Source organism: Panicum virgatum, chromosome 4N (assembly GCF_016808335.1).
Source record: "Panicum virgatum strain AP13 chromosome 4N, P.virgatum_v5, whole genome shotgun sequence".
Classification (NCBI taxonomy): Eukaryota; Viridiplantae; Streptophyta; class Magnoliopsida; order Poales; family Poaceae; genus Panicum; species Panicum virgatum.
The window spans coordinates 13136045-13255293 of NC_053148.1; the positions used below are offsets into that span (position 1 = coordinate 13136045).

The window sequence follows — 119249 nt, forward strand, 5'->3', positions numbered from 1 at the left end:
CAGGAAGCCGATACTTGGGTGGCAGTGGGATCAAGTCATAGTTGCTTGGATACGGCTTGGAATAGGCCGATCGCTTTCCTCTTGGGAAGGATGCCGAACTGGTCCCTCAGTATTGCACTGACCTGCTCCACACTAAGAACTCCTGGGGCCAATGGATGAGCACTCGGCCCAGTAGCGTACTTTGCCAGCCACGCTTGTTTCTCCGCGTCTGCTCCAGAAGCTCCTGGGTTTACCATCTGCACCGAGCGTGTTGGACTGACACTGTCAGGGATGTAGGCGCATGTGTAGCCGTGCGGGATCTCCTTGGGTGGCTCGGTGAGGAATTTGCCTTCTCTAGGATCGCCGCTGATCTTATGGACGACGTAGATCGGCGAGTTTTGTGGTCTTGGGGCCACAAACGAGAACGGCAGCACCGGTCTAGAATGCAACGTAGCTTCCTCTGTGTGACTCCCTAGGGTCGGCCCCGATGGAGAGTACTGGTTCTTGATTATCTCCTGGATGACGCGATGCGCCATGCGCTCAAGCTCGTTCATCAGGCTCTGAGAGTGCCGATGAAGTGCATGGGCCACCATGTAGTTCATCCCTGGTGCGCTCCTCTGATGGTACAGACAAGTCCACGTTGTCGAGAGCGCCTTCAGGCGAGAACCCCTTCCACCTGATGCCATGGTTGCGGGTCCTCTCAAAAGAGCCGATGAGATCGGCTTCCAACAGAGCTTTGATCTCATCATACTTCTTCTTGTGTTCAGAAGAGGGCTCTTCATACTTGACGGGCTTGGGAACGGGTTCTTGCTCTTGAGCCCCAATCATCTCTACGATGGGCGTTGCTGTTGACGAGTGTCCCACCGAGCGTGCCAGAATGTGTTGTCAGTCGAAACCCACCGGCGAGCAGCGACGGGCAACACGAAGAGCCGGGAGGTTGCTGGGGCGCTGGCAGGCACTGCTCCCTCGTCGACGGCCTGCAATTCTGTCACGCGCCCGGAGGATGTGTGAAAGCCGGGTGTGCCACCTGACCTATACCCGATCAGGAAGGTGCGGACGTGCTTGCGATGATTGACCTGCACACACAAACACGTGGAAACGTAAGTCCGAGCCGTGGTCGGCTCCCCGGGACGACTCTTGCATCGGCTTTAACGAGCTGATCGAGTCCCGGTGTCAGATGGGATCTGATTGTATCCAGATATTGATGATTAAAGCAAATAACTAAAAGACTGCTTCAATTAAATCTAATTAATCTAATCCACGACGGTAAATGCTTCACTGCTAGATCGGAACATCCTACACGTGACTAGGCCTAATAAACGTAACAGATAACTAAACCATAACCAATACAGAGGCCTAAGAACTAGCAAGAGCCGATTCCCGGATCAATTCCCTGTTAAGACTAAAGCAAAGCATCTAAGACGCCACCGGATCGTCCAACCCGTTTGCAAGGCCCAACCTAGCAGATATTACGCCAACTCTTAAGAACAAGAGCAAACCATAACAGATCAGATCTACTAAACATAAAAGAAGCAGGGTGTTGCCTCTGTGCAACTAATTCTATGCGATAAGAACTAGCATAAGATTGAAACGTGATAGCACATAGACAACATGATATTCGTAGATGATAAGCAACGAAGCACAACAGATCTACTAAAAGCCATGCTACGAACATCAAGATAACTAGCATTACTCGCCATAAAAAACGCTTCAGTACGAGTAATACCAAGGTAAAAGCAAGAACAACGCTGCCCTGATCGCGAAGAGCGATCAGGGCAGCATGGCGCTTACTTGGATGAAACCCTAGTATTAGGGGTGGCGATGCGCCGAGAGTTGTTGTTTTCGAGACGTGATGACGCTCTCCTTTACGAATAACAAAGGATACATATTTATAGTCCGGAGACTTGGGAAACAATCTAAAATAATCTTGTCCCGATCGGACTCTATCTCTAATCTTGAACTAAATCTAAAGATAGATGGCCCATGTGGCCCAGATGCTCACGCAGGAGCCGATTTACAAGTCTTCTTCAGTCTTCTGCTTTAAGCCCATCTTGATTTCGGCCCATAAATTAATCTTGTTAATTTATGGCGATAACAACTTGATAGCCAAATGGGGCTCAACCATGTGTTTTTATGTTGCTGGACGTGCTTTTTTAAGAGTAATATGAGCTGTTTAATGGGCAGGGGTATAACTGTCCTCATTCATGTGTTATGTGATCTATTTGAGGTGGAAATGATATTATATTGGTCATAGTGTGTTCCAGCAAATGTACACAGATTTGTAATGGTTCACAGCAAAGACAGATTTTTTTAGTGGCCTGTGGCAAAAGCCACACTTTAACGGTGTCCAGGGGCTAATTTTCCTAAAAGCAAATTGAACCGCCGAGCTCAGGACGACCAATAATTTGGAAAAAGTGGAGGCAGCCAGAATGACGAATAAAATGGGATAGAAGGAGTAACTCCTATCCTTCCCCTCCCCACCCGCACCCCCAGTGTTCGTGTAGTTTTATCTTTTGTGTGGTAGTGTAAGTTAGCTTTTTCAAATTGGTATCATGTGTGGTGCTATAGTTATATTTCCTTTTTTTTGAGTCGGCATGTAGTCATTTCTTGATAATAATATTTTCTATATAGTGCTTCCACTCTTCCAGAGTGTAATGTCTCAATTAACTTTAAGATAGCTCTCCAGATGTGCCAAGTTCGGCTAGCGTTGATATGTACATCTGTGTCTCATTTTTAACATCCATCTCCCACACATGTTTTATTAATTTGTACTATTTTATTGCTTGGGTTCTCAGGTCTTAAGTTTGAGATTGGGGTTTAGCTCCTTATTCCCAAGGCAAGTATCCCAAGGCCAAATGCTATAAGAGCAACATGAGGCGGTTGGTCAAAAGTGTAACTAGGGATGACAACGGTGGGTACGGATTTCGGGTATCCATCAGGTATATTAATAATAGTGTAAATAACTTATCATTTGGTTGTATAGACTAGCGCATTAGTAATAAAATAGAGAACTAAACTGATCATCTTGCACCTTTTTTTTCTTATCTTCAGCATCTATTTTGTAGTTGTAAGAAAATAAATATGATCAATTCTAATTAAGTATTTCATCTAGAAAAATGCAACAATGATCATACACTTCACTATAAATAATAAGCAAAAAGTAAATATTATTTTCACACCTATTAGTTCATATAATATCATTATTCATCAATGTAGTTCATACAATCACAAGAAAATGAGACATAAAATTTACGAATGATATGAGTTCACTATATCATTTAATGTATTTCGGGTACCCGCCAGGTACCTACAGGTAAAAGTTTTTACCCGCACTCTACCTGCGGGTAGAAAATTCTATTCCCATACTCATACGCATGGGTAAAATTTTGTATCCATATCCTCACCCGTCGGGTCGTGTACCCGCACCAGTGGGTAGAATTGTCATCTCTAAGTGTAACAGTGTAAGAAGTTCTACTACGTAAAACTGGGTAAAAGACAAGTAAAGCCCAAACAACATTGCAGATTTCTCGAAGTCTCTGAGCCCACAGAACTTATGGCCCACAGGCCACAGTCTGTTTCGGCAAAGGCCCTCATATATTTTCGCAAGCCCCTTTATGAGGCCCGCTAGCCCGCTACCATACCACCACACTGCTCCTCTCTTTCAGAGAAAATATCGGAGGAAAGAGGAGAGAAAAATTTGAGCCGCTCCAACTCCAAAGTCTGACGACCTGAATACCCCGACCATCACCGGCCACCGGCGCCGCCTCCACGCAGCCGTTTCCCGCCCAAATCTCCACCGCCGCCCAAATGTCGGAGGAGGATGAGAAGAAGAAGGAGGATGCCCAGCTGAGTGCGCTTGCGGGCTTCCTCCACGAAACCTACTCCGACAGCATTCACAGCATCCTCCTCGACGACGATCCCTCGAAGCTTCCATTTCCCGCTCGTTATTGAGTGCGTCCTCCTCCCGACCCGCTCCTCCCGTCCTCCTCCTCCTCCGACTCCGAACCCTAAGCCCATCTCCTCTCGCAGATTCGCGGAACTTATGGACATCGACCCCAAGTTCGCCGGGAAACTCTACTCCTGTCCCGGCGAGTACCTTCCCTTCCTCGACAAGGCCGCTAAACGGGTCAAGGTCAGCGAACCCGCCGGGCGTACGTCCACCTCCTACTGCATGCCCCCCCCCCCACTCAATTCTTAAACCTCCGCCTTGCAGGATGCGATGCTCGAGGAATTGGGTGATTTGAAAGACGCAGTACGGAAGAAGCCCGTGCGCGTACGTATCGACGTCTCTGGATCACCGCTAGAATTCCCTGGTGCGTACCTGTGCAGCTCCTGTGTGCGTTCGAATGCCTTTGTGGTGATTTGGTCGCGTCGTTTGGCGGATCATCCCACCAGAATCATGATTTGGTGGTGATGGAGGTGTTTTGCAGAGGCGTCCCCGAGTATTGGGAAGGTGAGGGTGAAGCACATGAGGAAATTGATTACTCTGAAGGGAACTGTGATAAGATCAGGCGGAGTCAAGATGATTGAGTATGAAAGGGACTACATGTGCAGGAAGTGCCAGCACAGGTTTGTGATGCATATTTCAGGACTTGTGTAGTATGTGCACTAGTACGAGCTGGTGAAGCATCACCATGAATTCTGTATCAGTGCAGCTCTGTTATTTCTGATGCTGGCATACTGATTAAGCTGGTTCGGTAGAAGTTCCTCTTAAAAAGAAGAGAGAAAGACTTCCAAAGACTAAAGTACAGTTTCATATTTCTATTTGAGCTGGCAAGATTATTTCGTCGCCTGTTTACATTGTTGGTAACACTATCCCATTTCGGTTACTAAACCTCTAAGCCAAATGCACCCTGAGCATGTTGAGTCACTCTGCATTCTTCATTGCTTAAGCATCTCCCACAAGGGCATACAGTATGATTGTTTGAGAAGCATGCCATCTTTAAAGCATTATGCAGGCTTAGCACTATTTGGTGAGATTCATTCAGAGTTCAAAACAGTTTGTTGATTGCCCTGAAAGTTAAGATGAACTTCCAGATGATAATTTTGTTGGTTGACATATGACGAAAAAATAATCGTGACCTCATCATTTCTCCTTAGAAGTATTGTTGAACATTATGATCATACATTCATACACTGGACAGACAATTTATAGCTTTCTGTACCATGAACAGATTCCCGGTTTGTCCTGAGCTGGAGGCTGGGAATCGCATAAAGCTTCCTGCATTGTGCCCATCAAAGGTATTTGACTTGGTTAGTAGATTTGGTGTTGTTTTACCCTGGTTCTACATATATTTTTCAACATTTGGTGAACACTTGCCTGTGATAGATGTACTATTTTTCTTCCCTTTTACGTTTTGCAATTGGCTAAACCTTGGTTGAACTGCTGTGGAAGTTGCTACTGATAATTTTGCTGTCCATCTAGAGTTCAAGAGGCTGTGGAAGTGCTTCTTTCCAGGTCATTGAAGGTACTACAATGTGCCGTGATTACCAAGAAATCAAAATTCAAGAAAACGTACAACTTCTGGGTGTTGGATCTATACCCCGTTCGATGCCGGTAATTTTGATGGATGACCTTGTTGATAGCATTAAACCTGGAGGTAAGCAGCCTCTTTGTGCTTTATCCACAAGATTATGTGGTACTACTAATACTAATCTTTTGCCCCACATGTGCTCTGTCATTATCCTGCATTCCTTTTTTTAAAAAAAACATTTTGAAATTCCCAGTTGTGCTTGAAAAAGTCAGAACCTCGACATTCCTGGGAGCAGCTTGACCAGTTAACTTTATAACGTTTTAATGTTGATTTCTTGTTATTTCCAAGATGAAGAGTCAAGCGAGGAATATGTTGTATTCATTTGCATGAGTTGCAAGTTAATAGTCATCCATTGTTGCCTTGTTGGTTTAACTTGCTGTTCTATTATATTTAGCCATATTTGTTCTTTCTTCAGATGATGTTATTATTACGGGCATATTATCTGCCAAATGGTCTCCTGATATTAAGGATGTGCGATCCAACCTTGATCCTATCCTGCTTGCCAATTATGTGAGGTAATTTGGTATAATTTGATCATTCAGCAAGCTTCAGGCCTTGTTTAGATGCATAAACTTTTGGATGTAAAACACTGTAGCACTTTCGTTTGTATTTGATAATTATTGTCCTACCATAGATTAACTAGGCTCAAAAGATTCGTCTCGCAAATTATAGACAAACTGTGTAATTAGTTATTTTGTTTAGCTACATTTAATACTTCATGCATGCGTTTAAAGATTCGATGTGATGGGGAATCTTGTAAAGTTTTGGAATTTTGAAGGCATCTAAACAAGGGCTCAGTTCTACTAATTTTGAATCTCTTGATCACTAGAGTGATAATCATCTTTTTAGCAATGCGATTAGCTAAATTTCTTGTTCTTTAAAGTATTTCATTGCATAGTATGCTCGCTAAGAATCTTGGAGGGGCTTGTTCATGCACCTAGATCAATCCGGTGATACCAGCCAAGCTCTATCATGATGATTATAGCTGAAATTTGTTCTTGTTTTTCCTATATCTGGTCCGTATGCACCAACTATACTTTGTCTACAGTCTATAAGCTGATTCATTCACTAGTTTTGCTTCAGTCACTGCACTGTAGTTTTCTTTTATCATCTACTGAAGTAGTCAGATCAGAATCTGATGTCATTAGAGGTAGCCATATGTTTAGACTTAGAAGTTGGCAGCTAATTTTGTTTGTCCAATGGTTTGTTGTTTCTGGATCTTCAAGTCTAAACAATGTAAGTTACTGTCATTCATGATTCATTCTTATGTTTATGGATGACTATTTGCATGCAGGAGAACAAATGAGCTGAAATCTGATTTAGACATTCCTCCGGAAACTGAAGAGGAGTTTAAGCATTTCTGGGAAGAATACAGGCTTACTCCACTAAAAGGTGCTTTTCTGGTTTGTCTGTGCATAGGTGTTTTCAAGACTGGCCTAAACACCAATGTTCTACCCTTTAAGCATATACAATGCATTGCATTTTCCAATTACTTTGTGAATTGGGAATCTTCTGGTGGAAAGTTCACTCCTATCAATGACAGCTGTAAAAATCCTGATCGTGTTGGAGGACACCGAACTTGTCCACTGTGTGTAAATAGGTCAGAGAACTTTAAAATGGAACTGATCCATCATGAAACTTATTAAGTGGATCACCCTAGGCCCTAGGGCCTAGGTCACATGGAGATCACATTTAGCGCAACCTTGGTAATGGATTCACATTAAAGTGTTGGGACAATAGTTTATGATCTCTGCATTGAATCCCCTGCATTCTGATCAACTTATAACTCATGTCTTGATACATCAACTCATCTATTAGACATTAGGGCTTTCACGACTAAGGCGTTGTGAGAGCTTTGGTGATCAGTGACTCACGCAAGGAACACCGGGATGAGTGTGTGACTGTGTAGATTAGTTCTGGAGACACCATGACACTGATTTGGTTCAGGAGCGTGCCACATGGAGGTGACAGTGTGCCATCAGGGATCGTTGCATGGCTTGGGTGGACCCTGCTGGTGTATGCTGACTGTACGTTAAAAATCCTGTGGGTTTTGAGTTCTGCTGTCCGAACTAACTATAGACGGTTTGTGAGCAAAGAATAAGAACGGAAGACCATCACACAGTTCCTGCAGGCGTGCAAATGGGAGAGGAGATTGATTTCTCTTGGCATTAAGATTGATTTCTTTATCCAACCAGTGTTCAGCCATAGGTTTTAGTCAATGTACAAGCACAGTGTCATCTACTCATCTACATGCATCGCACCAGGTAGCATCCTGACAAGGACCAGGTGGCTGCACAATATGAACTGGGCTGCCATGTTTTCAGTGGAGCACTGTCACAAGGTGTGCAGCGCTACATCACATTCTCTTGTGATACTGTATAGTGTGCATGTTAGCATGTAATAGATGGGTTGGCACATCGGTGACCTGAGAGGCTTAGACAACCCATTAGAAAGTTCAGTGATGAACTAATCCAATTCCAAAGAATGGTGACCTGTTTGCGCATACAAGACAAGTTTGGTGACCGCTATTGCCTAATGAGATTTACTCTTTTGTTGTAGTCTTATTTGTGAGGTTGTTATCTTAGGCCGGGGATAAATATTGTAGTTTAGCCGTTTAGGGGTTGGAGCGATTGACAGATGAAAGGGAAGGGACTTTAGGGTGAGATGGGACTGTACATTGGGGCAACTAGAAAATTTGGGTACGAAAAGACTAATCATTCTTTGCTTAATGATAACAGCCAGCCAGGTACACCTTATTTCATTGATGGGTTTGTCTCTGAAGAAAATATCTCTAAATCAACATGCCTATTTTCTTTACCTAATGTGTAAATTAATATATGTTGCTGCTGCAGCAGCAGCCAAGTGAAATTCAGTTAACATGGCTGCTGCAACAGTACCTCAAGTGTAATGTTCAGGTCAACATTACTGCTGCGTTAACAACTTCTTCATTCACCTTTCAAGTTTCAAGACATGTGATCAGCCATGCTTGACTTTTGTGTAGTGGTGATCAGCCATGGATGTATTCCTCCAACCCTAGAAGGGTGGCTATATATAATTCATATACATGGGCCAATAGATGGGCCTCTATACACATGGGCTCAATATACACCAACACCCCCCCGGCAGTCTGAACTACCGGCACAGCGGTGTTCAAGACTGGACAACAAGAAAGCCAACACCCCCCCCACAGTCTGAACAACCGGCGCAGCGGTGTTCAAGACTGGACAAGAAGAGAGTACAAAGAGAGTACAAATGGCTAATTGTCGGTGTCCCGACCCGGGGGCCTGGATCCCAACTAGTAAATGCAGAGTGTTTCCTCGTCCCAAATGATGATGCAAGAGGAAACTCAGTAACGCACGGTTTATCCTGGTTCCGGCCGCAGGGCCGTACGTCCAGCAAAGGGGGTGTGCGAGGGCACTGTATTATCTTGCACCCGGAGGGCTTGTAGTAGGGGATACAAGCGAGGCGAGAAAGGGAGGAAGGCTCCCAAGTCTCTGCTAGAAGAGGGGTTGAACGTGACGAATAGGGATGCCGGAGCGCAAGTGATGATGGATCACCTCTGGGAGCGTCCCGTCTAAAGGAAGCTCGGCTCCTTTTATAGTCACAAGGAGGGACGGCGTGCATGAGTAGGGGAGCGTGGAAGTCGTCGTTTTCCCCCGAATTGCGGGGGTACAGTGGCCGGATACTGTAGAAAGTATACTGTAGGGCATGGCGTCAGGCGTGGCAGTTGTCCTGGATATCGTCCTTGGTCCTGCGGAGATCGCGCCGGCATCCTGCCAACCCTTGCAGGCGGCGTGGTCGTCGTTGGTGTATGGTCTTCTATATACGGCTCGGTGGCGTTCTGTGGGCCCTGTAGGCCAGGGTCCAGCATGCACCTGCGGTAGCAGGGCATGCGGCAGTCCCGGACCCCCTGGTCGGAGTGTGGGCGTGCACACTAGGAGGTCCGGGAGACACGTGGAGGCCCTGGTCCCCTCAAGGGGGGAGGTCCGGGACTCCGTCCGTGCGTGCTGAGCGCCCCTCTCTGGAGGGGCACGTGACGTCGCCGGACCCCTTCCCGAGCAGGAGGTTGGTCCGGACGGTCGGGGTAGGCAGAATAGTAATTGGAACAGTGCCGGGCGCGTCCCGTCCCACGTCGCAGGTCCCACAGTGCTGCCACAACATTCGGGGTGGCGGAGCAGTGACTGAAGTCAGCGGATGGGACTCCGGTCACATCCACTGTGGGAATGGCGGCCCGACGCCGCCTGTCCTGGGAGCCGTGGAGGAGTGGCTGGCATTTAATGCTTTCGTACGACGGGCGGGTGAGTGGCAGGGCCGTTTGTCCCTTATGCCGAGAGGTGGCCTCGAGCGAGGCGGAGGTGAGTCGCATGCTCGAGGGTAGGTTCGCTACCCTCGAGCGAGGCGGAGGTGCGTTGCTTGCTCGACGGTAGTTCCGCTGCCCTCGAGCGAGGTGGAGATGCAGGGCGCAGTCGAGGGTCTCGATAGGAGCCCTCGAGCGAGGCGGAGATCGTCCTGCGGACCCGAGAGGGGTGCGAATGGGCCGCATGCTGGGCTTCGTTGAGTCCTTTCCTTTCTTTCAGATTGGGAGGAGGCCGTGGGCCTTCGTGGGCCCAGTTGTCTTAACATGTGTTTGCGTTTTAAAGCGATCTTATACCCCGATTAGGGTGTCCCTAATCGTGGTACCCGACAGTAGCCCCCGAGGCTTTGGTCGAGTCAAAGGATTCGACGAAAGGGTGATTCGGCGATTTCCCCCTTGACGTGATCAGTCAATGCCGTGCACCCGCCAGACGCGCCTGAGCGCCAGCCCGGCGGATGTGACAACACGCCGGTCGGGGTAGTGCGCCCGCGGGAGGAGTACTTCGAGGCGCGCGCCTCTTTGTTTGTTTGTTTCAAGGACAAAACGTGTCCGCGCGCTGAGGAGGGCCAGGGCGACGATGGCGCCCGCTGCTTGGCAGCTGGTGCTTTTATCGCGCTGTCCCGCGCGTGGGGCCTTGGCCCCGGCCTTCCTGGTTGCTTTGCGGCGCGCCGTTCGAGGGCAGTCGGCCTGAGCCGATGCTGCACCGCTTAGCATCCAGGGGCTCAGCTTCGCTTTTATTTCGTTCGGTCGCGTCTCGGTGCGGTGATCGAAGACATCTTTCTTTCGTGGAGGGTCGCGTCGTCACGAGCAGTCCAAGCCCTTGCCCATTGACAGGCCTGAAGCTTGGAGCCCGACGCAGCTATAAATAGGGGTCGTGGGGTTCCCTTTCCTCTCCAACCTTTCAACTCTTTCTTCTAGCATTGCCTAAATCTTGTAATGTTTTCCTTTGCCTTTCGTGACCGGCCCCCAGATGGGGTGGCCTAGCTCTTTTAGGCCTTGGCGCTAGAAGAATGCTTGCGAGCGGTGGGGGAAGACCGGAGTGGGCGTGCGTACCATCCCTCAGCTTAAGTGGGATCCGCAGAAGAGCATTGGGCCCGTGGGGTCCTGCTCCTGCGATGTCCCCTAGCCTGAAGGGGGATGGAGACGCCTGACCGTGGCGCTGGCGCCAGATTCGGCGGCTGTTCTTCGCATCGCCCCCCTGGCAACAAGGTTGCTCTCGGGGAGACGGTTCGGAGGGCGCTGTCCGCCAGCTCGACCCCCCGCGAGGTCTTTGGTGGAGGAGACGCTAGAAGAAAGCTTGCGAGGAGAGCATCCCGCTGGACCCGTGCGGCCTGGGGGCTGCTCCTCGCATCCCTAGCAGCCTGGCCGTTGCTTCAGCCAGGGGCTCGGTGCCTTTCTTCGTCACTCGCTCCTCCCCAAGACAGGGAAAATTGCCACGTAGGTGGCAACGTGTTTGTATCTTTCGATGGCTTCGCGCCGGGAACCCTTTGTAATCTTTGTTTGCATCGAGCAATAAAGTTCCCTTTCTCCCATTCGGGAGGATGATCGAGGGTATAGGGATGCACAGAGGGTTACGGCCCTCGAATATGTGTGAAGTCTCCTTCGCGGGGGCGCGTCAGCGCACCCGCAGGTTTAGCCCCCGAGGCCTTGGAGGAGAGTTTGTGCTCGTCCAAGGGATATAAACGTTGTCCCACTGGGTTGCCTCACCGGGATGGCCGTACAGCGTCTTTTTCAGCCGGCAACGGCACTCTTTCAGCCGCCCTCGGCATTCCCATGCTGGAACAGCGACTCGGCGCTTAGCTTAACCATCAGGGGAGCGTATGTTAACAGCGGGGGATTTGGTTATACACGTGGAGCTTCACAATTGACGGTCGTCGACTTATTCGAAGGTGCGGTTTTGAACCGTGGTGTGCGCGGAGCCCCCGAGCCTAGGTCCGTGGGAAGGCGTTCAGGGGAACTCTCGACTTTGATTACGACCCTCGTCGCCCTTCCGCAGGGAGTAGGGGTGAAGCGCACCATGCTACCCATGCCCGGGCCGCGAGCTATGGCTGTTTCGGTGAGCTGTTAGCGGGTTGTTCAAGCGGACGTCCGTGCCCCGTTCGATAAGGGTCGGCTCGTGGTCCATGGACACGTCACATAAAGCGCTTGCGAGGGTTCGCTAGGCGGGGCTCGGACCCGTTCGATAGGGTTCGAGGGCTCGATGCACTCCCTCGATGGGATCCCCCTTCTAGGCACCCTCGACTGGCCTTGAACACTGCGTAGGATGTCTCGAACTCCGCGTTCGAGGGTAGCTTGTACGGCACATCCCTGCAGTCCCTGACTCTGGCGATCTGGGGAGCCTGTCGAACCCCCCGAAGGGCCAGGCTTCGAACCCCTGATCAGTGAGGCCTCGGAATGCGATTCCTTCGAGGGTAAAGGGACCCCGAAGGAATATTCCGTCTTGATTCGAAAACGACGCAGAGTCGCGAGTCGCGCGCGCGGGTCTTCCGCTGGTGGTGGGTGACGTGGCCCGATTCGTGCGGTGCGGGTGCGCCTTTTCAGGCGGCATCCTCGGGCAGACGAAGCGGCGTGGGCGGCGACGGACGGATGGGATAGCGCAACAATCGCGCCGCGCCCGCCGGTTACCGTGCCGCAGTTATTGCTGCGTGCGCGCGTGGGAGACTCCGCGGTCGTGGAGCCCAGCCGTCAGCGATAGCGAAATCTACCGCATTCAATGCGGTAGATTCGGGCTGCGGCTGCGGCTGCGCCCGTCATAGTGAATAAAAACGAAGAGAAAGGGGGTGTTTGGGCTCACCTGGCCATTTGTCTTCGTCCTACTTCGCCTTCTCTGCCCCCCTGCATCCTGAGCCCGCAGCCAAGAGCGAAAGGAGGAAGAGGAAGGAGAAAAAGAGAAAGAGCACCTTAGCCATTTCGAAGCCTTCACTCCCGCATCCCCCCTCGACTCGCAGAGATGTCGGACATCCAGGAGCCATTGCCGTGGGGGAAGTCCTCCGCCACCGTGGCGGTTCTGGAGCAGTTGGTCGCCGACCGGCTGCTACCACGTATCTCCGACTCGGGGGCGCCGGCGTGGATTTCCCCGCACCCGGACGAGACCGAGCCGAAGCCCCCGCAAGGCTACGTCGTGAGCTTCGTGCGCCTTCACGAGCGAGGCTTCGGCATCCCCGTCTGCAGGTTCATGCGTGCGTTGTGCGATTACTATGGAGCGGAGCTGCACAACTTCAGCCCCAACTCCATCTCGCAGGCGGCGGTCTTAGTTGCCGTCTGCGAGGGGTACCTTGGGATAGAGGTACACTGGGATCTCTGGATCCACCTGTTCCGCGGCGAACTCTTCGTCGAGAGCGCGCGGGGCCAACCGAGGCGATTCGCGCGAGCTGGTGGCCTGACGTTCCACGTGCGTCACTCCCGGAAGAACCTCTACATCCCGAGCAGGATGACGACGAACAACGCCGGGTGGAGCCGAGGGTGGTTCTACCTTCGGAACTACCGTGGCGCGCTCTCGGCGTTCACCAACAGAGTTCTCCGGGAGCGACCGCCAAAGTGGGATTGGGGGGTGTCGCCCCCAGCACAACAAGACAAGCTCGAAGTCCTCACCGACGCGCTGGCGCATCTGGCGAGGAAGGGGTTGACTGCGGCGGCCGTAATCGCAAACTTCCACCGGCAGAGGGTGATCCCTCTTGTGGAAAGGGCCCTGCCGATCTTCCAGCTCACCCCCGGGAGCCAGGCGGAGGGCTCGAGGACTTCGTTCAAGCTGCTCTCCCGTACCACCGCCGCCCGGAGGGCAAAGTACGCGGTGGCGGAGTTCCCCCAAAATCTCGAGGATCTCTGGAGGATCAAGATGCGCCCCGAGACGGGGTACATCTCTTTGGTAAGTTTTGATTTCGAATCCTGCTGTGTCTTGTGTAGCCCCTTTTCCTGACTCTAACTCGGGTATGCTTTGCAGGGGTTGAGGTGCGGCACCTTGAAGCCCCCGATCCCGGAAGAACGCCAAATCAACCGTCTCCACGCGGAGAAGATGAAAAGGCGGAAGGATGAGGCGGAGGCAAAGGTCGAGAGGAAGAGGAAGCGGAAGGCGAGGCATGACAAGGCGTGCAAGGTTGCACGCTCGGAGGGGAAGCCGCGGCCTGCCGCGCCTGAGTCCACGAACGAGGAGGAGGAGGAGGCCTCGGATGCCGAGGATAATGCTCTGGGGGGCGACGGGACGGCAGCGGGTGCGAGCCCCCCGCCGGCCTACCAGTGGGAGGATGACGAGGGGGCGCCGGCGGCGCCGGAAGAGACAAGGGCCATGGCAGAGTCATCAGCGCGCCCCCCCCTCGAGGGTGCGGAGCGGGAGTCATCCCCTCCGGCAGCCGGCGAGGAGACGCCCGCGCCCCAGGTGCTGATCCGTGGTGACGAGGCTGCGGCGGGCGCGGAGTCGTCCGTGCTGGCAGCCTCGAGTCACCAAGTCGACACGAGGGGTGCGCCCTCGGGACAGTCTTCGAGGGGCAGTGCGGTACCGCGGGCCCGAAGAAGCGCCACGAGGAAGAGGAGTATGAGTGCTCGATCCGGGTATATAAACTTTGGGTTTTGTTTCTGTTGTGTGTTTGATCGATTTCTCGATCCTGTTGTCCTCAACCTCTGTTTCTCGATTTCCAGCCCCGGGGCCGTCGCCAAGTATGCGGTGCAGCTTGCCCCAGCTAAGTCCCTCAAGACCGGGGCACGCAGCACACCGCACACGGCGTCGCAGCCCCTGCCTGCCGTGGACCTCGTGGCGGCGGCCGAGAAGCTACGAGAGGCCATGGCTCGAGGGGCCCAGGCGGCCCAGCAAGCTCGGGCACAGGGGCAGGCGGGCGACGCCGACCAGAGCGGTGCTGAAGCAGCCGCTCAGGCTGACGACTGCGAGGAGACCGGCCGGGGCGGCGCGGACGGCGCCGCCCAGGCATTTATTGAAGTTGAGGCCGGCGGGGGCGGCGCGTCTTGCGCCGCCCGGCCGGTTACAGAAGGAGAAGCTGGTGGGGGGGCGCAGGAGCGCCCCGCCGACCATGTGGAGGAGGAGGCCCTCGTCCTCGAGCCCCCGAGGGCTGAGGTCGAGGGTGTTGCCGAGGAAGAGACGGCGCTAGGGGCGCCAGGGGTGGAAGGAGCCCCCGTCTCGGAGCCCACCGAGGGTATCGTCGCGGTGGTGCCGGCGCCAACGGCGCAAGGGAGCGTGGTGGCGGTGGTGGAGCTGCCGGACAGCAGCGAGGAATACGGGGACTCGATGGACATCGACCCCGCTGCTGCGGCAAGCGCCGCCGCGCACATCGCCGTGTTCGCATCGGCCGGCGCAGATGTGCTCGAGGCGGGGACGTCCGAGGGGCCTCATCACGGGGCAATTGTCATGTCCGGGCTCCCCTCGGAGTTCCTCCGCAAAGAGCAAGAGGAGGAGGCCTGTAACGCACAGTTCAACGTCGGTCGCGAGATCTTGCAAGCCCTCGACCGCGCGTTCCAGCTCCATCAGGGGACGGATTACCAGGTCAGCTAGGTAAATGCTTTGCCCTGAAAATTGCTCGGATCCAATTTCGGCTTTAACATGCTTTTACCCACACCCTTTCACTTGCAGCGGCTGAGGGAAATCTCGCGCGAGAAGAGCGCTGAGATGACCCGGATGTACTCCCAGATGGGCCAGCTCAGGCAGCACAACGCCGAGCTAGTGCTCAAGAACATCGAGGCTAACACTAAGATGATGAATCTGGGAGCGCGTCAGCAGGCGCTGGAGGTGGATCTGGCGCGGGTTACCGGTGAGCGGGATGTCCAGAGGGCCGCGGCGGAGCAGAAGGCTCGGGAGGCCGAAGCGCAGGCTGCCGAGCTGTAACGCCTCCGGACATCGCTCGAGGAGAAGGCTCGGGAAGCCGAGGTGCAGAGCGCCGAGCTGCGGCGCCTCAGGACATCGCTCGAGCAGCAGGAGACAGAGCTCCTCCATAATTAGGTGACCGTGGTCGCGCTCACCGGGACCCTCCGGGAAAAGGGCGAGGACCTCGAGGAGAAGGAGGTGGCCCTCCAGAACGTGGGGACCGCCCTCAAGGAGAAGGAAAACTCCTTGTCCTCGCTCGAAGAGGCCGCCCGAGTCCAGAGGGAAGAGGCGCAGAAAAGTATCATGGGTGAGTACCTTTGAATTTTCGTTGGTTTGTTTCTTTTCGTAGTTTACATTGATTTCCTTTGTTCAGAGCTGAGGCAGAAGGTGGCGGACGAGTCCGCGGCGAAGGAAGCGGTCCACAGCACTCACGGCGGCGTAGGCGGAGTTCGCCGAGCTGGAACAAACCGCCGTGAGCGTGTGCCAAGAGCTCGAGGGGGAGGGTGCCGTCTCGGGCAGTTCGGTGATCAGCCGCCTGCGCGCGCGCTAGGCAGTCGGATTACCGAGCATGCAAAGAGCACCTTCCGCCTCGGTGTCCTGCGGGCCCTCGCCGTGGCCTCGACACACTACCTCGTGGATCTCCAGAGGGTGTCGTCGGGGTATGTCGTTCCCGATGACGCTGATGCGGGCGCCGCGTCGGTCATCATGGACGATGCGGACGCAGCCGCGGAGGAGTTCGCCACAATCCTCGCCGAGAAGCTCGAAGCAGACATCCCTCCCATCGCCGAATTCGACGCCACTGAAGACCCGCAAGGGGGGGATGGAAGCCTGGAGGAAATCTGGGCCTCGAAGCCCATGTAATAGATTAGCATTCGTTGTAATCACACTTTGTAATCATATCTTATGAATATAAGAAATTCATTTTCGTTAAAACGACTGTGTGGCCGATCGAGGCCTTGTGTGATCGAGCCTTCGTTTTCTTTACTTTATTTTCGTGTTCTCGTATGCGACTTAGATAAACTTCTGCGAGGAAATTCGCGTCCATAAGCAACGTAGGCGTGGGGGGGGGGGGGGTGAGGGGGGTGCCGTATCCCGGAGGCGTAAGCGGCCCCGCGACTCGGCCGGCCCCGTACCGTAGTCACTTACGCCTCGCGTCCGTTTTTTCCAAGGATACGAGAAGCTTAGGGGCGAGACGGAAATATTTCGGAAAAACATTGGTGATTTTTTTGGGACGTTCGGGGTTCCCCCCGTAGTAGCCCCCGAGGGAGGCTTGGCTTTGCCGAGGGTAAAGCCAGGCGTACCTCAGTGTTCGTGCGCATCCGAGCCTTTGAGGGTCCGGAAGGTTCCCAAAAATAAACAAGTAAAGCGTACTTCTTTATTATTTCGGGAAATCTAAGATGCGAGTAGAAACGATGTACAAATAGCTTAGAGTTTTAGGGATAGAAGCGACGTAGTTGTTATATGTTCCAAGCGTTGGTGAAGACTTCTCCTTTGTCGTTCGCCAATTTATACGTGCCGGGTTTGAGCACCTCGGCGACGATGTACGGGCCCTCCCATGGCGGTGAGAGCTTGTGGCGGCCCCTGCTGTCTTGTCGAAGCCTCAGCACCAAGTCCCCTTCGTTGAGGTCTCGGCGCCGGACCCTCTATGCTTGATACCTTCGTAGGGACTGCTGGTAGCGCGCGGAGTGTAGGAGTGTCACGTTTCGAGCCTCATCCACTTGATTCAGCGAGTCTTCGCGAGCTCGGTGGTTTTGTTGCTCTTGGTATGCCTTGAGCCTTGGCGACCCGTACTACAGGTCAGTGGGGAGTATGGCCTCGGCGCCACAGACGAGGAAGAACGGTGTAAAGCCCGTGGCTCTGCTTGGGGTCGTCCTCAGGCTCCAAATGACCGAGGGTAGCTCCGAGAGCCATCTTCGCCCAAATTTGTTTAGCTTGTTGAAGATTCTCGGCTTCAGCCCTTGGAGGATCATGCCATTGGCACGTTCCACTTGCCCGTTCGTCTGTGGGTGCGCCACAGCCGACCAGTCCACACGTATGTGGAAATCGTCGCAGAACGCCAGGAACTTCTTGCCTGTGAACTGGGTGCCGTTGTCGGTGATGATCGAATTCGGGACCCCGAACCTGAAGATGATGTCGGTGAAGAATAAAACTGCTTGCTCGGATTTGATCTTACCGATGGGTCGAGCCTCGATCCACTTGGAGAATTTGTCGACCGCCACCAGCAAGTGGGTGAAGCCCCCGGGCGCCTTCTGCAGCGGACCGACGAGATCCAGTCCCCACACGGCAAACGGCCATGTGATGGTGATGGTCTGCAGAGCATGGGCCGGGAGATGTGTTTTTCGAGCGTAGAACTGGCAGCCCTCGCAGGTCCGCACGACGTCGGTGGCGTCGGCGACTGCGGTGGGCCAGTAGAAACCTTGCTGAAACGCGTTAACCACGAGGGTTTGCGGCGCGGCGTGATGGCCGCAGACGCCAGCGTCAATGTCGCGGATCAGCTCCTTGCCCTCGGGGATGGGGATGCATCGCTGTAAAACTCCCGAGGGACTGCGTTTGTATAGCTCTCTGTCGATTAGAACGAAGGACTTGGCCCGCCTGGCCAGGCGCCGCGCCTGAGCGCGGTTCGAGGGTAGGACCCCTCGAATCATCCAGTCCAGGTACTGGACGCGCCAATCTTGCGAAGTGGAGGCCTCGTCGACTTCCATTGCTTCGGCCTCGTCCGCGGAGGTAGTCCCGAAGTCAATGTCTATGGGCTCGGCCTCGCCCGCCGGCGGGTTCCCGTTGGAGGGCCCGGCGGTCGAGGGGCCCGGCTCCGTTGGATCCTTGAATGCAACGGAAGGCTCGGTGATGTCGCGAGCGAAGATGTTCGGGGGAACGGTGGTCCGTCCCGACGCGATCTTGGTTAGCTCGTCGGCCGTCTTCAGTTCCGGAGGTTTGTCGACGTTGTTGTCGGCTAGGATCCGCTCCCGAGCGACGCGTCCCGCTGCCTGGGCGTGTGCACCATGCGCGGTACGCTGCTGCTCGAATGCGGTGCGCAGCTCCTGAGTTTACTGACGCTGCTCGTCAAGCTTGGCCTGAAGCTCCTTGAGCTGTGCTTGCCGCGCCGCCGAGCTTGACGAAGAAGAAGGGGCTACAGGTGGCACCACCGGTGGGTTCGCCTGCGCGTCCGCCCCGCCATTCCCGTCGTCACTCGGGGCGTTGTCGTCTTGCCCGTCCCCGAGCTGGACCATGAAGCAATTCCGGGCAGGATCGTAATCCCCCTCGCCAGAGTCTTCAGAGCAGGTGAGGCAGTAAGCCGTCGCCAGCTGGAACGAGCGGAGAGCGTCGGGGTTGCAGACCCCGGAGTAGTCCTCGGCCTCCTCGGCCGTGAAGTTATTCATGAAGAAGTTGATGTCATCGGCGATCGAGCTCGCCGTCTCGAGGTAGGATTCGTCAGGAGACGACGCGATGAGGCTGCGGATCGGCAGAAGATGATGACCCGGCAGATCCTCATACTTGGTGAAGTTAGCGATGATTGACGAGGCGCGGGCGGCAGCGTTGCGTATCCCGAAGGGGAAGGGCGACGGCGAGGTCGAGCCCCCCCTGGGAGGCACTAGTGCCGCAGCAGGTGACGGTGCCGGCACAGATGACGCCGAGGCACGTGATGACGAAACGGTGGCCCCGTTGGCCATGATGCTGAGTTGCGACATGCCAGCCTCGACCCACGTGGGGGAGCTGTGGCGTGCCGCGCGACGCTGCTCCGCGCGTGCCTGTTGCGAACGCTGGCCCGAGCGCCTGTTGCGCTGGGCTGGTGGAGTCGGAGTGACGGGGTTGTGTCTAGGCGGGAGGAGCTGCAGGAGGTAACCGTTACCGGTTGCTCTGAACTCGAGGCTCCCGAACCAGATCCCGAGTCCTGCTGGGAGCGGATCCGAGACGTCCATGGGGTATGGGTTGGATCTGCTCGCCATCCCTGAAGATCAAATGAGAACAAGAGAGAAAATATCACGCAACGCCCCTACCTGGCGCACCAACTGTCGGTGTCCCGACCCGGGGGCCTGGATCCCAACTAGTAAATGTTGCGTGTTTCCTCGTCCCAAATGATGATGCAAGAGGCAACTCAGTAACGCACGGTTTATCCTGGTTCCGGCCGCGGGGCCGTACGTCCAGCAAAGGTGGTGTGCGAGGGCACTGTATTATGTTGCACCCGGAGGGCTTGTAGTAGGGGATACAAGCGAGGCGAGAGAGGGAGGAAGGCTCCCAAGTCTCTGCTAGAAGAGGGGGTTGAACGTGGCGAATAGGGATGCCGGAGCTCAAGTGATGGATCACCTCTGGGAGCGTCCCGTCTAAAGGAAGCCCGCCTCCTCCTTTTATAGTCACAAGGAGGTGCGGCATGCATGAGTAGGGGAGCGTGGAAGTCGTCGTTTTCCCCCGAATTGCGGGGGTACAGTGGCCGGATACTGTAGAAAGTACACTGTGGGGCATGGCGTCAGACGTGGCAGTCGTCCTGGATATCGTCCTTGGTCCTGCGGAGATCGCGCCGGCGTCCTGCCAACCCTTGCAGGCGGCGTGGTCGTCGCTGGTGTATGGTCTTCTATATACGGCTCGGTGGCGTTCTGTGGGCCAGGGTCCAGCATGCACTTGCGGTAGCAGGGCATGCGGCAGTCCCGGACCCCCTGGTCGGAGTGTGAGCGTGCACACTAGGAGGTCCGGGAGACACGTGGAGGCCCTGGCCCCCTCAAGGGGGGAGGTCCGGGACTCTGTCCGTGCGTGCTGAGCGCCCCTCTCTAGAGGGGCACGTGACGTCGCCGGACCCCTTCCCGAGCAGGAGGTTGGTCCGGACGGTCGGGGTAGGCAGAATAGTAATTGGAACAGTGACGGGCGCGTCCCGTCCCACGTCGCAGGTCCCACAGTGCTGCCACAGCATTCGGGGTGGCGGAGCAGTTACTGAAGTCAGCGGATGGGACTCCGGTCACATCCACTGTGGGAATGGCGGCCCGACGCCGCCTGTCCTGGGAGCCGTGGAGGAGTGGCTGGCATTTAATGCCTTCGTACGACGGGCGGGTGAGTGGCAGGGCCGTTTGTCTCTTATGCCGAGAGGTGGCCTCGAGCGAGGCGGAGGTGAGTTGCATGCTCGAGGGTAGGTTCGCTACCCTCGAGCGAGGCGGAGGTGCGTTGCTTGCTCGAGGGTAGTTCCGCTGCCCTCGAGCGAGGCGGAGATGCGGGGCGCAGTCGAGTAGGGCTGGAAAAAAAGCTCGTTAATCTGGCTCGGTGGCTCGTTTCAAAATTGCTCCGGTTATGTTCGTTCTTTTTTTAGAATAAAGATTAGTTGATTTGGAACAAAAGTCAATTTTGGCAGGCTCGGCTCGGCTCTTTATGCTCGATTTGAAGTTGCATATCAAACAATGCGGGAGACTATAATAAATACGAATATATTGATTTCGAAGAAAGCTCGAAAAAAATCGAGGCTCGGCTCGATACCACCCCTACAGTCGAGGGTCTCGAGAGGAGCCCTCGAGCGAGGCGGAGATCGTCCAGCGGGCCCGAGAGGGGTGCGAATGGGCCGCATGCTGGACTTCATTGAGTCATTTCCTTTCTTTCAGATTGGGAGGAGGCCGTGGGCCTTCGTGGGCCCAGTTGCCTTAACATGTGTTTGCGTTTTAAAGCGATCTTAGTACCCCGATTAGGGTGACCCTAATCGTGGTACCCGACACTAATACCCCCTCTCCCCCCCCCCCCCCCCGCAGCCACAACTAGCCACCGGCTACGTTGAGGCTGGAGCTAAACTCCGAGAAGGTCGAGGAGGGCAGTCTCTTGGTGAAGATGTCAGCAAACTGGGAGGTAGTCGGGACATGGAGTACCCGAACATCGCCGATAGCGACTGTCGCGCACGAAGTGTAGGTCAATCTCCACATGCTTCGTCCGCTGATGCTGGATGGGGTTGGTGGAGAGATACACGGCGCTGACGTTGTCGCAGTAGACGAGCGTGCTCTTGACGAGCGGGTTGTGAAGCAACGCCAAGAGCTGTCGTAGCCAGGACGCCTCCGCCACACCGTTAGCGACAGCCCGGTACTCCGCCTCAGCACTAGAGCGGGAGACAACCGGCTGCCGCTTGGATGACCAGGAGAGCAGGTTGCCGCCCAGGAAGACGGCGTAGCCGGAAGTGGAGCGACGAGTGTCCGGGCAGCCAGCCCAGTCAGCGTCGGTGTAAACCACCAGCTCAGCAGAGGACGAGCGGTGAAGCACCAGGCCGAGATCCACTGTGCCACGGACGTAGCGGAGGAGACACTTCAGCGCAGCAAGGTGTGACTCCCGAGGATCATACATATGGAGACAGACCTGCTGGACAGCGTAGGTGAGGTCCGGCCTGGTGAAGGTGAGGTACTGCAAAGCGCCGGCCAGACTCCGGTAGGCAGTAGGATCAGCCACCGGATCACCCAGATCAGCAGACAGCTTCGTCTGAGTGTCGACAGGAGTGGAGCAGGGCTTGCAATCAGTCATCCCGGCCCGCTCCAGAATATCGAGTGTGTACTGCCGCTGTTGAAGGAGAAGACCAGACGGGCGAGGCTCAATAGTGACGCCCAAAAAGTGGTGGAGCTGACCAAGATCCTTCATAGCAAACTCCGGCTGCAGAGAGGAGATGACACTCTGAAGCAACCGCTGACTGGAGGCTGTGAGCACAATGTCATCGACGTAGAGCAGCAGATAGGCAGTCTCATCCCCACGGCGGTAGATAAAGAGAGACGTGTCAGACATGGCCTCGGTGAACCCCAATGTCATCAAGAACGTGGTGAACCGAGAGTACCAAGCCCGAGGAGCCTGCTTCAGAAAAAAGAGAGACTTGTTGAGCCGGCAGACCATATCCGGACGACTCGAGTCCACAAATCCCGCTGGCTGAGAGCAGTAGACAGTCTCTGACAGAGTGCCGTGAAAAAACGCATTCTTCACGCCCAGCTGGTGCACAGGCTAAGAGCGCGAGAGCACAAGCGAGAGGACCGTGCACACCGTAGCGGGCTTCACGACTGGACTGAAGGTCTCATCATAGTCCACACCAGGTCGATGAGTGAACCCCCGGAGAACCCAGCGAGCCTTGTATCGCTCCAGTGTGTCATCAGCCCGACGCTTATGCGTCCAGATCCACTTACCAGTCACCACATTGCAACCAGACGGACACGGTACGAGGTCTCACGTCTGGTTGGCAAGAAAAGCTGCGTACTCCTCTTCCATCGCGCGACGTCATTGAGGATCCGCCAAGGCGTCGCGGACAGAGGAGGGTACCGGAGAGACCTGCGGCTCTCCCTCGGTGGCGGAGAGAGTCACGGCCTGAGACGCCATCCGCCGAGTCACCATGGGATGGATATGCCGAGGATCCCGATGGATGACTGGCGGGTGGTACACCTCCGGCTCGGCTCGAGAGGGAGCCGGAGGAGGAGGCGGCGGCGGCGACGGCTTCGGTGTAGGCGTCGCAGGAGCCTCCGGAGCAGGAGGCGGCGCCGACCGACGCCGGTACACCTGCACCGGCTGCGCGTACCGCGCAGGTGCAGGGGAAGGCACGGGGGCCGCGCGTGGTGCAGCGGGAGACATCGGATCCGCGCGCGGCACGACCGGAGGTCCGGGGGCCGCGCTCGGCGCAGCAGGGATCACCGGAAGTGGAGACGGTGCGCCGGGAAAACCTGCAGGGAAAGGACAGAAAGGTAACGGTGGCTGAACTACCGGGTCAGTCGGAAACAAAGACTCCAGCTCGGGGTCAGGAGAAGGAGTGGAGGAGATGGAGTAGGGAAAATCCGACTCGTCAAAGACGACGTGTCGGGAGATCAGGACGCGGCGAGAGGTGAGGTCAAAGCATCGGTACCCCTTGTGGTCAGGGGAGTAACCGAGGAACACACAACGAGTCGAGCGGGGCGCCAGCTTGTGAGAAGCGGTGGCGGAGGTGTTAGGGTAACACGCACACCCAAAGACCCGAAGGTGGTCGTAGCGAGGAGGGGTACCGAAGAGAGCGTGGTGTGGAGTGGGAGTAGGAGAAGCAGTGAACGGAAGACGGTTGAGCAGGTAGGTGTCGGTGTGGAGGCTCTCAGCCCAGAAGCGCGGGAGCAGAGAGGCCTGGATCAGAAGGGTGCGCACGACATCGTTCGTCGTGCGAATCATCCGCTCAGCCTTGCCGTTCTGAGGAGAGGTATACGGACAAGATATACGCAGCTGAACACCCCGAAAGAGGATGAAAGAACGGGAGGTGGAGTTATCGAACTCATGCCCGTTGTCACACTAGACGGCCTTAGCGGTGAGGCCGAACTGAGTGGACACCCAGGCAAAGAAATAGAGGAGAGTGGGGAAGGTCTCAGACTTGGCGCGCAAAGGGAAAGTCCAAGAGTAATGAGAAAAATCATCAACAATGACCAGATAATATTTATAGCCAGACATGCTGAGTACAGGAGATGTCCACAGGTCACAGTGAATAAGATCAAAAGCATGCGCAACATGCGAAGAAGAAGAAGAAAACGGAAGTCTAACATGACGACCTAACTGGCACGCATGACAGAGGTGCTCAGCAGGAGCCCTAGTACATGGAACATCGGTACTACGACTGAGCTGAGCCAAAACGTCGCGGCCGGGGTGACCAAGCCGGCGGTGCCAGGTGGTGAAAGAAGGCGTCACGGCAAAAGCAGTAGACGAAAAAGTCGAAGACGGAGCAGCGGAAGCAGGAAGCCGAAGAGTGTAAAGGGGCCCCGGGCTGTCACATCTGAGGAGCGGACGCCGGGAAGCCGAATCCTTCACAGTAAGACCAGAAGAGTCAAATTCGATAGAACAGGAGTTGGCAGCAGTAAACTGGCGAATGGAAAGAAGGTTGTGAACCATTTGAGGAGCAACAAGAACATTAGGAAGACGAGCAGAACCCACGGCGGTGACAGGAAGGCAAGACCCATCACCAACCATGATAGAAGAATGACAAGAGGGGTGTGGGTTTCGGACAGAAGAAAGGATACCGGCATCAGGAGTGGTGTGATACGAGGCACCCGAGTCGGCGATCCACTCGGTGCTGACCGGCAGCGTCAGTCCCATGGTGCTGAAGGACTGCAACAGAGCGGCCCGGTCCCAGCCCCCAGGCCAGGTCTGCTGGCTGGGCTGAGCGGGCGGGGTCCAGTACGGCGCGGAGAGGGGAGCAGCACTGGTGAACATGGCCGCCGGCTGGAGCTGAGGACGAGGCCCCCCTCCCGGACCCTGGAGCGGCCCGGTCCCACCCCCCAGGCCAGGTCTGCTGCTGGCTGGGCTGAGCGGGCGGAGTCCAGTACGGCGCGGAGAGGGGAACAGCACTAGTGAACATGGCCGCCGGCTGGAGCTGAGGATGAGGCCCCCCTCCCGGACCCTGGAACGGCCACATCGAGATGCGCCCTGACCATGGGTTGCTGAAGGATGGCCAGGGCGTACCTCCAGGGGCAGGAGCGGGAGTCGGAGCCTGAGCCGGAGGAGTCGGTGCCCCCCGACGGTCCCCACCGGTACCGGTACCCCCAGAAGCAGGGCCACCAGTGCCGCCGCCGCCACCACGTCCCCCCCCCCTCCCGACGACGACGTCCACGGCCCCTCTCACCTCCGGTCTGCCCGGCGGGAGCAGCACCAAGGGAGAGAGGTGGCAGGGGTGGCGGAGGAAGCCGGTGGAGCAGCGACGAGCGCGGTGGAGGTGGACGAGAGCGATCCGGGCGCGAGACCCCCTGGTGATCTCCTCGAGGGCGAGGTCGTCCCGGACCTGTAGGAAGAAGGGAAAGGGCCTCTGGCGGGCGATCTAGCTCTTCAGGTGGTCATAGGTGCTGCTCAGGCTCCGCAGGACATTGAGCACCAAGACCCGATCGGACACCGGATCCCCGAGGTCGTGAAGAGCATCGGCCATGCCCTTCATCCGCCGGTAGTACTCGCCAACGGAGAGGTCCCCCTGCACGAAGGTGCGGAAGGTGGCGTCGAGCTGGAGGGCGCGGTACTCGGCGTTGCCGAGGAACTGCCCCTCGAGCGCCACCCAGGCTTGCCGCGCGGTGCCGCCGTGGGTCCTGACGAGATCCTGAAGATCTAGGGAGATGGTCCCGAAAATCCAGGACATGGCGATGCTGTCAAGGCGCAGCCACGCCACGTCCTGCGCCTCGATCGGCGTGTCAAGGAGGACGTGGTCGTCGAGGGCGTAGCGGCGGAGAGCGAGCAGGACCTGGTCCCGCCAGCGTCCGTAGGAGGAGGACGTCGGGTCGAGGAGGACGGTGACCAGGGCCCTGATGTTCTGGACGCCGGCGGCCTGGAGCTGGAGCTGGGCGACCATGAGGTCGGTCGGGTCGTACCGGGCTCTAGATCCAGCGGGCGGGGCATGGCGGGAGGAAGAGGCGCCGGGCTCGGGGTCGACGGGCAGCTGGCCGGAGGAGACGCGGAGGAAGTGCTCCGCCTCGGCGACCCGGAGAGCGGAGGCGTCGGCCACGGCGCGCTCGTGCTCCTAGGCGAGGGCAGCCATGTGGACCCGCTCCTGGGCCGCCGAAGCCTCCGACTTGGCGGCGAGGAGGGCCGCGGTGAGAGCGGCGTCGGCCTGCTGCCCGCGGAGGGCGGCGGCGGAGATCGGCGCATCCGCGGGCGACATCCCGAGGCCAGGCCACCCAGGATCGGGCGCGGCGTCGGCGGCGGGCAGCTTGCCGGCGGCGACGGCGGCGGGCAGCTTGCCGACGGCGACGCGGTGGGCGTCCTGCGCAGCGGCCCGCGCGGCGGCGGCCTCGGCAGCAGCGCCCCCTGCGCCGTGGGCGGCGGCTGCAGCAACGGCGGCAGCTGCTGCGTCGGCCATGGGCCGCTGCAGCCCGGGCTGCAGGTGCAGCGGCTGCGGCAGGGCGGCAGCAGCGTCCCCCCCCCCCTCCCCCCTCCCGCCTCCCGCGCCCGCGGCGGCAGCGGCGGGAGGATCCGGCAGGGGCGGGGCGGGATCCGGCGGCGGGTGGGAGAAGGTGACCAGGGCGGGGGCCGGCCTGGGCCAGGCGACGACGCGGCCCCTGCACCCGCGGCCGCGGGAGCGGCCAGGAACGGGGCGGCGGCGGCGTGCCAGGGCCAAGCGGCGGCGGCGGCTGCTGGAGCAGAGGAGGAAGACAGGGGAGGGAAAGAGGAAGGGGAGAGGGGGGGAGGTGCTGGCGGCCGGCGGCCGGCCATGGCTACCGCCGGCGGCGGCGGCGGCGGCTGGGTAGGAGAGGGAGGAGGGAACCCTAACCCTAGGCTAATGATACCATGTAGGAGGGAATAATGGATGTATTCCTCCAACCCTAGAAGGGTGGGTATATATATATACATGGGCCTCTATACACATGGGCTCAATATACACTAACAATATTGATGGCACCCGATATCTTATTCCTTTTCTGTTGTATACAGGAAGAAATTTTATCTTGGAAGGCATCTGTCCTCAAATTTTTGGGCTATTCACAGTGAAGCTTGCAGGTATGCAACTCTGAGCTTTATAGTTTTACTAACTATTAACTATAACTAGTAAAGTAGCTGTACAATTGTGCAGCTAACCTTGATATATGCTCTCAGTACTTAAAATGCACAAAATTTAAAGCAGTAGTGAGTATTATAAGCCAATCGTTTAGCCAACATTTTTTTTTTGGCTTCCTATAGGATTCACTTATTTCATTCATATATAGTTCTGTATGACTTATAAAAGTAATTTAGCATCAAGTCAAGCTGAGCCAAAGCTTATACCTAAAACCTTCATAAACCCATAATTCATTTTTTCAGTTCATCATAGTTGCTTTATGTGTATCATGTTTTCAACCTCATGTAATTGCCAAGGCTTAAAACATCACAGCAGATTGCATGATGGTGCTCGATTTTCAATATTCGTAATTACCTGGTTGAATTTATATCAAACGGCTTAGAACCCCCAAAAAACTTGTTTCCTATGTTAAAGTTGAGTCCAAATAAGGATAAGAGAGCCATATCATATTCAATGCTTGGTAGCATCTGATATTTATTTCATGCTCTAAAGTATTTCATTAATTTAGATTATAAATCTCAGCATAAACTTGTAGGGAATTCTTGTTTCGAGTCTAGAACTTTTTTCTCTAAACACTTACTAGCTTATTTATTTTTGAACTAGTTATATGTCAAATTAAGTTATCAAAACATCGTAATGTTTCATGATTCCAGTTGCTCTTACATTAATTGGTGGAGTGCAACATGTTGATGCTTCTGGAACAAAGGTTCGTGGAGAACCCCATATGCTTCTTGTTGGTGATCCAGGTACAATATTCATGACATGTATAGACAAGTAGCAGTTTCTCCCTCCCTCCCTCCCTAAAATGGAGCAATATTCTCCATGGGAATGCACAGATGAACTTCTTTAGAGAGAAGAGGACAGGAGCTCTGCCTAGTGCAAAAAACAAAATAGATGTTCCATGAAGGCGCCTGGAGACTATTGCATGGACATGACCATGGCTGTTGGAATCTAGTTTGGACTCCAGTCCTTACATCCATAATATTTTGTGGTTGCCCTATGTCATTTCAAAATTGACTAGGGTGTCGATAGTCTGACTCAGAAAAAGAAAGGACGCAGGGGTCCTGGTAGCAATGCTAGAGGCATCGGAAGAAAAGAAATGTAATTGCCAGTTGCAATGTGTTCGAGAAAAAAATAACTGATAGTTAAAACAAATAAGCACTATCGGTGTCATGTTTAGGTCTTTATGTGGGTGGATGGAGAGGGTATTCATGAGAGGTTTCTGGACTTTGTCAGCAGAGCTAGGGAGCCATGGTCTGCTGCTGCAACAGTGAGATGTGGGTAGAGAGGGAAAATAGATTTAGACCAAAGACACATGGTCCTGCTTATATTGAAAGCAAAAGTTCTGCTGGGGTTGCCAGCTTACAGATCAGGGCTCAAGCCGTGAGGCAGCACAGATTACACCACAACTTCAAAAGCTAAGATCACTAAACCTCCCTCACAGAGCAACAGAAAAATAGAAAAATGCCAGCTCCCTCCCTTTTTACCCACCAAGCGCAAAAAGCAAATCTACAGCTAAATATAGATTGTTAGATTAGATGAAACAGCAGCTCAGTATATGACGATCGCCTGGGTCAGATCTTCCACAACTCCAGGTTCAAATTCCGCAGCATCTCTTCCCTTTTTGTTTGCTCCTCCTTCGACGCCATCTTGCACCAAAGTTGGAGGAAACCGATTGTTTTGTAGGGGTTAGTAATCCAAGTATTTGAGAACACCCAATCATTTCTGGTATGCCACAACGCCCAACACAATCCAGCTAGCAAGTAAATCAATGTTGAGATCCCCTTTCTCCCCGGAAGCCCGATCATTTGAGTTGTGAAGTCGTTGAGACTCGAAGGAATATTATTCCACCCCAAGCTATCTCTCACCCAGCACCACACAAAAGAAGCTAGGGGGCATCTGAAAACAAGGGATCCGCATCCTTGGGCTCATTTCAGAGTTTGCATTCCTTGGGCGGCCCATCCCAATTCTTTTTTCTCAGTTGATCAGCCGTTTGCAATCTATCGTGCCATAGCATCCACAGAAAAATCTGAATCTTCAGCGGAAGTTTTGTCTTCCACATATCCACCATCGTCTGATCCACACACCCAGGATTGATGATAAATTGAAGGAAAATAAGATAGTAGATTGATTTCTTGCTTAATTCCAAGAGGCGAGCTGGTTGCCAATTATATAGGCAGACCTTGACCCTAACTATTCCTGAAAACAGAGATAGAAAAAGTTTTAGGGAAGGAAAGGCAAAATTGCATCTATATTTTGTTCCATTGAATTTCAGGTACTGGTAAATCCCAGTTTTTAAAGTTTGCTGCTAAATTGAGCAACCGCTCTGTGATTACAACTGGTCTTGGAAGCACAAGTGCTGGTTTAACTGTCACAGCTGTCAAGGATGGAGGTACTATGTCTGACAGCATTATTCTTTGTATTTGAGTTTTTTTTGTTTTATCTGAATCTAATAATGATTTTATTTTGGGGGTGCTGCTCTAATGTCAGGAGAGTGGATGCTTGAGGCTGGTGCTCTTGTTCTGGCTGATGGTGGTTTATGTTGCATTGATGAATTTGACAGGTTAACAATCAACAATAGATTTTTGATTTAATACCATTGGCTAGTGCCATCATAGTGCTCTTTGATTATCTGAAATTCAACACATTCTAATTCCTAAACAGTGTTAGACATCATCTGACAGTGCAAAAAAAATATTAATAATACTTGCCTCTGCAGCTCTGATATCCAATAACAGTGCTGTGTACGAGGTGCATACACATGCCCAGTATAGATGTCCAATAATGACGGTTATTTTTTTTTTGGTACACACATGTATGAGATGTATACATATGCATGCAACAAGTAAACACCGCCCTCTTTAATGGAGTAAACTACGCCAAAATTTGGGCCCCCTTTACCATATGCCCCTTGGTGGCGCTCTGGTGGCACTGCTCCAGGGCTGGGTCTGATGAGTGATGACCACTAATTTTCCTGGACACACGAGATTTCAGATAGTCTGCATGTATAGTTTTTACCTGATTTATTTTCCATGACAACTGACAAGTGGGTAGTTCCTTTTCTTTTGCTGGACATGAATGGATAGTTCATATATTTCCATGACAGTGATGGCCACTCATTTGTTTGCTCGTCCTATCAGAGTGTGGTCCATACTTTTTATAAGCCGTGACGTGTTACGTAACACTTTTGGATTCTTGCTAAAATTAATGCAAATATAGTTTCATAATCTAATTATTGTGGAGGTCTATGACACCTTAATCTGACATTCTTGTCAATAGCATGCGAGAGCATGACAGAACAACAATACATGAAGCCATGGAGCAACAGACAATAAGTATTGCAAAGGTATAGTTTCTTTGAAAGTTTGCCTGTTTCTGTAGCCCACCCAGGCGTTGTGTTAGCCTGCCTAGGCGGCTGGGCGGTGGTGACTTGCCACACATCGCCTTACCGCCGTAAGAACCATGCTAGTGTGCACTTTTGACTCAGCATTATTGCTTCTTTGTCTTCCAGGCTGGACTAGTTACAACGCTCAGTACAAGGACTACTGTATTTGGTGCCACTAATCCAAAGGGGAAATACGACCCTGATGAAAGTAGGTGCTTTTACACATCAAGCAATTATATAGCTTAGTTACTTAAGTTGAACATTGTCAGAAGTCAGCACTATGTTGCAGGCATATGTACTTCTCGATTCCACTATGTTATAGGGCTATTGGACAATTATATTACAAGGCTAGTTAATTTCTTAAGATTTATTTGGAGGACTTCCATAACCTTTAAATTGGCCCAAACCCTTTTCAATCTACTTAAAAATATTAGTTTAGCAAGGGATTAAAAAACAAATCCGTGCTTCTAAGCTTTTATCATTGGCCCTTCCTAAGTTCTTGGATAAATGTTGTTTCAATACAAAGTTTTTTTTGGATTTTTGGAAAGATACTACTGTCCGTAAAATACTTTGATTTTGGAAAGATAAGAGGTGTTTGGAACTTTGGATGCAATGAATTCTATAGTGTTGGAGACCATGGTATTGCTAAAACTGTCATTTTTTTGGAGTTCTAGGCCTTGTTTGGACACTAAGCTCTTTTGGGAGTTTTAGAAAAAATGCTCCGGTTCTGCAAAATATTTTGGTTTGGAAAGCTAAGAGTGCTTTAGATGCAAAATTTGAGAACCATGTTATTTCTAAGGCAGTCCTTTAGAAGTTAAATAGCTTTTCTTCTTCTTCTAAACCACGGTTTTCCATGTCTCTGGCCTCTGAAACTAGAGTGATACCATGTTTGTTCAAAACTACAACATCCAAACGGGTCGGTAGTAACTGCTCTCGCGATCTCTTTTTCTAAACCATGGTTTTGCACACTCTGGTCTCCGAAACTACAGTTTCTTAAAATCATGTTCTTTTAAAACTACATCCAGAAAGGCCTTATCCATTCTGATCACTGTATCTTTGCTTTTTCCCTTTCAGGCTTATCTGTGAATACAACACTTTCAGGACCATTGTTGAGTAGATTTGACATAGTTCTTGTTCTCTTGGATACACAAAATGATGATTGGGATAAAATAGTTTCGTCGCATATATTGAAGGAGGTAAGTTTCGTTGTTATTATGTTGGACCTACTCAACTGTCTGCATCTTGAATGTTCTTAATCTTTAGGCATGAAAATAACCCAGTGGATTGTCAATCAACATGAAAATTTTCTATTAAGTGAATTTTTAAAAAAGTGCAGAGTTTTGATGAAAAGAAAGACAAGACAAATGCTTCTGATGCAAATTGGACACTCCCCAAGTTGAGAAGGTAGAGACCCTTTTCATGTCTTGTTTACCTCACATGATGATAAGGCTGAGCTTAGAGACTGGTGCCCAGCAATACAAATAAATTTATTTTGTTATGTTTTATTTTAATATCCTTATCTCATGTCAGTTTCTGAAAACACTGTTTGGCAGATCATAAATAATGACCACCAAAAAGTTCCAAGTGTATTTTGCTGAATGCCTGAATGTGCTGTTCAGTGCTGAAATTTTCATTGCCAATACTATACAATGATACCTTAGTAAATCAAAATTCCAGGTACATCAATTATGTAAAGTGGTTTAAACCCGTGCTGACAAAGGAGGCAGAAAGAGTTATCTCGAGCTATTATCAGCGTCAGAGAAAATCAGGAACACATAATGCAGGTTAGCCACACAAATATTAATTCCTAACCTTAAGAGTTTCCCGCCTCTTCAAAAATTTGCTTCTGTTGCAGCAAGAACAACGGTACGCATGCTTGAAAGTTTGATAAGGCTTGCACAAGGCATGTCGTGTTATCTCCTGGGATTCTTTTACTCCTTTTGACAATTGCTTACCCCGCCCTTACAGTTTATTTTGTCTGCTGTAGCACATGCAAGGCTAATGTTCAGAAATGAGGTTAAACAACTAGACGCCATTGCTGCCATATTATGCATTGAATCCTCCACGACAACATCTCCAATAGTGGACATTGTTGGAAATGCTCTGCACTCAATTTTTACAGATAACCCTGACGAAGAATGTATCCTAACTTGTGATTTTTTAGCCTACTTATTTGGATTCAAGTCATTTCATCAGTAAAAACTTCAAACTGAATTCTCTTTGCTGTTTTTTTGTTATTTTTTTTATATCTACAAAAATACTAGTCTATTTCTTCGGCATGCCTGTGGAAGCAAGGATATTCATGAGAGGAATCTATTCTCCCCCGTAAATTGTTAATTTTGCCGCAGAATGTATGTCCTGCTCATAACTGGATCCTTGCCACTTGAGATGCTTCCATCATGAATACAGCTGGATTCTTTAAATCTCAACCAGCTTTCCTCTGTCTTTGTTTTTCTTGACATGTTGTAGATAAAACACAGGAGGAGGAGATCCTTAAGAAGCTTGGACTAATTGAAGATTCCCCATAATTCAATACAAATCATCAGCTGCTGCATCTTGTGCTATTCTGCACAATGAATCAGTGACATGCTAAGGTGAACTTGCTGCTTATCTGTACTGGCAGTATGGCGTGCCATTTAAAATTGCTACTCCCTCTGTTCCAAATTATAGGTTGTTTTGACTTCTCTAAATATATATTTTTGCTATGTATCTAGACATAGGGTACGTCTAGGTGCATCAAAAATGACCTATCTAGAAAAACCAAAACGACCTATAATTTGTAACGGAGTAAGATAATTAGATTGACAATCAGCATTCCATAAATGAACTACTAAATTAGGTATTGCAGGTACATAATTCCATAAGAATGATGTCAGTAATGAATTCATGTTTACAATTTTATGTCGTGCAGTGAGTCGCCTATCCTCGAAGCTTGTGGATCATCTATAAGACTTGGAAAAACTGCTTCCAAAATTCTAGAAAGGCCAAAAACCAAAGCATGATGTTCTTGCTTAATCGATGCTTCACCATTTACTGGTTTATATGTGACTGTGAGATTCAGTTACCTGCTATTCAGTTTATGCCGGGTTGACTTCATATGCAGGGTCTTGGTTGGATGAGGTCTACCTTTGCAGTTCATGGTGTATATACATATGGGCTTTGTAACACGTAACGTTTTTCATTTTGCAGTTCATGATTGGATGAGGTCTACCTTTGCAGCTCATAGTTGGATGGGCTTTATAATTTGCAGTTCATGGTGCACATTCGTCATATAAAATTTTGCAATCTGTATCAGATAGGCTTCGTAACGTGTACCATCTTTTCTTTGTCACTCAGGAATTTATCTTATGACATCTATGGTCTATCTGTTCAAATTGGAACAAGTTTGACTAGCTGAATGAGTTTGCCCTCCTTTGTTAATCGTCATGTGGTTGTTTGGTGAGACATTTGACAATGTGGAGAAGACGCTAGGATCTGGAATTTCAATGATGTGGAGCGAACAGCAGTTGGAAGTATGCCTGTCGCCACTCACCAGTCAAGCAGTGGGTTTCGGTTGGAACTTGGAAGTATTGGCAGCCGCCAAGCCAGTCAGGCAAAGCGTCAATGTACATGACCGTGACGCAAGCACTGTATTTTCTTCTCTCTTTTTTTTGAAAAGATACTGCATTTTCTTTTTTGAGATTTCTTTTGCAAGCTACAATTGGAGATCGATGCAGCTCTAACACGGAATTTGAAGCACTACTTTTCCGTAGAAAATAATAGAAGTGGAAAATATTGATAGAAAAGGCATGAAAAGAATATGATAACCAGCGCCGCTCAGCAAAAGCACTAAGTTGCCTGGATCAAAAGAAACCTCTCAGGTCCTCGACAAATACATGAATCGACGGCGGGCATCCTACGGAGTACTGTATGATACGACAATAAAACGAGAACAAAACAGCAAGCACTGCCTCCGCCCTGGCCGTCGGCCCCCTAGAACGCGCCGAGGTGCACGGCCACGAGCCCGGCCAGGCCCAAGCCGGCCCACGCGGCGGCGCTGAGCCCGGCGGCGCCGGAGGTGGACTTCTTGGCCGGCGGCGAGAGGACCGTGACCGGGGTCTTGGACGTGGCGCCGCCGGAGCTCGAGGGCGACTTGGGGGTCGTGGCGGGAGTGGCGTCCGGGGTGGTGTCCGCGGCGTCCGGGGCCGAGGCCACGGCAGGCGCCGGCGCCGGCGCCGGGGCGGACGACTTGGCCGCGGCCACATTCACCACGAGCTTCATGCCGCTGCTGCAGTGACCCGCGACGCCGCAGATGAAGTAGTGCTTGCCGGCGGTCTTGAGGGTCACGGTGGTGGAGCCGGCGCTGTCGCTGCTGAGCGCGTTGCTGGAGGAGCAGGCGGCGTAGTCCGCCGCGCTCACCTCGTCCACCGTGTGCGCGCCGCCGGCGTACTTGAACTCTGGAAGAAACAAACAGATCACATCAGCTGCCTTGCACGTACACTTATTTGGGTATAATAAAATGCACAGAGATTAGAGAGCGAGAACAATTAATTCGATAAGTAAAAGCAAGCAGTTCAGGTTACATGGCACCTACCGAGAGTGTCGCCGACTTTGAACTTCTTGCCGCTGGCCCAGGTGGCGTAATCGCCGCTGGTCGTCCAGCCGGAGGCGTCACCGACGGTGTACTTGGTCGCCGCCGCCGCCGCGACGCAGCCCACGAGGAGCAGCGCGGCCAAGGCCAGCGACGCGCCACCGGACGCCATTGCAGTAACCAAGACCTGGGATCGATCGATCGTTCGATCGAGCAAATAAAGAGGAACGAAACGAGCAAGCTAGGAGACCAATGCAACGCAGGAGATCGAAGCGAGGTGCAGAGCGGATCGCAAGCCACGGGCCCTTTATACCCATGGCACTGTTCGGGCGACAGACTGTACGTCGCAGCAGCTGGGAGTTGGTGGGGTGGCTTTCGTTGGCGTTGGTTGGGAGCAGGAAGAAGTAGTAGGAATCGCTGACGACGACGATCTCCTCCGATGCACAGACGTCGTTGGACTCGAGATGATGACTTAGAAACGACTCTACCCCGTGACGAGTTTACCTGTCAATCGAGTGCCCTAGCTTTTGGGAAACGAATCCTCTCCATGGTCGTTGGCAAAGCTCTCTGCCGCCTTTTTCAGTTGCCACATCTTTCTCATGGCGAACACGCGTCAGGCGTTGTTGTTGTTGTTCTCGCGACGGCCGGGGAAGAAAGACGAGGACATTAATGTAACTGCTGGAGTGCTGCTGGTGGGTTGGCACTGTCACCAGACTGGCCATCTTTGCGCTGTGGTTGGCCATGAAAGGCTTTCATGGGTCACTAACAGTAATAACTACTAGTAGCTCTAAGGGTCCAAGGTCATTTGAGGCCAGATGTTTCTTTATGGAATTGCATTGGACAATTAGCACTTTAGCATGCAGGAGTGCAAGCCAATCCTTGTACCTTGGGGGAATTATCTGTGATCTTACTAACTCTTTGTACTACTCCCTCTATCCCAAATTATTAGTCGTTTTGGCCTTTTTAGATGTATAATTTTTGCTATGAATCTAGATATATATTATGTCTAGATATATAGTAAAATCAATATATCTAGAAAAAACTAAAACGGCTAATAATTTAAGATGGAGGAAGAACTATTTGGTGAACGGCAGCTTGGATGGCTCATTATTCGCCCTGTTCATGGTCCGGGTTCTCAGGTTTTTGGTTAAAATCCAACCCAACACATACGGGAGTTAGCTAGGCGGGTTAGAAACCGGCGGGTTAGACAGTTTTCATGGTTTAATAGCCGCCCAACAATTGGTTGCCCGAGGCATATCCCGAGACCAGGGCGCAGCACGCTTGGCGAGGCTAGAGCCAGACGACAGCGTGGATGAGGAAGCAACACAGAGGGTCGTGGCGTTTGCTTGCTTGCCATACGCAGGAAGCAGGATGCAACTGCCATTTGTAAACAACGTAACTTCATCGCCCTTGTGAACGGGTTAGCCGGTTGGAACCGGAGGCAAACCAACCCGGGCATATCCTGCTGACACAGTTTTATCCGGGCCGGTCATACGGGTTAGGTGGGTTGTAACCGGACCATGTACAGAGTGACTCATCATTTGCTTGGGTTAACGGCAGGCACCTACTCTGTGGACAATGATGACCCCTCCCAGAGAATGTGGTGAGAGGTTGCAGCAAAGTCTTTGGGGGCGCATCAAACTCACCGGCTAGCTGATCCAGCAGGAACAGGGTGTACTTGAGGTCGTGCAGCATGCAGGCTTGCAGCAATGCAAGATGTGACATAGAATTAAGTTTGCTGGCAAGCTACTACGTGCAAAAGATCGATCGGTTGGACGGTGATCTGAAAGGCAATGAGACGAACATTTTCGGTGCTTGTGGGTGGGGGTGTTCTTATCCAAGAGGATTATTAGAGAGGAGCAAGCATTGGAGAACAAGCTAAGGTGCCTAGTTGTAGATGTCGATCTTGGATCCGGTTGGTCAGTCACCTAACATGAATGAGACGAGTAAGGTACGTTGCTCCAGGTTTGGTACGGGGAGTAGATCAGTTGCGTTTGTTGCTAGGTTACTTTCCTTTGTCAAAGTAGCATGCGCAGGTCGCTTAGCACCTGGGGCTCTCTGGTTGTAATCTTTTGCCGTATAGTCCGCTTGTAATTTCGTTGAGGTGTGCGTAAGCTTTAAACATCCTTTCTTCTTAATGGAATGATACGCAGCTCTCCTGCATATTCTCGAGAAAAAAAAGTAGCATGCGCTGCTATGGTTATAGGCCTACTGTACTAGTAATAGACTCTCGTTCAGATTCAGTGATTATCAGGAATTCTGCCAATGTGAACTCCTTCCAAATACTGGGCCGAAATTCTGAAGCCCGTTGCTCCGCATTTTTTCTTTCTAAATTTTTTCGCAAAAGTTTTTCACATATAATTTTTTTCGTAACAAATTGTAGAAATGGACCTGGGGATCGGCGCCGTAGTCTACGATGCCGAGCTAACACGTCTCGGCGCCGTTCGGCGCCGTTGTATGCGACGCCGAGGTGCCACGCCCGTATGCCGAGCCGTGCCGAGCTGGCGCTTACATGGCTCAGGGTCGGCGCCACATGTCCTCGGCGCCGAGCTCCTGCCATAACGCCTCTGCTTTCTCGCGCCGCTTGCGGGCCGCACACGGCCACCTGCCGCTCGCGCCTGACGTGCTTGGTGTCAGGACCTGCTTCGTGACGTGCCTCCATAAATCCATAAATGATGGTGCTCGGCCATCTGCTCCGCCACGTGCTTGGTGTCATGATCTGCTCGATTGATTATTGATTCGCTCAAACAACTCTGGCCGCAAGCTCCGGTGGAGCCTCGCTACAGAAACTAGGATACTAGCTTTTTTCTATACTATTGCAAGATCAACTTAGTATTAATCATCAGGTAAGTATGGCATCCAAAATAAGTGAGAAAACACACTTGAAATGTTAGTATATTTACATGCCATTCTCATAGTTTACAGGAACTTGATCAATGGATTTAAATCATCAACCAAAAGACACATACAGACAAATAATCACAGTGCAGGACCTTTCTGTTCTAATAGGAAAAAGAAAGCTACAATCTTTTATCAAATGGAAAGCAAGTGATATCCAATGGGCTCCATAACTCCTCTCCACAGATTGTCATGACGTTATCGCTAGCTTGTTCCTTGTCAGTGACTCGCCCGTTCTTGCATCTCTGCAAATTGTGACAGGAGCTCGTGGCGCGAGAAAGCAGAGAGTGGCAGGAGCTCACCGCCGTAGATCTTGGCGCCGAGCTCGGCGCTGAGGTCTACGGCGCCGACCCTGGGCCACGTCAGCGCCAGCTCGGCACGACTCGGCATGCGGGCGTGGCACCTCGGCGCCGCATACATCGGCGGCGAGACGTGTTAGCTCGGCGCCGTAGACTACGGCGCCGACTCCAGGGTCCATTTCTACCATTCATTACAAAAAGGGTCTATATGTGAAAAACTTTTGCAAAAAAGGTTAGAAAGCAAAAAATACGGCCCGTTGCTTTGTGGGCTCAAACACAGTGGGCTCGACTGCTATATGAGCCCACTGTGTTTGTACGCGCGGACGCGCCGAAGGCTTTTGGAAGTTTGAATTCGCTATTTTTGAGTCAAGAAGACCAATGTAACAGATGGGCTACACTAGCGGTCACTAGTACTACTCCCTCCGTTCTTTTTTATATGACACCGTCTTTTTTCTTCAACTTTGACTAACATTATTTAATTAATCAGTTAGTTAAATAAAACGAAATGAGTACCTTTACGTCTATTATCAAGAGTCTCTTGAATTTAACTTGAAGATTTGGCTATTTGTATAAATATTTATAGAAAAGACGAATAGTCAAACAAAGAAAAAAAGTCAATGGTGCCATATATTTAAAAACAGAGGGAGTACGTTTCAAGGGGTTACACTAGCCTCGTTTGGTTTTCATTCTAGGAGTGAAGTTTGACCGTCCATTAAAGGTGTCAAATAAAAGGCAGTTTTCAAAATCAACTTAAAACCCTGCGCTAGGAACCCTAACCAATCTAATAAGGCCTTTGACCGTCTGATTAGAGGATGGTTACTGTAGCATCAATGTAGAAAATTATGGATTAATTACCGTCGTTAGATTTGTTGCAAAAAATTACACTCATCCCTAAAGAGGTTTTGCAATTAAACTTCATTTACTACTTTATGTGGAGCCTAGGAGACGCATTCTAGAATGGTTACCGTAAAAACCAAACAGGGCGGCAACTATAGGATTAGCTTGCTGGGAATTAAGGCAGAAAGCACCATGAGTTACTGACAGAGAAACAGGGCGCGAGAAGCATGACTAGATTTTACGATTGCAACGCATGAGCTTGAGAGTTGAGACATCATACCGTTAGAACAAACGCGTTCACAACATCGCGTGAAGAGATACTGTTCAACATCACTAAATTAGCTGAAACACTAGATAGGTACGTGCAGAATCAATGAAATGAAGGCATTAAATTAGTTTTTCCAACTGCAAATAAGCACAATATTTCGTTAATTTGTAGGATAAATAATGGGACATTCTTCTGCGGTGTCCATGGCGGTGACGACGATGTCGTGCACGGCGGCCGCGACGTCGCCGGCCGACGAGAGCTGCCACCCGTCCCCCATCTGCACAGCGCACAACGATCGATCGGTGCCGTATCTATTCTTGACTTCTTGCCGAGAAGGCCATGTAATTCTTCTAATGGGACCATGTAATACGCGCGTACCTTTAGGCTGAAGGTGTACAGGACCATCTGGTCGGCCGTGGTGCTGGCGTTGAGGTGCAGCGCGGCGAGGCCGCGGCGCTGCATCCCGAGCAGCAGCCGGAGCAGCATCCGCCGCCGCCGCGGGGCGAGCACCTTCACGGTCGCGTGGCCCTCCGACACGGTCGCCTCGACGTCCGCCGCCACGCCCGGCCGCGTCACGGGGCGACCCTCGCCGCCGCCGCTGCTGGCGTTGTCGACGTCGTCGTTGGCGGCGGCGGCGGCGGCGGCGGCGGGGTACTGAGGGAACGTGAAGAACCCGGGGAAACGCTCGGCGCCGTGGCCGACGGCGGCGGGGTGGTGGCGTCTCTGAGCCTGCAGCGATTGCAGGTGGTGCTCCAGCTCCTTGACGAAGTCGATGGCGCCTCCAACAATGGACGCCTGGTCACCCTGCCATGCATGTCCTCAGAAAGTGCTGATCAGCTATTGCCGTTGCACAAGAAAAAAAAATCATTTTTGTGATCGTGACAGCAGCGTATCCTCGTATGGACGAACAGTGTCTTTCACAGTGTCCAGAAGCCTGATGGCTTGGCGCAGCTCCACCACGTACCCGTCGCGCGTAGGAGGGCGGCATGAGGGCGCGCAGCGTGGCGAGGTGCTCGTTCATCTGCCGCCGCCGGTTGCGCTCCACGGCGATGTGGTTCTGGCGGTGGCTCTCGGCCTCCACCAGGCTCCGCCTCGCCGCCTTGGCGATGGTCCCTCTCCGCCGCCGCGGCGTCCTGGTGCCCGCGGGCTGATACACCGGCCGCCGCGCGGACGACGTCGCCAACGTCGTCGTCGTCGACGACACGGGGCCAACCCAGCAGCTGCTAGTCGCCGCGCCGCCGGCCCAGGCGCAGCAGGCGCTGCCATGCGGCGGCGTCACCACGGGCAGCTCTCCGTCTTCCTGCACCACCACGCCCCTCTCGATGATGCCCTCGAACTCTCCGGCCGAGGCGGCGACGCCGTAGCCGCTGAGGACGCAGCTCGTGCCGCACGACCTGCAGCACGGGACGCGGGGGTGATCTGGCTCTGGCGGGAACACCACAGCTTCGAGCAGCGCCATGCCTTCCCTGTAACCGCTATTCTTCTAGAGCAATGCGAGTCTGCTTAACTGATCTGCGTGTTGTTCATCAGCTTCGGTATGGCGCAGGTATGGCGTCGTCGAGGCAGACCGGCCAGCTATAAAGAAGAAGGCCAGCCATGGGCGCGCAGAGAAGACAAAGGGGTTTCCAAAACAAGGCTTGGTTCCCGGGCACAGCTGAAAGCTGCATCTGCACAATCATATTACTGTTGCTGACTTGCAGTGTGTGGACTGTGGTCTGTGGAGGCACGTAAAATCGAAATGTTGGCTCTTGTCAGTCGGTGCTCTAAAGAGACAAAAATGCCCTACAGTAATGGTGCTAGCAGTAATCTAGCGTGCGATGATTTAACGACTAAAATCCTAAATTTGGTCACGCGAAATTAGTCGCATCGTTGCAATGTTTCAGTTCTTTTAATTTATTCCTGCTGCTACTTTTTTAGATAAAGGATTAAACTGGCCTTCTATATCCACGTGGTGGTGTTGACGCGAAAAGATTAAAGCCCGAGAGCACCGTTCGTCAAGCTCAGACTGCAAATGCTTCAAACCAAGGCGTGCCAGTCAATTTACCCATAAATTGACAAGAAATCAACAAACTGTCATATTCGAGAGCGTATCGGCTGGATTTCCAAATAACTCTCACTGCAGCGTATCGGCAAGGTGCTGTCGATACAGAAAACGACAATAGATCGAACATGATAAACGATTATTAAAAGCGATCTAAAAGAAATCGGCAAGAAACTGTCGATATCGGTATGCAATAGACGGCTAGATTTAAACCGACATGTGCCAGAGACAATGCACAAACCCACGAATGTATGGATCTGAGCAAAGTTGGGCTCACAACGGATCTAATCGGCTCTGCAAGATTTAACGTGACAGCAAGAGAGATAACAGTCGATTAAACAAATTATGAGCCAGGTGGATTGTAAATAGATCTAAACGAGAAAATAGCGATACGCCGGAGATCAAAGCTTAGATAAATTCGATAACTTCTGAATAGATCTGAACGAAGCAATAGTGATACGTCCGGAAGCTAAAGCTCAGATTTATTCGGTAAAACTGCGAGTCTGCTTAACTGATCTGCGTGTTGTTCATCAGCTTCGGTATGGCGCAGGTATGGCGTCGTCGAGGCAGACCGGCCAGCTATAAAGAAGAAGGCCAGCCATGGGCCCAGAGAAGACAAAGGGTTTCCAAAACAAGGCTTGGTTCCCGGGCACAGCTGAAAGCTGCATCTGCACAATCATATTACTGTTGCTGACTTGCGTGTGTGGACTGTGGTCTGTGGAGGCACGTAAATCGAAATGTTGGCTCTTGTCAGTCGGTGCTGCTAAAGAGACAAAAATGCCCTACAGTAATGGTGCTAGCAGTAATCTAGCGTGCGATGATTTAACGACTAAAATCCTAAATTTGGTCACGCGAAATTAGTCGCATCGTTGCAATGTTTCAGTTCTTTTAATTTATTCCTGCTGCTACTTTTTTAGATAAAGGATTAAACTGGCCTTCTATATCCACGTGGTGGTGTTGACGCGAAAAGATTAAAGCCCGAGAGCACCGTTCGTCAAGCTCAGACTGCAAATGCTTCAAACCAAGGCGTGCCAGTCAATTTACCCATAAATTGACAAGAAATCAACAAACTGTCATATTCGAGAGCGTATCGGCTGGATTTCCAAATAACTCTCACGCAGCGTATCGGCAAGGTGCTGTCGATACAGAAAACGACAATAGATCGAACATGATAAACGATTATTAAAAGCGATCTAAAAGAAATCGGCAAGAAACTGTCGATATCGGTATGCAATAGACGGCTAGATTTAAACCGACATGTGCCAGAGACAATGCACAAACCCACGAATGTATGGATCTGAGCAAAGTTGGGCTCACAACGGATCTAATCGGCTCTGCAAGATTTAACGGACAGCAAAGAGATAACAGTCGATTAAACAAATTATGAGCCAGGTGGATTGTAAATAGATCTAAACGAGAGAAAATAGCGATACGCCGGAGATCAAAGCTTAGATAAATTCGATAACTTCTGAATAGATCTGAACGAAGCAATAGTGATACGTCCGGAAGCTAAAGCTCAGATTTATTCGGTAAAACAAACACTGTTTGTGTTCACCGCCAAGCCTGCTCAGGGATACCCTTAGCAGTAAGGTTTGTAGGTAGGGATCGACTGCTCTGAAACTCGATGGTACAAGGAACACAAAGATTTAGACAGTTTCGGGCCGCAAGTTGCGTAATACCCTACGTCCTATGTGGTTGTTTGTATTGCCTTAGGTGTTGGTGTTGTTTGGAGGGGGTCCCTGCCCACCCTTATATATCCGGGGATAGGGTTACATGGAAAGTTCTAACCGAGTACAGTTGGAGTTCTACTATAATACAATCGGGTAGTTTCCTTTGTACTGCAGCTAGTTCTACACCTATTCGGATAGTTACAAGAGAGATAAGGTACATCCATGAGCTATCCCTTACTCTAGAATATTCTATGCCTATAAGCAGTCCCGCTGCCCCGGGTCTGACAAGCCCCCGAGCTCTTCGTAGCCGAGTCCTGCAGCCGTCGAGTACTTGGCTGGGCGTCTTCGAGTACTTCAAGTAGTCAGAACATCCTTCTGGTTGCTTCTGGGCCTTTCTTCAGATACGTCGAGTAGTCCTCCAAGTACTTCTGGTTGCTCCGAGGCTGTGAGGTGCTCAAGCCCCGAAATCTTGATCATATATGGTGCGTGAAGAACTCGCGCTCCATATGGAGTAGCCCCCGAGCCTTAGGTTGAATCACAGAATCAGGCTGAGGGTCACTTCAGTCTTTTCCCTTTATTATTTTTCAAAAAATTTGAAAAATAAATCTCTGATGCACATATCCCGCAGCCCCCGAGCCTTAACTCAAAATCCCTTAAACTACGGGTAGCCCCCGAGCAAAGATTTGTAATTAAGGATTTAAGACGTGGCATCAGATTTTATTCTTCGGAATATTTGCAGGATTCATCAGATCCGGTATCCGAAAAGACCACTTTTTCGGGTGAAAAATTCTAGAAAAATGATTCGATTAGATATGCCACACAGATTGCACCCGAAATATCCTCAGAAATAAAACTCGGGATGTATATCTCTTTACTGTGTGCTCACATGTGACTTGTACTGTATGAAGAATCTACATTATTATGCTCGTGAATGCTGCCACTGTAGCATCACGGGTTGTCCTCCAGTACAGTCCCTTGCGGCTACAAAAAGGTGGGAGAGAGGTCTTTGCTAGAAGCACCAGTATTCTGAAGCTATGGCTTGCATTTGGTGTTCTTGCTCTCGCCCTTTTTAAGTTTGTGTAGTTCTTTCTAACAAAAGATGCTAGAAGAGAACTTGCAAGTGACAAGAGAATTTCCTGCTACCTCATCCTGCAACTCCAATGCTCTCATCGAATTCATTCTGGACATCATGTCCTTGCATATTCCAATGAGGCAGATTTGGGGTCGATGAATTGAGTCTTGTTGTGTCACATCCTTGGGGTTGCCTGTCTCTGGGGTGCCCAAGAACTGACATATCTGGTAAGGCGACTTAATCTTATCACAACATATTCAGGGAGAAGGAGAAATTTCTCCGCAAGATGCTACAAGAGATCTTGCGAGGCGATTACTGTAATCTGCCTCCAAACTCTTGAAACTTTTCTTCCAAAATATGAGTATCATTATTCCCTTGATGGGAATAACAAGTTTGTACTTTATCATGGCCTCGGGCCGATCTAGCTGCAGCAGGCGTCGACTAGAAGCTCCAAGAGATCTAGGCGGTGTGCATGCAGGTCCGAGTCATTGTAAAGCTAGTTAAAAAAAGTATTCGAGTTGTAATATCGAGTAGTTGTACTGAGTCGAGTACTTTCCTTTATCCTGGAATGTAATCCCAGTAGGAAGGAGTAAAGTCGAGTAGTTGACAAGGGATGTGAGTATTTTCTTTTTCCAGAATGTAATCTTAGAAAAAAGAAAATTCTAAAAAATCCCATGTTTTGCGCGATTGGCAACGGTCTGTTGGCCTTTCGAGTTTTTACCATGCTGCCACCGCCATGATAAAATAAAACGGTAACTAGGTTTTTACCTCACCGGCCGCCGTTCGCTTTTACTGTTTAGATCTGTTCTTGCTTTCAAGCCCCCAAATCTAAATCTTCCTACTCTCTCTTGCTCCCCAATCCGCCTAGGGTTTAGCCAGTGTATGCGCGTGAAGCGCTCCGTTGATTTCCGCATGGCCCCCAAGAAGTCGAGCAAGGGCAAGGGTGCGGCTGCGGAGCCAACCCGCAAATCAGGATGGATTGGAAGTAAGTGTTCTGAATCTGACCTTGAAACCTTAGTTTCTGCTGGTCTTTTGGCACACAAATCCATCATCCCATGGTGTCCTGCCTTGGGTGAGGATCGTCCGTATGAGAATACGGGCGAAATTGTTGCTTTTACTTCTTATCTGGAACGAGGATTGGGGTTTTCTTGTTCGTTTTTCTTTTCTGTGCCCCTGCGCTACTACAGGATCCAGCTTCATCACTTGACCCCCAATTTGTTTGTTCATATTTCCATCTTCGTGCATTTGTGCAAAGCTTTTTTGGGCATCGAGCTCCATTTTGAACTCTTTCGATTCCTTTTCCACCTCAAACCGCAGCCAAATTCCTACGTTTTAGATGTAGTAGGCAATGCGGGTCTTCAACTTAGATAGAGAAAAGATAAAGTCTATATCCCTTATAGTCTTAGTAGTAAAGTAATTGACTCGAAACCAAGTGGTTCTATGTCGAGAACCAGTGGGAGAGCTTTCCAGCAATTACTCCCGGCCCTCCGATTCAGTGGCCTGAGTGGAACAAGAAACCAATCGACGAGAGTCAACTTCCGGAGCTACTCGCACGGATTGCCGATCTGGCAAAAGAATGTGACTAGAGAAACAGTCATGTTCGACTGGATGAAAAGAAGAATCCAGCTGCTGTAGGCTCGGGAAACACTTGGTTTCTGGTATCATGGAATAATTGACTCATCAAGGTACTCAGAGGAAGAGATCTCGGATGAGGAAGTGTTTAGTCGAGTACAATGACTACTAAGGGATGTAAAGAAAATTCCCTTTGTTCCTGATACATTTTCTACTGCGAGTCCTCCGAAGCAGGTACTTGATAAGAGTAGTCGATATGTAGTAATCGAGTACTTTACCTTAGTGTGAATCTGATAGAATTTTCTTTCTATAGGAGGACATGGAGCGTTTTAAAAGTAGTCCTCCACTGCCAGTCATTTATGCTGTCAACTAAGTTGCAGTATATTCATATGAAATTTCATATAAACAGTACTAATGTCTAACTTTGGTTGTGCAGATGAGGAGGCCGGTGAGGACAGAAGTGACAGGGAGCACAGCCCCACTCCAAGTACTGATGCCCAAACCGGGCATCCGAGGGGTGCACGGTCGGCGGTGAGGAAGCGTCGCAGCTCCTCACAAACTACTAGCAATAGGTAAGTGGCTAGTTGATTTGCAATCGAGTACTTTTCAGTTTCGAATTGCTAGTTTTAATTTAAATTTTTGCTTTTTCCAAGTCCGGCGGCAAAGATGCCACGGACCTTAGCATCTGGGGATGATGCTGTTGTGGGACAAACCGTCCCTTCCACCACAGTGGACCCGTCAAAGGGGACTGGGACTACTCTACCGGCGAGTAGTTCCAATGTAGATATTGCCGGAGATACGAGTAAGCAGGCCGTCATTGTGAGGCCGTCCCAAAAATTGGGCATCAAGGCGCTTGCCTTTAAGAGGGCTCCTACGTAAGTTGTCTAAAAAAACTTGTAATTGTAGGATTTTGTCTGTGTATCGAGTAGTTTTTAACTACTTTGTCTTGACAGAGAAACGCTCCTGGAGGCAAAAGGGATACTGAGGACGACTCAGCCCCCCAAATCAGCAGTGGAGAAGCCCCCGAGTACTCCTGATATGAGTGCTCGTGATGCAGAAGACATGGCTGATGCCATGCTTCTGGACTCTCCACTTCCTGATGCTAAGAGGAGCGAAGAAGGGCTCCCAGAGGGCGATGGAAGCGGCAAGCTTCCGGAGGAGAAGGATTGCGAGAAGCTTCCTGAGGGAGGTGACGCGAAGCTGCCTGAGGAAACCCCTACAGGTAAACTTATAAAGCCTTGTACTGAAAAAAGTACTTTTGCTTTCCTCTTAATTTGATTAAGTAGCGTTTTTCCCTTTAGATTCCCGGAATCCAGGGAATACTGTGGGGGTAACTGAAGATGCGCCAAAAAGGGCGAGTTCTGAAGTGCGGGTGAGTACTTCCCAGGTTTCATCGGGAAGTGTCGTGCCGCATGAGAAGTTGAAGCTTGCGTTCAAGCTACTGGGGGTAAGTAGTCGAATATTTTGAGTACTTGAGTACGAATCGAGTAGTATGTACTGATCCTTTGTTTTTGCTTTTTTGGCAGGAGGTGTTGGGGGAGGAGGGTAGCCAGCCCCAGGACAATTCGGAGCTAAACGCTCTAAAAGAGCGGGTAAAGACGCTCTCGTCCGAGAAGGCTGCCCTTCAGGAGCAGCTTAAGAAGCTCTCCAAGGCCAAGAAAGGTTAGTCTTTAGCATACAAGATGCAATCGACTAGTTGTTATGCCTTGTGTTTATAAGGTTTTCTTTGAATCGAGTACACAGCTTGCTCAAAATCGCTAAAGATTGAGGAAAGTTTGGTACTGGATCTAAAGATTCTTATGTACTGAAACACAGATGCAATTGAAAAGCTGAAGAAGATCAAAGAGGACTCTGACTGGGAGGCGGTGACAGCTATGAAGCAGCTGAAAGACCTATCAGAGTCCCGGGACTCGATGCATCAGGAGCTCATGGAGCTGAGGCAAGTAAGGGACGCTGCCCAAGAAGTGGCTGAGATTATGGAGATCCCGGAAGGGAATGGAGACGAATCGCTCACATTGGCGGGGAAGCTTCGAAAAGTACATGAATGTTTTGAAAGGTACGTCTCCACAACCACTCGACAGTACATGGGGCATGTACTCGGGTTGGTGAAATCTTACTGGCCAAGCATATGTCTTGATGCACTTGGGAAGGGCACCAAAGCTGATTGTACTGAAGAACAATTCAGTCAGTATTTGAAAGAAACTTCTATGGTGGCCAACCAGATAGTAGAGTCCCTGAACAAGCCCGAGTCCTCTTGAACTTGTTGATAATTTGAGTTGGCATGTAGGCCGCAAGTACTTTTGAACAAATGTTGAATATTTGTGAAATATCAAGTACTTGTTTTATGGTAGGATTGTGGAATCCTTTGATGTGTCGAGCAATCGTACTCGAAAGTCATGAGTTTTGGCAGCATCGTGCCTACTCAATCATGATAGTGGATACGAAGAGTTGTATCCGTAAGTGCCATAGGAGGCAAAGTATTCTCGAATAGGATCGAGTTGGATGGTTCTGAATCAGAACTCTAGTACTGACCGGATAGGATTGAATCCCGTAGGATTGACCATGTGGAAAAAGTATTAATATCATGAGCCGTAGCTTAGTCCGAATTTCTTTGTGGAAAGAAATGTTTTGTTAGAGCGGTGCTCTTATGGACTCAATTGTCCGATTAAATGAGGGGAAACTCTTATCGAGTACTTGAAGGGTTAGGAGCTTAGGATGTTCTTTGATAGATAGGTGAACAGGAGACTCTCGACAACTACTCAAAGTACTAAGGAAAACATAACTCTTTTTGTACCTCAAGCAAGCGAGTAACACCCGCCAAGGCAAAAAGGGTTCCGTAGTTGAAAATTTCCTTGGTAGTCTAAGCAAGCAGGAGACTCGTGTCCACTTATTTTAGAGTATCAAGAACTTATTCGTGCTCCATGAGGAATTTTCACAGTTGACCAGTTAGGATAGACCCCGCTTGGACATCCAGGTAGCATACAACTTTTTATGAAAATATCTCAGACTACTCGATCCAACGAGTAGCATGTCCTATACCAGGACTGGATTGATTTCTGAGATAGAACTGTTAGGATGAACTCCGTCAAGTTAACCAATACGTAAATATTTTAGAAATATCCAAAACTTACTCGAGCGAGGCGAGTAAGGTGTCCTACCGAAGGACTGGAGTAGTTTAGACGACAGGTCTGTTAGGGTGAATCTCATCAGGTTACCCAAGATGAAAATGTCGAAAAAAACATCCAAAACCTACTAGAGCCAGCGAGTAGGTTGTCCTTAATCCAAGGACTGGAGTAATCCTTAGGACAAGTCTGTTAGGTATGAACCCCGTCGGGTTATCCAAGACGAAAATGTCGAAAGGATATCCATAACCTACTCGAGCAAGCGAGTAGGGTGTCCTCACCAGGGACTGGAGTAACTCTAAGGACAAGTCTGTTAGGTATCAACCCTGTCGGGTTATCCAAGACGAAAATGTCGAAAGAGTATCTAAAACCTACTCGAGCCAGCGAGTAGGGTGTCCTTAAACCAAGGACTGGAGTAATCCTTAGGACAAGGTATGAACCCCGTCGGGTTATCCAAGACGAAAATGTCGAAAGGATATCCATAACCTACTCGAGCAAGTGAGTAGGGTGTCCTCACCAGGGACTGGAGTAACTCTTAGGACAAGTCTGTTAGGTATGAACTCCGTCGGGTTATCCAAGACGAAAATATCGAAAGAGTATCGAAAACCTACTCGGGCCAGCGAGTAGGGTGTCCTTAAACCAAGGACTGGAGTAATCCTTAGGACAAGTCTGTTAGGTATGAACCCCGTCGGGTTATCCAAGATGAAAATGTCGAAAAGATATCCATAACGTACTCGAGCAAGCGAGTAGGGTGTCCTACCCAAGGACTGGAGTAACTCTTAGGATAAGTCTGTTAGGTATGAACCCCGTCGGGTTATCCAAGATGAAAATGTCAAAAGAGCACTCGATGTAAACCATAAAAACTACTCGAATGCTGCTCCAATGCTGAGCATGGCTTTCAGAGTGATGTTTATAATGGGGTATTGGCTAGGTGAGTGAGAGCCAAGTAGTCGATTTTATGAAGGAATCAACTTTTATTGCAGACTTGTCGAGATTACAGGAATTGTAAAATGACAGACTCTGACTCTTAAGACCTACCCCTTGCTCGTAGATGCGAGCAATGGTTTACATAACTGAATAAAATTGCTCGGGGGATAAACTTAGTCGATACATTGGTCGACTAGATTATTGGTAAGGTCTCCTTTAGGAGTGGTGCCCCAAGGGCCTTGCGGAGTGAGTTGCACTCGAAGATCGTATGAGAGCTATTAGGGTGCATAAAGCACTTGCGTAGGAGCGTCTTGTTGATCCTGTCTCCACCCTGAGATGTTTCTCCATGATATGGGGTGCGCGGTTTACCCTGGGGACGAGTACTTGCCGGCTTGTGCTTCTTGAAGGCTGCTGAAGCCTTTGCTGGGATGCGGTAGTTGGAAGAAGGGTTGTACGCCTCTATTTCCTCGCGCTCCTTTCTCCTTGAAATGATGACGTTGCATGCGTCGCGACCAACATTGATCACGTTGCGGAGGTCACAGTTGGAATAGTCATAGTTGTCGCCCTGCTGTTCCTGCTGGCTGTTGGCGAGACGCTGACGCCTAAAAGCCCTCTTCTGGTTAAGCAGGTGACGACGCTCGTAAAGATCTTCTGTTGGATACTACTCTTCCAATTGGACAGTGATCATCACTGCTGGAGGAGGTGCAGGGGGATCTTGCTGAGTAGTAGCTTGGGGTTCTGAGATCATTGGAGGAGTAGTTTCCATGTTGTCGGAAAGGTACTCGTCAAAGTCATCAGAATTGTAGTCGTCAAGGTTGAGACGCTCCGTGGAGTCGCCTTAGGTTCGTGGACTTCGAAGATGCGAACCATGAGGATTTCATGGCAAAGGTCTTGAATCTCTTGGTTTTGCTTGCTTGAGGACGGGTCTAGTGGAGTGCTCTGCTAGAAAGGTAGATCTGTTGGCTGAGAGCCGGAGGCGTTAGGATCGTGTGTCTCCTTCAGACGCACTGTTCATCCTTGCGGTGTTGCATATATGACCAAGTTTGGAAGGGAGTCCTGATCGGACTTGGGAGTCTTAGTCGAGTTGGACTCGACTTGTTTGCTGTACTGGATTAGGCCATCCAGCTCATCCTCCGAGTTGGAAGAACACTCGGAGTCAGAATCGGTTAGACCACCGATTTTGGAGTATGTGTGCTTTAGGTGAGCAAGAAGCAGGATGCCCATCTCTACGCGAAGGGCGTTCTCATTCATCCAATGCAGCCATGATTGCGTGGGAGTCAGTCCTTCAGGCTCCTTAATCCAAGACTTGTCAAAAATCGACTTGCTGGATTGTTCTAGGGCTTTGGCTTTTCCCATTTTGAGTCTGGCCAGTTCCAAAAGGACGTCAGCATGTTCGGGTGGATTGGCCATTGCGTCCATGAACAAGTCAACGTTGTCGGACTAGTCTTTGAGATCATCGAATGGTTCAAAGTTGTCGAGACCATTCATGAACTGATCAAAATCCTGATCGAAAGAGGACTTGGAGGTGTCAGTTGTTTTAAGAATCTGACTGTGAGCAGGTTTCGGTGAAGGGTTCTGAGGTTTCCTGGAGATAGACAGTCCCATCCGAACAAGCCGGGGGTTTGTCATACCAGATCCCCCGCAGATTCCTCCTCCCGGTTTCTGCTTCGAGTTTTGCAGAGTGCCTTTAGTCATCTTAATGCAGTCGGCGAGCTTGGAATCTACTCAATCTATGGCAGAATCAGTTTGAATTACACCAGTTTGAGTGCACTAAACACCTAAAAGCACCTTTCGATGGTATAATCACTGGTCTGTCGGGTAAAATCCCGATGAAACCACTTGATACCGGATCGTAACACAAGTATACATCCCGCACGAAGGCGAGTCATAGATACAACAATCCACGATATTTTACATCACATAAATAAGAGTATAAATTACATCAGAGTTTTAAAGCTAGTGAACTAAAGTTCTAGCCTTTACAAACTTATTGAAAATGATTCTAAAAGTGGTAAAAGTAAGGTACTCTTACTTTAGAAGTTCTGTGGCGGAAAGAAAACACGATTATACTAATGTAGTAGGGTTGATGTCATGGTAAACCCAAACATGACATCATTCAGCCAAGTTATAGCTGGTCAAAGATGGATCCCATTCCAAATTCCAGCCAAGAGGTAAAACACTAGGCCAAGTCAAACTAGTGGTTGGATCTTCCAAAGGTATTCCTGAAAACAAGGTCACAAGCAAGTCTGAGTATACTAATACTCAGCAAGACTGACCCGTCTAAGGGTATAAAACACCCCTTTAACTAGACATGCAGGGCCTGTAAAAGCTCTGGAGTTTCTTTTGCTGAAAGGCAACTAAAGGTAGGTCCTTCATTTCAAATTTTAGCTTCCAGGTTCTAGTTTCATTAACCATTCTAGGTTTGCACCTATCTATACAAGCAAGGTAAAGCAATTATTTGCATCCAACAAGATTGAATATCATCATTGTTCCACTTCTTACTCCGTGTGGCAAAGCGATTAAGCAGTCTCAATATCCGTTCGAACCGAATTTCAACCTTGCAAGGTAAACCTAACACACACGCTTGGAGCACTGACGAGTCACTCCAAAGCAACCTTTGGCTTCTCTTTCTGATTCATGGACAGGCCCACTCTCCCCGACTATAGGGCACCCACCTCGTCCCTCATAGTCGTAGTGTAGCTCTACAATTTAAATGGGCACCAACCCCGTCCCTTATCCATGTTATTCATCTTATCCCTAAGAAAGAGTGGGAAGTATTTCCACTTGCCGGGCCGAGGAAGTTACTAGGCTTCCCACTTACCCATAATTCACGGCATGTGGTTAGTACTTTCAAACGCTTAACCACAATCACCAACACACTGCGGCCTTAGCAAATTTATCAACACAGACATATTTCAAATGAAGAGGTTGACCAAATCCATCCATGGTCCTTATAGTGATTGCATAAAGTAAACAATCAACTCCTATAAATCTCGCGAATGATAGGAAATCACTCGACTTTTACCGGTCCTATTTGCATAGCATCTAGTCGGACTCTGTTTCTAGTGTTCAAACAATAGGTACCTAAGATTATGCATCTAGGTTTTCATTCAACTCCAATAACTTAAATGCACAAATAAATAGTAATAAGTTGCATAAAATAATAGGATTATGCACCGGGGCTTGCCTGTACTGATGTCTACAGAGTCAGTGGTCTTTAGTTCTTCCGAAACAGAATTCGGGGCTTCAGTTAATTCAACGTTGGTCCGAGCTTCAGAGAAATCCTCGTCTGGTTCCTGAATAAACTCGTACGTTCCGTCTACTAACGATGTTTCTATATGCAATGCAGTAAATGTAAATTAGTGAAGTGCTTGAGTATAGCTTTCCTTCACTAAGGAGTTGAAAACCAATAAAACTTAAGTCAAGAAAACATCCATTGCATTTTCTATTTACTGGGCAGTCATTTATGGAGTAAAAGGGAACATAATAATTTCCATAAAATGACTTGAAAAAGGGGTTTTTATTTCAACAAAATAAACCACAAAAAGGTTTTTAAAATAAAACTTTAAACAATATTTAGAGAAGAAATTTTTTAAAAGAATGAATTAAGGTCCACTAATAGCTTTTAAAAATATATATAGAGTTTGAGACATGGTAAAGAGCATGTGGTCAAAAGCATAATCAAAATAAAGCTTTAAAAAAAGATTTAAATAAAAGAAGCCAAATCCTAACCCTATTTTTAAAACCAACTACACAAAGTTTCAAAACAAACCTATAGCATCATCATGTAGAGCTACTCACAAGGAATAAAACAAAATTAATTTCACATTTTTCTGATTTTTCTACTATTTTCTAGGATTTTTCAAAGTTCACAAGAAAAAGAATAAAAGGAACATGTTTCTTTTACAGAAAGGTCCCTGGAAAGTTTGTTTCCTTACAACCAGGCCCTTGGCCGGAGGAAGGATAGGACCGAGGAAGGTCGGCCGTGTTCCGGCGAGATAGCTCACCGGCGGCGAGGGGGAAGTGGCCAGGGAGGTAGAGTGGACCGAGGCGAACCTGCTAGAGGGGTCGGGAGAAAGGATTGGAGGCAGGAGGGTGCTCGTCGGCGTAGGACCGAGAGCAGCGGTGGGGAAAGCTTGTCAGCGGGGGTGCTCCGGCGGTCAGGGGCAGGGAAGGAGTGGCTGGTGAGCTGCGCTGGAGCAAGGCGGAGCTATTGAGTTGGTTGGGAGGGTCGAAGTAGGGGCAAGGCGGCGTATCGACGGTGGGCCGAGCTCGCCGGAGATGGAAGAGAGGTGCGGTGGTGTTTTGCTGGCGATGAGGCTCGATCTGGACCTTTTATAGCCTGCTGGTGAGCAAGATAAGTGAGAAGGGAGTGTCCAGGGGATGGAATTAACCACGATGAGGCGAAGTCGACGATGGCGGCGCATTCCCGTGGGCGGCCGGCGATGTGGCAGGGTGCGGCGGCGTGGAGAGCATGCCAGAGGCCAGCAGAGCGGCTTGGGTGGCGGCAGGGAGCTTCAAGGCGACGCGTGGAGTAGCCGAAGCGGTGCTCCGAGGCAGTGCGGCTACCCTAGGGGCGGAATCAGCGGCGGCGCGCTCGCCGGAGGAGGAAAACAGGGGCGGGTCTTGGCGGCGCGGCGTGGCAAGGGGAGGGAGGCCAACAAGAGGAGGAAAGTGGGTCCAGGAGGAACCAGGAAGGCTTGGCGGCGTTCCAGTGGCGGCACGAAGTCGAACCACGGCAAGGGAACCGACGGCGACGCAAAACCACGGTGGCGGCGGCGGTACTCTGTTTTCCAGCAGAGAAGGGGAAGAAGAAGACTAGCAAGGGTGGTTTTGTAATTCCAAAAAGTTGAGGGGGCTAACTGTAAACTAAAATTTCCCGTTGATCTAGAACTCAAATGAAAAAGTGCCCAACATGAAAGTTGTTCAATTTTTCAAGATCTACAACTTTCATATTATGCAAATTTTCACTAGATCAAAGGATTTGAAAATACTTTTATAATTTCAAAAGAACACTAATCCATTAAGGAAAAATATTTTTAATTGCAAAATTACTATATTTTTGGGCTAAAATGCAACAATGCTACTAAAGTAATTATTCTTAGCATATTTGCAATAAGGCCCATAACAAAGTTTAAATTACTCCCTGAGTCAAAACTTTTGCACAAAGGGACTTATAATTTTTTTATATAATTACCAAAATATCCCTACTTTTGCACAAAATATTTTTAACTATCAAACATTAATAAACACAAAATCCACACATTAAACTCTAATTTAGTAGCTAGACACCCGAGGTATCACACGATCGACCCCTGAGAGTATATCACCCGACCGTTCCTTTGGGTTCAACGCTTCTAGGTTCTGTCGTGATGCAGATGAGCCAAGGGTGGATTCTGGAAGTTTGATACAGCCCTCAATTGATCGCGAAACTCGATTTACTCCATCGAGTAGTTCTGAGTTGTTGATCCTTGAGCATTTGATTGACTTGAGACAAGTCAAGTATTTTCCGAGGGTTTCGGAAAAGTGAGACTTTTCGGGATCAGAGTTTGTATCGAACTCGGCTAACTCGAGAACTCGAGTTGGAGTCGACACGTTTTCTGCGTTATCCGAACCGAGTTCGAGTAGAGCTCTTTTCTCGTCGAGATCTGAATTTTCGCAGATGTCGGCGGGTTGAGGAGTGGTTTTCAGTTTAGGTGAGTTGGGCGTGACAAGGTGGCTGGAGAAGCCGCCCGATCCGTCAGCCGTGCATGCCCAAGAACCGAAAAACAAGGGTTGTGCCTTCAGGCACGTTGTTGGCGTCGTTTGATCCGGCCATCGAATTCACCGATGAACTCACCGAGCCCCCTACCTGGCGCGCCAGCTATCGATATTTACTGCCAAGCCTGCTCACGGATACCCATAACAGTAAGGTTTGTAGGTAGGGATCGACTGCTCTGGAACTCGATGGTAAAAGGAACACAAAGATTTAGATAGGTTCGGGCCGCGAGTTGTGTAATACCCTACGTCATGTGTGGTTGTTTGTATTGCCTTAGGTGTTGATGTTGTTTGGAGGGGGTCCCTGCCCGCCCTTATATATCCGGGGGGACATGGTTACATGGAAAGTCCTAGCCGAGTATAGTTGGAGTCCTACTACAATATAATCGGGTAGTTTTCTTTGTACTGCAGCTAGTTCTACACCTATTCGGGTAGTTACAAGAGAGATAAGGTACATCCATGGACTATCCCTTACTCTAGAATATTTTATGCCTATAAACTGTCCCGCTGCCCCGGGTCTTACAAACACTTACCAGTAAACCAAGTCGCTCGAATGTGAAACGTTCTCGATCAGCTTGAAAGAACTCGCAGAAAAGAAAATAGCGAAGCCGCCAACAGAAAAGTAAATTGCGAGGAAAAAGTAAAGGTTTGTTTATTGAATGTGTATCAATCTTCTACAATGATCAGATGTACATATTTATACCATACGCTAACCGAGTCCTAGCCGATTACGGCAAAACACAATCTTGACAAAAAAACTACCTCTAAATAAAATATTGCCAACCAAACGGAACCCAAAAATCTGGTCAATTTTATCTTTCCACCGGTCAACAGGATCTCTAATCGACGATGCATCGTCAGCTTGACAAATCCAATGTTCCGTTCCAAACAGCAACTTTTTCTCCATTTCGACACTCAATCCTAACACATGTCAAAATCTGATGTCAACATGTGGATATATACAGCCAAGAAATACAAGAGTTCTTAAATTTTAAAACTCAAAGTGTTCAAAATACAACAAAGAAACCTCTAAAATAGAAAAATAAAACTAGAAAACTAAACTTTAATCTTCTTTCTTCATTCATGTCTCAACCTCGTAAGGTCTTTGTGCGCAGCACCAATCCCACACATCTCTCATCTATTTAGAAACTTATGTTTTGTCTATTGCTTGCTCAATATTTTCACCAAGAAACCACAAAAATGAACTCCGCGTAGGCAATGAATTGCCGGTATAGAAAACCTCCAGGACGACGACTCCAAGGAGAACATGGCGTTGATGATGTCGTCGCCATCGCCACCCATCCGAGAAGCGGAATTAGGTTTCCACTCCCGCTACTTCCTAGTCGTCGAGGCTAGATTAATTCCATTTGGTAGGCCATCTAATGATGGGCCGGGTTAAGATTTAAGAACAAAGGCTACCTCAGTCAGTGGAAAAGTCTCTCTCTCTCTCTCTGACTGTGTGTATGACTTGGTCGCTTCTTACTCGACACAATCACACGTGTTCAAATGCAATATATAATCTTCTCATAATTGGTGAGAAGTTGAGCACCAGTATGTATGCTGGAATTCCCACAGGAGTTAAATGGTTTTCTAATACTGCTTTCATCATAAAAGCGCAAGGTTCTAGAGAAACATGGAAAGGGTTTAGCAAGTGTTAAGATGTCACCATCACATTTGTGAAAAGCATAACAAAAAAGCCAGATAAATATATACACGATGACCAAGCATCTATCACCATTCACCAACCACCCCCCACTACTCGCGCAGTACAGGACATACAATGAATCCAAGAAACAAATAACCTCAAGTCCTCGTTCACCAGGCCACCCATCACGCCGTCCTATTTCAACGTCACCAGTCACCAGTCACCAGTCACCAGTCACCACCACGCACTTCGTCGCCACGTTCAGTTTAATTAACAACAGTTAAGAAAACAACACCCGTCAAAACAAAAAAGTCAAAACACTAGCTTGCCGCCTGTCGTTAGCGGAAACCATTAAACTACTAGGCCAGTTTTGTTAGTGCGTGCAAAAAGAAAAACTATGAAAAAGATGCCGCCGGCCGGCAGCACAGGGTTTGCCATTGGCACCATTCGGGAAACCCAAAGAAAGACGAGTCAACTTCACTTGTGTTTTCTTTTTTGCGGGAAAAAAAGTCACTTCTTGCCACGAGCGTCGCTATAGCTGCTATAGGCGTATTGTGGCCTCGTTTGGTTCACGCTACGTTATTCCATTTTACGAAAGAATCTTCTATGCATGAAGTAGTAAATAAAATTAATTTGTAAAATTTTTTCAGGAATAGGTGTAATTTTTCGCGACGAATGTAATGACGGTAATTAATTGATGATTTGCTACAGTGATGTTACAGTAACCATCCTCTAATCACGCGGTCAAAGATCTCATTAGATTCCTCAGGGTCACTAGCGCGGGAGTTCAGAAGTTGGTTTTGTAAACTGGCTTTGTTTGACACCGTAATTAGTGGACAAAATATCACTATTCACTAGCACAGTACAAACCAAATGGGGTTGTATGTAGTAGGCTTCTAGCCTTCTAGGGTAGCATCTCATGTGGTAGTGACTAGTGACCCCAGTTGCGAACAAAGAGAGAGACGGTTGGTAGGCTCAGCTCTAGACCGTTACTAGTAGGCTTCTAGACCGTTGCTCGAGCTCTTGCTCTTCCTTCACAGTTGGATTTGATGGCACGACGGCGACACAAAATCACAGCAAACAGTGGCGGCCGGGCCACACACACACCCCCAACCCAAGCGTTCCCGCCCAGCAGCAGCCCTGCGTTCATGGCGTCCCGAGCCCAGATCAGGCAGGGGAGGCTGGGGGGCATTTGGCAGATTCGCCCGGCCCAAACGCACGGTACCACCGAGGTTGTGTTTAGATCCGCGAAAAACGGGTGAATAGGGACACATCGGATACTGTAGTATAATATAACACTTATTGTTTGTTTGTGGTAAATATTGTTCTACCATAAATTAACTAGGCTCAAAAGATTCGTCTCGCAACGTACATCAAAACTATGCAATTAGTTTTTTATTTACCTACATTTAGTACTCCATGTATGGGTCATTTGCTATATTTAATATTTCGATGTGATTTCGATGTGATGAAAAATTTGAAGGGAAGTGAACACAGCCAAGACGAACTCAACTCGCATCCCATCACGGCCCGGATCGTCGCCGTCGGAGAGACAAGTGACCCAACGCCTCGCCTCGCTCTGCCGTCTTGTGTCTTCTCCATTTCTTTCCCCGGGGACCCGATGGAGGTGACCCGTCCGTCGCTCACCGGCAGCACGCTCACGCCCCACATCTCGGCCGCCGTCGATGCCACAGTGCAGCAGCAGCAGGAGTTCTTGGCTGGTGAAATGGGGCACGAGCTGCAGGACTGTGGCCTCTGGGGTCCGGGCCTCGTCGGCCGACCGGTCCCATCTCCCGTCCGTGTGACGTCTCCCAGTCGAGTGCCCAACAGTGAGCAGGCCGGCACGAGGCTGCGAGCAAGTTACAGACAGGTTCGTCAAGGCCATCTGTCCTCACAGCCGTTTGGCTTTGCTTCCCGCTAAATCTATAGGGGAAAAAGCTGCAAATAAGCTATGCCATTGCCAGATTCTTTCACAAAAAAAAAGCTATGCCGGACGGGCTGTTTGAAAACAGCAAAAACTCGGTGCGCACAGACATTACCAGCATATAAGTGCACATTCCCATTAGCAGCATTGAAGTAAAGACTAAAGACGAAATTCTGAGGATCATCCTGATATCAATATCAACAGTGCTTGCTATATAGACTTGCCCCTCGGGGAGGCCATCTCTTACATCATGTACCTCATTTCAAATTTCCCAGCATACCGAATGAGCCTGATGCTTATTCAACGCCTGCGGCAGAAAAATAGGTTCTACAACATACAGTCATCATATATAACCTGAAGCCACATGCAATACACTACAAACAACAGCTTCCGGTGCTCATGGCCTAAGCCTTTTAATGTCCCTTTCACCGCGGTCATAGTTCCGGTGCTCATGGACGTCGTTCCTCCTCCGACTGTCAAGGGTTGGGGAATGGTGTTCTTGGCTATCAGTGGACAGCTCGCCCTCCTCAGTAGTTCCCGTCACGCGAGCGGCCTTCTGCTGGTCCTCCCGGTGAGCAGAAGGATGGGACCAACTCTGCTTTCTCTCCTGCTTGACCTTCTCACCCTCAGCAGCCAACTCCACACCATGCTCCAGCTCCCTCTCAATAAGGTCATCATCATCCATCATGTCAACCTTTCTAGAAACGTCACCTTTAGATTTCCTCCGCTTCTCCAGGGCTGCTTTCACCTTATCCTTGTCTATCTTCTTCATCGCATCCATCATCGAGGATGACATTTTGGGAGCCTCACCATCCTTTGCGTCATTCTGTGGCGTCCTCTGGTTTGAGTTTTGCTTCTCTGGATCAGGGTGGTCATAGCCACGGCGGCCTGGCATGTTTTGCTGGCTCGACTGTCTGGATGCTTGATGGTGTTCATGGGCAGTAGGTGCACCAACAGTTCCTGGAGCTTTCCCGGACACACGATGATTAGCAACACTAGCGGGGCTCCTATCCGTATCATTTCCTTGTGATGGTGGTGGCGCAACATTACTTTGCTCGTAGAGCTCCAAAATTTGGTTGCTAATCTCTGAAAAAAAAGAAATATCATAAATAAATAGTGTCAGCACTCGACATCATGAGCATCAAAAGTAACATTTGAAGAAAGAGTCTGGAAGAGGCATCGACGGTAGCAAACAGCCATAACAGTTCAAACAAGCGACAAGGTCTAACAAGACAGTTCTACTCAAAAGATATCACTAGCAAAAATATATCCAGTTTGATACTAGTAGTGGCCATCCAAATCCAGGTGCATTCCGCTACATGTCATACCCTTGTCTATTCCAGAACGCAATATGCTCAACAAGCCAGGAGACTCCCTTGCGGTGGGCATAGTACGCAAAATTGTGTCTTTACCTAACCTAGCTCCACAATCATTTTGAACACCAGATTCCGGTGCTAATCTATGAGATCCCAAGATAGCTAGCCAGCAGCAACAAAAGCTGCAACTTTCGATGTTACAAAATACGAGCCCTTACCAAAAACGAATACCCTATTAGTGCAGTGCAGGTATTCCCTACACACTTTGCATCCAGAGACAAACCTTCCAAATGCCGTGGGGTAACATCAAACTCTTGCCACCAGACTTTCTCGCCATCTGATGGAAGCTTGACTTTGAGAAATTTCGCAGCCAGGAAGATTGCACCGGCCGCAATATGGTGGGGCTTAAATTGCAGGCAAAGTGAAGTGCGGAGCCTGTACACCACTTTTAAGGCGTAGTGAATAGGCATATTTGAGGATTACTCTTTGTAACAAGAAGAGTAATTTTAGCATACCCATCATTGACAAAGTTCCAGGCAACTTGAGCAAGTGCATTTTGAGCAATCTTGAATTTCTTTATTGCTTCAACCAAGGGCTTATACGGATGGTGGATATTCAAGTCAAAACCAAGTGTTACGAGAACAACACGCTCCCCAAGTAAAATAAGTTCCTTCTGTTGTTCATATACTTCCTGAACAAAACAAAGCATAGGCAACCTCAATTTGGTTATGCAAGAGTAATTAGCAAAATTGAATCAAGCAGATCAGTCCATCTTATAAAAAGAATGATCATGATTAACAAGAAGTGGCTTCTGGGGAAGTGTTCGCGGATAAAATTAAATATATCACTGCCAGGTGCAAAAAATGAGATTACTAATTACCTAAAAAAGGCATACCCAGTGCAAAAAGATTACTAATTGCCTAAAAACAAAAATTTCAAGTTGAATGATATCAATCAATTCAACTATCTCACCTTCTGCTTGATTCGCTGAACCGCAGCAGGATCTTTTTTGTGAATGATCTCATAGGAAAGGAGTATGACATCCCTAAGAGGTCTGGGGGTTTCTTCAACTTTTCCCGCCAAGAACATACAAACTGTTGCAATTGTCTGCATGATATAATGAACATACATATTGTAAGTTCTTTAAATGAACTGTTGACGGGAAAACATTAGCCCTAGCAAGTAAGAAAAAGTAAGCAATGTGGTACTATAAATAGAAAGGATGTATTGCTAACCAACTTAATTTTGATATGCATATCAGGAAACGATTTTGGTCACATAATAAAACAGATGTCAAATAGGTGAATATCTTGAACACTACGCATTAACCTATACATTAAAGACATGCATTTATATTAAAACCCATAAATTCATATCATAAACCAGAGATTCGTATTACAAGCCACAGGATACGACTGTGCCAGTTACCCTATACTCCACAGGGCATCCTCATACTACATGCATATGCACACAAAGATCAGTCCATGGAATATCTGCAAAGGTGAAGGTGCTGTAACCTACCACCAACTATAGCAAGTAAATACAAAAAAAACTCGGCCGGGTGGGGAAAGACCGCCCCACCGGTATTAAGCTAAGAAGAAGCCTCGGCTTCCCCGACCGAGAAAATCCCCGAACCCCAGCCCCGCCCTGACACTGGGAACCGTAACCCCTGGGAATTGCCTGGGCCATACACGGTCTTCAAGTCGACCTGGGCCGGCTCTTAACCAGTGCTTTGGCACACGGGACCGGCAAGAGGATTTTTTTAACCACGGCCTGAAATTCGCTCCCACAGGGATTCGAACTCAGGACCTGTGGAGTGCCGCTCGAGTGTTTTAACCGCTAGGCTAAGCACCTTTTTTTTTTACGTGATCTACAACAAAAAAAAATATTTTTGTCTTCAACAAATGGGTGGTAACAAAACAGAACACACAGACAAGTTACCACATGCTATGATAGCCCAGGCTACATTTAGGCAAAGTGATTGACAGGTAAAATGAAAATAATTTGCTGACTGCTGGGTATCACTATACTCCCTCTATTTTTGTTTACATGTCGTATTAGGTTTGTCCTAAGTCGAACTTATTCAACTTTGACCAAATTTATAGAAAAAATAATAATAATAACATTTATGATACCAAATTTGCTTCATTGAATTCACCATGAAATATACGTTGATAGTGCATAGGTTGGTTAGTATTGTTGTTGCTCTATTTTTCTATAGATTTGGTCAAAGTTAGCCACGTTTGACTTAGGATAAACCTAATACAACATGTAAATAAAAACGGAGGGAATGCAATCGTGCAAAAAACACAATGGAATAAAATGTTCCACAAACAGTACAAGCCCATGTATATTTTCAATAAGACTTACCCGCCTATCATTTTTTGCATGAGATTGACGAAGGAAAAAACGATGACAGAATACTATAGCTGTAGCAATCGTAACTTGAGGCCTACATTAAAAAGAATTTTGCTGTCAGAAGGGAATAGTGTATAAACTATATAATTCATAAACTACAGCAAATAGAACAGATAGTACTCCCTCAGGTCCAAAACATAGGTCGTTTTAGATTTGTGCCAAGTCAAACTTTTCTAACTTTGACCATATTTATAGAAAATTATATTAATATCTACAACACCAAATAAATGCAGTACAGCAGTAACAAGACATTTCATGGTGGATGTTGTAGACGTTGATGCATTTTTCTATAAACTTGATCAAAGTTAGAGAAGTTTGACTTGGGACAGAACTAAAAAGACTTACATTTTGAAATGGAGGGAGTACATGATTAAATAAGAGAACTAGTACTCATTACGTTTTGCTGAAAGTACTAGCGGAAACCAGACAAGCCCACTCAATACAATGGGAGAACAAATGATTAAATTGACTTGAACAACCGACGTCACAAAATGTATGGTTGCCTGCCTCTAGAAAGCTATTTTACGTAACATTAAAATCTTTGCCTTCTGTGCCATCTAAAAAAACTCAACCTGCTGGGGGTAAGACAGCCCCCCAGGTATTTGCTAAGAGAAGACTTTCTCACGTAGGTAGAGAAAACCCCCGAACCCCTGCCCCACCCTTACACAGTGGCACCGTAGCATGTAGATCAAATATTTAACAACACTAGGTAGATCTTGTATATTCAGAAAAAAACATTTTCCATCCTAATGTTCTAACCAAAGTTTACAACAACATTAAATCTTGAATCTTCGCAACAAATGCCGTATCTATACAGAAAGGTACACCTAGGTGACATAATGTATCTTTTATGGCTGTGGGCCATGCTCAGTACGCAGGTAGGTCACAATTCAAGCAGCATTTTAAGCCGCTTAAGGATCAGATGATATTTTTTGTTGGGATTCTATCTTATCTATTTGGATATCATGATGCTAGGAGCCAATAAAATAAGGGCCCCATTATTGCTAAAGGAAAGCAAGTATTCCCTCTCACTCCATATTTTCTACCTGCAACGAACCAGTCTAACCTACCAATCCAACCCACACCTCTAGACATTTTTCTCAAAATGTCAGTCCAATCCAGAGGGTTTTTTTTTGTGTATGGCACTGACGTGTAATTATCATTCATACTGCAGATGAGAAGCACTAGGAGTTCTTCAGACAGAAGCAAATGCTTAATAGGAAAAAGAAAAGGCTGCACTGAAATAACAGGCCAAACAAACATGAAAAGAGTAATTTAAATATTACAGATAGAAATGGTAACTTTTTGCGGTAGAGTGCAAACTTACACTTGAAGCCTCATTCCCAAATCCTGCAGAAAAACGCAGTACGTCTTGCGAAGATGAGACTCCTTCTTCAGATCAATGCCATCTTTCCTCGAAAGGGAGTTTTCTTCTATTTCTTTTCTACTAAAATACCACGAATTACCAAGTTTGCCGCCTTCTGCATTTCTGCTATATGGGATTCTATATGGGCTATTCTCTACAATTCCATGATGTGAAGAGTCACTTGTCTGCATGACATCCATGTAGGATGTTCCTCTTCTCTGCTCTGCGGTCTGAAGAAGCAAAGAAGGTAGTTACAATTTGCAAACTTAACAAGAACTAAGTACAATTGTTAGAACATAACCCTGTTTTAAAAAACGTTTTAAAACTACGTTTAATCTTGATTAAACTCTAAACTTTGGCCTAGCATTGCGTTTAATCAGTGTCGTTTAATCACAAAAGACGTTTAATCTACGTTTAATCACAAAAAACTCTAAACCATAGGCTAGCGTTCACCTAGCGTCTAGCGTTTTTTTAAAACCTTGGAACATAATAAGAAGTGGCAAAGAGCTGAAAAAAAGAAAATCTCACACAGTTTACTATATGTTTTAAATGTCACATGACTATGCAATTTATATAAACAACAAAAATATGGCACCAAAAGGATGATTAAAAATTGCTAAAAGCTAAAACAAGTTGAAAGGTCTATCCATGCATGTCCAATGAATTGCCAGTCATTCACAGAAGTTCAGTGATTCAACAAATTAGCAAATAAAGATGGTAACATCAAAATAACGATCTTTTTATTTGCATCAAATAATTCCCATTAATGACATAATTGCATGCAAATAATTTTATAAAACTACACTACAGACCAGCTTATAAGTTGTTATTTGTGACTTATCCAACGTGTTTTTTCTCACTGTAAGAACATGTGCAGAGCTGCTCTTCCTACTAGATACTTGCTATCATGTAAGCTTCAAGCTGCATATAAGAAAAATCCATTTCATCATATATCCATGAGCAATCCACCAAACTAAATTGCACATTAAGCAGAATCTCTCAAAACTAAGAACCATAAAAGTGCCCATAATTACCTACAGTAAAATTAATTAGGGAGATTCAGTTCTTTGAAAAAATACCATTAAAAGATCGCCACTCCGTAAAATACCATAAAAAGTACAAACCGTTTCAGAATCTACCTTTCATGGGGCAGCTACCTTTTAATGGTATTTACCGAAAGTGGTAATCTTGCAATGTTATGGAAGGAATTTTTCCAAATCATTTCGCCCTAACCTCGAAACACAGAAAAAAATTAAAATTTTATCACGAAATTAGCCCCTAGTTGCGATTTTAGGTCCATCAAATTTCAGGGGCAGCGAAATCAGACTCCCGCAACCAGGAACCCTAATTACTCCAGCCAACCACGCAGCATAACTAATCAAGGCTCCGCGCAGCACCCGATCTCTCGATGAACGAGTAAATCGTGCGACCCAGAACCGAAGAAACATTTCGACCGAAAGATAAGTGGAATGGGATCACATCGGATCATAACCTGAGATGTCGGTGTCGATACGAGCCCTCCTCGCGCAGGGGGGTTGCTGATGCGCGCGGCGAGGCAGGGCAAACGAACCGGGGTAAGCTTTGCCGGAGGGGCGTCGGCGGAGACGGTGGGCAGCGGCGGTAGAGGCGTGGGGCGTCGGCGGTGTCGGGTCGCGGGGGAGGCTGCGAGCCTGCGTGCGAGGCGAGGCTGAGCAGGGGCGCAACCCTAGCTAGCTTGGTTTTGCTTATGGGTGGGCACATTACCCGAAATCCGAACCCGAAAAACCCGAGCCCGAACCCGAAAAAACCCGAATCCTAATTCGGGTTCCAACCCACGGTACCCGAAATTATTACAGGTAATCCGGGTATTAGGTCACAGTACCCGAACTATCTGAAAAACCCGAACAACAGTCCAGCCCAAATATATCATTCATTCCAGCCCAGCCAAAATTACACCAAATACTAGCATATGCTTGTAGTTTCAGCCCACCAAGCCCACAATCTCATAGCTCCGCACGGCCCACCAAGACTAAAATGATATTTGCGTCAATCTCATGCCGAGTCCTCTTCTCTTCTCATCGTCAAAATATCTTCCCTGCGAGTCATCTGTCCTCTCTCATCTCTCATCTGTCCTCTCTCCTCTCTAGATCTCTCTCTGGATCTCCGCACAACGAGCCACCGAGTGGCCTACGAGGCTGTGATGGCGCGGCCTGCTGCGTTAGGCACCTGCGCCCCCCAGCCACCCGCTGCTGCGCCTACCGATTCCTCGCGCGCAACCCCACGCCGATCTGAGCATGGTTGATTCAAATCCATGGCGTCGTCAAGGCTCTCGACCACGGGACTGCAGGAGCAGGTCGAAGACGTGTGCTTGGGGAGCTCTGGAGGCTTTCCATCGGTGGGGAGGGGGCACCGTTGGATCTCGACGAAGCAGTACCCCGCCGGTCGCCGCCGACACCACGAGAGATCCGTGTTGTTGATGCGTTTCTCGGGTATTTCGGGTATACCCGAACCCGAACCCGAAATATCGGGTATTCCGAATTGTCGGGTTTCTATTTTCTCAGGTAATTTTCGGGTTCTGATTTTTTAAACCCGAAATTTATAAAACCCGAATTACCCTACCTGAATTTTTCGGGCTACCCGATTGCCCGGCCATAGTTTTGCTTGGCTGGTCTCGTCTTGTCAATGGGCTGCCCGGCGGGCCGGGCCTGGCAGGACTCCCAAATTGAACCGAAAACCTTTGAATACCCAACCCAGCCCAGGTTTAGCGTGGCGAAGTCTTGGAAATGGGACACCACACTCATAAAGTCATCAGGCAACTGAGCCCAGCCCGCCCAGGCCCAACTCATCCATCAAAGGCTCAAAGCCGTCGTCTCCGAGGAGCATCTTCCTCCACCCTGCCCCCCACCACCGCCACGGCCGCTCTCTCCTCCGTCCTCCCTCTCCGTCCGTCCATCGGCCGCGACCCGCGACAAAAAAAAAAATTGCCTGGAGCCTTTCCTTTTCGTGGATCCCTTCCACTTCCCCACGAGGCAACCAGCCAGCGCTAATTCCATTCCTTAATTGCCAATGGCGACCGCTTGGGCCAGTACGGCCTTGCCGCGGGCGCCTTGGGATAAACTCCGCGGCAAGGAAGGCACCCGGTGCCGCCTTAATAGCCTCTTCAGTCTTCCCCCCGTGGCAGCTCTGGTCCCGCGGGTTGTGGTAGGGCACCGCCATGGGTGGTCTTGCTGGCCCTGGCTTCGTGCTGCTTTCATGGGTGCTTTTCTCCCCCTGCCTCTTCTCAGGTGAGCTGTCTTGATCGAGCACTTTTGAGTTGTGAGTCTTATGGCTTTTGGGGAGCAAGATTCTATGGTGAGATTTATACATTTTGGGGCTAATAAGAGAGGCAAATACTGGACTCCAAGCTTGTTAGCGCAAAATACAAATGATCATTATGTCATATACATGTGAATGTATCTACAATTCCGAATGGGCAATTAGATATTGATGATTGGAGGAATAAAATTTTATTCACATGTTTGAAATGAAACAGGGAACTCCGCCTATGCTGACTGGAAGACTTTCTCTCTCCTTAGTCATCTCAACATAGCCGGTCCCAAGCCCGGGTAAAAGAGAAGGGTTGCGTTAGGTTTTGGCAAACCAGCATAAAAAATAGCCACTCTAATGGATTTGAAACCCACAAGAAACTCATTGGGGCGTAACCCTCTTAGCGACGCACTACATCGGAACCCGGGTGTGGTGATAAATGGGCAAGGGCCGGGTCGTCATCCCCCTAAGGGCGCGTCGTATCATGATCTGGGTACAATGATAAGTGAGCAAGGGTCGAGTCGTCACCTGAATGACGCGCTACATCTACGCCCGGGTGTAGTGAAAAATGAGCAAGGGTCTTCGCACTTCCCTCGACGGGTGCGAAGGGTAAGGAAGCTAGCCGAGCCAACTAGGATTCGTATATGTAGCTGGAACGTAGGGTCCCTAACGGGTAAGTTGCGAGAGCTAGTTGATGCAGTAATTAGAAGGCGTGTAAATATTCTATGCGTTCAAGAGACTAAATGTAAGGGCCAGAAGGCGAAGGCGGTTGAGGATACTGGCTTCAAGCTTTGGTACACGGGAGCAACTCCGGGCAGGAATGGTGTAGGCATCTTGATTGATAGGAGCCTTAAGGATGGAGTTGTAGAGGTTAGAAGTCAAGGCGACCGGATTATCCTAATCCGGTTGGTAGTTGGAGATTTGGTTTTGAATGTGATCAGTGCCTATGCCCCTCAGGTAGGCCTTAGTGAGAGCACCAAGATGCAATTATGGGAAGATCTAGATAGCATGGTTAGTACCGTGCCTACCAGCAAGAAACTCTTCATAAGATATCTCAACGGCCATGTGGGTGCGACTAATGTAGGGTTCGAGCAAGTGCACGGGGGTTTTGGGTATGGTAGCAGGAGTCAAGAGGGGGAGGATGTGTTGAACTTTGCGTTAGCCTACGACTTGTTGATAGCGAATACTGTGTTTAAGAAGAGGGAATCCCATCTTATGACGTTTCGTAGTGGACAACACTCGAGCCAGATCGACTTTATCCTTGCTAGGAGGGAGGATAGACGTGATTGCTTAGATTGTAAGGTGATACCTGGGGAGTGTGTTGTCCCTCAACACAAGCTTGTGGTGGAGGACTTTCGTCTTCGGGTACGTGTCCATCGGGACAAACATGCCAAGATTGCGAGAACAAAGTGGTGGAAGCTTAGAGCGGAAGCGGCACAAGCGTTTAAGGAAAGGATGCTAGGTGAGGGGCCTTGGGAAGAAGGAGAAGACGCGGATGACATGTGGCTAAAGATGGCAACATGTGTTCGAAGGTGGCCTCAAAGGTGTTTGGCGTGAGTAGGGGAGGCAAACAGGAGGGGGAAGACACCTGGTGGTGGAACGATGAGGTGCAAAAGGCTATTAAGGAGAATGAGTGTTTCAAGCGCCTCCACCTTGACAAGAGTGCAGCCAACATCGAGGGCTATAAATTAGCGAAGAGGGTTGCAAAGCGAGCTGTGAGTGTAGCAAAGAGTAAGACGTATGATGACCTGTATCAGCGGCTAGGCACGAAAGAAGGGGAGAATGACATTTATAGGATGGCTAGGATCCGCGAGCGGAAGACAAGGGACATTTATAGGATGGCTAGGATCCGCGAGCGGAAGACAAGGGACATCAACCAAATCAAATGCATTAAGGATGGGACAGATCGACTGCTAGTGAAGGATGAGGAGATCATGGATAGATGGAGAGAGTACTTCGACAAGTTGTTTAATGGGGAGAGTGAGGGCCCTACCCTTGAGTTAGATGACTCTTTTGACGATACCAACAGACATTTTGTGAGGAGAATTCAGGAGGTAGAGATCGGGGAGGCTTTGAAGAGGATGAAGGGAGGTAAAGCGATGGGCCCTGATGGTATCCCCATTGAGGTGTGGAGATGCCTTGGAGATAGAGCAATAGTATGGTTAACTAAGCTTTTTAATCTCATTTTTCGGTCAAACAAGATGCCGGAAGAATGGAGGAGAAGTATATTAGTACCTATCTTCAAAAACAAGGGCGATGTTCAAAGTTGTACTAACTACCGTGGGATTAAGCTGATGAGTCATACGATGAAGCTTTGGGAGAGGGTTATCGAGCATCGCTTAAGAAGAGTGACCCAAAATCAATTTGGGTTCATGCCTGGAAGGTCAACTATGGAGGCGATTTTCTTAATACGACAATTGATGGAGAGATATAGAGAGCAGAAGAAGGACTTGCACATGGTCTTCGTTGACCTTGAGAAGACATATGACAAAGTACCGAGAAATGTCATGTGGTGGGCTTTGGAGAAGCACAAAGTCCCAACTAAGTACATTACCCTCATTAAGGATATGTACAAGGATGCGACGACGTTTGTCCGGACATGTGATGGCAACAGCACTGACTTTTCTATTAACATAAGCCTACATCAGGGGTCAGCATTGAGCCCTTATTTATTTGCTTTAGTGATGGATGAGGTCACAATGGATATACAATGTGAGATCCTTTGGTGTATGCTCTTTGCTGATGATGTGGTGCTAGTTGACGAGAGTAGGGCAGGGGTTAATAGAAAGTTAGAGCTGTGGAGACGCACGTTAGAGTCGAAAGGGTTCAGACTTAGTAGGACCAAGACCGAGTACATGATGTGCGATTTCAGCGCGACTAGGCATGAGGGGGGAGACGTTAGTCTAAATGGGCAAGTGGTGGTCCAGAAGGATACTTTTCGGTATTTAGGATCGGTGCTACAAAAGGATGGCGACATTGATGAAGATGTTAGGCATAGAATTTCAGCTGGCTGGTTGAAATAGCGGCAAGCTTCTGGCATCCTTTGTGACAAGAGGGTGCCACAAAAGTTAAAAGGTAAGTTCTATAGGACAGCAATTCGTCCGGCGATGTTATACTGTGCTGAATGTTGGCCTAAAAAAGGCGACATGTCTAGCAACTGAGTGTAGCAGAGATGCGGATGTTGCGGTGGTTTTGCGGGCTCACAAGGAGGGATAGAGTTCGGAACGAAGTTATTCGGGATAGGGTCGGAGTGGCACCAATTGAGGAAAAACTTACCCAGCATCGGCTGAGATGGTTTGGACATGTCCAACGAAGGCCTCCTGCGCCGGTGCGTAGTGGGGTTCTTGAGCGGGTCGATAATGTAAAAAGGGGTAGAGGTAGACCTAAACTGATGTGGGATGAGTCGGTTAAGAGAGAACTTAAGGATTGGAATATCTCTAAAGAGGTAGCTTTGGATATGAGCGCTTGGAGACTAGCTATCAGTGTGCTTGAACCTTGAACTTATTTCTTTCAGGTTTCATCTCTAGCCTACCTCAACTTGCTTGGGAAAAAAAGCTATGTTGTTGTTGTTGTTATTGTTGTTTGAAATGAAACGGGGAAACCACTTTTCTGAAGAAAAAAAAACAGTTTATTCACATGCACTAGTTTTTTGGTTTCAGCTGTTCCGCATATATTTCTATAAAAGAAATTTGTGCAGAAATACAAGGTATGCAATTTGCTCTACACACTGTGCATGCTGATTGTCTGGTTAAATATGCATTTGTAGTTGTGGAGAACACAGTTAGTAAATATTCACTGAAAATTACTGGTTGAGTGATTTCCACGTCAAAAATGGTAGCCTAAGCTTCCAGTCTTTGGTTCTGTGCTGTTCTCAGTAAAAGTTTTGCATAACAGCATAAGTCGTTATAGAACATCACTTGTACCACTTACTGAGCATCCTCATTTTTTTTTCTGCAGTGGATGGGCTGTCCAAGGTGAGGGCTGTTAACTTGGGAGGATGGCTGGTGGTTGAAGGGTGGATTAAGCCATCACTTTTTGACGGGATTCCAAATGGGGATATGCTAGTAGGTGGATTGATCTCGGTTATTCAATTTGTGTTCTTGGTAAACTAATGCTTGTGAGGTTTTAACCCTCTATGTGCTGCGTTTGCAGGATGGGACTCAGGTGCAGCTCCGCTCTGTTGTGTTGAATAAATATGTTAGTGCAGCCAATGGGGGTGGTTCAAATGTGACAGTGGACCGTGATGTGGCCTCAACATGGGAGACATTTAGGGTGAGAAGTACATGGAACCTATTAGTCTGGTTTAAAGAAGTATCAGTCTATTGACTTGTATACTTTACAAGTGATACACCTCTGCATTATTACAGCTAGGGTATTGGATGAAATTTATCAACCTGATTTCAGAGAATTACGAAACATATTGGTCTTACTGTTTTGTGCAGGCTTTACAATAGGGTTTACCCTCATGAAAAGTATTGTTTCATACTACTTAAGTATTAGTTAAATGTATTAATTTCACTCCACGTTCTACCACTGGGTACAATTTTTCAGCTATATGATATATTTTTTGACTTGTTTTGCCCAGTTAATGAACTCTTTCTTGAGTTCTTGTTATAATTAAATTGATGGCCACTGTGGTTTCACAATAGGATATCACATGACACTGATCATTTGACCAAAAGCAAAGTAACGGACCACTGAATAGTATAAGGTGACAGATTGTTAGATTGTTACGAACAAGCTTGGGACATCTAGAGCATATGTCTTAATACTCTTTTCTACCTAAACGTCAGAATCACATGTTTATTATCATTTGATTATCTATTACTTTTATGGTTGGTATTGAAGCAACTGCAACTCATTGGATTGTTACAATGCTGTTATTTACATGTTCCTTTAGTACTTGTTGAGCTTAAGTGCTACCTTACTGTTTTTTATCTTTATAAAATAGCTTTGGAGGGTGTCAGAAAATGAATTTCAGCTTCGATCTCTTGGAGGTGAATTTTTGACATCAAACAGTGAAGATGGTTTGATCTTGGCAACAGCAAGGGAACCATTGTCCACTGAGACTTTCTACATCGAAAGGAATGATGAAAGTGTCCATATCAAACTTCTGAATGGAGGCTATGTGCAAGTATTGCTCAATCCAGAGTTTCATTTCGATAATTTCGAAGTGTTATATGTGATTGTCCCTCAGTCGCCTTCTTGCAAGTCATGCCATTAATAAGACATTGCAATCTCCTTTTAACTTAGGCAACAAACGATCATCTGCTTATTTCCACTAATCAATTCCAACCAGGATGGGATAATAATTTAGCGACATTTCAATTGGTGATTGTTGCCAATAACTTGCATGGAGACTACCAGCTTGCGAACGGTTATGGTTATGAGAGGGCGAAGATGGTCTTAGAAGTATGTCTAAGGACGCTCATTTTTCTTTTGAAAATTTGCTGAACCAATCCATTTTTCTCTTATGCACAACACCCGTTGACTCTTAATTTTGCTTGTTAAGGAGCACAGGACAAGTTTCATAACAGCAAGCGACTTTGATTTCCTATCTCGACATGGAATTAACACTGTGAGAATTCCTGTCGGATGGTGGATAACACAAGATCCATTTCCACCATCTCCATTTGTAGGAGGGTCTTTGGCAGCTCTGGACCTAGCATTTTCATGGGCACAGTATGTCATATTTTCAAACTGTTCTTTGTAGTATTTGATATCCCTAATCCTTTCTAATTCTATAGTATTAAGTGTTCATTTAAGTTAGTAACATGAAATTTCTTTTGTTGGATTAGATCTTATGGTTTGAAATGTATAATCGATCTCCATGCTGCTCCTGGTTCTCAAAATGGAATGGAACACAGTGCGAGCAGGGATGGTTCCGTAGACTGGCCCTCACCTGAATATGTCTCGCAAACATTAGAAGTTATTGATTTCCTGGCGACAAGGTATTCTTTCTTCTAGCATGTCATCTTTGATATGGTATTATCTGCATTTTTCCTGAGCTGGTTCTCTACCATCAAAATATGTCAGCTATGCCAGCTAATTGCTCTCCTCTCATGGAGCATCGGAAATGCATTTGCTGCTACCTGCTAGTTTTTCTGATGTCCTTGGATACCCAGACGGTCCTTGAAATATTATAGGTGGCTTTCTTGACCTTGGGTTTTGCAGGTATGGAGGCCACCCTTCCCTTTTGGGCATTGAGCTTCTGAACGAACCTTCTGCAGCTACCGTTCCTTTAGATGTTCTAGTGTCCTACTATACGAGGGGTTACCAAATTGTGAGAAACCATTCAACAACTGCATATGTTATTCTCTGCCAAAGAATCGGAAATGCAGACCCAATCGAACTGTTTCAAGCTGGTATTGGTCTTTCAAATGTCGTAGTTGATTTACACTACTACAACTTGTTCGATCCGTACTTTGCCAGCATGAACTCCACTCAGAATATTGAATTTATTTACAAGAATAGAGCACCACAATTGCAAGCTCTTAGGGACACAAATGGGCCTCTTCTCTTCATTGGTATGATTAGCAACCTTCTTACGTTATTTCTGCCTTGCTGTGTCCATTTTACAAATTTTAGAGAGGCTGCTCAAATGTTCGGTATTTGTTCCTTTCTTTATTGTTGGAGTCGGGAGTTTGGGATGTTACGATTTACGAATAGCATTTGCATTGAACATGCGTGCTTGAAGTCCCAATTTTCTGTTTATTTATTCCAAGTGTACTTGATTATTTCCATAGTCATTAGCTGTATCTCTATCTGTACTGAACACGGTGCTATGCCCCTGTATTGTTCAGGTGAATGGGTTAATGAATGGGACGTGCAAAATGCATCTCAGTATGAGTACCAGAAGTTTGGCAGAGCTCAGTTGGATGTTTATGCGAACGCCACCTTTGGGTGGTCATATTGGACACTGAAAAATGACAGGATGCATTGGGACTTCGAGTGGAATATTCGGAATAAGTACCTCCTGTTCAGTAAGTCACCGTAACCATGCTGACCAAGCTTGTAATTTCCATCGAGCCCATCGTGGATCCTGCAACTAGGACGCGCCTGCCTATTGCTCAAAAATTTCAGTTATTCCCTAGCCGACGAGTAACCAATTCCATACAAGTAAAATTGATCATAAAATGGAGTCATTTCAGTGCTATTCCCATGAAAAAACTTCCAGCTAATACTCCTTTGGAGCTTGTTGTGGATCTTACCTGTTCTCATCACGATATGCAACTTCTGTTCAGGTGCTTCATCCCTGCTGAAGACGCCAAGCTTCCTTCTCCTGCTAGCACTTGGATGGGGAACTTGCCTCACCATCATGCCAAGATAACCTGGAACATCCTGGAGGACATGCCAGGGGCACTCTTGTCCCGCTGCCGTTTTGCCATGTCCCTTCTCCTCCCTGCGTTCACGTCAGCAGGCAAGATATTCATTTGTGTACAGGGTGCCGACGATAGAATTGTTCTTTTTTCCCGACGCACTTTGGTTGTTGTAATTGCCAATCGAGCAGAGCACCATTGTTCAGTACAGTACAGTTCAGGATGGAGACAGTCGCGTTGGGCCTCTCAGAAAGAACAACGGCTGCGGCTGTTAGCGAACTGGCGCGGTGTCGTTATGGGTGCCGGATGATCCACCTGGGTTGGACCTAGCGAGTGCGTGTGGGTGGTCTGAGGCGGACGGCTGGACCGGGTCTCGGAGCCTTGCTTTTTCTCACTCTGTTCGGCAGCTCCAGCAGCCTTCAGCCCAACAGTATTTTCCTCTCACACCGCTCCAGCATCAGCTTCCAGCCACCAGCCAGCCAACAGTATTTTTCTTTCACACCACTCTAGCCACCAGCTTCAGCCCAGCGAATAGTCTCTACCTGCGGTCTCCGCATGCTGCCGCAACTGCAAATGTCAGCTGATAGTTGCGTTGGTCTGGGAAAATCTTTTCCCTACTGGCCTCCGTCATGATACGCTGTCACATCAAGATCGAAGCCATGCTTAATAGGAAAAAAAAATCTCGAATACACGGGCAGCGTATCATTGTATTAAGATGAAGGAGAAATTGGTACAATGTTCGGTTAGAACCCAGATGGAACGGATTTCAGATGGACACAAGCCGGAAAGCTGGCCGAACACAACTCGAAAGAAAAACTCCAATATGAACTACTCACATTCCACACAACATAAACGATTGGCTCTAAGCGTAGCCCTCGGTCAATGTTCCATCCCACGGAGGAATAGCTGTTGCTCTTGTTCCTAAACATCGGAAATAAGTCCTGCAGTGCGTCCACGTGGTTCGGCGGAGGTTCGCGAAAGAAATTCTCCCCTACTGGCCTACGTCATGATACATTGTCACATCAAGATCGAAGCCATGCTTAATAGGAAAAAAAATTCTCGAATACGCGGGCAGCGTATCATTGTATTAAGACGAAGGAGAAATTGGTACAGTGTTCGGTTAGAACCCAGATGGAACAGACTTCAGATGGACACAAGCCGACAAGCCGACTGAACACAACCCGGCTTGCCGAATGAACACAACCCAGCAAGCCGACTGAACACAACCCGAAAGAAAAACTCCAACATGAACTACTCACATTCCACACAAACCTAAACGACTGGCTCTAAGCGTAGCCCTCAGTCAACGCTCTATCCCACGGAGGAAGAGCTGTTGCTCTTGTTCCTAAACATCGGAAATAAGTCCTGTAGTGCGTCCACGTGGTTCGGCGGAGGTTCGCGAAAGAAATTCTCCACCGCTTGCTCCGCCGTAGCCGCCAAGGGCAGAGGCGTGCCAACCTTACCGAGTCGGCGCATTAGGAGCACCGCCCCTCGCTTTGCCAGCTTGATGGCCGAGAGAGGGTCCAAAGCTTGTCGATGGCTTCGCCTGAGACCATCTGCCTCAGACGAAGATGAGGCAGCTGAGGAGGCGCGTCGACGAGGACAGGGTCAACTCGACGGCGACATGGCGGCTTGTCCAGAAGAGGCGACGGAATATTCTTCGTCACTTTGCTGATGAAGTCCTTCAATGCCGCGGAATTGCCGTCCTCTGACGCCCCGACCGTGCCGGGTGCATCCTCAGAAGCCGGCACCACAATCTCAGCCGAGGGTGGCACCTCCACAGCCGGCACCACCTCGGCCGATGGTGGCATCTCCACAGGCGGTACCTCCACAGGCGGCATGGGTGTGGCAACCCCAGAGTGCCTCAGCAGACCACCAGAGAGTGATGGGCTCTCCTGGGAAACATTCGCTGCCGAAGCTCGATCTCGGAACTCCTGAGACCGGAAGGTGGCCACGAACAGCTCGGGGAAGGCAGGCCCAAGGGTGAAGTCGTCCTCATCGATGCGAAACACAGCCATGATCGCCGACTTGGCCGCAGCCAAAGCAACCACGACCAAGGCATCGGTGGCGGAGAGCGTGAGGTTGAAGCCACCGTCAACAGCAGCAGTCGTCGGCAACGGCCGATCGTCTGAGACCGGAGGGCGATCACGACCATGCCCAAACCCAGCAGGAGTGACACGACCGTCCAACCGAGGCTGGCCAGAGCAAAGTGGTGGATGACGAGGCCGCAAGCAATCCTTGGCATGGTGCCGAAGGCCGTGGCAACGCAGGCACCGCGAAGGCTGACGACAAGAAGCAATCCGATGCTTGAAGGAAAGGCAGTTCAAGCATCGTCCATCGAGCTCCTTGGGGAAGCATCGCCGCGGCGGCGCTCCCGGCCGATGAGGCCGCTCCCGATAGTCCCAAGAATGCGCGCGCCGCTGCTCAACTCGTTGCCAGCCGTCAGGGTCAACACGAGGAGGGCAATGCGCATCATGACCCCGGACACGGCTCGGGGCAGCCCGACCAGCCCCATGAGGGTGGTCGTGCCGCCGGAGACCGACGACTAGCTCCATCGTTCTGCGCCGGCGGTTGCAGCGCCTGGAACGCTTGTTCGTCCAGGGTGGTGGAGAGGGTAGCCGGCGGCCCCGCCGACGAGGACGCTTGCGGTGCCCACCCTCGCCCCATGGAGGCAGCACTACGATGGAGCGGAGGGTGGGTGCCGGAGCCGGCGCGTCGATCTGCGCCGCCGCCAGGGATGAGGCAGGGGTGGTCACCCTCGGTTGCCGCAACAGGATGTCGCGGTAGGACGGGGAGCCGTCATCGTCGGAGAGGGGTGGGGTGTCGTCTCTCCATCGGAGCTGCTTCCCCCGACGCATCGAGCGACCTGGGAAGAAGGGGGGCGCTGCCGGCGAGAGGGCGGAGGAGCTGGTCGGCGTCGTCGTGGCGGGCCTCGCCGGAGGGGCAGACGCATCCCCTGCGGAGGCGGGCGCGGTCGAGGTGCAGACAGCCGGATCGGGGCGCTGCTGGGTCGCAGCGGCCAGATCAGGCGCCTCCTGGGCCAGATCGGGCGCCTCCCGGGCCGGATCGGGCGCCTCCCGGATCGGCCGGCCGTGTGGCAGCTGCTGCGAAGGAGCAGAGGCCGTGGATCGAAGCGGGGAGGCGAACTCCAGCGGCGCGGCAGCCGCCGGTAGCGTGGCGGCCTCCGGTTCCGACGGCGGCTACTCAGAGGGAAGCTCCATGGGAGCACCATTTCCGACGGCATCCGCGAGCTGGCTGCCGCCCGTGGCGAAGGGAGGTGGAGGGCTGGGTAGGTCGGGGGAGGAGGAGGAGGAGCTGGGGGAAGGGGACGAGGACGAGGAGGGGGCCGCCGGCGCCGGGGTGGCGGGCGGCGGCGGCGGCAGTGGTGGCGGCGCCACCAGTTTGCCCTAACGGGCCGCTCGGCCCGAGCTCAGCGCAGACATGTCCCGGGCAGGGGTATGTTATTGCCTTGGGAAGTTGAGAAGACCAATAAAACTTGCGTGTGCCAAGAAATTGTAGGGAAAAAAAGAACGGTGCATGGTTCTCTTTCTGTTCGTGCACGGACGCAGCGCACCCACAGCAGTCAGCGGGAGGCACCGTGGTGATACCAAAAAGAAAGACGATCAAGAACAACGAGCCGTGCGGAGATCTCGCTTTTGACCTCCACGGATGGTATCCGAACCCTGCGATTTTTTGTCAGGATTGTGCGCGTGTTTGCACTGGCGGAGTGTCGTTGGGGTCACAGAAGACTATGGCTCCCGTTGCCACGTAAATTTTTCATTAGTTAAACAGTTAATTTAATACTGTTTATTGATTTAGCCGCTCAATTAATAAAGGCCGGTCCTCTGATTGTTTGATCAGACTCCGCCACTGCGTGTTTGGAACTTTGGATGGGAGCCTCTGGAAGTCCACCAGAATTCCAGTTTCCAGCCACGCTATATTATTAGCTGGTACATACACCCTAGATAAGCTCAAGTGGAAATGGACGAAGCCGTTGGAGGTGTTGATCATATTTGCTCGTCACTGATCGTACGACGAGCTAGTGTTCGTGAGCCCGGTTCGCTAAAAACCAGTTTCAATGTGAGCTTGATTAGAAATTTCATAAGCATTAAATAGCATACATATTAGGGCATCTACAATGGTTAGATGGCTGTTGTATGTGTGTGTCTAGAATACTACATGCAGACGACAGAATAGACAACATGTACAATGATCTGTCTGTGTGGCTGTCTGCTAGCTATTTATTACATGCCTAGGCACATGAAACATGGTAATCAAACATGTGAAATGAATCTTTGTGTATTTTGTGGCATACATGAAACAATAATTTGTGTATGGAAATAAATAGTACAATCCTACCAACATGATTTTCTTTGCAATTTGTACCTTTTATAAGGACTATTTTGTGAAATATAAACATGGACTATAATGTAAGAATGGAAAATATCTGTGTCAACCGGTCTCTCGTCTCTCTCATCTCTCTCTGTCTCTCTCCTGTGCGGCAGAGCTCTGCACTATCTTCTCTCTCGATCTCTCTCCTGTGCCCCGGCGCATCTCAGCATGGATCCACCCGACACGCGCACATATCTCCTTCCGGTGCCAACTCCTGCGCCGGATACGCCCGACGCGGTGCCTTCCCACCGGTCTGTTCCGCCCGGCCGCGCCCGGCGCCACCTCCACATGGTCGGATCCGCCCGCGTGGCGCCTTCCCGGCGGCCTGCTCCACCTGGCGCGCCGCATCGTTGCCCGCCGGGGGGGCTCTGTCGGGCCACACCAGCCGGCCGCCGCGCCACCTTCCTACCCGCCGGGAGCTACGTCGATTCGGCCCCCTCGCCGCTCGCGACGGGCCGGCGGTATGCCCTGGAGCACGAGCCGGAGCCGTTGTCTCACGAGACGACGGCACTACCCGGTTCAGCAGTTAATTAGCTTTGATAATCGCGATTAATCGTACATAGTCGAGACATTAATTGTCATTGCACATGCCCTTAGTAATTTTGCTGACTTAACAATATCATTATATGGAGAGATTAGAGAAGTTTCATCCTTAAAAATCCAGCTAGCACAGTTACAAAGTACTTTTAATCGTTGTGTAATGATGAAATTATGCACTGAAACTTATCTAATTAATAATGACAAACTAAATTCCCAAGGCAACCAGGGCACCCCATCGCACTGCACCACTTCACCCTTAGATGCAGTCCGTGTGCACGGCCACACATCAGGGGCCTATCTCATCTGATTAGGATGCTCATGAGCTTACGCTTTGTGAATGGTTTGCGTGCGTTTCCCCCCATCCGCAGCCGCCGGCGGCCAAGAGTCCAACGCCCTGCCCATGCTCGGGTACGGGTGCGCAACCTACTCCGGACACCTGGTCGGGTCACGGACGCCAAAACCCCGGTGCCCAACGCCCCGAACCCATCGATCCTGACGTGCGATCCCGCCTGCTCGCCGCCGCCCAGGCACCACCAGACCAGACGCCACGACCGCACCACCATGTCCTCCTCAGTCCTCCCTCCGCCGCCCACTCCACGGCCCTGACTCGAGCCGTTTATATGCACCTACGCGCCCCGCACGCCAGCGACTCCGTCCAAGAAGCGCACCCCGCCCATCCACCCCTGCCACATGACGACACCTCGCCACCATGCGCCGCTCGCCGCGCTCACTCTGCTGCTGATGCTCGCCGGGCCCGCCGCGGCGCAGCCGCCGTCGCGGGACAGGGACAGCAGCGGCGGCGGGTACGGCATGCCGAACCAGCCGCAGGGCTTCAGCGCGCCCATGGTCGTGCTCCTGGTGGCGCTCGTCGCGGCCTTCTTCTTCATCGGCTTCTTCTCCGTGTACATCCGGCGGTGCGGGCGGGGCGCCTCCTCGGGCGGGCCCGGCCATCCCGGCCGCCGCGCTGCTCGCGCTGTCGCGGCAGGAGCAGCGGGACCGGGACCAGCAGCAACGCGGGCTCGACCTCGCCGTGCTCGCGTCGTTCCCGACGATGAGGTACGCGGAGGCCAAGGAGCTCCGGGTCGGGGGCAAGGACGCCGCGCTCGAGTGCGCGGTCTGCCTCAGCGAGTTCGAGGGCGACGAGGAGCTCCGGCTGCTGCCCCTGTGCAGCCACGCCTTCCACACGGACTGCATCGGGGAGTGGCTCGCCGGTCACGTCACCTGCCCCGTCTGCCGGTGCAACCTCGACCCCGACCAGGAGCTCGCCGCGGCCGAGGCGAGCAGCCCCGGCGAGGTGGCCGCGGAGCAGGAGGCCACGGATCAGGTGGCCGTCGACGTGGCCGGCGAGGGCGCCGAGGACGAGGAGGAGACGAGGAGGGAGGAGGCGATGGAGCTGGAGCGGATTGGGAGCCAGCGCCGCGCGGTGCGGTCGCGCTCGGGGCGGCCGCCGCCGCTCGTCCCGCGGTCGCACTCCACGGGCCACTCCCTCGCGCCGCGCCTCGACGGCGACCTCGAGCGGTTCACGCTGCGGCTGCCGGAGCACGTGCGCAGGGAGATGGTCGCCGCGGGCGAGGAGAGCCTGCGCCACACGGGGCCCGCCGGAGGCCGCTCCGGCGCCGGCGCCCGGAGCGCGCGGCTCGGGCGGTCGGACCGGTGGCCGTCGTTCATCACGCGGACGTTCTCGTCGCGGGTCCCCTTCTGGTCCGCGTCGAGGAGGGCGGCGCCCGACGCGGCGGCGGCCGTGGCAGCTGCCGGGACGGAGGCGTCCACGGCGACGGCGAGGACCAAGCGTAAGAAGACGGCCGCCGCCGCGGACGGCGGCACCGTGACCCCGCCCAAGGGGAGCGTCCGCTTCGACTGCCTCGGCGGCGGCGCCGCTGCCGCCTCGGGCGCGAGGGTCGGTGCCGCGGCCGGCGACAGCGAGACCGAGGACGACGAGGAGAAGGCGATCGTCCGGCACGCCTGAGCCGCAGCGCGCGACGAGATCGGAGCGGGAATCGCGCGCGCCACCACGCATCGCCACGTGCTCGTCCACAACTTCGTCGGCGCACGGCGCAACTGGTAGTGGTAGCGTATCAACGTGCGGCGAGACGACCGTGGCCATGTGATCCGCGAGACGAAGCTGCTCGCGCGCGAATGGGAACGCGCAGCTGACACAAGGATTCCGTCCCGTTGGAAAAGGGCTCCCTTCTCCCGTTTTTCTCTTCTGCGTGCTAGTAGTCCTTGTTTAGAAAAAGAGAGAGAGGATAATTCTTAGATTCAATTTTTTCGTTGCCGTTGAAAAAATGGAGCGAAGCCGTTGTAAGATAGAGCTGAAGTTGGGCTTGGTAAGCTGGGAAAGAAATTAAATAGATGCAAAAGGTTTACACGAAGTGTTGACTGATTCTCGTGCCTTTTCTCTACACGGGCCCATAGTTTTACCCTGCCCTCGGATGGGGATGGTTGGTGTCGAAGTTTGAAACAGACCAACAGAGCAGTATCGTCTCATCAGCCCTCTCAAGCGTACGAGCTTGACCATTGCCTTGGTGGCTCGGTGCCCGTGAAGCTCACCCACACAAAAACAAGCCGAAGTTCCTTCATGACACGAGCCACACAGAAAAAAAAAACGGATAGGTCCGCTTTAGCTTTAGCTCTAGCCCCGAGCCCCGGGCGGCCGTGCGAGCTCTTCAGCTCGATCACGCGATCGATGGTGCCGTTCCGACGCGCAGCCTAATCAATTCCTGCGTCCACGCCTGCAGCAGTGTCCGTTTGACTTGAACCTTCTGGAGGCTCGCCACTAGTAGACGATTAAACAACAGGGTCCTGTTCCTGTGGTTTGAAAAATGAAAACGCCGACCTTCTCGATGCCGGTGGTACTCGTTACTCGTTGACGGAGACTCGTGTGCGGGCGGTGGTTCCTATGCGAGAGAGGGATCAGCTAGGGAAGGGGAGGAGAACTCTGGTGGTCGAATCCTTGCGGTGCCATTCTAGCTAGAATTTCGAAAGCAGATATCGGTCAGTAGTATCAGGCTGTCTGCACTGGATACTCTAAAGGATCGTACGCCGTCGTGGAGGATCGATTTACCGTTTTGCACTGGATACTCTAAAGGATACGGTACACCGCCCTGAAGATCGATTTACCGTTTTTTTTTACCCCGCAGCAGGTACTGGAAAAGGGAACCCTATCATCCCGTTCGAGCGCCCCGCAGCGGGTACTGGAGAAGGGAACGCTATCATCCCGTTCGAGCCTCCATACGCCAAATAAAGGGGAGGTAGCCAGGAACGCTACGAGCGCGGGGCCCACACAACCGCGCGCCATCGCAACCACCGGCCGGTGAGCGGGGGGAGAGAGAGGCCGTCGATGGCCATGGTGGTGCGGCGGCGCAGGACCCGGACAGAGGGGGTGGACGGAGAGGACAGAGGGCGCGAGGACGGGTGCGGCGAGGACGATGGGCACCGGGACAGGGGCGGCGCGGCCAGTCGGAGCAGGGAGGAGGAGAGAGGGAGGCGCCGCCGGGGAGGGATGGAGGTGCGGGGGGGGGGGGGGGGGGAGGAGGGAGGACCCGTGCGGATCCGGCTGCCTCCGCCCCGCCGCGCGCTCGCGGGCCGCCTGAGGGAGACACGTTGCTGCCCGAGTGGGTAGAGGCCGGCCGAGCTCCGCTGCGTGGGGATCCGCACTGTTCGGTCGAGCTCCGCCGCGCGCGGATCCGCTTGAGGCCAGCCGGCACGACGGAGGGAGGCCCGAGCAGGGGCGGCGAGCCAGGAAGGGGGAGGGAGGAGAGGGCCACCGCGCCGGCGGGGCGGAGCAGGGGAGAAGGGCGCAGAGAGAGAGAGAGAGAGAGAGAGCCGAGTAGGGGCGGCGAGCCAGGGAAGGGGTGTTGACACCAAATTTTGGCACGTGTCAAGGAAGAGTGTTGCGGAGGAGAAAAGGTTCTGCGTCGTACGGGTTGGTTGATTTGGGAGGATGACCGTGCATCGCGGTCAAAGATCTTGCTGACCGAGAAAGGGGAGGATTGGCTAGATATTTTGGCTTCGGTTTGGCAGGAGTTATTTTAGTTTTAGAAGTTGTTTTTATTCCTTAGAATAGATCATGCTCTGCCGTAATCGGCTAGGATTGTGTTAGCGTGGGGTATAAATATGCACCCCCGGTCATTGTAGCAGATTGATACACATCCAACAAACAAACTTTACTCTACTTGCAATTTACTTTCTCATCGGCGACTTCGCCATCTTTTTTCTTTCTGCGAGTTCTTTCAAGCTGATCCAGGACGTCTCACATTTGAGCGACTTGATTCGCTGGTAAGTTTTCGTTTACCGAGTAAATCTGAGCTTTAGCTTCCGGGCGTATTGCTGTCGCTTCATTCAGATCTATTCAAAAGTTATCGAATTTATCTAAGCTTTGATCTCGGGCACATCGCTGTTTTCTCGTTTAGATAGTTCACCAATTACCCGGCTTAGTGACCTGTTTAATCGGCTGTAAGCTCCTTGTTTATTGCGATAAATCTTGTAGAGCCGATTAGATTGAAATCACAAGCTTAGCTCTGTCCAGATCCATACATTCATGGGTTTGTACACTGTTATCTGGCATGTGTCGGCTTTTAGATCTAGCCATCTAGTTGCTCATCGGCATCGGCAGCTTGTTGCCGATCCGTAGTAGATCGTTTTCAGTACACGCTTATCTTACACGATCTTTTGTCATCTTCTGTATCGGTAGCGCCTTGCCGATACCCCGCGTAAGAGTGATTCGGAAATCCAGCCGATACACTCTTGAATTTGACTGTTTGCTGTTTCCTTGTCAATTTACAGGTCAAATTGACTGGCACGCTTGGTCGCATTCTGAGACTTGGCGAACGGTGCCCTCAGATTCCAGTGTGTCGATTTTACGTCAACACATCTTTTGGCACGTCTGGTGGGACCCAGAACATCAAGATGTCAGAGAAGGCGGAGATCTCGGGAGGTAATCAGATTCCGATTGCTAAAGACAAGTTGAAGAAAGAACACAAGGCGGAACTTGAAGCCCTCAAAGATGCTTTTGAGCAACAATGCCTTTTGTCCTTCAGCATCAACAGAAGTGGAGAGGTAATCAAGAAATTCATTTTTCCCACTTTTGTAACACATCAAGAATCACAGAAGGAGGATAGGATGATTCATCAGATGAATCAGACGATTGGGCATGCTTTTGTGAATCATGCTCCAATCATGGCCAACCACGCCCACAATGCTGTGATCAAGACGCTACAAGATAGAGGGATACCTGGCTTTGTGGGACCAGCTTACTATCAGGGGAGTCAGATGGTATTCTCTCCTACTAGATCGGCTCCTGGTACATCACAGATCCCTCCTCAAGCTCCGGCCGATGAGGGTGTTATAAATGCACAGCCAATCAGTACTATAGCGTCACCTCAGTTCCCTCCTGTGTATACCAATTCTACGCCGATGGCTACATGTGCACAGGGGAACTTCATGTCAGGATACCCAGTTGGTTGGAATCCTACTACTGGACTTGGTATGCCTCCGGAATACATGATTCCATCTTCATCTAAGCAACCAAGTGCATCGGCTTCTTAGCCGATGAACCAGCAGGAAAATGCGTCGACTCCACAGCTGACTCAACCTCTAGACACTGCACCAGCGTCACAACCAGATGTTACCACGACATCAGTGCCTGCGGCAGCAAGTCCAAGCCACGTGTCGGCCCCATGGCCGACACCTCAGCAACAGTACCTGGCAATGATGTTACAACCCAAGTCTCCAACAGAAGTTCTGGCGAACAGAATCCCACATGCCAACGGAGTCACATGGGTTTTTCAAGATCTTGCGACTGGGATGCTACGCCATGTAGATGTGCCCAATGTACCTGGATTTACACATCGTCAACCTGGTCAGGGGACAACCAGAGCAGTCCAAGCAAGGGGATGGTATTGTATCAATCACCATCTAACCAGTTTCCTCAGCAAGCCACACAAGCTGCATCGGCTGCTAGGCCGATGACTTTGCCAAATGTCCAGCCCGCATCGGCAACATTGCCGTTGACTCCACCAGCACCACAAGCAACATCAGCTGGTGGACAACAGGTTGACTGGACGTCTAAGATTGCTGAGGTGATGAGAGATCAGCTTGGTTTGAAACCAAAGCAGCAGAATCTGATGTACAGAACTCCATATCTAGCTGCTTATGATCAATTGCCATTGCCCCACAAGTACAAGTTTTTAGATTTCACCAAGTTTTTTGGACAGGGGGAGGTCTCCACAGTAGAGCATATCAACAGATTCATTGTGCAGTGTGGAAAGGCAGCTCAGCAGGACGCGCTAAAAGTGCGTCTGTTCTCCATGTCTTTATCTGGATTGGCCTTTACATGGTTCACTACATTGCCAGCTAATTCCATTATATACTTGGCCAATTTAGAGAAGTAGTTCCACCAGTTCTTCTACTCTGGAGTAGAGGAGATGAAGTTAACCGATCTGACTAATCTGAGATAGAGAAACGATGAATCGGTCACCACCTTCATTCAGAGGTTCAGGGATGTCAACAACCGGTGCTTTAGTCTAGTTCTGTCTGATCAACATCTAGCAGAGGTTGCCTTCTAAGGACTCCTACCGCACATCAAAGAGAAGTACGCTTTCCAGGAGTTCTATAGCATCAGTCAGATGGCTAACCGGATGACAGGGGAAGCAAGGCCACATGAACAGAAGAGGAGCAACTTCCAAAAAAAGGTTAACTTTGTTGACTGTCCAGATTCTTCTGATTCAGATGGTGATCAGATGGTGGGATCCGCTGAATGGGTTCAGAACAATAAGAAGCCGATCTCATGTCCTTTCGGTAACAAAGAACCCGAAAAGTATGGGTTCGATATTACCAAGGCTGATAAGATTTTCGATCTGTTGCTGTCAGAGGGTCAGATTAAGCTAAAGCCATATCATAAGATCCCGACAGATCAAGAATTGAAGAATATCAAGTACTGCAAGTGGCACAATGCAACATCTCATGACACCAATGAGTGCAAGGTATACCATCAGCAGATACAATCGGCTATAGAGCAGGGCAGGCTCAAGTTTGAAACGCCCAAAAAGCCGATGAAGATTGATGGGCATCCTTTTCCAGCAAACATGGTAGATACTGGAAGGAAAGGTAATGCTTTACAGACCAAGATGCTCACATCCCAATCGGCTAAAGAGTCTGGTGCAGTTGACCCCCAAGCACAGATCACAGCCGATAAAGCTAAAGGAAAAGAGCCACTGCAGGAAGAAGGATCGGCGGCACCTAAGAAGAAGGTCACGTCCCAGATGCTGTTGAACAAGTTCCAGCGTGACCAAGAGAGGAGACAGTACCGAGAAGAATCTGTTAGACGGCGTGAAGGGCATTGGAAGTCTCCTTTCTTTGTGTACTGTTGGGAGGAAGGGTTGACTCTGCCGACAGTGGATAATTGTCCAGAGTGCAACGACTTTTATCGTGAGGACCGGTCGTTCAAAAATCCACGCTTTGATCATAAGCCTCGAGGGCCGATCATTAGAGAAAGGAGCAATGATAGACGCATCTCTATACATGATCGGCTGGGGGGCAGGGTTTCAGTGCATGATCGGCTGGGGGGCAGGACTATGCTACGTGATCCTGCAGGAGGAAGAATTCCTGCTAATGAGCGAGTTGAACAGGCTGCTGCAGCTCAGGTTCCTGATGAATACCCACACCGCAGAGATCCAGAGAGAGTGCCAGTTCATGATAATATTGATCGGCCTCGATGGTGTCCAGGAGGTTTGACCAGATCACAAAAGAGACGAGTTCAAAGACTGCGTCAAACAGAAGCCCTGGAAGAAGAAGAGAAAAGGGAGAGGGAGGCTCCTAGGAGGGGAGTCAGATCTGAAGTTTGGCGTGTCAAGCCAAAGGTTGATGGAGTGCAGCAGTCAGAGTCATCGGCTACATCTGTTAATGTAACCTTCATGCTTCTACTAATCCAAGCAGTCGGTTCTCCCAACCTGTCCTAATGGATGAGTTTCTAGAAGATGAAGGGAAGTTGGGGCATGGGTTCATGTCGGCCGATGCATTGGAGGAGGTAGACATTGGAGATGGAGATAGACCAAGGCCGACATTTATTAGTGCTAAGTTAGATCCTGAGTATAAACAAGAATTGGTGAAGCTGTTAAAAGAATACAAAGATTGTTTTGCTTGGGAATATTATGAAATGCCAGGTTTGGATCGGTCTATTGTTGAGCACCATTTGCCTATTAAACCTGGATATCGGCCACATCAGCAAGGGTCAAGACAATGCAATCCTAAGATTTTGCCAGACATAAAGGCCGAGATTACAAAATTGATAGAAGCAAAGTTCATCAGGCAATGCAGATATGCTGAATGGATATCTAATGTAGTTCCTGTATACAAGAAGAATGAGAAGTTGCGTGTCTGCATCGACTTCAAGAATCTCAACAAAGCTACGCCAATGGATGGTTACCCAATGCCAGTTGCCGATATGTTGGTGGATGCTGCTGCAGGACATAAAGTGATCAGCTTCATGGATGGGAATTGCTGGATACAATCAGATATTCATGGCTGAGGAATATATTCATAAAACTGCATTCAGATGTCCAGGGCATGTTGGTTTGTTTGAGTGGATTGTCATGACTTTTGGTTTGAAGAACACAGGGGCGACATACCAGAGGGCTATGAACTATATCTTCCATGAAATCATTGGCAAGATTGTTGAGATCTATATTGATGATGTTGTGGTGAAATCCAAAGGGTACCAAGAGCATTTAGCTGACCTACGCAAAACTTTAGAATGCACTAGAAGACATGGGTTGAAGATGAATCCTAACAAATGTGCGTTCGGCGTGTCGGCTGGTCAATTCCTAGGATTTATGGTACATGAAAGAGGGATTGAGATTAGTCAGAAGACTATTGCAGCCATTAACAAAATAGTGGCTCCAGAAACGAAGGATGAACTTCAATCATTGATCGGCAAAATTAATTTCATTCGGAGATTCATTACTAATCTGTCCAGTAAAATACAGCCGTTCAGTTCTTTGTTGAAGTTGAAGGCCGATCAGGAATTTGTGTGGGGAAAAGCACAGCAAAAGGCGTTGGATGAGATCAAGCAATATCTAACATCGCCTCCTGTGTTGGTTCCGCCACAAAAGCACAAGCCGTTAAAGTTATATTTATCGGCTGATGAGCGTGCTATCGGATTGGCCCTTATTCAAGAATTTGAAGGAAAGGAACGCGTGATTTATTTCATCAGTAAAAGACTCCTAGATGCTGAAACCAGGTATTCTCCTGTTGAAAGATTGTGTCTTTGCTTATACTTCTCTTGTACCAAGCTTAGGCATTATCTACTATCCGCTGAGTGTGTTGTGATGAGTAAAGATGATGTTATTAAATACATGCTCTCGTTGCCGATTCTGAGTGGGAGAATTGGGAAGTGGATTCTGTCCTTGTCTGAGTTTGATATGAGATATGAATCGGCCAAAGCGGTTAAAGGGCAAGTCATGGCCGATTTTGTTGTCCAACATTGTGGGTCAGAAATAGGAGTTGTTGATCTAGTTCCATGGACGTTATTCTTTGATGGATCATCATGTGGAGTTGGATCTGGTATTGGCATTATTTTGGTGTCGCCTCGGGGGGCAAATTTTGAGTTGTCTTTTCCAATAGAAGCTACTGCTACAAATAATCAGGCTGAGTACCAAGCTTTGCTTAAGGGAATTCAACTGTTACAAGAGATTGGAGCTGATGCAGTTGAAATATTTGGAGATTCCATGTTGGTGGTTAATCAATTGATCGACATATATGAATGCAAAGATGATATCTTACGAGTTTATCATGAGGAATGTTGCCGATTGTTGAAAGAGTTCAAGAAAGTGACCATCGAACATGTGCCCAAACTTTATAATGAAGATGCCAATCGGCTAGCGCAACACGCTTTTGGTTATCGGCGGATTGAGGGTGTGATGACTTTGGACATACCTACCAATGATTGGAGGAAAGAGATTGTAGAATATCTGGAAGATCACTCCAGGAAAGTAAGCCGAAGGATCAGATTTCAGGCAACTAAATATGTGTTGCTTGAGGGAGAACTGTATTATCAGACGATTGATGGAGTTTTACTCAGATGCCTTGATAAAGAAGAGGCTAAGGTTCTTATGGGAGAAATACATGAGGGTGTCTGTGGTTCGCATCAATTGGCGTATAAAATGAAATGGGTGATCAGGAGAAACAGATACTTTTGGCCAACCATACTGGAGGATTGTTTCACTTATTATAAAGGTTGCCAAGGGTGTCAGAAATTTGGAAACGTGCAAAAAGCACCAGCATCGGCTATGAATCCTATTATTAAGCCGTGGCCATTTAGAGGATGAGGAATTGATTTAATTGGGCAGATTTATCCACCATCCAGCAAGAATCACAAGTTCATACTGGTAGCGACGTATTACTTCACCAAGTGGGTTGAAGCGATTCCTCTGAAGACAGTAACATCCAAGGAGATGATCGAGTTTGTGAAGGAGCATATTGTTTATCGGTTTGGTACCCCGTAGACGATCACGACCAATCAAGGCAGTATGTTTATTTCAGAGGAGTTTGGAGAATTTGCTGCAAGTATGGGAATTAAATTGCTAAATTCTTCTCCATATTATGCTCAAGCTAATGGTCAAGCTGAAGCTTCTAATAAAGGGATCACCAAGTTAATTAAGAGGAAAATTGAGGAGCAGCCAAAGAGGTGGCATACAACTCTTAATGAAGCTTTATGGGCCTACAGGATGTCTTGTCATGGGGCTACTAAAATGTCTCCGTATCAATTGGTCTATGGACATGAAGCTGTATTGCCTTGGGAAACTAGACTCGGTTCCAGGCGAGTTACGTTTCAGGATCAGTTGACAGCAGACGATTATACTGCATTGATGAAAGATGAGTTGGAAGTTTTATCTGGACATCGGTTAAACGCTCTCATCAGCATCGAGGCTAATAAAACTAGAGTGGGCCGATGGTATGATAAGAAGGTCAAAGTCAAATCTTTTGACCAAGGAGTCTTGGTTTGGAAGTTAGTACTGCCGATAGGAACTAAAGATCCCAAGTTCGTCAAATGGTCTCCAACATGGGAAGGGCCATACAAGGTTAGCAGATGTGTTCCTGGGAACGCATACATTCTGGAGACATTGGAGGGAGAAGAATTTTTCAGTGCACTTAATGGGAAATATCTGAAAAAATATTACCCAAGCGTTTGGGTAGATGCATAGCCGATTAAGTAAAGGATCGGTTGAATTCAAGATAGCCGATGCGGAAATTGTATCGCCTTTAGCATGAGAATGAGAAAAGACTTGATCGTATCCTAATACGTTCGCATGTTTTTGTGGCCGATATGGTATGTATCGCCCTTAGGTCAAAAAATCTAATCCAAAGATATGTGGTTTGGATTTGACTTGGTTATCTGTTCAACTGAAATCGCAAGAGGAGTAATTGCAAGATGGAAGTTAATGCGAAACACAGTGAAGACAGAAGACAAGAGGCAACGAGGGGAGCCGTTCATTGATTAATATTTACAAAAGCCAGAATAGGCTGTTACATGCTACAACCTAATCTGACTCTTCCCCGAAGAGGCTGCTAATGACCCCCTCTGAACTGACATCACGGGCGATGGCATCAGCAGGGTGGTAGAGGTCTTCGACAAGCTCCTCGAAGGCATCACGCCACGGCCTTGGCTCGGGGAAGACCAGCGCCCATTGCCGGTAGTCCGCCCCGGACTTGGTGGAGACGACGGTGATGGCTCTGGCGGTGCCCTCGTGGGCCCCGTACTCGGCGACCTCGGTGATGCGGGCCGAGATGTTTTGGAGCCGCGCGACAACGGTGTCCCCCCTCGCGTTCACCGAGTCAATGGCGACTCGGGCGGCGTCCAGTAGAGACTGGACTTGTGCCTCCAGCCCTAAGAAAGAAGAAGGGACTAGGGTGGAAGATCTGAAGACTATTAGAAAAGACATGGTTTCAAAACTTACTCGCGGCCTTGGTGTCGGCGCTGGTGAGTTGGCCACTGATCACGACCTGATCCGTCTGTGCCCGGTCGAGGTTGTTGCGGGCCTCGGTGAGTTGGCGGAGGAGGTCGTGAATGTACTCCTGGGTGCCTGCGTCCAGGACCCAGAAGTTGGGGGGCAGCTCCATGGCAGCGTACCTGCAGAAGGGAGTGGATGTTCAGAAGCAGATCAGGAATGCAACATTAACAGAAAAGAGACAATGTGTTACCCCAGATGGGGGCGGAGCAATGGAGGAGCATCGGAGGAGCCTTCGCCGATGCGCTTGTTGCTGGCCATTTGTCTTGAGGAAAGAGAGGAGGCTAGGGTTTTTTGGGCTGGAAGAGGAAGAAGGCGAAGAAAGCTTTGGCCGATGAAGAAGGACACAGTACCTATTGGGTGATTTATAGCCTAAGGCAGGGAAGGTGAATCGGTTGCATTCCCTGGTATGACCTTTACTTGGATCTAATCGAGAGGCGCAGGGGTAAAAAGACGGAAGGTGAATCGGCAGATTCCCGTTGTGCGGACGAGAAGGTGGAGGGTTGAGTGCAAAGAAGAGATTTTCACTCGCCACCCGCATGGGGAGCGAAGCTACAGTAAGTGAAAAGACTGTTCGGCGGCGTAATCATGACACGGTTTAATTTCAAAGTAAAAAGGACATTTTTACTCCGAAATTGGGGGGCATGTGTTGACACTAAATTTTGGCACGTGTCAAGGAGGAGTGTTGCGGAGGAGAAAAGGTTCTGCGCCGTACGGGTTGGTTGATTTGGGAGGATGATCGTGCATCGCGGTCAAAGATCTTGTTGACCGAGAAAGGGGAGGATTGACTAGATATTTTGGCTTCGGTTTGGCAGGAGTTATCTTAGTTTTAGAAGTTATTTTTATTCCTTAGAATAGATCATGCTCTGCCGTAATCGGCTAGGATTGTGTTAGCGTGGGGTATAAAGATGCACCCCCGGTCATTGTAGCAGATTGATACACATCCAACAAACAAACTTTACTCTACTTGCAATTTACTTTCTCGTCGGCGACTTCGCCATCTTTTTTCTTTATGTGAGTTCTTTCAAGCTGATCAAGGACGTCTTACATTCGAGCGACTTGATTCGCAGGTAAGTTTTCGTTTACCGAGTAAATCTGAGCTTTAGCTTCCGGGTGTATCGCTGTCGCTTCGTTCAGGTCTATTCAAAATTTATCGAATTTATCTAAGCTTTGATCTCGGGTGCATCGCTGTTTTCTCGTTTAGATTGTTCACCAATTACCCGGCTTAGTGATCTATTTAATCGGCTGTAAGCTCCTTGTTTATCGCGATAAATCTTGTAGAGCCGATAAGATTGAAATCACAAGCTTAGCTATGTCCAGATCCATACATTCGTGGGTTTGTACACTGTTATCTATCTGGCACGTGTCGGCTTTTAGATCTAGCTGTCTAGTTGCTCATCGACATCGACAGCTTGTTGCCGATCCATAGTAGATCGCTTTCAGTACACGCTTATCTTACACGATCTTTTTTCATCTTCTGTATCGGCAGAGCCTTGCCGATACCCCGTGTAAGAGTGATTCGGAAATCTAGCCGATACACTCTTAAATTTGACTGTTTGCTGTTTCTTTGTCAATTTACAGGTCAAATTGACTGGCACGCTTGGTCGCATTCTGAGACTTGGCGAACGGTGCTCTCAGATTCCAGTGTGTTGATTTTGCGTCAACAGGGGGGAGTGAGGAGAGGGCCGCCGTGCCGGCGGGGCGGAGGAGAAGGGCGGAGAGAGAGAGAGAGAGAGAGAGGGTAAAATAAAAAGACGGACACGTGAGTTTCATCTCTTGGTAGTCGATATAGAGTATAATATAGAGGATGGATGTGTGCGAGAAAACTGGATATAGAGAAGAGAATCTCGATGACTAAGTCATAATATTTTTTTAAAGGATGAATTTAGAGTATGATGAGTGCGGACAGTCTCATAGAGAGAACATGATCCCTAGTGTCCTGCCATGCAGGGTCTATTCTATCCTCTGGTCCCTGATGAGAGATCAGCCTCGCTCCACGTAGCATAACGCAATCACATTTCGTTTTTTAATAAATCCCAATTTTGCAGAGAAAAAGAGACTACCAGTAGCAGATAGTATCAGCAGATTCAGCACAACACCTTACAAAAATAAGAATATTGCAGCCTCCTCATCTAGTGCAGTCAAGTTCTCTCTGTTAGATAAACTTATATCTTGTAATCGAGATGTCATGGATAAGGTTGTTGCCGTGTAGTTCTTCTCTGTAGTTTGTTGTGTTCTGTTGTAACCATAGATTAGCTTGCAACAACCTCTCCATGAATATCTCAACAATGTAAGACATGGTGACGGCTGTTGTCACCTTCCCCTATATAACACGAAGGTGTCGACCCTGAGAGCGCAACGACGATTAACCGAAGCTTCCAGCGCCTCTGATTATTTACATGGTATCGGAGCCCACAAACAAAACTAGATCCCATCTATCTTCGAAATGGCAAGCTCATCTGCTACTCCCATCGTCAATCCACTCATCGGCCAAGCTGTCTCCGAGAAACTGGCCAAAGGGAATCATGTGTTGTGGAAAGCGCAGGTTCTTGCTGTGGTGAAAGGTGCATGCCTAGAAGGTTACCTCACGGGTGCAGCCAAAACACCTCCATCGACAATCTAGGAGAAGCAAGCAGAAAAGGTAGTTGACGTTCCGAACCCTGAATTTGCTAATTGGGTTGCTACTGATCAGCAGGTACTTGGATACCTACTATCGTCAATGACAAGGGACGTCCTCTCTCAAGTAGCAGCATGTAAAACTGCTGCCGAGACTAGGGGCATCATCGAGGCAATGTTCTCTTCGATCTCGAAGGCACGCTCCATCAACACTCGGATCGCCCTCGCCACAACAAAGAAGGGCAATCTTTCCATTGCCGAATATGTCGGCAAAATGCGCGCACAGGGAGACGAGATGGCCAACTCCGGCAAGCCGATCGACAATGACAAGCTGGTCTCCTACATCCTCACCGGCCTTGAAGATGAGTACAACCCCACCGTGACGGCTCTTGTGGCAAGAGCAGACTCGGTGTCCGTCGGCAAGGTGTTTGCGCAACTGCTCAGTTTTGAGCAGCGCATGGAGCTCATCCATGGCGCCTCTGACTCACACGCCTCGGCCAACATGGCAAACCGAAGGCGTGGAGGTCACTGTGGTCGCGGAGGTGGTTGCGTCAATGGCGCTCCTCGCCAGAACAGCAACAGCGGTGGTAACACAGACGAAAGGCCCAAGTGCCGATTGTGTTACAAAAAGGGCCATACGGTCATCGATTGTTGGCACAGGTTTGAAGAGGATTTTGTTCCTGATGAAATATATGCGGGAACAGCCATGTCCTATGGAGTGGACAGCAACTGGTATGTCGACTCTGGTGCTACTGATAATATCACAGGTGATCTCTAGAAGTTATCTGTGCGTGACAGGTACAAGGGCCAAGATCAAGTTCACACGGCAAGTGGTTCAGGTATGGAGATTAGTCACATTGGTCATTCAGTTGTATGAACCCCTAGCAGAAATCTCCATCTAAAAAAAGTTCTCTATGTTCCTAAGGCTAGCAAAAATCTTGTATCTGTTCATCGCCTAGCCACTGATAATTCTGCTTTTCTAGAATTTCACCCCAATTTCTTTTTGATTAAGGATCAGGCCACGAAGAAAACTCTTCTTAGAGGACCCTGTCGCAAAGGACTCTACCCGTTGCCATCTGCTTCTATACAAAAGCAGGCATATGGAGTTGTCAAACCATCTCTCGAGCAGTGGAACAGTCGGTTAGGGCATCCTTCATCTCCAATAGTGGAGAAAGTTATCAGTAGTTTTAATCTTCCCTTTTTAGATAAATCCAATAAACAGACAATTTGTGATGCATGTCAAAGGGCCAAGAGCCATCAGCTACCTTATTCTAGATCTGAAAGTGTGTCGTCTCATCCGTTGGAACTTGTTTTCTCCGATGTTTGGGGTCCTGCACCCACCTCTATTGGAGGCAATAAATATTATGTTAGCTTCATTGATGATTATAGCAAGTTTACTTGGATTTACATCTTAAAGTTTAAATCAGAGGTGTTCCAAAAATTTCATGAATTTCAATCTCTTGTTGATCGTCTTTTCAATCTCAAAATTATCACCATGCAGACTGATTGGGGAGGTGAATACCAAAAGCTAAATACTTTCTTTGGAAAGATTGACATCATGCATCATGTGTCCTGTCCATATGCTCATCAACAAAATGGCTCAGCAGAATGGAAACATCACCACATAGTTGAGATTGGACTCGCCCTCCTTGCTCATGCTTCCATGCCGCTCAAATTTTGGGCTGATGCTTTCATATCTGCTGTATATCTCATAAACAGAACTCCTAGTCGAGTCATCCAGTATAAAACACCTCTCGAATAGCTCTACCATCAAAAACCAGATTATAGATTCCTACATGTGTTTGGTTGTGCATGTTGGCCTAATTTGAGACCATATCTTGCCCACAAACTTCACTTTCGTTCCACTCAATGCACCTTCTTGGGTTACAGTCCTTCTCACAAAGGGTTCAAACGCCTTGATCCCTCATCTGGTCGTGTCTATATTTCTCACGATGTTATTTTTGATGAAGCTCTCTTTCCGTTTGCAAAAATGCATGAAAATGCAGGGAGACGATTTCAAACAGAAATTAATATGTTGCCATCCTCTATTTTGAATCCAAATACTTTCGACTATGGGGCTAGTTCACAGAATGGTCATGTGTCTAACTCTCCATTTGATTCCACTAATCCTTGTGAAGGAACAGCTAATTTTCAGGGGGACTCTACATCCAACAACAGCGGGATGAGAGAAGCGGCCACCGGCGCTGACCGCGATGTTGATCTCGTTGCACCAAGTGTAGAAGAATCTGCACCGGGAGCCACAACGCAGGCTCCAGTGTTGGTCTCTGCTCTATCTTCCATCATCGACCGTTAGACGGATTTGATCGCACCAGCTGCCACGCCTCCCCCGGCAGATCTGATCGCGTCCTCGGACCCGCATATCGACCGGTCTGCTCGGACACAAGGGGGGATAGAATCCTCATCGCCAGCTCTCCCACAGCACACGCCTGCGCCAGTGCCAACAGAACACCCATGAACACGTCTGCAGCATGGCATCCGTAAGGAAAAACATTACACTGATGGTACAATTAAATATGGTTTTCTTACGTATACTGGTGAGCCACAAACTCTAGAGCAAGCGCTAGGAGATGCAAATTGGAAAGGTGCTATGGATGCTGAATATCTAGCCTTGCAAAGAAATAATACATGGCACCTTGTTCCTCCTCAAAAAGGTAGAAATGTGATTGATTGTAAATGGGTTTATAAGATAAAACGGAAACAAGATGGCATTCTGGATAGATATAAAGCTCGCTTGGTTGCAAAGGGATTTAAACAAAGATATGGCATAGATTATGAGGATACTTTCAGTCTGGTTGTAAAAGCAGCAACCATTAGAATTGTTCTCTCTATAGATGTTTCCAGGGGTTGGACTCTTCGGCAGCTTGATGTGCAAAATGCATTTCTCCATGGCATTCTAGAGGAGGAAGTTTACATGAGACAACCTCCAGGGTATGAGGATAAGTCATGTCCGAATTATGTATGCAAACTTGACAAAGCTTTGTATGGATTAAAGCAAGCACCACGAGCTGTCGGTATTTTTACTGCTCGTCTACCTTGGGATGCCCTAAGGTAGGAGATGGTTGGAAGCAGATCGCCGAATCTGGAACTTGATGGTAAACGCAATGACACAAGACACAATTTAGACAGGTTCGGGCCGCTGGAATAGCGAAATACCCTACATCCTGTGTGGTGGTTTGGTATATTGCGCCCTGCCCTGGTTCATACCGATCTAGGTACCCCGCCCTCCTTTATATAGTCCAGGAGGTGGAATTCTAGTCGGTTTAAAAGGTAGGAGTCCTAGGAGAATTACAAAGTAGAGTCCTAGGAGGGTTACAATTTCTTCCTTCCTTGTGTGTATCCGGAATCTTCCTCACATCTATGCGGTGTGCATAGTCCCGTGGGCCCCGGCCTGACAAGCCCTCGAGCCCTTCGTAGCCGAGTACTGCAGGCGTCGAGTACTTCTGAAATCGTCTTCGAGTACTTCGAGTGCTCCGTCGAGTGCTTCAAGTGATCTTCCGAGTACTTCCGGCTGCATCAAGGCTGTGAGGTGCTCAAGCCCCGAAAGTCTTCTTTTATATGGTGCGCGATGAACTCGCGCTCCATATGGAGTAGCCCCGAGCCTTACGTTGAATCGCAGAATTAGGCTGAGGGTCAAATCAGTCTTTCGAAAATTTAAAAAATAAGCGTTGATGACATGTGTACCGCAGCCCCCGAGCCTTGAATCCAAATTCCAAGATTTGACATAAAGGATCCAAAAATCGTGGCATGTAATGTAGAATTTTTCTCGCCACCGATCTTCACATGGGTCAACATCGAGTAGTTTTGCGGCGTCTAGCCCCCGCGCTTGCGAGCCAGGCAAGCCATGGAAGCCACATCGAGTAGTTGTTGGTGTTTAGCCCCCGAACTTGAGAGCAGGATGTGCCAGCAGCATGCTCCAAATCCAATCTCCTGTGAAGTAAACATAAAAATATGTTGTAAAATGATATACATGATATCAGGTTGGGAGCAAAGCCCAGCATTGCAGAAAATGCTTGTAAAAGGACGGTAGTAAAACCCCAGCATTAAATATTGCATATAAAACTTTTTTTCATGTCTTGCGGCCAATTTCCCCGAGCAGTTTGCCTATTACGTGTAAGCACCTGATCTTTGATAGCCGTAGCCCATAGCGCAGGGAACTTGGCCGCATGCACATGTAGGAACATAGGCGTACAGAAGAGTTGAGGTTGGCGTATGCTCCTCAAGTACTGTCGCTGCGGGAAATAGGCAACTACTAAACTACTCGATTGCTTGAATATTGTGCGCTTGATCGGATATGGTCTAGCACGCAAAGACTTGAGAATTTAGACTAGTTCGGGCCTGAAATGCCCTACGTCCAGTATATGGGGTGGTGTTCTTGCTCTATTGCTCTCGAGCCTGGGTGCTCAAAGTTCAGAGGGGAGCTTACAAGCTGGTCTCGTAGTGTCGAACCCGTCAGAGTCCAACCCTTTCCTACATGGGGGGCCTTCCTTTTTATAGCTCAAGGTGGGACCCCCTTTTACAGTTCATCTAGCGCTGTGTATTTGTGCTGTCGGGGCACAAAATCTATCATGTCAGTCGTCGGGACCCACTCAGTCAGTTGGGAGTGGATGAGGTTGATCTTGGCAATCTTCTGGTGCAAGGAATGATCCTGGCGATCTCCTTGAGCGGTGTGTCCCCCTGGCGCTTGTCCCATCCTGGCTCAGTCGGAGCGGCGCGACCTCTTGGTCAGTCGGTCTGGGGTCTCCATTGGTCTTGTTCGCCGGAGCCTGGGTTCCTTACCTACGGGGCAATCTTACGTAGCTCTGCCACCAAACGGCGCACCTGGTGAGGGGAGTCTTACCGAGGCCTGACCGGGGGCGTCCGGTCATGGTCGCTGGTGTAATGGAGTGGTGCGCAGAGGCAGCCATCATTACGGCGAGGGGAGGCAGCGTCTGTGGAGGCTCCCTCCCGTTGTGTCGAGGGGCCTGCTCGAGCGGCGCTGTACCCTTGTCAGAGGAGCCTGTTGGCTTGGCCCTTGGCATAAGATAAGGAGGAACGGCGCCTTGAGCCCTGCACGGAGGCTGTCTTGGCCGGCACTCCTGTCAGGGGGCGCGGCGCTCTTGGAGCACACATCTTTGGTCTCCAGCCCATCCTTGGCCCGGAGTGCTAGGTCGGGGAGCCGCCACGTGTCCTGGAGGTCGTGCTTCTGGACCCGTTCGCTTAGCAGCGAAGGCATCTCCCTGCGTGGCTTGACGGACCGTCCCGTCCTTGGCCCAATAAGTCTACTGGGCCTGGTTTTATATAAGCAGGGCCTGTTAGGGACCCGTAGTTTATTCCCCCGTCAGAGGCCCCCGAGCGGTTCTACGATTTTTGAAGAATAATCGTGGAGCCGCTGGTCTCGGCTTTGATGGCCCCTGACCGGCGCGTCCCATCCGACTGCCCGTGCCCTCAGCTTTCGGCGTGCGCCAGAGGAGGCGTGACGAGGTCAGGCCCGTCTTGATGGCCGGCTGATGAGTTGTGGAATCACGAGGCCGGTCATCACGTCTTATTGCTGTACCGCGGACGCCTCGTTTTTCCCCACTCGGGACTGCCTCCCATCGGTGGGTTGTGCAGTGATCGTACCCCGAGTGGCGCAGTAGTTGCTGGGCGCATTGGTGCCATTTCGTCGGCATTAATGTGGTGTTTTGGATAGGTGAGGGCTCTTGGCGTGCCCCGTTCTGGCCGGCCCGCTGACCGCTGGGGCCATCGGGGCCTTTATTGGCCTATAAATAGGGGGTTCGCGGATACATGGTTCCACACAAATAGACGGATCATGGAGTTCCATTCGCCAGTTCCCTTCCTCACACCCCACACCCGGCCTCCAGATGAGAGTGGACGTGGCTTGTTTTTCCGGTGCTAGAAGAAAGCTTGCGAACGGCGGGGGATCCTCCTCAGGCATGGACTCGCTGAGTCCATGCCGGCGACCACTGTATGGCACTGAGAAGTCCGAGGGCCTACTACTGGAGTTGGCAGGCCAGGCCACTGGTCTGCCCGCTCCCTCACCAGTAGGCGAGGGGGGGGGGCTCCCGGCCTCTTGTGGCCTCCTTGGATTCCTCTCGGCGCCGGCCCGGAGTCTTGGTGGTGGTGCCACACTACCTTGCCATGGGGGTCACTCTTCTGCTCTGCGTCCTTCTTGCAGTTGCCGCTCCCCCGAGATCTTGGGTGGGCAGTTCACGCATCATTGACGCGGAGTCGCAAATCCGCTGCCTCATCTTCCAACTCATGGTTGGAAGGCTGCATAGTTCAATGCTGTGCATCGCGGCAGTGGGGGAAGGTGAAGAGTTTCTGCCTCGCCTGGCAAGGTGGTACTGCCACCATTACGGGTCTCCGGGCCTCTGCCCGGAGGCGGGCGGTTTAGAGTGGTGCGCTTGGAAGCTGCCGTGGCCAGCAGAAAGGCGATCAGGGCACGGCTTTCGGCGCATGAGGAGGATACCCAGGAGCGGGTGCTGGCGGGGAGTCTTGGGCTAACATCAGCTCTGAAGACTTCCCCTCATCGGCATCGTCTGCCTCCTTCTCCGCCAGGGGTTTCTCGGCGCGGCTGATGCTGGAAGAAGGCTTGCGAGGCGCTAGATTAAGTCTTGCGACGTTCTTCGGCCATGTCCTCCAGCTTGCCAGGCATCAACCGCTGCCTTAGCCCCCTTTTGTTGCTCCCTTGGCGGGAGTAAATGGATTTGATCCATTGTATCTGCTGCGTCCATGAGTTGAGGACAGCTAGTTTTTGTTTGTTGTAGCGGCTTGGAGCCGATTATTGTAAAGGAAAGTTAATGGAACAAAGTTGGCCCTGAGGCATTCTTGTTTGTTCATTTCCTTGTGTTGTTTTCTGCGTTTACGTGCCTCAATGATGAATGACTCCACTGCGATTTGATAGAAATCGGAGGAGGTGAACCCTGCCGCTTGACCTAGATGGCCTGGAACGGCGAGTTCGGTGAGCTCAATAGCGGGTAGGCCCAATTAAGGACAATCCAAGTGAAGTCCGACCCTGCCGCGGACGACCGAGTCGACGGAGCCCCAGATGGGAGCACTCCACTGCTCTACAGCCCGCATCCATACAGATGCCCGAGCCGTCAGCCAGCTCGGGGGGCCCAGTTGGCCTCCCCCCTGGAGGGGATTACGTGGAATGCTAGAGGCCGGATCAGACAGGAAAAGTTGAAACGACCCGAGTGCTGCCGGGATAGGTCGGGCGTGGGCCGCTTGGTGCTCATCTTGGTTTTTCCTCCCTGGCTCTTATGGTCAAGGCAGTGCGGAGCCCTTGGCGGACTGGCTTTCGAACCTTGAAATCGAATCGTGCGGTTGCGATTCTTTTGAGGCATCAAAACGGTTCGCTGTTTTCCCTGCAATCGAAAACAGTATAGACGACGATGATTTAATTGAAATTGTGGAGTACGCACCCGTTGAGTCGATGCGTCACGCCGGTTGCACCGGAGAGGTCCGTTCGTGGCGGCTCGTGTCTCGAAGCGTCGCGTCACTTGGGAACCGCTGCGGAGTGATGACGATGTTCACCTATTTAATCCTCTGCCTTCCGTCGCCTCATCTCCATCGACACTGCTTCCTGTCATTTTCTCGGAGAAAAGACGCAAAGTAGAGGGGAAAGCAAAGGCACAGGGAAGAAGAAGGGGGAACTCTAACTGCTTCATTCGTCGTCGCTGATCCGATTTGATGGCTGGCAATAAACGACCTCGCGACGAGGAGTCTAGCGCCGAGCTGCGCGGTCTACCGCGGGCGCACCGCGAGTTCTTCCGGGGAAGGTACTTTTCGGCATTGTCCTCATTCTTCTGTTCCTGTATTGTGTTTGGTAGTGTTCATGATGGTACCTGTGTGGTCGCAGGATAGCGTCGTCGGGTCCCAGAGCGTGGATCATCGGGCAAGGTGGTGTCGGGCCATCGTGTGGCCCTGGCGCTTCCGAGTCTTCTTCGTCCCGCAGGCCCCCGGCGCGGGATGCCGCAGGGGCGTCTGGTGTTGCTGCCGGAGGTTTGACGTCGTCTTTCGTTGCACCACTGCCGCCGATCATTGCGGCTCCGTCGATCGCGGTTGCTGGGGCGCCGGTCCTGCCTGCGCCAGGCTCGCCTGCGCCGGGTTCGCCCACAGTGTCCGCCGCCTCCTCCGGGTCTGACTCTGGGGGAGTCAAGCCGGACATTGTGGCTCTGCAGTGGGAGTGCGACCTGGCACACGGCCGCTTCTCGGCTGCTACGGTCGAGATCCAGCACCTGCGGGACAGCCTGCAGGCGGTCGAAGTGGCTCGGGGTGCCACCGAGGGGGAGGTTCGTGCGGCGTGGGACGCCGCGGCGGACGCGTAGGCTCACGCCTTTGGTAAGTTTCGTTTTTGATCGCGTCCCTTGTCCCTGGTTTTTTCCTGCATTTTATACCTTTTACCTGTAGTGCTGGAGGAGGAGTTGAAGGCCGCCCGCCATGAGGTGACGGATTTGCAGCGCCGTCTTGGCGGTGGAGGACTAGCGCGAGGCCTTGGAGGAGGGTGCGCTTGCCGTCTTCCGTGTGGTGGAGCCGTATGCGCCCATAGGGGTGGACGAGCTCCACGCTCTCCCCAATGCCATCCGCTCGTCGGTGAGGCTAGGGATCCGCTGTGGCACCGCCGCTGCACTGGCTGCCATCCGTCTTCGCATGCGGGACTTCGCCGGGTTCGGACGGGTCACCGCGGCGGAGATGGACGTCGACGACCTCCTACAGCGTGGCGCCGACCCGGAGCTGGACGGGCCGTAGGGTCTTGGCTGGACGGTGATGGAGCGCGGGGCCGGTCGGCGGCCGCTTCTTCTTTTTATTATGTTAAATTAAGAAAAAGTGTGTAAATGCTGTACCTGAGCCGTTTGTGCGGCTTCGGTGAACATCTGGGGCGTCCACTGTGTGCCTTATCTATTTTTAAGATTTGTGCTCGTGTTTTATGTTTGCTCCGTTTTCCGTCTCGCCCGAGTTTTTTGAAGACACAGTTGCTTTTTCTTTTCGAATTCGTAGCGAGAGTTTGTGAGAGAAAGATAAAGAAAGCGTGCGCGCTGCACGGTTTGTCTTAGTGAGGCCCCCGTGCGCCTTGGCCTGAAAGTGTTCAGGGCACGGGGCTGTAGAGGCGAGAAGCAACAAAAAGTAAGATGGTCGAAGACCATGGTATGGCCCCCGAGCGCTCCGAGCCAAAAAGTATGGGTCGGGGTGCTGGACACCAGAGGGTTTGTTTGTGCTGTGAGAATGTATGAAAAAGCATTTGCCTGGACCCCGAGTGATTCTGGGCAGTGATTGGCTAGGTCGGGGCGCCGAGTGGGTGCACTGTGTTGTGCGGGGAGAAAAAATCGACAGGTGTCGGGCCCCCGAGTGCTCCGAGCCGGAAGTGGCCGGGTCGGGGCACTCGGACTAAGCCACTAGTGCTGCTTACGGAAAGAAGCGATGTAACTGTTCTATATTCCAAGAGTTGGTCAGAATGTTACCGTTGGAGTCCTTTAGTTTGTAGGTGCCTAGACGTATCACCTCTGCGATGCTGTAGGGTCCTTCCCATGGTGGCGAGAGCTTGTGCTTGTCCTTCGTCGTCATGACCCGTCGTAGCAGCAGATCTCCGACCTGCAGCGTCCTCTCCCGTATGCGCCTCTCGTGGTACCTGCGTAGAGTTTATTGATAAAGAGCTGATCGGAGGAGTGTGGCTAACCTTGCTTCTTTCAAGACTTCCATCGCGTTCCTCTGGGCTTCGGCTGCCGTTGCTGGGTCAAAGGCTTTGACTCTCGGCGCACCGTAGTCCAGGTCGGAGGGCAGTACGGCTTCGGAGCCGTATGTAAGGAAGAAATGCATCAGTCCTGTGGATCGGTTTGGTGTGGTTCGCAAGCTCTAGAGCACTGCCGGCAATTCTTCCACCCAACGACCCGCAAACTTTTTGAGCATGTCAAAAATGCGCGGTTTGAGCACTTGGAGGATTAAGCCATTAGTTCTTTCTACTTGCCTGTTCGTGCGCGGGTGTCCGACCGATGCCCAGTCGATCCGGATCCCGTATCCTTCCGCGAACTCTTGGAAGTAGTGACCTGTGAAATTGGTCCCGTTGTCTGTGATGATGGAGTTGGGCACCCCGAATCTATAGATGATGTCCAGGAAGAATTTGAGTGCCTCCTTGGAATCGATCGTGGTTATCGGTTTTGCCTCTATCCATTTTGTGAACTTGTCGATTGTGACAAGTAGGTGGGCGAACCCTCCTGGTGCCTTTTTGAGTGGCCCAACCATGTCTAGGCCCCATACGGTGAATGGCCATGTTATGGGGATGGTCTGAAGCGCTTGGGCTGGTAGGTGGGTTTGTTTTGCGTAGAACTGGCATCCTTTGCATGCCCGGACAATTTCTTCCGCGTTGCGCAGGGCTGTTGTCCAGTAGAATCCCTATCGGAACGCCTTTCTGACCAAGGAGCGTGGCGCTGTGTGGTGTCCACAGATCTCGGCGTGTATCTCGAGAAGGAGCTCTTTGCCCTTGGCAACGGGAATGCACTTCATGAGAATGCCAGTCTCTGAAGGACTACGCTTGTAGAGCTTGCCGTTGATTACAACGAACGTCTTGGCTTGTCGGGCGACGCGATGGGCTGCATTGCGATCCTCGAGGAGGACTTCATGTAGGAGATAAGCCAATAGGTCGGCTCTTTAGTCTGTATTGTCTGTCTGGCTTGGGTCGGATTGCTCCGTGGCGAGACAGGTTGGGCCCCCGGGTGTTTGGTCGGGGGCTAGGTCGGAGGGAGCGTGCTCTGTTTTTTGCGCACGTTCTGTTTCCTCTGTTTTTGTGTTGTCCACGGCCGGCTGTCTTTCGTGTGCTGACGGCACGTTCAAGTCGTTGACAAAAATGCCGTTGGGTGCCGGCTTGCGCTCGGCGACCATTTTTGTGAGAGCATCCGCGTCGAGGTTTTGCTTCTGCCGGATGTGGTGGAGCTCCAGACCCCGGAATCTTCCTTCCAGCTTGCGGACCTCCTGGCAGTATGCGTCCATGAGAGGGCTCTCGCAGTTGGAGTTCTTCATGACCTGGTCGATTACCAGCTTGGAGTCTCCATAGACGTACAGGCGTGTTGCCCTGATGTCGATGGCTTTCCGGAGGCCGCTGATGAGTGCCTCATACTCTGCAACGTTGTTGGATGCAGGGAAATGGATGCGATCCGCGTACTGGAACTTGCCTCCCTCTGGGGAGACCAAGACGACCCCGGCCCCTGCGTCGGGTCCCATAACTGACCCGTCGAAGTAGAGGATCCAGTACTCGTGAGAGATTTCTAGGGTCAGGGCTTGGACTTCCATCCACTCGGCGATGAAATCGGCCAGGGCCTGGGATTTTATCGCCGTGCGCGGAACGAACTTGACATCATAGCCCATGAGCTCGACTGCCCATTTAGAAATCTATCCCACGGCGTCGCAGTTGTGGACGACTTCTCTGAGTGGGAATGAGGTGACGACAGACACCTCGTGTTCGGTGAAGTAGTGTTGGAGCTTCTTGGCTGCCATGATGACGGCATACAGAAGCTTTTGTGTCTGAGGGTAGCGTGACTTGGTGCCTGTTAGCACCTCGCTGACAAAATATACTGGCCGCTGGACCTTCAGGGCGTGCCCTTGCTCTTCCCTTTCAACTACCAGCGCAGCGCTGACCACGTGGTTGGTAGCTACTAAGTAGAGTAAAAGGGGTTCGCAAGGCTTCGGTGCCACGAGCACTAGTGGAGAGGATAAGAGAGCCTTGAGGCTGTCGAGGGCCCCCTGAGCCTCCTCAGTCCAGACAAAGGTGTCGGACTTCTTAAGGTGTTTGTACAGGGGCAGGCCTCGTTCTCCCAGCCGAACGATGAATCGGCTGAGTGCCGCTAGGCACCCGGTTAGCCTTTGGACGCCTTTGACGCCACGGATGGGTCCCATGCTGGTAATGGCTGTAATCTTGTCGCGGTTGGCTTCGATGCCACGCTCGGACACCATGTACCCGAGTAGTTTGCCCTTGGGTATGCCGAACGTGCATTTCTTAGGATTCAACTTGATGTTGAACCTCTTGAGATTCACGAACGTGGCGCTTAGAGTGGCGACCAGGTCATCCGCATGTGGTGTCTTGACGACGATGTAGTCGACGTAGACTACGACTGTTGCCTGAGGCAGGTTCGACCGGTCGGGATTGGTCGGCGGGTTGATCTGGTCGGAAAAGCAGGATTGCATGCATCGCTGATATGTTGCACCTGCATTTTTGAGACCGAAAGGCATCGATACGTAGCAGTATGAGCCGAACGGCGTGATGAAGGATGTCGCGAGCTGGTCGGATTCCTTCATCGCTATCTGGTGATAGCCCGAGTAAGCGTCTAGAAAGGATAAGATCTCACACTCGGAGGTCGAGTCGATTATTTGATCTATTCTAGGTAAAGGAAAAGGGTCTTTGGGGCAAGCCTTATTCAGGCTGGTGTAGTCAACACACATCCTCCATTGACCAGTTTTCTTTCTTACAAGGACTAGATTAGATAGCCAGTCGGAGTGGTAGACTTCTTTAATGAAGCCAGCAGCTAACAGCTTAGCAATCTCCTCTCCTATGGCCCTGCGCCTCTCGTCGTCGAAGAGGCGCAGTCGTTGCTGAACGGGCTTGGATCCCGGCAAAATACGGAGCTCGTGCTCGGCGACCTCCCTGGGGATGCCCGGCATGTCGGACGGCTTCCAGGCAAAAGTGTCCTTGTTGGTGCGGAGGAAGTCGACGAGCGCGTGCTCCTATTTGGTCGGCAGCTGGGAGCCGATTCGCACCGTCTTGGTCGGGTCGGAGTCATCGTCCGCGACCGCCTTGGTCTCATCGATTGAGACGAAGGTTGGTGCCTGGCTAGGCTTGCCAGGGTCAGGGTGGCACTCAGCAGTGGTGGTGCGATGCTGGCCGAGTTCGGCAGAGTTCGCAGTGGTGGAGGCGAGGTCGTAGTACTTGCGGCTGCTGACGTAAGCCTGCTCGAAGGAGCCGCTCATGGTCATGACACCGTTCGGGCCCGGCATCTTGAGCTTGAGGTAGGTGTAGTTGGCCACCGCCATGAACTTGGCATAAGCGGGGCGCCCGAGGAGAGCGGAGGAAATAATGGCCACTTCCACCTTCGAGTTTTTTGACTCGGGCCTCGAGGAGGAGGATATCGAGGAAATACCGGAAGAAGTCAGTGATGCAGAAGAAGAATCCGGTGACACTTCTGAACTGCTCGCGACTGAGAAGCCATTACGACCTCCGATAGAGCTAAAGCCTTTACCTTCTGGGCTTAGATACGCCTTCCTGAATAGCGATGTAGAGTCTCCCGTAATCATCAGTGACAAACTCTCGGAAGAGGAGACGAACAAGCTCATCGCTGTTCTAGAGAAGCATCGATCGGTCTTAGGCTATACCCTACAAGACCTCAAGGGCATCAATCCAGCCCTCTGCACCCACCGAATCCCATTGGATCCCGCAATAGCACCTTCTAGAGAACCCCAAAGAAGGTTGAATAATGCTATGAGGAAGGTGGTGAAGAAAGAGATTCTTAAACTCCTAGATGCTGGAATTATCTATCATGTTCCGCATAGTGAGTGGGTAAGCCCAGTTCAAGTCGTGCCCAAGAAAGGAGGCATGACGGTGGTGGAAAATAGCAAGAACGAGCTAATTCCCCAACGAACCGTCACGGGATGGAGGATGTGTATAGATTACAGAAAACTCAACAAGGCGACTAAGAAGGATCACTTCCCACTACCTTTCATTGATGAGATGTTAGAGCGATTGGCGAAGCACTCCTACTTCTATTTCCTTGATGGTTATTCTGGTTACCATATAATACCCATCCATCCCAAAGATCAGAGCAAGACCATGTTCACATGCCCCTATGGAACATATGCCTACCGACGAATGTCGTTTGGGTTATGCAATGCACCGGCGTCGTTCCAAAGGTGCATGATGTCCATTTTCTCCGACATGATCGAAGAAATCATGGAAGTCTTCATGGACGACTTCTCACTCTATGGGACAACCTTTGATCATTGTCTAGAAAACTTAGACAGAGTCTTGCAGAGATGCCAAGAGAAGGACCTGATCCTCAACTGGGAGAAATATCAGTTCATGGTCCGTGAAGGCATCGTTTTAGGACACTTAGTGTCTGAAAGCGGGATAGAGGTGGATAAGGCGATGATTGAAGTCATTGAACAACTTCTGCCTCCCATCAATGTGAAAGGAATCAGAAGCTTCCTTGGCCATGCCAAATTCTATCGAAGGTTCATCGCAAACTTCTCCCAGATTACTAGACCCCTCACAAGTCTCCTAGCCAAGGATGCTCCTTTCCAATTCACAGATGAGTGCCATAAAGCCTTTGACACGCTCAAAAAGGTACTCATCTAAGCTCCAATCATTCAACCCCCAAATTTTAAGCTCCCGTTCGAGATCATGTGTGATGCTAGTGATTACGCGGTGGGGGCCGTACTTGGTCAAACCAAGGATAAGAAGCATCATGCGATCGCGTACACAAGCAAGATACTCACTGGAGCTCAGCTCAATTATGCCACATCAGAAAAAGAGCTCCTAGCAGTTGTCTTCGCTATCGACAAGTTTCGATCCTATCTAGTGGGTACCAAGGTCATCGTTTATACAGACCATGCCACACTCAAGTACCTCTTCACTAAAAAGTATGCTAAACCAAGGTTGATTAGATGGATTCTTCTACTCCAAGAGTTTGATTTGGAAATTAAAGATAAGAAAGGAGTAGAGAATTCAGTGGCGGATCATTTATCACGCATGACCAATACGAATACCCAAGACCCGTCGATAAATGACTTCCTACGGGATGACATGCTTCTCAAAGTAACGGCTTCGCACCCCTGGTATGCGAATATCGTTAACTTCATGGTTTCGGGGTATATACCCCTGGGGAAAGCAAGAAGAAGTTGGTACACGAGAGCAGACGCCACCTATGGGATGCACCATATCTGTACCGAGTCTGTGCAGATGGGTTACTCAGACGTTGTGTACCTACGGCAGAAGGACAAAAGATCATAGAGAAATGCCATGCAGCACCATATGGAGGTCACTATGGTGTATTTCGCAATCAAGCGAAAATCTGGCAGAGTTGTTTCTATTGGCCATCTATGTATGAAAATACAAAGAACTTCATCCGCAGATGTCCAAGCTGCCAGAGGCATGGAGGGATCACAACTCGCGATTCAATGCCCCTGAATTACAATCTTCAGGTCGAACTCTTTGATGTCTGGGGTATTGATTACATGGGACCTTTTGTTAGATCCCAGGGATGCGAGTATATTCTGGTCGCCGTAGATTACGTCTCCAAATGGGTCGAAGCCATGCCATGTAGAGCCGCAGATGCAAAGCATGCCCGTAAGATGTTCCATGAGATTATCTTTCCAAGGTCTGGCACACCACAGATGGTAATCAGTGACGGAGGGTCACACTTCATTGACTCAGCCTTCCGGAACTTTCTCTAGGAACTAGGGACAAGGCACAACATCGCGACTCCGTATCACCCTCAGACCAGCGGTCAAGCAGAAACATCTAACAAGAAAATTAAGAATATTCTGTAGAAGACCGTGAATGAGATGGGGAGGGGATGGAAGATGAAATTACCAGATGCACTGTTGGCATACCGTACAGCATACAAGACACCCATTGGAATGTCACCCTATCAGCTTGTCTACAGGAAAACATGCCACTTACCCGAAGAGCTGGAGCACAGAGCGCATTGGGCTTTCCGAAAGTGGAACATGGATCTTAAAATAGCCGGAGAATACAGGAAGCGTCAAATCTCAGAATTGGAAGAATGGAGAGACAAAGCTTATCATAGTGCCTCGATTTACAAAGAAAGAACCAAGAGATGGCATGATAAGCGATTGAAGCCTAAGAACTTCAATCATGGAGACAAGGTATTACTCTTTAACTCCAGGATCAAGTTATTTGGTCAAGGGAAACTACGAAGCAAATGGCAAGGACCATATCACATCATCGACACATCACCACATGGAGCCATCACGATACAAGATGACGATGGTAATGCCTATAAGGTAAACGGTCAACGACTCAAGCTTTTCCTAGACCATCATAAAGCTCTTGATGAAGAGATAGACGTGATTGACATAGTCGATCCCGTACTTATGTTCAAAAAGAGCCACATAGGCCAAAAGGGCAAGAGGTCCCATCCTATTTCTCAAACATACAACCCTACCAGTTGACCCGCGCAAGCTGGGGCCCACTGGGGCCCAGCCTGGGTCGGCCGGCCTATAGGTTGGCCGAATCTAGGCCAGCCCCAGTGAGGCCCCGCTTTGGGGCATGACCTCCTTGACCCACCTAGAGTCCAATTCTGCGAGGCGTGACGGCGTTTCGCGACGAGAAAAGGAGTCTCGTACCCTTCTTCTTCTCTTCAGAAACCCTAAAACTCCATACCTTGTTTCCATCTATTCCCCAAAATCTCCATCGCTTCCACCAGCATCCCATCACCATCAACCCATGGCCGGCAAGGGAGAATTCAAAACCATAGCCACCACACCAGCCATGACCCCTCCAACGACTCTTCCGGCAGTCAACACCCCAACTCCTGCAACTGAAGCATCAATGGAAGGCGTGGCGACCTTTGTGCAGCCCCTGGCCATGATTCCAGCCGAGGGGGAAAGCGGAGGACCGGTGGGCGCCACCCTCCGGACGGCCGACCTGCCTGGTCGGTTGACCAGGGGGCGTGACATACATCGCCCACGCTCCATTGCGCGTTCCCCTTCGCCTCTCAAGATTGCAAGGTACAGGGCACGGGTGCACAGTCCCTATGGAAGGCCGTCCAGAGAAGCTCCTGCATCATCAAGGCCAATAGTACAGCAGCTCTTCTAAGATGGAGCGGCAACAGGATCACCAGTGCTACCTCAGACTGCATGGGTTGCTCCTGTGTCACAGAAGAGCGCTCCAGAGGCTGTACAGGGGGCAACCTCAACACGGACTTCGAACGCTCAGAGGAGGAGCGCTGCCGCCAGTCCTTCGCCAAAGAAGGCCAGATCTCAGTCATCACCTGCAAAGCCCAAGGACGATGTGATTTCAGAGGGACAAACCATTGTTGATCTCACTGCGATGGTCCAGCAGCTATGCTTGGAGAATAGGCGTCTCGAGAACCAGCTTGCAGAGAGGAAGATCGAGGTGGAAGAGCTTCGGGATGACTTACGTCTTCTGCGGAGAGGGTTGAGCGCTAAGATGAAGAGCTTGTTTGAGGCTACGGGTCACAAGGACCTCTATTAGGAGTTGCTTCCTAAGAATGGTCATTATCATAGGTTTAGCTGGGCGCTAGTCTTAATCGAGTCATTTAGGTTTAGGTCAGTCTAGTCGTGCCCTGGTCTTTATTTCATTTCAGATTTATGAATTTTGGCTCCCCGGTGTTAATGCCGGCAGAGCCCCATTATCTTTCATATTTGGTTTGTTTTGTCTATGATCAAAGAGCAGGTCGAAAACAAGTGTGGGGGGGGGGGGGGAGATCCCATGACGCGACACATCCACGATCACATTCACACGTCACGTGCACCTCCCGCTCCGACTCATGAGTTTGCACTATCTGACTTGTTTCCTCCCTTTAGCGTTTCTAAACATGAGCATACCTTCTCGAATTCTTGAACTTGTTTAAGAAACTTGCTAATAAGAGCTCTTGATAGATGCATTGCATAAATATTTTTCATGTTGTGCTTAAGTTTGTGAACCATATTTTATAGGACCCATGATGCTTAGTTGTTGACTAACATGATATGACTGGTTTGAAGTTGTTTGTCTCTTTCATGCTTGACCAGTCTGGGATTTTACTTATAAAAACAAAAACAAAGTTCTTGGTCTTATCTCTTTATCCACCATGCTACCAGAGCCATATAAAAATCCCATGCTATGTCTCTTGGCTACATGATTGAGCTTGATCAAATTTTGTGACCCATCATGTTTCTGCTCTGTTTACGCACTTGATTTAAGGTTTTATGTTCAGATGAATCTTGTGCTCCTTAAATACTATCTGACAAAGTTATTGAGAAAGAGAGAGAGAGAGATGAAAAGATAGCATGCCAAAGAAGCAGGACCCAAAAAAAAGAGAGAAAAGATGGCAAGTGTTGACGCTCCTTAGAGCCCAAATTTACGTACCGCAAGAGCACGGATCGTGTAGCTTTTCCCTTAGAGTATTTCCCCAAGGTTTATCAATCCACGGAACAAACATTCTACTATGCTTAACTAAGCACTAATGACGTTGGTAAAAGATCTATATTGAGTGATTGAGTGTGAAATAGATCTAATCTAACCAATATAATCTAATCTAGACTAGTGAGCAATGATAGGTGTGTGCACAAGATATGAAGAGCATTTGTCCATAGGGTCTAGGATCACTAGAGATGTAATCGGCGAGCAATAAAGAATGGATCTAATCTACCAAAGGTGTGTTCCAAGATCAAAACCTTTCCCTCCTGCATACTGTCACTACACGAGGATAATCGGTAACGAACAACAAGAACACGATAGTTGATGTAATCTAAGTAAACCATGCAAGAGCAAAGCAAATCCAAAGCCAAGTTGCGATCTATTAAGCATCAAAGCATCATCAACAAGAATCATGATAGATCAATCTCATAAAGGATTCGGCAATTACAACTCAAGATCTCCTTACAACCCCATGAACAAACGAGGACTTTACCCCATGAAGCTAGGCGAAGCGTAGTCGATCATGGTGACGAAATCTCCGGCAATGGATGGATCCCTTGCTGTCCTCCAACTTGCAGCGGCGCCGAGGGACGATGAGGCCTCCAGTGTTGCCTTTCTCTTGTTTCTAACTCGAATGGATCTCTGGAAATCGTCTCTGGATGCCCTCTCTCTTCTTGACGGCGGCTTCGGGGCATATATAGGCGGCTCTGGTCAATGGTTTTGGTAAAACACCGGCTAGGGTTGACGAGTACTTCGCGCTGAAGAAAGTTGAGGCCGATTGGGCCCTAGAATGGGCTAGGCCGGCCGGCTTAAGGGCTCTAGGCCGGCCGGCCTGGGCTCCTTCTGGTCCCTTTCGGCACCATCTTTCGCGTGCGGGCTCTTCTCCTTATTCTTCAACTTAGCCTAGTTGTGACCCTGCGTCAAAACATCTCCGAAAATGTCCAATTTTCTGCCAAAATGCAACATGCTCCAAAATCCAAGACAAAATCGAAAACGGTCAAGTTCAGGTGCCAAGTGGCGGGTTAGTACATGAATCTTCCCGAAGAAATTACCAAAACCACTCCTAATTATATAATAAAATGGGTACTTAAGGAGCGCCAACATTCCCCCCATGCTTAGCTTTTGCTCGTCCTCGAGCAAATCAAATCATCAAGTCCTTCCATGGGTTGCTCGAGAATTCTCAAACTGCAAAACTTACTTATGCAAACAAGTCTAACAATATTTCTTCAAACAAAGGTCAGAGGAGCAACGAGGGTAATCATATCATGGGCGTTTAAAAACTCATCCAATATTACTCCACGACTCTTACCTTTAGCCGGCAACTTGAATATTGACAACACTTGCTTTTCTTGCCATCCTCAGAGGTTTTCTTTTAGTTTTTAGAAGCAAAATACCCTGCAACAAAGGTTAGACCAAAAATTCTTGCACAAGTCCTTTCATGTCTCTCGATATAAGTGGCTATCCTATTATTATTTGCAAACTCTCATCTCCCAAAAGTCTCTCAAGTATAAAGTGGGGCTATAGGTGAGGCTAGCAAAGTATATACATATATTGTCAAACTAAGAAAACCTTCTAATGATTGCTTACCTTCCAAGCCAATGATCATGAGAGCTTCTCCATAATGTAAGGGGTTCAAGGGTAAGAAGATTTAGAATGGTGGACACGTGCAAAGGCATACAAAAAGATTGACTTCAAGGCACAAGCGTCGTCCTCATTGTCGGATTGCACATGGTTGGAATTGAGGATATTGTTCTCAAACAACAAGGTGATTTGCACTTCTCTAACCATAGAATCCCTTCATTTATTCTTTTCTTCTCTTCTCATACATTTTTTTCCTTTCTTTCTCCCGAATTTTCTTTCTCTTTTCCGAACCTTTTCATAGGACACTTTCTATAAAATATAGATAGGCAAATCTCCGAAGTGGCTCCCTGAATTTTTGGAGCTCGAGCCGAGGCCAGAGGGGCCTAGGCCGGCCAGCTCAAGGGGTGTAGGCCGGCCGGCCTGGGGCTTTCCCAGCTCGGCTTCGGTCCGTCTTTCTAGTACTCTTTCCTTTCTTCATCCCAAAATTATTTTTTATACAACTCATGCGTTGGAACAGAACATATCCTCATAATTGGGTTGTGGTCAAGGAAAAGGATAATAAACAAGATAATCTCGGGTTCGGGTTTTGGAATCCGGTAGATCTCATGAGTTGTTCCAATGAGGAATTCTCATTACCGAATATTGACGGGGCTAGCAATTCAGAGATGAAAAATACGGACATGATCATCGCTCGAAATTAAAACTCCCAAGAGAAAGAAATCATAACTCAACTCAATGCACATCCAATGCTTATGGTGGAACGAATATAGCTTGTGGATGATAGGATTTTTACTCCCGACTTGTCAATAACTTGATCAACCTTATGTTTGTAGGTGTTTTATTATTTTTATGAAATTAAAGTCCTCCAAATCATGCCTTACTCGCAAGCGTAATCAAAACCAAGCACTAGATCAATGCTCAAGTGTGGGTATTAACATGGATGAATAATTTACTAAGCTCCACAAATAAGAATTAATTTTCATGACAACGCTCATGAACAATTGCTTTAAAGAAATTAAAGTAAAACTGAATGCATAAATAAAATTGTACGATCCAACAATTTAACAAAAAAAACAAAGACTCTTTTTATTTCGTTTTCATGACTCAACACTAATTTAAGACTCACGCTCACACATGCGAAAAAATGAAGCACACAACGCTAGACTATGACTCTCACACAAACGAAATTAAAGACGACAAACTTTGGACTAAACAAAGACTAACAAAATTCAATCTTCGAGCCGTCACACCTCTCCCCCATGCTTAGATTATGCGGCGCCCTCGTCGCAATGATATAAAAGACGGGTGTGACGCTCGTCGGTGTTCTCAACGGCACCTAGGGCAATTGCACCTAGGGCGCCCTTCTCCTCCTTGCTTTCGTAGATCTCCGACCATCCTGAATAACTTCCTTATGTTGCGGAGAAGGAAGTTGTAATCTTTTTCAGCCAAGCGCTCGATGTCGTTCATCCTTCTATCCATTGCCACGAGTTGATCGTGACACCTATCGATGGTGGCGCAGAGATCCGCGATTTCATTGCGGCACTCGAAACAGCACCCGAAGTGATGGCCGCCGCGGTTGGGGCCGTCGTCCTCGGGCTCGTCGTCGTCCTTCTTCTTCCCCTTATCGCAGTCACCTCTGGAGGGGTCGTCATCCTCTCTTTTCTCCTCTTCGGCCCACCCCGGCCAATCATCGTCGTAGTCACGACCGGCGGCGCCCCATGAACCGGGGCTTATGTAGCTCTCCCAATCGTTGTCCCCCGCATAGTCCTTTGGCTCCGGGGTGTGCTCGATGTAGTTTTTCCTTTTAACTCCGAGAAGGCGCAAGGAACGCCTAGGTGCGGGTGGCTCATTGTCTTGTCGCTTCTCACCCTCGTCCTCGTCGCTAATGACGACGACCACCCTTTGGGCTTGAGCTAGCTTCTCCTTGCGCCACAGAGGGCCCTTCCCTCCGACTCTCATCCATGCTTGGGTATTACATTTCTTAGGAGGGAGCTTCGCTTCGAATCGCTTTGCTTCGACAAGGAGGGGCGGCGCACCAGTTGCCGAGGTGGAGCTAGGCATCTGCTGGTTTGGCGTGGGGGAGTCGGGCGCCATGCCCCCCTCCTTGATCTCCATCGTTGCAATCATGTCTCTTGCGCTCACTGGAACGGCTATTGTCGATGTCTCTCAGGAGGTGGTGGTGTAGATTGAAAAGTATGAGAGAATTGATCTAAACTGCGCCTCTATTTAAGTCCTGAAAAGACTTGGATGAGAAGTCCAATATCTCTGCGTTTTTGGCATGCGAAATCTATAAAGCACGGGTTTAAAATTTCCTTATCTCGTACCTACCAAAAATCAAGACCGAGACGTGCACGAGAGGGCTCAGGCCGGCCGGCCTCGGGGTGTTGGGCCGGCCGGCCCAGGGGGTTTTTCTGCCCCCTAGACTCCAACTTTTTCCGAGGTGCCCACCAACAAATTCTAAGCCTATGTTTTACTCAAAGTTCGTCCAGAATAAAAATAAAACTACAAAAATAAAATCTAAAAGAGAATATTTACAAACCTACCTTGTTTAACGTCGTTAGGCTTGACGTTCCGGTTCCTCATCCATGGTGTATATGTCAATGTAATGAAGGGGCACAACGTCGGGCTCCAAGAATACCTTTAGTCGATGTCCGTTCACCACATATTGGTCGCCTTTCGCATCCATGATTGTCACCGCTCCCGTAGGTGAAACCGAGTGTACGACGTATGGTCCATCCCATTTGCTTTGCAATTTTCCTTTGCCAAAGAGTTTGAACCTTGAGTTGTAGAGTAGGACCTTGTCTCCTTCTTTGAATTCCTTGTTTTGTAATCGCTTGTCGTACCATCTCTTCATCCTTTCTTTGTAAACTATTGCACTATTGTACGCTTTCAATCTTAACTCCTCCAATTCGCTTATTTGGATTCACCTTTTAATTCCAGCAGCTTCCACATCAAAGTTCATCTTCTTCATCGCCCAATACGCCTTATGTTCTAGCTCAACCGGCAAGTGGCATGTTTTTCCATAAACAAATTGATAAGGAGTCATACCAATCGTGGTTTTGTGTACCGTACGATATGCCCATAGCGCATCATCTAGTCTCTTCGACCAATCTTTTCCTCCTTTTATCACAGACTTCTTTAAAATATCCTTCAATTGCTTGTTCGAAGTTTCCGCTTGTCCGTTTGTTTGGGGATGATAAGCCGTGGACACTCTATGTTCAATTCCCAATTTCTTCAAGTATTTACCAAAGTCTTTGCCCGTGAAGTGTGTTCCTCCACCGCTTATCAAGATTCTCGGGACGCCATATCGAGGGAAGATTACCGATTTAATCATGTGTGAGGACTCCTCCGTTGATGCCTTTTGACATGGCATAGCTTCAACCCACTTTGAAACATAGTCCACCATCACCAATATATGCTCAAACCCATGTGAGTTCACGAATGGTCCCATGAAATCGATTCCCCCAAACATCAAATAGATCTATTTCCAAGTTGTTGTTCAACGGCATGGCATTCCTTTGCGAGATATTCCCCGTCCTTAGGCATTCCGGACAAGTCGAAACAAATCTTTTCGCGTCTTCATGCATCTCGGGCCAATAGAATCCACTAGCCCATACCTTAGCTTGAGTTCTAAAGTGCCCATAATGTCCTCCATATCCCGACGAGTGACACTTTCTTAGAACTTCTTCACGTTCCTCCCTCGGTATGCATCTTCTTAGGACTCCATCTTCTCCATATCTATATAAGTATGGTGGATCCCAATAGTATTTTCTTCTTTCCGCAATCACTCTTTTCTTTGCATTCTTTTCCAAGTGATCTAAGGGCATCCCTTTTATTGCCCTTATTATATCATTCATTCATCCAACCATCTTTGTCGAGAATTCTATATAGGTGATCATCTCTCATTTGGTCCTCGATAGGTTCTTTTCCATCATCTCCATGGTACATCCTTGATAGGTGGTCGACCACAACATTTTCTGCCCCTTTCTTGTCTCTTATCTCCACATCGAATTCTTGTAGCAATAGAATCCATCGAATCAAGCGTGGCTTAGCATCTTTCTTGGACAAGAGATACTTGGTTGCCGCGTGGTCGGTATAAACTATCACCTTTGAATTTACTATGTATGATCTGAATTTTTCGAAGGCGAATACCACGGCAAGCAATTCTTTCTCCGTTGTTGCATAATTAACTTGGGGTTCATTGATAGTCTTGCTTGCGTAGTAGATAGTATTTACCTTCCCCTCTTTTCTTTGTCCAAGAACGGCTCCTACGGCGTAGTCGCTTGCATCACACATGATTTCAAAAGGTAGATTCCAATCCAGAGGTTGCATGATAGGAGCACTTATGAGAGATTGCTTGAGTGTTCGTAAGGCGTGAAGACAATTACTATCGAAGGTGTATTCCACATCTTTTTGGAGAAGTTGTGTCAATGGCTTGGTGATTTTTGAAAAATCCTTTATAAACCTCCTATAGAATCCGGCATGACCGAGGAAGCTCCTCAAAGATTTGATATCCGTAGGTGGTGGCAATTTCTCCACGGTTTCTATCTTTGCTTTGTCCACCTCTATCCCTCTCTCGGAGATAACATGACCGAGGACAATTCCTTCTTTCACCATGAAATGACACTTCTCCCAATTAAGCACAAGATTAACCTCTCCACATCTTTTAAGAACTTTCTCTAAATTTGCCAAGCAATTTTCAAAGCTAGTACCATGCACCGAGAAATCATCCATGAATACCTCCATAATCTCTTCTATGAAATCTGAAAATATAGCCATCATGCACCTTTGAAAAGAAGCGGGCGCATTGCACAATCCAAAAGGCATCCTCCGATATGCAAAAGTTCCATACGGGCAAGTAAATGTGGTCTTATGTTGATCATCCAGATGAATAGGTATTTGGAAGAATCCTGAGTATCCATCAAGGTAACAAAAGTGTGAATGATTTGCCAAGCTTTCTAGCATCTCGTCGATGAATGGTAGTGGAAAATGATCCTTTCTCGTTGCCTTATTCAATTTTCTATAATCGATGCACATCCTCCATCCCGTGATGGTTCTTTGCGGTATCAATTGCTCCTTCTCATTTTTCACAACCGTGAGTCCTCCTTTCTTTGGAATGCAATGCACGGGGCTTAC

The 119249-nt window shown here is 49.6% G+C and overlaps 5 protein-coding genes, 1 long non-coding RNA gene, 1 other non-coding gene and 1 pseudogene across 19 annotated transcripts; 4 read left to right on the forward strand and 4 right to left on the reverse strand.

Moving 5' to 3' along the window:
• The first annotated feature begins 3621 nt into the window (after positions 1–3621).
• On the forward strand, positions 3622–34269 carry LOC120669525 (probable DNA helicase MCM9). Of its 11 annotated transcripts, XM_039949267.1 has the most exons (23): positions 3626–3930; positions 4009–4111; positions 4193–4292; positions 4410–4548; positions 5154–5220; positions 5405–5579; positions 5929–6028; positions 6808–6905; positions 27020–27085; positions 27797–27889; positions 29419–29535; positions 29634–29706; positions 30423–30489; positions 30655–30736; positions 31603–31724; positions 31865–31932; positions 32206–32312; positions 32384–32431; positions 32516–32668; positions 32998–33122; positions 33440–33578; positions 33718–33784; positions 33865–34266. In XM_039949267.1, the coding sequence occupies exons 2-20, from the start codon at positions 4022–4024 to the stop codon at positions 33054–33056; spliced, it is 1824 nt and encodes a 607-aa protein (XP_039805201.1). In that variant the 5' UTR covers positions 3626–3930; positions 4009–4021; the 3' UTR covers positions 33057–33122; positions 33440–33578; positions 33718–33784; positions 33865–34266. The 11 variants fall into 11 exon arrangements, with proteins under 11 accessions (XP_039805209.1, XP_039805207.1, XP_039805208.1 ...); XM_039949269.1 differs by having other exon boundaries at positions 3624–3930; positions 32516–32879; positions 33718–34250; XM_039949268.1 differs by lacking the exon at positions 33440–33578 and having other exon boundaries at positions 3625–3930; positions 33865–34269.
• Positions 34248–35734, reverse strand: LOC120669526 (blue copper protein-like). The gene is made up of 2 exons (XM_039949276.1): positions 35102–35734; positions 34248–34964 (listed from the first exon to the last, which is right to left on the reverse strand). The coding sequence occupies exons 1-2, from the start codon at positions 35268–35270 to the stop codon at positions 34501–34503; spliced, it is 633 nt and encodes a 210-aa protein (XP_039805210.1). The 5' UTR covers positions 35271–35734; the 3' UTR covers positions 34248–34500.
• Positions 35735–38118: 2384 nt separating this feature from the next.
• LOC120669152 (transcription factor bHLH96-like) lies at positions 38119–40930 on the reverse strand. The gene is made up of 4 exons (XM_039948952.1): positions 40365–40930; positions 39779–40204; positions 39618–39677; positions 38119–38232 (listed from the first exon to the last, which is right to left on the reverse strand). The coding sequence occupies exons 1-4, from the start codon at positions 40857–40859 to the stop codon at positions 38119–38121; spliced, it is 1095 nt and encodes a 364-aa protein (XP_039804886.1). The 5' UTR covers positions 40860–40930.
• Positions 40931–59277: 18347 nt separating this feature from the next.
• LOC120670692 (cyclin-T1-3-like) lies at positions 59278–65965 on the reverse strand. 3 transcript variants are annotated; one of them, XM_039950848.1, is made up of 8 exons: positions 65723–65928; positions 65091–65151; positions 64192–64460; positions 62817–62898; positions 61419–61553; positions 60962–61137; positions 60730–60881; positions 59278–60216 (listed from the first exon to the last, which is right to left on the reverse strand). In XM_039950848.1, the coding sequence occupies exons 3-8, from the start codon at positions 64428–64430 to the stop codon at positions 59528–59530; spliced, it is 1473 nt and encodes a 490-aa protein (XP_039806782.1). In that variant the 5' UTR covers positions 64431–64460; positions 65091–65151; positions 65723–65928; the 3' UTR covers positions 59278–59527. The 3 variants fall into 3 exon arrangements, with proteins under 3 accessions (XP_039806782.1, XP_039806781.1, XP_039806780.1); XM_039950847.1 differs by having other exon boundaries at positions 65072–65151; XM_039950846.1 differs by lacking the exon at positions 65091–65151 and having other exon boundaries at positions 65723–65965.
• A 1083-nt stretch (positions 65966–67048) lies between these two features.
• LOC120670691 (probable glucan 1,3-beta-glucosidase A) lies at positions 67049–75087 on the forward strand. The gene is made up of 10 exons (XM_039950845.1): positions 67049–67493; positions 71473–71579; positions 71668–71787; positions 72467–72649; positions 72769–72927; positions 73028–73197; positions 73314–73466; positions 73690–74042; positions 74319–74498; positions 74760–75087. Exons 1-10 carry the CDS (start codon positions 67424–67426, stop codon positions 74843–74845), a joined length of 1581 nt encoding a protein of 526 aa, XP_039806779.1. The 5' UTR covers positions 67049–67423; the 3' UTR covers positions 74846–75087.
• LOC120670693 lies at positions 71959–74872 on the reverse strand. Its single transcript, XR_005673298.1, has 2 exons — positions 74727–74872; positions 71959–74578 (listed from the first exon to the last, which is right to left on the reverse strand). It is a non-coding gene; the product is annotated as an uncharacterized LOC120670693 (long non-coding RNA).
• A 4223-nt stretch (positions 75088–79310) lies between the features above and the next one.
• Positions 79311–82138, forward strand: LOC120671583 (annotated as a pseudogene).
• Positions 82139–94700: 12562 nt separating this feature from the next.
• Positions 94701–94839, forward strand: LOC120671699. The gene has a single exon (XR_005673797.1). It is a non-coding gene; the product is annotated as a small nucleolar RNA Z247 (small nucleolar RNA).
• The last annotated feature ends 24410 nt before the right edge of the window (positions 94840–119249 follow it).

Bases quoted from the DNA above. Each gene is read 5' to 3' on its own strand.
- LOC120669525 (XM_039949269.1), top strand. From the start codon at position 4,022: ATGGACATCGACCCCAAGTTCGCCGGGAAACTCTACTCCTGTCCCGGC. The intron at 5,580-5,928 runs GTAAGCAGCCTC...TTCTTTCTTCAG, and splicing joins TGATAGCATTAAACCTGGAG to ATGATGTTATTATTACGGGC. The intron at 32,313-32,383 runs GTTAGCCACACA...CTTCTGTTGCAG, and splicing joins ATCAGGAACACATAATGCAG to CAAGAACAACGGTACGCATG.
- LOC120669526 (XM_039949276.1), bottom strand. From the start codon at position 35,270: ATGGCGTCCGGTGGCGCGTCGCTGGCCTTGGCCGCGCTGCTCCTCGTG. The intron at 34,965-35,101 runs GTAGGTGCCATG...TGTTTCTTCCAG, and splicing joins CAAAGTCGGCGACACTCTCG to AGTTCAAGTACGCCGGCGGC.
- LOC120669152 (XM_039948952.1), bottom strand. From the start codon at position 40,859: ATGGCGCTGCTCGAAGCTGTGGTGTTCCCGCCAGAGCCAGATCACCCC. The intron at 40,205-40,364 runs GTACGTGGTGGA...CATGCATGGCAG, and splicing joins CGCCCTCCTACGCGCGACGG to GGTGACCAGGCGTCCATTGT. The intron at 38,233-39,617 runs GTCGTCACCGCC...CAGAGATGCAAG, and splicing joins CGGCCGCCGTGCACGACATC to AACGGGCGAGTCACTGACAA.
- LOC120670692 (XM_039950846.1), bottom strand. From the start codon at position 64,430: ATGGATGTCATGCAGACAAGTGACTCTTCACATCATGGAATTGTAGAG. The intron at 62,899-64,191 runs GTAAGTTTGCAC...TTTTTAATGTAG, and splicing joins TTGGGAATGAGGCTTCAAGT to GCCTCAAGTTACGATTGCTA. The intron at 61,138-61,418 runs GTGAGATAGTTG...TGTTTTGTTCAG, and splicing joins TTCAGCGAATCAAGCAGAAG to GAAGTATATGAACAACAGAA.
- LOC120670691 (XM_039950845.1), top strand. From the start codon at position 67,424: ATGGGTGGTCTTGCTGGCCCTGGCTTCGTGCTGCTTTCATGGGTGCTT. The intron at 67,494-71,472 runs GTGAGCTGTCTT...TTTTTTCTGCAG, and splicing joins CTCCCCCTGCCTCTTCTCAG to TGGATGGGCTGTCCAAGGTG. The intron at 73,467-73,689 runs GTATTCTTTCTT...TGGGTTTTGCAG, and splicing joins ATTGATTTCCTGGCGACAAG to GTATGGAGGCCACCCTTCCC.